The sequence below is a fragment of the Dicentrarchus labrax genome, unplaced genomic scaffold, assembly GCF_905237075.1.
Source record: "Dicentrarchus labrax unplaced genomic scaffold, dlabrax2021, whole genome shotgun sequence".
Classification (NCBI taxonomy): Eukaryota; Metazoa; Chordata; class Actinopteri; family Moronidae; genus Dicentrarchus; species Dicentrarchus labrax.
In genome coordinates, this window is record NW_026136714.1 from 16,871,348 (window position 1) to 17,011,551 (window position 140,204).

At 38.9% G+C, this 140,204-nt stretch overlaps 12 protein-coding genes across 28 annotated transcripts; 4 read left to right on the forward strand and 8 right to left on the reverse strand.

Annotated features, from left to right (window-relative positions):
• Positions 1–1,969: 1,969 nt before the first annotated feature.
• Positions 1,970–8,111, forward strand: zgc:158260 (uncharacterized protein LOC571389 homolog). Of its 3 annotated transcripts, none has more exons than XM_051422822.1 (5): positions 1,970–2,113; positions 5,347–5,665; positions 5,826–6,007; positions 6,101–6,267; positions 6,395–8,111. In XM_051422822.1, the coding sequence occupies exons 1-5, from the start codon at positions 2,079–2,081 to the stop codon at positions 6,415–6,417; spliced, it is 726 nt and encodes a 241-aa protein (XP_051278782.1). In that variant the 5' UTR covers positions 1,970–2,078; the 3' UTR covers positions 6,418–8,111. The 3 variants fall into 3 exon arrangements, with proteins under 3 accessions (XP_051278782.1, XP_051278780.1, XP_051278781.1); XM_051422820.1 differs by having other exon boundaries at positions 1,977–2,113; positions 6,101–6,257; XM_051422821.1 differs by having other exon boundaries at positions 1,978–2,113; positions 5,826–5,983; positions 6,101–6,257.
• LOC127376172 (coiled-coil domain-containing protein 158-like) lies at positions 7,587–19,249 on the reverse strand. Of its 3 annotated transcripts, none has more exons than XM_051422818.1 (23): positions 18,846–19,249; positions 18,685–18,742; positions 18,398–18,546; positions 17,884–18,071; positions 17,665–17,774; positions 17,264–17,585; positions 17,108–17,163; positions 16,127–16,237; positions 15,905–15,986; positions 15,461–15,580; positions 13,815–14,030; positions 13,440–13,676; positions 13,151–13,319; positions 12,086–12,238; positions 11,560–11,672; positions 10,860–11,018; positions 10,264–10,356; positions 9,928–10,047; positions 9,347–9,510; positions 9,003–9,065; positions 8,757–8,824; positions 8,113–8,275; positions 7,587–7,675 (listed from the first exon to the last, which is right to left on the reverse strand). In XM_051422818.1, the coding sequence occupies exons 1-22, from the start codon at positions 18,940–18,942 to the stop codon at positions 8,154–8,156; spliced, it is 2,970 nt and encodes a 989-aa protein (XP_051278778.1). In that variant the 5' UTR covers positions 18,943–19,249; the 3' UTR covers positions 7,587–7,675; positions 8,113–8,153. The 3 variants fall into 3 exon arrangements, with proteins under 3 accessions (XP_051278778.1, XP_051278777.1, XP_051278776.1); XM_051422817.1 differs by having other exon boundaries at positions 9,003–9,062; positions 9,928–10,050; XM_051422816.1 differs by having other exon boundaries at positions 9,928–10,050.
• A 97-nt stretch (positions 19,250–19,346) lies between these two features.
• Positions 19,347–23,901, forward strand: LOC127376173 (cyclin-G2). The gene is made up of 8 exons (XM_051422819.1): positions 19,347–19,511; positions 20,119–20,242; positions 20,357–20,494; positions 20,839–21,089; positions 21,229–21,307; positions 21,400–21,498; positions 22,220–22,422; positions 23,018–23,901. Exons 2-8 carry the CDS (start codon positions 20,120–20,122, stop codon positions 23,127–23,129), a joined length of 1,005 nt encoding a protein of 334 aa, XP_051278779.1. The 5' UTR covers positions 19,347–19,511; position 20,119; the 3' UTR covers positions 23,130–23,901.
• A 277-nt stretch (positions 23,902–24,178) lies between these two features.
• On the forward strand, positions 24,179–32,200 carry LOC127375698 (sia-alpha-2,3-Gal-beta-1,4-GlcNAc-R:alpha 2,8-sialyltransferase-like). The gene is made up of 4 exons (XM_051421839.1): positions 24,179–24,777; positions 25,585–25,707; positions 26,365–26,922; positions 27,746–32,200. Exons 1-4 carry the CDS (start codon positions 24,620–24,622, stop codon positions 28,026–28,028), a joined length of 1,122 nt encoding a protein of 373 aa, XP_051277799.1. The 5' UTR covers positions 24,179–24,619; the 3' UTR covers positions 28,029–32,200.
• Positions 31,849–37,226, reverse strand: LOC127375699 (ras-related protein Rab-27B-like). The gene is made up of 6 exons (XM_051421840.1): positions 36,364–37,226; positions 35,353–35,525; positions 35,166–35,251; positions 34,374–34,477; positions 34,046–34,169; positions 31,849–32,758 (listed from the first exon to the last, which is right to left on the reverse strand). Exons 2-6 carry the CDS (start codon positions 35,503–35,505, stop codon positions 32,569–32,571), a joined length of 657 nt encoding a protein of 218 aa, XP_051277800.1. The 5' UTR covers positions 35,506–35,525; positions 36,364–37,226; the 3' UTR covers positions 31,849–32,568.
• Positions 37,227–37,360: 134 nt separating this feature from the next.
• On the reverse strand, positions 37,361–43,368 carry poli (polymerase (DNA directed) iota). 2 transcript variants are annotated; one of them, XM_051421834.1, is made up of 10 exons: positions 43,151–43,368; positions 42,869–42,911; positions 42,621–42,785; positions 42,008–42,154; positions 41,541–41,777; positions 41,248–41,426; positions 40,382–40,473; positions 40,159–40,292; positions 39,207–39,427; positions 37,361–38,273 (listed from the first exon to the last, which is right to left on the reverse strand). In XM_051421834.1, the coding sequence occupies exons 1-10, from the start codon at positions 43,238–43,240 to the stop codon at positions 37,488–37,490; spliced, it is 2,094 nt and encodes a 697-aa protein (XP_051277794.1). In that variant the 5' UTR covers positions 43,241–43,368; the 3' UTR covers positions 37,361–37,487. The 2 variants fall into 2 exon arrangements, with proteins under 2 accessions (XP_051277794.1, XP_051277793.1); XM_051421833.1 differs by having other exon boundaries at positions 42,869–42,994.
• Positions 42,037–52,057, forward strand: zgc:152968 (uncharacterized protein LOC564848 homolog). 5 transcript variants are annotated; one of them, XM_051421828.1, is made up of 17 exons: positions 42,037–42,175; positions 43,379–43,906; positions 44,471–46,041; positions 46,131–46,226; positions 46,632–46,893; positions 47,888–48,228; positions 48,320–48,463; positions 48,547–48,661; positions 48,764–48,832; positions 48,919–49,062; positions 49,196–49,309; positions 49,413–49,486; positions 49,595–49,702; positions 49,900–50,015; positions 50,197–50,335; positions 51,306–51,426; positions 51,676–52,057. In XM_051421828.1, the coding sequence occupies exons 2-17, from the start codon at positions 43,756–43,758 to the stop codon at positions 51,762–51,764; spliced, it is 3,654 nt and encodes a 1,217-aa protein (XP_051277788.1). In that variant the 5' UTR covers positions 42,037–42,175; positions 43,379–43,755; the 3' UTR covers positions 51,765–52,057. The 5 variants fall into 5 exon arrangements, with proteins under 5 accessions (XP_051277788.1, XP_051277789.1, XP_051277790.1 ...); XM_051421829.1 differs by having other exon boundaries at positions 48,922–49,062; XM_051421830.1 differs by having other exon boundaries at positions 46,635–46,893.
• A 188-nt stretch (positions 52,058–52,245) lies between these two features.
• LOC127375696 (UDP-glucuronosyltransferase 2A2) lies at positions 52,246–72,395 on the reverse strand. 4 transcript variants are annotated; one of them, XM_051421838.1, is made up of 7 exons: positions 62,770–63,528; positions 55,529–56,155; positions 55,157–55,305; positions 54,896–55,027; positions 54,192–54,279; positions 53,166–53,385; positions 52,246–52,787 (listed from the first exon to the last, which is right to left on the reverse strand). In XM_051421838.1, the coding sequence occupies exons 1-7, from the start codon at positions 63,491–63,493 to the stop codon at positions 52,508–52,510; spliced, it is 2,220 nt and encodes a 739-aa protein (XP_051277798.1). In that variant the 5' UTR covers positions 63,494–63,528; the 3' UTR covers positions 52,246–52,507. The 4 variants fall into 4 exon arrangements, with proteins under 4 accessions (XP_051277798.1, XP_051277796.1, XP_051277795.1 ...); XM_051421836.1 differs by lacking the exons at positions 52,246–52,787; positions 53,166–53,385; positions 54,192–54,279; ... (1 more) ...; positions 55,157–55,305; positions 55,529–56,155 and adding exons at positions 59,632–60,276; positions 60,537–60,756; positions 61,596–61,683; ... (1 more) ...; positions 62,455–62,603; positions 71,974–72,395 and having other exon boundaries at positions 62,770–63,337; XM_051421835.1 differs by lacking the exons at positions 52,246–52,787; positions 53,166–53,385; positions 54,192–54,279; ... (2 more) ...; positions 55,529–56,155; positions 62,770–63,528 and adding exons at positions 59,632–60,276; positions 60,537–60,756; positions 61,596–61,683; ... (1 more) ...; positions 62,455–62,603; positions 71,406–72,365.
• Positions 72,396–76,417: 4,022 nt separating this feature from the next.
• On the reverse strand, positions 76,418–81,503 carry tal2 (T-cell acute lymphocytic leukemia 2). Of its 3 annotated transcripts, none has more exons than XM_051423382.1 (3): positions 81,240–81,503; positions 78,026–78,143; positions 76,418–77,247 (listed from the first exon to the last, which is right to left on the reverse strand). In XM_051423382.1, exon 3 carries the CDS (start codon positions 77,231–77,233, stop codon positions 76,895–76,897), a length of 339 nt encoding a protein of 112 aa, XP_051279342.1. In that variant the 5' UTR covers positions 77,234–77,247; positions 78,026–78,143; positions 81,240–81,503; the 3' UTR covers positions 76,418–76,894. The 3 variants fall into 3 exon arrangements, with proteins under 3 accessions (XP_051279342.1, XP_051279341.1, XP_051279340.1); XM_051423381.1 differs by lacking the exon at positions 81,240–81,503 and adding an exon at positions 81,054–81,204; XM_051423380.1 differs by lacking the exon at positions 81,240–81,503 and having other exon boundaries at positions 78,026–78,251.
• Positions 81,504–81,992: 489 nt separating this feature from the next.
• LOC127376155 (protein shortage in chiasmata 1 ortholog) lies at positions 81,993–98,007 on the reverse strand. Its single transcript, XM_051422797.1, has 27 exons — positions 97,958–98,007; positions 96,079–96,154; positions 95,845–95,974; positions 94,623–94,713; positions 94,339–94,529; positions 94,074–94,233; positions 93,830–93,935; positions 93,610–93,751; positions 93,439–93,528; positions 93,188–93,317; positions 92,817–92,911; positions 90,563–90,808; positions 89,519–90,007; positions 88,366–88,560; positions 88,142–88,234; positions 87,614–87,795; positions 87,339–87,411; positions 87,021–87,090; positions 86,485–86,660; positions 86,292–86,394; positions 85,246–85,357; positions 84,971–85,092; positions 84,702–84,789; positions 84,426–84,557; positions 84,104–84,253; positions 82,656–83,415; positions 81,993–82,354 (listed from the first exon to the last, which is right to left on the reverse strand). Exons 1-27 carry the CDS (start codon positions 98,005–98,007, stop codon positions 82,269–82,271), a joined length of 4,338 nt encoding a protein of 1,445 aa, XP_051278757.1. The 3' UTR covers positions 81,993–82,268.
• A 3,217-nt stretch (positions 98,008–101,224) lies between these two features.
• On the reverse strand, positions 101,225–110,641 carry krt1-c5 (keratin, type 1, gene c5). Of its 2 annotated transcripts, XM_051423272.1 has the most exons (10): positions 110,526–110,605; positions 110,398–110,437; positions 109,394–109,788; positions 108,324–108,406; positions 107,022–107,178; positions 105,768–105,932; positions 105,544–105,669; positions 103,821–104,038; positions 103,266–103,294; positions 101,225–102,324 (listed from the first exon to the last, which is right to left on the reverse strand). In XM_051423272.1, the coding sequence occupies exons 3-10, from the start codon at positions 109,778–109,780 to the stop codon at positions 102,209–102,211; spliced, it is 1,281 nt and encodes a 426-aa protein (XP_051279232.1). In that variant the 5' UTR covers positions 109,781–109,788; positions 110,398–110,437; positions 110,526–110,605; the 3' UTR covers positions 101,225–102,208. The 2 variants fall into 2 exon arrangements, with proteins under 2 accessions (XP_051279232.1, XP_051279231.1); XM_051423271.1 differs by lacking the exon at positions 110,398–110,437 and having other exon boundaries at positions 110,526–110,641.
• Positions 110,642–116,943: 6,302 nt separating this feature from the next.
• lhx6b (LIM homeobox 6b) lies at positions 116,944–129,555 on the reverse strand. 2 transcript variants are annotated; one of them, XM_051423390.1, is made up of 9 exons: positions 129,323–129,555; positions 128,547–128,677; positions 127,855–127,986; positions 127,300–127,421; positions 124,790–125,007; positions 123,887–123,987; positions 123,690–123,785; positions 122,032–122,203; positions 116,944–120,732 (listed from the first exon to the last, which is right to left on the reverse strand). In XM_051423390.1, the coding sequence occupies exons 2-9, from the start codon at positions 128,547–128,549 to the stop codon at positions 120,650–120,652; spliced, it is 927 nt and encodes a 308-aa protein (XP_051279350.1). In that variant the 5' UTR covers positions 128,550–128,677; positions 129,323–129,555; the 3' UTR covers positions 116,944–120,649. The 2 variants fall into 2 exon arrangements, with proteins under 2 accessions (XP_051279350.1, XP_051279349.1); XM_051423389.1 differs by having other exon boundaries at positions 124,790–125,010; positions 129,323–129,554.
• Positions 129,556–140,204: the final 10,649 nt, after the last annotated feature.

Consider the following 140,204-nt stretch of genomic DNA (forward strand, 5'->3'; position numbering starts at 1 on the left):
GGAAATTCCTCAGAGAAATAGCGCTATACCAGTGCAACATGGTCATGACTACATTATCCATTCATAGAGCCGTGTTGCTGCTGCATCCTGTCAGCGCCTCAGAGCAGTCCTGTGACAGCACGAGGAATCTATAGGCAAGAGGAAGAGGCTCAGGGCAACTGGAGTGAAAAACAAATCCATTCACAGTCTAAACAAGCTCCATAGATCTTAGTGAAGGCTGAAGTTGCTGGCATCGGAATACAGGAACAGCTTTTACTGGATTTTAATGGTTGCTTTGTGACCAACAAAGACGAGCAACGGAAGTCATATATAAAATCATACAAATATTGCTCTTATTAAAAGTTATTAGTACTTGTTTTCAACACTGTCTTTAATCCAGTAAGAACTCAACAGGTGCTGCTGCTTTAAATACTCCTCCAACAACAGGATCTTGTAGGCTAATTATGCAAAAATTATTAGTGAGAATATATACTGAGTATAAATCTCACATGTGTATTCAAATGTCACTGTTTTATGGCTGCATTCAAGCTGGCTGTGTCGCTGGCAAACAAACTGACATGGCGCATTAGACAGTTCACTGACTTCATTGAAACTGTTTACTAAGTTAGTTTGTTGCTATAAATAGGGTTTATCAGCGTTGAAAGAGGGGAAACAGTAGTCCCTCTGTCCCAGCAGTGCTTTCCTTAGTGTATGAACAGCAGGAGAGTCCGGGGACCGAACTCGGGCTAATTAGCTAATTTATCAGCCCTGAAGGGAATGGCATGTGATTAAATCCAGTCAACAACAATCACTTTCTATACAAGAGAAGTTGTCATGATTTTCCAGAATCTTGTGAGAAGTAAATATCAGTTCTGGTAAACTAAGAAAAAGACTTGCAGGTAGTTTATCCTTGGTCGGTAGAATAGGACTAAACACATTACTCGAGTATAATTAGAGTTTTTATCCATTTCCATTTTATTGTACTTGGCACAAAAAAAATTATACTTACACTTTTCTTTGACAGCTACAGTTTGCAAATTAAGATTTTGCAATGCATGTAACAAAACATATAATCATGATATAACATTGCATGCTCTGAAATAGTACACAAAAGTAAATAAAGCAGGTAAAATGAGACTGCTAGATTCTTCTTTAGAACACATGAGTACATTTGGCTGATAATACTAATTCATTTATCTGTGGAGTATATTTACATTGAGGTATTAATTAAGTAGATGACTTAAATACTGCTGAAATTAAGTTCTTAACAACTGTGATCACGTCTGATGGTTGCATAGGCTCAGGATCAGGACGGCATAACCTAAACTGAAAATCCTCTGACAAGGAGAGCCCCCTAGTGCTCAGATACACAGGATCCATGCAGAGGAATTCTGACTCATTTTTATGGCCGAAGCTTTTATGAATGTGCTCCTGGCTTGTACACTCATTCTGTAAGATGATATAAAAGCTAGGCTTGCCTACAGAACTACACTGTCTGTTTCTTTATTTATATATAATAGTAAATGTCACTCAAACAACACAAAAGCTGTAACTAAATAATTTAACACTATGCATACCAGATTGGACTGTAACACATGTACTAATTAAATACAATAAACTTTATCAGTGTATTTATAATACTTGTATTTAAGTAAAATGTTGAATGCAGGGCTTTTACCTGAAGTGGAGAATTTTCAGTCACCTTTAGTCAAGTATCTAAATACTATTTTTACCCCTGAATAGCTCCACTCATACTGTCAACTGTGTGTCTTGGCTGTATTGGGCTACGCTATATAAGGTCCACACATACCCGGCATAGTAGAAGAATAACAATGATTAGAATTGAAGCACCTATTTTTAGGGTAATGAATATCCCTTAACAAGATGTGTTAGTGCCTGCCAATACAAGCTGTAAAGATAGTGCTTGAGCAATTCATTTACTGTAAAATGATTGTTTATTGTCTTCTCGTTTCTCTTGAAGCTCAACCCGATCCTCCACTGTTGCCATAGTTACCAAGTAACAAACTAGCATACTTGGGAAAGATCAGGAGCCAGACTTTTGCTTTCTACAATTGATTAAAAAATACTGATTACAAGGGATGGAGACTAAAAACACACGGCCCATTTTTCCTTGGTGAGTGAGATTTAACCTCTTTATTTTGGGGGCTTAACATAATGGAGTATTTCTTCATTAGCAGTCGAGTTTTTTATGGTTTGTAACTTAGTGAAGGTAGATAATTTACCATTTACCATAATTTAACATACTTTAAGTATTCTGCAGAAAGTCCCCTTTCAGAGTCTGTTATTAGTGGAAAGTGACTATGTACATTAACTCATGCACTTCGAGATGCTTCTAATGTACCTACTCAATTTTATGCAACTTTATGTTTTTATTCCACATCTCAGAAAGAAATATTGCAATTTTTACTCCACATTTATCAGACAACTATAGCCATTAGTTACTTTAAAATTAATATTTTACATATAAAACATGACAAGTTTATAAAATATAATGCATTAATGAAAAATAAAATACAAAACTGTATAAAGAAGTTAAATTTAGTCAAATGCTGCTTATGTGTTAATGCATCACTAATAATATTCCAATAATATAGCCTATAAATAATTATCAATCTGGAAGGGGCCATTTTGCTCAATGAATACTTTTACTTTTGCTACTTTAATTACATTTTGCTGCTAATAATTTTGTACTTTTAAATCTTGAAAGTGGGTATGTTACCTTATTAGATATGATTACTTTTTCCACTGGTGTAACAACGGCTTAACGTAAACATTAATTTGACCGAATTTTAACCTACTTGGTGTACTTTTTGGGTTTCATTTATAACATTGCATCATATTATATAAACTGAATATATACATTTTATTTTTAAGATCTTATAAGAATAAGAAGAGTCTTATTCAGTCACCAACTACAGATGTGGAGATGGCGGAGTAAGAAGTACACAGTTTCCCTCTGAAATGCAGTTGAGTGGAGGTAGAAATGAACATAAACATTCAAGGAGAGCACAAGTACCTCCTCCACCTTTAGAGCTACTCTGTCTGTTTGCTCCCCTTAACTGAACCAGCCTGAGGACAGAGAAATAGAGGGAAATGAGGGGAGGTGAGAAATACTTCAGATAATTCAGAGGAGTAGTAAAAGGGAGAAGGGAGAGGCAGAAATAGATAAGACAAACATTAACTAAAGGCATACAGAGACTGAATGAAAATGGTCACTGAGCTGCTTCATTTAGACCCACACTACATGGTATAGACTGATGCATTTCTCTGTTGAGAAGAGGGGATGCAACTGGACACCTCCCCCTATTATCAGCTTGCTGCTAGGCAGAGAGGCAGTGTCAAAGAGACTACAACAACTGAAATACACTGTCAGTATGTTGAACTCCAAAAGAACACAAAAGAAAGTGCCGTCAAACCAGAAGCACTATCAACAAAAATGAAGATGACTGAAATAGGATTGGATAAAATACTCGGTAAATTTATATCACAGTATCATCTGTTTTGTTGTACTAAATTTCCAACTAATTCTAATTCTGTTTCTAAAATTTCTAGACCAACTGATAAAAATAATAACCATATGATTGTTTGTTTTTGCCTTACAAATTAGGCTACTTTTCATCACATTCATGCAAAAATAATTTAAAAATTCAATCATACCATTAAACAGTCCTGTAATTCAAAATAAGGTTTGCCTTTCATGTAATATTTTCTTTCAGTATCAACCTGCTTTGTAGTTAATGCACATAACACATGCATACATCCACGATTAGTTACAAGCTTAATTGTGATGGCAAGATAGTAAGCAAAGGAAGGAATGGTTCAAAAATCACTTCAGTCAAGGCTCCAAATGTGAATTACTCCGAAGAGAAGCGTGGACCAGGAGTGCCCCTTTCCACCAAATTGGCTCTAGTTCTTGAATTGGTTCTGTTCAGGTCTCAACAACAGTCAACCAAAAATAATGTTTTTATTAGGAATAAACCTGCCTGAACTGTCCATAGCTGAAGGTCAGCCTACTCTGCTATATTTTAACATGGGTCGCATGGTCGTACTCGAAGAGCCTAATATTCTGTCAGGTGAAAGTTTGAGAAACACTGGCCAAACACGCCTAAAGATCTGAAAGGGATAGAGACCTTGATGTAAACAGTACAGCAAAATCTCTGTATGTCGTCATTTTGCCCAACTCATGATGATTTTAGGATCTTGTACAATTGACAGTGGTTGTACAAAACATATGCATCCCACACATTCTGTGAAAAAATCTATATTAGTGATCAGCAACAAAAAGTAAAAAACAAAATCTTCTCCCCAACTTAACAAAACTTGGATATGGTTTGTGGTCAGTACAGTACACCTGCAGCAACTAATCCTCCCTTTGCAAAGCTTACAAAGTTCAACTTCCAGCAGAGAACCAGTATTTCATTAGAGATTGTAACTTAATCAGGTGGAATCAGGTAAAAGAGCAGAAGACTACTTCAGTTTCTCTCAGGAAGAAACAGCAACACTTGGCCTGAGTTCAGACTGTGATGCTGCAAAATATGATATCACAATGAACTACAGTAGGCTTCGCTTATGAAAGCTGTCCAAGTTTAGAAAGATGGATAAGAGTGTTCAAGTGGGGAAATGTTTTTATAGGCTCATCAAATCCAAACACAAAGAGAACATCATGCACAGTATCAGATCCCAACAGAATAAACCCAGTTGTGAAACAACATGAAAGTATCCTGAATTATTATCAGGCCCTCGATAGAGAATATAAATTGTCTTATCATCTCCTTTTTGTCAGAGATGCAACACAGCGACTGATCTTCACTAAGTACAGGCTGAGTGTCCAACTGGCAAAACATAAAGGAGGATATAAAAAGACTCGGAGAGCAACGTGCAAGTGGTTGAAACAGAGACGCACATTCTGCTCAAATATGAAAAAGTGCAGTGCTGCTTATGGTACGTGAAGTAAAAACCAGTTCTCCTACTTCAACCTTTCAAAAGGAGAAACAGCTCCTTTTTCAGTCAGATATATCTGGTGACCTCCTCAAAATGAAAGGATAATGAGTCTCAGCTGCTCTCTGTTGGCCATTTACATTACATTATGTTATTATATGTCTGCTTGTAATAATTGTTGATACAGTGTGTGACATAATTCCTAGAGAACATAACTGTGGTGCTCAGTAGCAACAATACAGTGACCTTATTACACTGTTTTGTGCCTTGAGGCACGGCTATATTTCTACAGGATACATAGTTGCTACTGCAGCTTATTTATAAAGTATCCTTAACCACCATTATCTTTACTGGTATCTATATTGTTTCATGAACTTCTGAACTCTATCTTCATTTGTTAATCCTCAGGTACAAGGAGAGGTTGCAGACCAAGGATCTAAAAACCGCAAACAAGATTTTAGTAAACACGAGCCTCGATGACTTCAGTGATTGCTCGTCAGTCTTGTTCGGGGCCAACAGAGGTGTCTCACCGGTCATTCTCCGTGGCACTCCAAATCCCAACTCCAGTCAAAAACCTAGAAAGTGCATCTCTAAAGAGCATGCATGCTTCTCAAAGCAGATGATCCAAAAGCAGATTCGCAGAGAATATGTGTCTTCTGTAGAGGAAAAACTCAAGCAGCATCCTCTAGCTATGTATCCATTCTATAAGGATCACATCACACCAGAGGTAAGTGGAGATGACAGCAGTCTGGACTGCCAAGCTGTAGTAACAACAATGAGGACCAGTATTAAACAATAAGGGCAGGCAGATGAATGAATTAAGTCTGAATGAAGCAGTTTAATATGTTTATCAACACATTTACAGAGTCTCTTTAATTTCTCTCCAGTTATTTGATAAGGTGGTATCGGTTTTGGACCCAGACATGTGCGTAAACAGTGCCTCTGCACTTTCTACGCCTACAGTAGACCATGTGGAGGAGGAAGATGAGGAAAACTGTAAAGAGCCAAGTAAGGAAGAAGTGGACAGAGAAAAACACAATAAAATGCAAGTATACTGGCAGTTTGATTGGTAGTATAAATATAATCTACATTACTTTGCAACAATATTTATACCTGATTATGGAAAATAAGCAACTTAATACACAATTCTTCTTTTTACAAGCCCCAATGATCAAACTCCAACTCCCAGGAATCCTTACATACTACAAATGAATGCAAATGGTATCAAGAAGGGCCAGACGATCAAAGTAAATCAACTGAGTGCCCATAAGGACATGAAAGAAGCTGCCAAACTTTTCAGCAAATGGTTTGCCTCTCCGGTAAGAGCAAGTGAGCAAGTTTTAGACATTAAAGAAGCTGAAAAGATAACATGAATGTTACAGTTTGTCAGACCTTCCTCAACAACCAATGTCATGTTAAAATGATGATACATAAGAATTATGTTTGACTCTTGCAGGACGAAGAGACCACTATTACTGAATCTGCCATACCTGGCAGTTTTGACATTGGCCCTCAAGACTCGTTCCTCACCAACTTCCTCCCTTCGAGTGGAGAACACCATCAGTGACACAAGAATGAAACCCTGTCATAGCCATAAATAGACAGGACGGTTAGGTTTCAAAAGCCTCTGAGACAAATAAGGTACAAAAAGACTAAAGTTCACCAAATCGTAAGCCCACAAATAGTACAATATAATCTTTGATGGCTGCTGGGTAGAAAAATCCAAGAACAAGGAGCTGGACTTTGATATCCCAAACAATGTTGATGACATCAGGACTACAGTATCATCTCAAGACAATTCATGTCCCCTTTGCAGCATATGAAGCAGTTGGTTTGTTGACAACATGAGGAGTTGAAACAGATGTATGTAACTTTAGCTGCCAGGAGTTATGTAATCCACAATAGACTTTCTAATGCCAAGGGTAAAAGGCAAAACTATACATTTAGAGCAGGGGTTTTAAAGGCTCAGCGTCTGGGTTCACAGCATTTGTATAGAGGAAATGCTCTTGAAACTGCACTGTAAAAAGACAAGAAAAAGGAGAAGTGCATCTAAAATATGTCTCACTGCAGTTTCTGAATAATCTCCTTACTGAAGAGGAAAAAACGAGCTTCAGCAGAGGTTTGGGTCTGTTTCGTAATGCAGTATAAGGGAACACGGATAATTAAGCACTGTGTGTACGCAGAGGGGGGCAGAGGTTTTATGTTTAATGGGTGCCTAAAATTAACTTGGCCAGCTAATATAAAGACTGCATTATAGGCCTTTTTCACAGCAGCCATTTTGACATGAAATAGTAGTGTAGCACAGGTTTTACCAATGATACTGATTATGGTTGAGTTCCATTTAGTGTCGCACAGCCTTTCCACTGAGCCAACATACACAACAGCAGCACGCTGACTCTAATTGAGCTGAATGGAAAGGAACATTAATTTGTATCACTGGCAACACCTGTGTTTACCCTACTATTTCATGTCAAAATGACTGCTGTGAAAATTGTCTATTGTCAGCTATTCCTTCCTATTTGTATCATACTTGTCTATACTGTGTGTACTACCATATATACAAATATGATACATATACAAAATCTAAATATTGTTGTTTTTTTTTTTGGCATGATTCCTGGTATGACATGACAACTCAAACACATCCATTTAAAGAAAAAAACTTTATTTATAAAATAAATTACAAAAATGCACCTGATTATAAAACCATCCTTGACAAGTTCATCTGGGGAGCTGTCTGAAAGACAAAAAACAACAACAATGAATTCTGAGAAAACTGTATTTAAAATGTTTATGAAAACTTTGATGCCTGTGAGCTGCTGAAGGACACGTGTAGCAGGGAACTTCTATTGGTGAAATGGATTTCAGTTGCCTCATTATATCTTCAGACTTGTGTGCTACAGTTAATCAATGTGAGAAAACATCTATCTGTCTTATCATTTGTTATTGATCAGCAGTAAATATTTGACTTTTGTGTCATTGTTATTCAGCTTATCCCTCTCCTCACAGTAATTAAGATCTAATTAATGTGTATTCTCTTAGTGTTTTATTCTAAAAAAAAAAAGAAAAAATAATGTAACTGCTTAGTTTATTAAAACACAATCTGTTATCATACCATCATATCTGCTGAAATAATAAACTGTATGTTTATGACGTACAATATTAACAACTTACTGAAGAGAGGAGCCAGCCTCGGGTCTGTTGTGTTGTGTCAGTCACTGTTGGCTGTTTGGGTCAGAGGTCAGGAGAGAGTGGACGGGTGACCTGCGGCCCAGGGACATTAGCTGTGGGGAGGAAATGTTCCTCGCTGCAGTCTTTGGACTCAATATAAAACAGCCTAGAAAAGTCATAACGTATGTGTTAAGATAATTCAACATTGATATTGGCAAAAAAAAATATTTGTTTGTAATTAATTGGTCTATTTTATGTAACGCTACGACTTATGGTTATTTTCATTTTTGAATAATCTGCTGATCATTTTCTCATATAATTGGTAGGTCTATAAAATGTCAGAAAATAGTGAAAAAAATTGCAGAAAAAACTCAAACAAAACAATTCCAATGACATAACAAAAGAGAAAGGTTAAAAATCCTCACATTTAAAAAAGAAAAGCTGGAACCGGAGAATATTTGCTAGTTTTGCTTAGAGAAGGCTTGAACAACTAATCAATTATTAAAATAGTTGATTGTTTTTCTGTTGGTTTAGTAATCGTTGGAGCTTTGATGTTGTACGGCAGATAAACACTGCATTTATGAAAGGAGTAACAACAAACTTTTGTTGGATTGCATGACAATGACGAAGTTGTTCTGAAAACTCACTCTCACTGGAGGATTTGTTGTTGATTATTTTCCCGTTCAGCTCAGCCGTCTTCAGGAAATGTGGCTTGCTGTAAACAGTGTATGCACAAACACACACACATTACAGGGCGTGTAGCACTTTGCAGCGCCTTGCATGTTGCATGAGGGGTAATAGGTCACGTGGGTGGATGGTGTGACCATCTCTTAGCCTCAAGGCAAGTCATGCTCAAACAAAACAAAACACTAAGGTTTGGGCTCGCTCCCTACCTGCCACAGGTTTTTCTTCTAAATCTGGAGCCAGCTTTTTCTTCTTCGGTCTTGTCAGTACTGCTGAAGTTGGCAGGGTTATATTAAAATACACAGTGAGACATTACACAAGAACATATTCAGTCATATCTGTTGTGTTATAGACCATAACAGATAACTTAAGGTACTAAGGAATTTCTTAACCTATACAAGGTCACAACAGCTTGTCTACTCTTTTTATGGTATATTAAAGTGAAACTGACTTCCTGCCCATTTAGTAGCATCACATGATTTTCAGATGTGACCTAAGCTAGCCTAAGAATGAAGCTAATCCTTGCAGTGTGTGGGAACGGAGCCAGACGTACAATGTGGTTCTGTGCACTCTCTCCGGCGCAGACCTCCTTCTGTGAGAGCTGCTGCCGGGAGCGCCGTTATCTGTGTGTGGTCTGTGGTTCTCCGATATCACCCCTCGCAGCTCTTTGACGAGAGACCTGAGCTCCCGGGCGGAGCTCTCCCGATGCCTCTTTGACTTCAGCAGGCCACAGGAAGAGAGAAGGGAGAAAGACAATGTCAATGCACTTCTGTGGTGATGTCAATATTATGAGTAGCTGATCTGACTAGCTTGCCTCTGAGAATATGAGACAATCTCACAAAATCTATTTCTGTGACAAGTTCATGCTTAAGTGAGTAAAAAAACACAGAACTGTAGTAGCACTATAAAATTGAGAAAAGAACCAAACAGTATTTCACCGCTGTGTTAAAATGATTTACCGTCAGGTTTCTCTCCTTGCTACAGGAATGTAATGACGTGTATGTTTTCGATTTAAAGGCCTAGCAGATGTGCTGAGTTTGTGTCTGTGCAGCCAAATAAACAATGATTCACACATGCACTTGATGGGCTGGAACCGTAGGAGATAGGCGAGATATAGGGAGTTCCTGACAGTACCGTGATCTGGGTGTTGGAGGCTTGCTGGGAGGAGGGTGGAGCAGTGAGTGCACATGGGGACGGGGAGTCCAGGTCAGATGGAGGTATATTCAGAGCCGTGTGCAAATTTTGACCTTGGAGCTCCTCCAGAGAAGATAAAAATGGTTGTAAGATTTGTTGAAGTGGAATTCTGGCTAGATTGAGACATTATTAGGCATGAAGAGAAAACAGCTAAGGAGCTTAGCATAAAGCATTGAAACTAAATATGGGTATATTTTCACACATATAGGCATACTGTGTATAGGGTGGTTAAGTCTTATTCCCTCTTATCAAAAGACTCTATGTAGTCAGCTCTACCTTCAAGTCCAGGGCATGATGGAGTTTCAGACGGAAAAACTCCTGCTCCTGCAGCTGGATGAAATCTTGACAGTCTGCGAAGCTCTCTGTCATCTTTGGGAGGATACAGAGCATATGAAGCAATAACACAATGATGAACACAAACAGACAGAACAAGAGAGATAAGTTTCTTTTTTTGACCCGAATACTGTATATAAACTTAAATTTTGGTTGAGTTCCAGTGGGAGAGATAAAGAGATGATTTAAGACGGTTGTTGATCATGAGCCAAACTTTCCTAACTGTATGATTAATAATAATAATAATAATAATAATAATAATTAATCATATTTTGGGCATTTTATGCTGTTATTAGACAGCGGGCAGTAAAGAGATGAGAGTAAATGGTTAAACGGGGGAAGGAAATGTAACAACCCGCTAACTGGACACAAACCCGGGACGTTACGGTTCGTAGACAACACTTTAATCTCGACGCCACCATGAAACCAAACCATGTACTTTAAAATATTTCAGTGTGTACTGTCTTGACTTGACTCTCAATGCCAGGTATCATTTGGTGGTTACATATTGACAAGAATAAAGTGTAAATGAGCAGCACCTTGTGAAGGATTGCCTCCAGCTGGTCGATGCGATCCCTTAACTGTTTATCTTTGGAGCGAAGGGCCTCCAGCTCATTGCCAAGTTGTCTCTTCTCCTCTCTGACGAAGTTGAGTTCTTGGAGCTGACGCTGGTGCTCCAGGCTTTGGTAGCGCTTCTCCTGAAAGGGATAGGAAGAGTCCACAAAGAAAATGGAACAAATGGTGTGGATGAAATTCATTTGAATCTATCATTTGGTGGGATTGAGCAAAGTGGTCTCAATCCTTGTCTTGTCCAAGACCAAGAAAAAAACCCTAAAATGAAGTAACTGTTGAGTGGTCACTGGTCACTGTTTTATTTTTACCTGAGTCAGTGCCCAATTTATAACTGGAAGATTTTCAATGGTCATTAATGAGAGTCTTACAAAGTTAGCAGGTTATATTTTTCTTACTGATTTGGACCATATGATGTCCACGAGGTAAGGCAGTCAGAAAAAAACAGCACCAGTTTCTTGTGTTAAGTCCATTACATCCTATTTATTTTGGCTTACTGATACGTGCAGCCAATGTTCAAACAAAAAATGAAGGAAAAATAAAATCACATTAATATTTCAAAAAGTTATAAAAGTTTATGTAACACAAAACGGTTTTACATCAACGGATCAAAAGATCTAAATTTCAGTTGACTGATCCAGATAAACACTGGTACACTAAGTTTTTCACCTGGTACAGCTTCTCCATAGTCTCCTCTAAATGTTGGATTTTGCCCTGCAGGGAGTCAATCTGCTCTCTCCGGGCTGTAATCTTCTCCTGCATATCCATGGCAACTCGGAGGCCTGAGGTAGAGACAAACCAACCCAAAGCCAGACAGATAGACAGACAGAGGGCAGGGAGGTAATTAAGCGAGAAAGAACATCATGCACATAATATATAAAGAACATAAATCACAGAGCTTTAATCTTGGACAGGCTTTGCACCTATCATAGATACTGTATGTTCATATTTCTCAGATGATATATCTCAGACTGGAATGCAGCAGAGGAGGATATCTAATATTCACAATTTAACTGAACTATCCTAATTGCCTTTTGTGCAAGAGTTGACGGCATTCCAGATTTCATTACGATCCAAAGTAAATCACTGGTATCTGTCTACTTGATCACACATTTGATGTAAATCAGAGGAATTTTCTCAGATGTTTCTTTGTACATGAGATCTTCTAATTAAGCCTCAGTTTAAATTATCTGACCGTGTCCATCAGCTCCTTCCAAGGTCTTCAGGGTTCTCCTGACCTGGTCCAACTCATCATGGGCGTCCCTTAGCTGACTCTGAAGCCTCAGCACCACACCCTCGTTCTCCTCGTTCTTACAGCGGTGGAGCTGTTGCAGCTGCTTGTGCTCCTCTGAAATTGTGCCCGCACAAACACATGCGTTACATCCGCAGAGAGAAGCACACTTTAACACATAAGCAAACACACGCAACAATAGAAGGGCTTGGTTGACAGTAAAAACATACCAAAAATGGTTCTTTGTTTTTTAACACAGCAGGACAAGGAGATCATTTGATTTGGCAAAGAAACTGTGGGAGCTGAACTCTTTCTAGAAACAGCTCTGTGTAATTCCTGGTGAATGAAAGCGGTTTAGTTTGCTGTTTGGAGATTTAAAAAGTCCTACAGGTCACTATGGTTATTTTTCTTCTTATAGTATGGTAAACGTCCACATGAAATACTACATTATGTGCAAATTAATAAACACATGAGATTTTTTGATCCATGTGGACAACCCACGAACATTGTGGTGGAAAACTAATTCATAACTCATTTTATTCTCTGCTGTCCTTCATCGCGATTTCAAGTTCCAGATTCAGATTTGATTAGAATTGAGGATCGAGCTTTGGACAATGGTTTGCACTTTCTGTATATATTTCCAAAGCATGGAGTAGGAGGAAAATATGATAGACAGAAGAATTGGTATGAGCTGTTGCATAAATCTTTACTTGGGTTATGTTTGTTTATATTAGTATATGATGTTTAAATGTGTATTTATGTGAGGCTGTTTGCATATATTTATTTAATTGTTGGACATCTCCTGGAACACTATATGCATCCGGCTTAAATTTATATGAGGTTGAATTTGCTAGATGATTAATCCTTTGAGGTCATGTAAACAACCAGACACCAAAATAAAATGACTTATCCATTCAGTCATTATTATAGTGAGCAAGATATAAGTTTGTTTTCATAACCATAGTGTTGTTTATATGACGGATATTGGTTGTGTGTGTGGTGATTCATATTCAGTACAGCTCAACTCACTAGTGAAGGTGAGTAACTGCACATGGTGGAGCTCCAGCTGGGTGGTGAGTTGCTGCTTCTCCAGAGTTTCCTCCTGGACGCACTGACGTAGCTCAGCAACAGAGGCCTGCAGCCGCTGCTTCTCATGCTCTGCAGCAGCCAGGTCCGTCTTGTGCTGGTCTAACTCAGCCTAATCAGCATATGGCACAAAATGAAGGAAGAGAGAGAAAGAGTGTGAGGATAGGGATGATACAAGTTTACTTCAGTGATCTAATCATATGTCAGTTCAATTTTCTGCCATGCCCTTTACCCTGAGCTGCTGAACCTCCAGCTTGTGCTGGTTTAACTGGTTGCTAAGGAGGCTGCTCTCCTGGTGAAGGTTGTCAATGGTGTGGCTGTGCTGCACAGTCATCTGGATGCCGCTCTCCATCTGCAGCCTCAGAATATCTATCATCTTCTCTCGGTCATCCAGCTTCAGCCTCAGTGTCTCTCTGTCTGCCTGCAGGGTCTGGTACCGACTCTGAGCCTCTTCCAACCTGGCAAGAGCCTGGAAAAATCAGTTAATTCCAATGAGCCATTAAAAAGAACAGGCAGTTGTCCTCATGGTTTATATATAATCTAAATGGTTGATGTTTTAAAAGCCCACATACACACAAATCCACACATGCTTTCCATCGTTTATTACCTGCTGAGCTTCTTGCTGCCTGAGCTGGTGTTCTTTGGTTTTCTCCTCCAGGAGTTCCTGGGATTTCCTCCCCTCCTGGACCCTTTGCTCCAGCAGGGCCTGCAAGCAGGTTTTCTCCTCCCCACCTCTGCGAAGCTGCTCCCTGGCTGCCTCCAGCTGTCCTCTCAGGGCCTTTACCTCCTCCTGGAGCTCACACTGCTGCTGCTTACCGCACCTCTAGAGGATAAAGCAGGAGGCACAGTGGGTTGACTGTGTTTAAAGGGACAAAAAAATAATAATCTTTTGACAGTGTGAAGAAATATGATCTCAATGATCTCTGTGTTTTCTGAACAGTTACACCTGTCCTACACGTTCAGGAGACAGTGAAGTCAGTCAAGTGGTAAAATGCCACCAAAATGAACAGGAGCGAATGAACTTGGACTTTAGAACAAGAACAAAATGTACTTTGGATTGAGAGATCAATGGGTAGCTAAAGCTCCAAAAGGTTTCTGTGTCTTTTTTTTAAATGTGCTGACCCCATTTTCCTACAGTGCCAACAAAGAACTATATTTTGGTCATTATGAAAAGAGAAGGAAGTTTGAACATTGCCCAATCCTAATGTCAAGGTACACATTAGGGCTGGGGATATAGCCTGCCAAATGGACAACTTGTGCACTAGTTTATGCAGCATCAGTAACTGCACTTGAATGGGCAATATGGGGCTTCATTCATTGATGGCCTGTAACTAGTGACAGCCGATTATCTGGCATTTTGAGATCATTGGCACAAGGCAGATAGACAAAAAATGTCTTCAGACAGATCTACAGGCAGCCTTGTCACTTGCATTCTAAATATTGGCAGCAGCCAGTGAAAAACCCATATCGGTCGACCGCTGCCTATAACTGCACAAACCAACTCACTAGTTAACTAGTGGATTTTTCAAAGATATTATCCCTATTGTCTAATTATAGTACACATACACTGCTTCATTGGTGTATACATATACATATAGCATCAGAGCAAGGATGGACCAGACCTTAACATTACCACATCTAGAACCTGCCCCTAGACCCTGGCCTTCTACTGTTGGCATTAAATTAGACCCTAAGGACCAAAGGGGCAAAATGTAATTTGTTAAGAGACAGAGCATCTGTCATTTACGTTTCTTGCCCATTTTCACATTTCTACTGAGAAAAAAGTGCACATGTATATATACACAGACTTTTTATATTCTATTGTATATAGGTTCATATTTTATTTTAGTTTTGTTGTATTTTATTCTATTTTCTTTACTGTTTGTACAACATTCCTTTGTGCGGCTGTGTCAATTTGAATTTCCCCTATGGGTTATCAATAAAGGAACATCTTATCTTATCTTAAATGTATAGTGGACCTTATTAGGACAGGCAGTATAGCCTCAGTTAAGAAAACAAGCAAAACCCATCCCCTAACCAGAACCTCTATTTGAGCCTTTCAATCCTCTTTCCACCAGTGTCTCAAGCTGTTTCACCAGCAGATTACACACCTCCACCTCTTTAAGTCGCTCCATCATCAAGTTCCATTCAAATTACATCATTTAATGTCAACTTTACACTTCAGTTTCCACCTTAAACAGTGTTTTTTTTATGTAAAGATGCTGGTTTCACATTCATGGTTTGCTGCAGCACCTGAAGTTGGCCAAGCTGGGACTGAAGCTCATCTGCCTGTTGTAAAGATCGCTCCCTCTCTATGTGGGCGGCCACCAGCTGGGACTGAGCCTCAACGAGCTGCTGCTCCAGACGACAAACCTAATGTCACAAGTCACATTAAAAATATTTTAGTTTTCATCCTGGCATAGGCAGTACCTGCATGTTCTGGTCTTGTCCACATTCATTACACTGATAATGGTGTTTGGAATTTAAAACCGGCACGATCTTGGAGAAGTTAACATGTTGGCTGATGTGTTTGTCTAATCTCTAAGCCACTTTGACACTCTCTTAACATCTAATGAAGTGGATACATTCACATTATTATTCTTCAAATCTTTATTATTATTATAATTATTATAACTATTATTATTGCTTACATTATAATATATTATACTCAGAGTATTACTGTACATTCTTCCTTACCTTTTCTTTATGTCCAGAGAGGGTTGACTCAAGTTCCCTGACCTGACACTGGTGCAGCGATGTCTGTCGCTCTGCAAGTTTCCTGGGCACAGAAATTAAACATATTTTTTAGCACACACACATTTATTCAGAAACATTGTCTGATCATTTAAGTAAGAGGCCTTTGACTGGAAATGCTCTTAGAAAAAAACAGGCACTAAATGATTTGGGAACAATACTTACTTTAGCAACTCCAACTTGACACTTAAGCTGACACTGTTGTTTTTTGATGAGCTCAGTTTGTCAGTCAACAGCGCCATCTCCTGGCCAAGACTTACAATCAGTTCTTCCATTCTAGGATAGAACAAAAACAAAACACTGTGATTGCAATATGATTTGTGATTATGTGGGAATTCTCTTTATGCATCACACATTTTTTCACTAACTAAATAATTAAAATTATGACGGTGTGACATTTTTGGGGGTCTGTACCAAACACACATATTTTCTTAAAACTGGAGAACAAGATCTGTAGGCCAGAACATCTCTTTAGAACTACAGTACTTCATTATAATGCTGTTTTGTCACACATCTGCGATGTGCATATTGTTTCTGCAATGTGCATATTGTGCAGGCCTACAATAACTTAATTTGGTCGTGAGAACACTTGCTCTTGTGGTCTGTTGCTTGTAACACTAAGAAGACTTACTGGTTAGGAAATACTCCATGACTGATGGTTAACAGGTGAAACCCCATGACAGCCTATGTACACCTGCATGTCCTATTCTAAGCAATGAATTTTGCTACTACTTGATCCAGATGTGACATAAATTTTGCTAAACCAAACTATGCATACGACCGTATTATAAGAATAGAAACAAAATATAAAAATTTTAATAATAGGAACACTTCTTATGATTTTAATATGCAAAAACTTTAAAACGTACGAAATTAACTCTTATTTCCACTGTTGATTCATTTGATGATTATTTTCTCAATTACTTGACAAATTGTTAGTCAGTAAAACGTCAAAAATATTGAAAAATACAATGTATAATTTACAGTTAAGTCCAAGGTGAAGTCATAAAATTTCTTGTTTTATGCGAACCAACCAAAAACCTCAAGAAATGACAACAAAACAATGAATCTATTATGAAAAAAGTTGCTGATTTATTACTGACTAAATAATTAGTCAATTAATCGTTGCAGCACTATATTAAATACCTTTCTTTTTCCTTATTTACTCCGCTGCATTCTTCGCTCCCCAGATGTTCCTTTGACTGCCATAAAACAGATAAAATCAGACATGATAGGATGAAAGGTATAAGTCTAGGACTGAAGTACACTGACTATGATCTGTAACTGATATATAGTACTTACCAAAAAAAGTCTCTCCTGTATCTTCTCTGTCTCTTCGTTTAAATCCTCAGTTAACTTAGCAGCCGGGGATAGCTGTCTTGAACCAGTGGCACCATTAGGGCTGGTGATGGCATTGTCTCTGCATTGTTTCTCATTCGATATCAGTGAAGAGTAAATCTCCTTTACATTTCGTTCCAGTGTCTCTACTTTCCTGTTAAGCGCCAACGCCTCATCCTCTGTCTCCTGCAGCTTCTGGTCCCCAGCCCTTTTGATGTTTTGGAGCTCCTCCAACATGCACAGCATCTTTTCCATCTGACCAACGTGTTTCCTCGAATCCTTCAATCTACAAATAAAAAGATCTGTGTGTCAAAGTGATTTTAAACACTTTCTTTGTAGAAGTGAAATTGTATCAGTGTGTTCACCTGAGGTCAGACAGGGTGTCCTTCTCCATCTGGACTTTATGCAACTCACTCTGCATGTTCGTGATGGCTTCGTCAAAAGTGAATGTCTCTTGTTTGGGCTGATCATGCATCTGTGTTTGAGAGGGTAACATAACAAATTACATAGAGAAAGCATTACCAATTCAGTCATTCAGACAGCATCAAACTGATAAGATTCATATTTGAAATAAAAGTATGAACCTTGTTGAGCTGCAAGTCAGACAGCTGTTGCAGACAGTCACCGATTGCATTTTCCAACACCTCCCCTCCAGGAGCGCTGGCATCTCTTTTGGCCAACCCTTGGTTTAAACTATTCAGATCACAAAGCAGGGGTTGAGTCCCTACCTGCTGGTGAGTTAAAACACTGGTGGAATCCCTGGGTGAGTCATCTGCCAAAAGAGCAAAGGACATTATAAACATACTGTGTATGTTATCAAAGTTAAGGGTTGGTGAAACAGTTACATAGGCTGTGCTTCTGCTTATCTTGAAATATTAAGATATTTTGTGTTTTTCCCTTACATATCTGTTATTTAGATAACAACTTTTTCTGCGATTCAACTTTCAGCTTTACAACTGTGGATGGTTTTAAGTCACAATGTGGGTGTTGTGAAAAGTAAAACAAATAAGCCCTTACTTAACACATAGTTATATAGTTATTCATCTGCCTGGCTACTGCAACAAAAACAACATTTTAGATGATGATGTTTGTACTCACAGACATTAAGCCTGTGGCTGTGGCAGCTTTGTCCAGGTGGGCTGTGGATACCATATTTGCAGCCAAGCCTCTCCAAGGTTAGTTTGGTTGCATTTTCCACCTCCTCCTGAAGCCTCTGGGTTTCCTTGGTGCGCCTGTCAAGCTCCTCACTGTAAAAACATAAAAAATAGTTAACAGGTTATCCAAGAAAATTATTTTTTTCTGTTAATGTGGACATTTTTGGTTAGTTAAGTTCGGCATTTTGGCATTGCATGAAATCAGAAGGCGTGCTAGCTCGCCTACAGTACCTCAACTCCTCCAGTGTCAGGCTGTTAAATCTCAGCCGAAGACAGGCATCCTGGGTCTCTGTAAAGAAAGTTGAACCGCAAAAGATGTTCACAAAACTGTCCTTTAGGTAAGTTAGTACCCCTACATTAACATTAGTTAACTTATGTTACCTGTAACTTACCAGTTGTCCCTGCTGCTGCTGCTGGTAACTTTAGTTCTGTATGGTTGGGTAAAAACTCAATACTCTGAGGATCAGAGGACGGAGACCCCAAAGACATCTCTGTTCACATAAGTAGTCAAGCTGTCGATGTAACGTTAACTATTAAACAGTAAAGTCAAGTATCTTAGCTAGGTTAAGCAACTAGCTAGCTAGGAAGTTGTCGTTAAACGTAAACTAACGTTTCATCACCATGGAAACAGCATCCGTAGCTAGCGTTCTGAAATCAATAATTTGTCGTTTTTTAGCGCTAATAGTTCACTTAGTTAACATTGTCTGTCTGGCTAAGTTAGTCGGATGTTTGGTTAACTAAAGCTGACAATGAAACGATAGGAAAAGTAACGTTAGCGCCGACACTTTGAAATAATCCGTCAACATCCGCTTTTTCCTACAGTTCAGTATGACGTAGAGGCATTTTCAGCGGTGCATGATGGTCATTGTCGTTTACGTGCAGATCAGGGGTTGTTTGTTTATTCAGGGCGGACCCTCTCTGTTCAGCAGGGATCAAGGATCTTGTTTTTAACACTTGCCGCCCATCACCCATAATCAAAACGCAAACATGAAGAACTGAGAAGTGTGATTAAGTTGCAGCGCTGTTTTTATCCTGCACGTCGGCGGCTTCCGGACAAGGTAGGACGACGGTTTGTTGATTTACGCCAGCAAGCTAGCTGAGTTACGTGAGCTAACATTAACGTTGTTTGTGTTTGTGATGCTTTTAGCTGTGAGGCATTTATGGGTGTTGTTGTTTGTTTGTTTTTTAGCTTAACTTTATATTTGAACATCCGAATAAAGTTAACAGTCTATGCTCATTAATTCAACCTGTTCTAAATGTGTGATCGTGTTTCTGCTGGGATGGATTATGTGACCTAGTTTCTGTTCAGTAGACATTTAAGTTACATGTATTAGCCCAGACTTATGTCAAAACTGGCTTTAGCGCTAGCCAGTTATTGCTTTAGCATATTTGTTTTACACATGGTTTCAATTAAGCAGTTTATATTATTATTATTATTATTATTTTAACAGTTTTATAATCAAATAAGAGCAGGATTTAGGTTTAGGGTTTTGGCGGTGGGGGTACTCTTCCAGTGATACCTGACACCCAGTGGGTGTGGTCTAGGAGACATTCAGATATATGTCCACTCACCCTCACCCTGTGCAGAGGCTTTCCTCTTCCCCTGTCTCATACAGTTTTCTCTTGGATTGCAATGCAGAACCTTTGAAATATGTTGTTTTTCAGGATGAGGGATCTTCAAGCCATTGACAGCTTGCTCTTGAAAGAGTTGAAGTCATGTTGTGCAAAAGAGTACAACTTTCTTCCCAGAGAGACTGGCCTGAAGCTTATGGAGTCGGCCTCCACAGAGGTAACCTACTGACCTAATTCTACATAGTTGGCTGTCTGTGTAGACATATGGGTTTGCTCAAAATAGATGTAATTTCCAGTGATGTCTTTGTAACATTTAGTGGTGTATTTTCAGAATCACAGCGGAGTGTCTGCAAAATGCAGAGACACCAGAGTGGAGGAACTGTGGGGCCTGACCAGTTTCTTTGGCTACAGCACCCAAACTTTTGTTCAAGCTGTCAATTTGCTTGACAGATTCCTGACCATTATGAAGGTAGGAATTTAACAAAGCAAGTGTAATATGTTGTTTCAAGTTACAATATGAATCTGAACATTGTTTTTATTAAGCCCAGTCTACAACTATACATAGTTAAAGGCGGGGTCAGTCATTCTGAAGAGAGATAGTTGATGAGTCTTATTCCCAGGTTGTCAAATACAGACTCTTAAGCAACCCAAAGCATTGCTCTCTGACAACCTGTGAATGAGACACAACAGTCTTATGATTGACCCCACCTTTTAATATCACCAGTCAGACGAAAGCACGACCACAATGACCTTGTTTGACCTTGGATCATGAGATATTGACTCACACTTATGTGTATTGTGTCACTGTGATAGGTGCAGCCCAAACATTTGCCCTGTATTGGAGTGTGCTGTCTTCACATTGCTGCCAAAATGGTTGAGAAAGAGAGCAATGTCTCACCCACCCATGAACTAATTCGCATCAGCCAAAGCAAGTTCACTGTGTCAGACCTCTGTCGCATGGAGAAGATCGTCTCGGAGAAGCTCAGTGTGGAGCCTGAAGCAGTGACAGCCTTAACCTTTCTACACCTCTACTACTCAGCCTTCACATCCCTTTCTGCGGGAAGGTACACATTTCATTTTCTTTTGCTTACTTTTATTATTGTTACTGGTGCATTGCTCCAGTTTGCATGGAGTTGGTCAATAGATTCTGCTTTATGAGGTTTGTACTGGCGGATCACATTAGGATTCCCTCTATATTTTAAGGGAGGAGATCCCAAGCATTGGGAGACTGGAAGCCCAGCTAAAAGCCTGCTTTTGCCGGCTTGTTTTCTCTAAAGCAAAAGTAAGAATTGTACTCAGGCGACAATTTCACAGTATAGCAGCATTCACTATGACTCCCAGGATTTACTAACCAGCTGTTTGTCTCCTTCACAGCCATCAGTGCTGGCACTGTCCCTCATTGCTCAGGAGTTTGACGCCCTCCAGTCCACCACCATGTTGAAGATTGTCCAGCAATTCCAAAGACATGTTAAGGTATAAAAAGGACAACTGCTGCAACAACTGATTCTCAATTAATCAGTATTGTTTGCTCTATAAAATGTCTGCTTATAGTGAAAAATTAGACCACACTGTAATGTGTTCAAATGTTAAATAGTTTTGTCTGACCAATGCTCCAAAACTTAAAGGTTATACAGTTTACTGTCTTAGAAGACTAAAAAGTGAGGAGAAAAGCTCGAAGAGATACATTTTTTGTTAACTTTGCAACAAACAATGAATTGATAATTAAAATTTTAGCCAATAAATTTTCTATCGCCTAATCGTTGCAGCTCTGATATAATGCTTCCATTAGGTTTTAGTGTGATGTTAAGATTTTTCTTTGTTTCTCTGGACTTTATCACGTGCTGCTGTCAGAGTCTGAGAGACTTCATCATTTTAGCACCGTACTCTGTCTTAAGACTAGAATGGCATATTGAGTGTTATGTATGTATTTAAATCATTTCCCCCTGGGATTTTTAAAGTATTTCTGATTCTGATTCTGATTAAGTTGCTCATTGGCTAGTATGGTGAAGTTTTGTTTCCCACTTCCTCCAATTACAGCATTTCTTGCTGTTCTTCACTTTGTGTTATAAATAGAAATTGTACATTTTGGCATGATGGTGTCACTGCCTGACAACGTGATTTGTTGATGACACTTTATTTGAAGACTATTTCTGTCTGCAGCCCCTCAGATGTTTCCTGTTTGTCTTCTTCACAGATCAGCGACAGCGAGCTCCTCCACTGGAAGGAACTTGTGGCCAAGTGCATGACTGAATACTGCTCAAGCGAATGTAACAAACCAGACAACAAAAAGCTTGTTTGGATCGTGTCCAGGAGAACAGCTCAGAATCTCCAGGCCAATCACTTCAGTGTACCTGGCCTGCCAACTATCCCCGAGGGGAGCTGGGACGAGAGTGAGAGGTTAATAGAACAGTTTTTCAGTTTTCTTCACGCTGCATTTCGTCTGATTGAATATACTGTGCTTTCATTCTTGACTGCCAATGAACTAACTTTTAAGTCTACTGGAGTCCTCAAATGTATGACTCAGAAAATGCAGCTGCTAACATCCATTTATAAAGAAGTTCCATTTTAAAATTGAACTGGCTCTTTTTATGGTTAAATGTGTACTGGAGACCACAGATTATATTTTAAGCTTAAATTAATATTCTGAACAAGGGCTGCAACGAACAATTACTATTTTTATTGATTCAACTATGAAATTATTCTTTTGATCAATCTATTAGTCCATAAAAGACCAGAAAATAACATATACTGTTGTGGTGACCAGAGGAATCAGTTCCGCTGTATGCTGTGAATTCAAAGTCAATATTGATATGTAGCCTTAATATATTTACAAATGTTGAAATCTAATGAGATTCAATGAGGAATTTGAAAAAGATTCAGTTCTGGATTTGAATCCAGATTGATCCTACAACAGTAGTAGAATAGTTCATGATCATATGAGTGTGGATTTTGTATTTAACGACACTACTAACGGTCTCCTCTTCTCTCGCAGCGAGGACTCTTGTGAGGACATGAGCTGTGGAGAAGACAGTCCATGGGGCTCGCCAGGAAGCGACGGCGAAGGAGCCTTCTTCCCCTCCACCTTTCTCAGCTGCAGAAAGTGATGAGTCCTCAATGTGCAGTAGCAACCGATGTCTATTTGTCCCCTGAATTGTAACTGATTTTAAGGTGGTCACCGTGTTTCAGAGCAAACCTGAGTGTTTCACTTGTCATACCGTGTGTACTGTAGGCATGTCAAGTGACAGGTTTCGATCATTAAGTGCCTGTGTTACTTCACGTTACTGTCTGTTTCTTTGAAAAAAAACCCAACATATCGTAATAATGCGAAATTGCAATATCTTGGCAGCTTGATGGTAATACATCTGAATGTCTCTTTTTCCCAAGATGTTCTCTTTGTGTTTGTTTGTGTCCGAACTCGGCACATTCCAGGAAAAATAGTGAAGCACAAGGGAGAATTTATGGATGTCAGACATGAGGTACACTCTCTGTTAAATAAATACCAGCTAACATACTAGCACATCCTAAATCTTTTTTTAAGTTTTTATACTCCATACCATCAATATATACAGTATTCTGCAAATGTATGTTATACACAATTCTAATGTGACATATATGACATTGTAGTGTGAAAATCCCAGACTATATGCATGGATACAATGAATCACGTGATTATGAATGGTTGTTGTCCATGTTGACCAAGATAAGCTTACTGTAAAAAAAAATGTTAAAAAAATGTACATAACCTGTAAAAAAAGAAGAAAAAAGTGTATGTTTTGTGAATGCTACACAATGTGTGTTGTATTTGGATATAATGTGAACCATGTTGGAAGGGTCAGAAATCATCCTTCCAAATAAAGAAAGTACTTTTTATCTACATTTTCTTTGTTTCAGTTCACTTTTACTGCTTTTATTTTGAATTGTCCACTAGTGGGGAACTGGTTCATATAGTGCCTTTAGTTATTTTATAAACCTAATTTAAACTGAATACAATCTGACCAGCGAAAAAACAGGTCAAGTGCATTTCTCGTACCTCAAATTTACTTAAGTGGTGCTCAGATTAAAGAGCAGAGGGTACATAATAGAGGGATTTGACTGTCCCATTCACTTTATTACTGGGCTTTCCTTTATGCTGAGAGCTGCAGTGAAGCTCAGTGTGTGTGAGTGTGTGTGTGTGTGTGTGTAAGAGAGAGAGAGAGAGAGAAGTGGTTGTGATACTGCTGGCGGTGGACGGGGCTTGTCTTTATTTAGCTGGCTGGATGTGTTGACACGCATTTCTGCTCCATCTCCTTGATTAAACCGGTCGCGGCGGAGTGTGAAGCGGCAGCAGCATTCAGGGGGGCTGGGCAGGCAAGAGGAATGAGATCGGACCGAGCCGCGGCATCTTCACCATGCAGCCGACCACAACCACCACCACCACCAGCAGCAGCCGTCCATTTTACACAACTATATGAGCCTCTAAACGAGCCGATGAGCGCCAGTTTGCTCGTATCTTGCAGACGGACAGCAGCAGCAGCAGTGTGCGGTCCCGGTGGCGATGACAACATAGGCCAACGCCTCGCTGCAGCTACGTACAGGGAATGAAAACGCTCCCAAGATGGTCCGCATCGCCAAGGCCCTGGGTTTGGTTATTCTGTGCGTCGCTGTGCTCATACTGTCGCTCATCAGCTATGTGTCCCTGAGAAAAGACAGCCTCTTCTCCTCCTCCAAATATTACATGGGAGGACCGAGGATTATGTTCCATGCAGGATTTCGGTGAGTTCTCTTCTTTCTTTTTTTTTTTCCAGCGGTGGAGGTGATGCAGATAAAGGTTGTTGTTGTAAATATAAACAGAGGAGTCGGGCCTAGTGTGCACGATTCAACGTGGAGGTGATGCACACATCACTTTCCTTTCTGTTTGGGCCTTATGCTTCCTGTCGATGAAACTACGAACTGTCCGAGGTGCTGATTGTTGCTCTGGGCGATGCATGATATAGGTACAGTACCAGTACTGTATGAAGGTTTTCATCATCATTACAATCAGCTTTTGTATGGACACAGATAATGTATATTGCAAAAAGCATATAATGCCATACACAAGTGTCTGTAGAGCAAAGAGTGACTGCTACTCTATGTACATGAAGTGGGTGAATATGTACAGTATATGCATGTATACATGTCTATATACAGAATATACAGCATGCTTATATTTATATTTGATACATGATGATGTTTTGAAACTATAAAATGACCTATATAGTTTATAATGTAGGGTTTCTGAATTGTTTTCAGACACTATATGACTGATTTAAGTGTTCATAACTTTACATTTTATGGCTAAAAAGACAGTGGTAGAAAGTAACTAAGTACATCTACTTAAGTACTGTGCTTCAGTACAATTTTGAGGTACTACTACCTGGTGCTACTCCAAGGCAAATATTATAGCAGATATCAGGTGAAACCTTTGCCTAAATACCTGGGAAAACAATAAAGACTAAACATAAATAAATGAGAGAGTAAAGCTTCAGCAGTTTACACACAATGGTGTCTCAGAATTGTATGTTTTATGATTGTTGTTCAAAGGTCTCAGTTTGCCATGAATTTCCTGGACCCCTCCTTCATCCCCTTAACTAACGCCCTGAACGAGGAGCTCCAAGGAAAACCGTCCAAATGGAAGTTCAACAAGACCGCTTTTCATCAGCAGAGGTGAGAGTATAAACAGGAGACACAGAATGTCCCCTGTGACTGTTAAACTATTATATATTATATAATTAGATTAATATTAACCATTCATAAATGTAAACGCAGCATTGTACTGTTGTAGTTGGTTGAGGTGGAGCTCATTTTGAAGTATTTGTATAGGACTGCAACTAGTTATAATTTTCATTATTGATTAATCTGCTGATTATTTTCTTCATTAATCGTTTTATTGTCTGGTTTGTAAAAACTGAAGAAATCACAAATATCCAGAGCCCAGATTGACATCTTCACAGTGCTTGTTTTGTCCAATCAGATGTCCAAGAAGTGGGCATTAATCTGATGAATTCACTGGCTTGAAATGGTCTCGAATGATAAACGACTATTGTTGATTACTGGGTCAGCTAATGAAATAATCTACTAAACTGCTCAGTAAGTGATAGCTAGGCACAATGTCTTGTGGCTGAATCATATTATTATTTATTGAGGATGTGGTGACTTGTGAAATTGGTTATTGTGTGTTGGCTGGATGTGATGTGATGATTGTGTTGGATCAGATTGCCTACAGAAATAACACACCACCAAACACAGAAACAGGCCAATAGATTTAAAGGTACATCCCCTGTAGCTGCCTGTCACAACATTAAGGTATTTTTCTTTTTTCAGGAAGGATATCTTCAGCTACATCGACATTCCCAAAAACTTCTCCCTCACAAAGAACAGTGTGCGTGTTGGCCAGCTGATGCACTTTGACTACTCCAGCCACAAATATGTGTTTTCCATCAGCAACAACTTCAAATCCCTGCTCCCAGACACTTCTCCTATCCGCAATAAGCATTACAGCATATGCTCTGTGGTGGGCAACAGCGGTATCCTGACAGGCAGCCACTGCGGGCCGGAAATCGACCAGGCCGACTTTGTCTTCCGCTGCAACTTCGCCCCCACGGAGGTCTACTCCAAGGATGTGGGCAGGAAGACCAACCTGACCACCTTTAACCCCAGCATCCTGGAGAGGTACTACAATAACCTGCTGACCATTCAAGACCGGAATAATTTCTTCCTCAACCTGAAGAAGCTGGAAGGAGCCATCCTGTGGATCCCAGCCTTCTTTCTTCACACCTCAGCCACAGTAACCAGGACCCTGGTGGACTTCTTTGTGGAGCACAAGGGCCAGCTGAAGGTCGAGCTGGCCTGGCCAGGAAACATCATGCACGATGTCAACAAGTAAGAGTGTTAATCTGACTGTTTGTCAACTGAAGGGATTTAAGATTGGGGCCACAACTTTGGGTTATGTAGCACCCTGGTTGGATTTAATTTGAGTTTAATCACTTAAGGTCCAGTGTTTGTAACATTTAGGAGGCAGAAATGGAATATAATATTCATAGGTATGTTTTCTTTAGTGTATAATCACCTTTTTATAGCAGCCATGTTGAATAACCATGTTTCTACGGTAGCAGACAAACGAAACACTGGCTCTAGATTGGGCTTTTGCAGGTTGCGTCAGTATTTGACGACTTGGGAATGAGACTCAACCATCTTTCTGGACTGGACTACCTTAAGGCCAACAATATGATGATTTGATAAGATTTGATATGTAAAGACCTTGGGCTGGGTATGGATATCGTGGCCCATATAATGCCGTGATTTAAGGAATATTGGCCTCTTTTTTTTCTTCCTTTAGTTTATCACTACAAGCAACCCCTTTCACATGCACATAGTCATTTGATCGATTGTTAATATAAAAATATTGATTATAGCAGCTTTAACTGGATACATAAAATATGAAAAATCCAAATAACTAAGTTGGGTGCATTGGAGGGGCTCATGACCTCAGTATTTTTTTAATCCTCCTATGACCCAGAGTGTAATATTTTTCAAAATTATAAAACCATTATCACGCACATTAACTGACAGGGGAAATTAAATAGACCAGATAAGAGAACAATCATAAGGGAAGTGAGATTATGGTCGGTGACGAAGGATTAATCATGGTATTCTGCTCTTTTGGATTACATTTTGAATGACTGACTTGTCTTTTTCCTCATAGATACTGGAAGACTAAAAACCTCTCCCCCAAACGTCTTAGCACTGGAATCCTCATGTACACGTTGGCGTCCGCCATGTGCGACGAGATCCATCTCTATGGCTTCTGGCCCTTTGGCTGGGACCCCAATACGGGCAAGGACCTGCCTTACCACTACTACGACAAGAAAGGGACCAAATTCACCACCAAGTGGCAGGAGACCCACCAGCTGCCCAGCGAGTTCAAGCTGCTCTACAAGCTGCACAGGGAAGGCGTGATTAAACTCAGCCTGACACACTGCTCTTAGACATACAGTGAGTGTTGGATGGTTTAAGAGGTGACTCCAGAGATCATTACCCAGATACATCAGCTCAGCTCAAACTTCTGTTGTGACCCACAATGCATGATAAGTGTTAAGGCAACACCCTCATTCTACAAACACACACTCCACACCACGCTGTACTTACACATGAAGATGTCAGGCTCACTCGGGATGTAAATTACAGACTTATCACAGTGTTGCTCATTCAGTATATTGTTGTACGACAGTTTAGGAACCTTTATGCTGCTCAGTTGCTTCCATTACTCTCCTTTGCATGGCTGCTGGCCGTGGCTAAACAGCTTGAACAGAACAAATGTCTATTTTATCTGGAGTCCGCAGGGGATTTAGTTGTGGGAACACAAACAGTTAAATCTTCCAGTTCTGTTTAACACATTATTGATTGATTAATCGCCTTTTACAACAGTATACTGATTCTGTACACTGAAATCACTGCCTAATCTCAGGGAAGGAGTTAGATCAGTGTTTTTTTGTAATCAGATTCAATGCCTCAAGAGAGGTGCAGTTCCTGTTTTCAGGCCTTTTTCCCCCCATGAGGTGTCAGACAATCTGCACTGCTCTGAAAGATGGTATTTGTTTACAAGACTGTACTCTCTCTCTTTCTCTCTCTCTCTCTCTATATATATACACATATATACTTGTGTGTCTTTTATTCTCTGTCTGTTCTCTGACAGTGTGACTGTCCACTTCAAATTTTGTTGAGATTCTTGAAATTTTTGGAATAACAATCAACATTCCAACAATAAGCCATAGATTCATGGACAGACGATAGTGTGTTGTCCTTACAATACTGAATTTTAGAAAGTGGTATCGGCCTACATTAGGTTCTGAGACTAAGACATTTGAAATATTGTCCACCGAGACTACAAGTCTAGAGCCATGCTAGTGGCTACATTGGAGTCACAGGGCTTTGATTTCCCCAAAAAATAAATACTTTGCGATCTTAGGCAAACTCAAAATGTCATTTAACAAACTTACAGCTGTTCTGAAGGTATTTTATATTTATTATTTAGTCCGCTGCAGGATAAGAAAAATATTTTTAATCTGTTTCCAAATTTGCTACTCTATTTTCCTATCCAGGAAGCTGGAAATTACATATCTCCTTGCCCTTTTGCAACATGAGAAACATTTTGTATTTTGTTGGAAATTTGTTGGAAATTTTTATCAATGAAAGACAAACATAAGGTATAGTAAAATTATTTTAAGTAAGATCCTTACAGAAATCTCTAATTAAATAGGCTACTTTCAGAACACCAGTAAATTTAGTTCGACCACCTCCTGGGTTTGTCAAAGATCGCAGGATGTTTATTTTTCAGAAAATCAGATACATAGTCCTGTGACTTGAATGTAACAATATATGAGAGTCACAAACTAGGGCTGAGGTTGTATCGGCTATTCGTAAATCCATTACAAGGTTTGTGTGTAAGTCAATTAACTACAAGCAAGTTTTAAAGTAGAAACTTACAGAATGGTGTTGCAACCGCATGTTGATGACAAGACCACAAATTGAAATTTTGAACGTATGAAACAAACGAGATATGATAGTCGGACTTTGTTATCTGTGGACAGAGCAAGGCTAGCTGTTTCCTAAATTTCCAGTCTTTATGCTAAGCTAAGCTAACTGGCTGCTGGCTCCAGCTTCATGCTGAATGTACAGATGAGACTGGTATCAATCTTCTCAACTAACTCTTGCAAGAAAGCGAATAACTTTCCCAAACTGTCAAAGTATTCCTTTAAAACCCAATATCTTAGCTGGTAAATACTTTATTAGTGTAAACTGTCATATCCACTTCAAAAAGGTAAAAGTTTTATGGGGGCAAGAAACTGCCAATCCTTTATAAATCTAGGTATGTCTTTGTTTTATATGTGGAGAAATATTGATGTTTCTGAGTTAAACTAGTATTCACTCAGCATGATTGGCAGATATCCAATAACCTGAGTGTTCGACCATTTAGTCTTTAATTAACGTTACTGGCATAACATTTTGTAATTATGTATTGTGCCTCCTAAGTTTACATTATTACAAAATTCAACCCGAATTCCATACTATTTCTTTTACTCTTAAACACTAAAGCTCAGGTTGGTCAGTTGGTCCAGTTAGCTGTGCAACAGTTACACCAGGCAGTTTAGCAGGCGTATATATTTGGTAACTATTTATGTAAGAACTATGTTTGTGTGGTGAAACCTATTTTTATTCAGTGATTTGTAAATCTCTCTCGTAAAGTTGAACTGGTGGTGACAGTAGGGACAATTTTGCAATTCTTACCAAAAACGTGACAAAAAATGTTCAACCTGAGGCTACCAGACTAAGACCATCTTGTGAACTAAATCACAGCGGTAGCGTGGTTAAAAAAATGTCAGGAAACACAACATTTTGGACAGTTTCTTCAATTATTTAATATGTACCAACAACTGATCTTGAGGTTTACCACTATTTAAAATTACAAAGATACTAAAGAAGAGAATACACTATTTATTACGTTTGTTGACTTGGCGAAAGTTATTTATTCATCATATAACCATATCAATTCCAATATTTGTGACGTAAAACCAGAGAAATGGATGAATGTTATATGACTTACTGCATCTTGTATAAAGAGCATGATCCATTTAAATGGCATTGCATGAGAGGCACTAACAAATCTTTTAGGCTAGTTTTATACAACCTTTTAGAAGATTGTTTTGAGGGTAAAATTTTGTTCTTTGCTATTGTTTGTATTCCTGGTGGTGCATTCCTTAAGAATATCACCAGTGTCTTTGTATGAGAGATGTTTGACGGCTAAAAAAAGAACCTTACTGCTATATTCCACATGGGACCAAACCTCTACAGACTTAAACATTAACAAGCTTTATTTTTTGTAACTGTAGATAATCTTGGGTTCTCAAAAACGTACACTCTTGTCATGCCAGACTGAAGCAGACTGGTGGATGTGGGGTTCAGGACGACTGGGCCCAAACAGTGAAAGCTGGCCACATGACCAGCTCATGACTCTGCAACATGTGCTTTTTCTTGCCAATTATGGTTTAATACACAGAGCAACGCAGCCATTAACACTTACCAGATGTAGTGTGTGCTTTTGTGCTCATTCAGATTTAGCATGGTTGGCATTTGCTTGCCATCCTGTCCGACACAAAGTGTTTTTTGTCCGTCTCCTTTGGCAAGATTAACATTTCAGATAGTAAACTTTTGTGTCTTGTCTCCAAATCATTGCAGTCACCACAACAACCATGAAAACTCTATCTGATGAATTAAATAGCTGAATTTTAGACCGTTTGATTGATGTCATAGATGTATGTATACATTTAAGAATAATTTCTGTAGTCCCTTCATTAGGAATGTTTTGTAGGTACACCAAAGACCATGTGTTCAAAGGAGAAATGTTACGTATGCTTGATACAGATTGATATGGGAATTTTGGAAGCTGAATGACAACTAACAAGTAGTATTGTATAAGAAGTGGAATATCCCTTTTTTGATGTTGAATTTGTTGTTGAATATCACTTTGTGTGGCACAAAATAATTTAAAACTAGCTTTTATGGCTTCAGCCAAAGTAATGTGGTGAAATTTATGTGTGAAATCCGTTAATGTCCTCCTCTAGATCGATTTTTTTGAAAAATCCACTGGCGCTGATATGAATGCTGGACATTTTCCTCCACCAAAAAGTTCCAATGTGTAGAATGTGTGTAAACGATAATGATGCTAATAAAGTCTGTGAAGATTGTAGTTCCAGTCAGAATAACAATTTAGCCTTTTGTGCATTACATTTAGATGACAAGACAGTGACATACATAACCTAAACATACAATGTCTTTATTCCAAATGCAGCACTATACAGGATTTTGTTCCAACAGCCCTTTAACATTCTTGTAATTGTGTTCGATCTGCATGGCAACTTTGTTCCATAATGCATAAAAAAGCTTGGCTGCTTATGTACATGTCGTATAAAAGTCATAAATCATGTAAGGGACTTTGCTATCTTGGTTGTTCTAACAAAAATGATCATCCATATAAGAAATGTAACCATGTCTTAAATGTTTTTTGATTATACTCCATGATAAATATACGTTATGTGCCTGCATATTCCTTCCATCAAGGCCTAAATGTGTCAAATAAAAACAGTATTTTTCTCTGATATGACCCATTTGAAGATAATAATTGACTTTTTTTGGTAGAATCACAACCACTTGGTGTCTTTAAAACATTACAGGTTTTACAATACCTTATACTGTATTCAGTTACTAATACAATCTTTAAAGTCTTTTGCAACTCCTCTCCATCCTCTTTCTCACTTGCCAAGGCACAGGCTGTGAATAAATAACATTACAGATAGCAAATAGGAGAGGAATTCACACTGTAATAACAATGTTGCTTTAAGTAAAATGGGCCATGTTCTAGTCCTCTTATGTATGGATAATATTTTAGTTGATTTTATGATCTCAGATTATCTTCAGCCTCACCTAGCAGGCACCCTAATCAAGCTTATAGAGTGGCTGCTGGTGGAAACATCAGCAGGCGCACCTCCTCCTCACAGGGGCCTCCTCCACTTCATGGCTGGCGATGGGGCTGCCGTTGGGTTCAGAGCTGCGGCCCCCGTTAGTGCTCTGGTCCATCCTCTTCATCACCAGGTCCAGCAGGGTAGTCACTGCCTGTTCCACACTAACACCCGTCACTGCGCTTGTCTCCAAGTAGGGGATGCTGACGAGAACGGAGAGAGGAGTTTTCTATGAAACAGTTAGGAAAGCGGGGCGCGGATCAAACAGAAGCTGCTGTTTAGTGACCATATTGTGCGCATGTGTTTGTGTTGAGCAGCTGATAATCAATGATTCACAACCTTTTTTTTGACTCCTGAAAGAGTAAGATCTATGTGTAAATGTCACAGTTTGTATACATATATTAGGCCTATAGTGTACTTTTTAAAAAACAATTTTATAGGCCTTTATAGGGAAGAATATTCAATATTAGACAGAGAAAAAAGAAAGAAAATTGCAAAAATCTAAAAAAGGTAAACAGTTTGTGAAGCAGAAATGTATTAATAAAAATAATAATTCTTCTATTAATAACAACAACCAACATTTATCTCCCTGACCCACAGGCTGAAAACCACTGTGCTGAGTCAAATTATAAACCTCCAGGAGGAAGACCAGTGGAGCAGGGTTGAAAACAGCTCACTAGCACCATCCTGTGGTACACTAGGAAAATAAATATATTTACTGCTTGGTCATCTACAGTGGGTTGTAAACACTTTAAATGAGGGTGACACTCATTACTTAAAATACAAACACACCTGAAAATATCTGTTTTTTAAATTAGTTAACATGTCAAAGAGAAAATCATAATAAGTTGCACAATATGTGATACAAATTTAAACAAAAGGAGAGCCCCATCACCAAAAATGGTAAATGCAATCACACTCATTTACAACATCTTTTCATTTGAAGAGCTGTAACCAGTGGATTTGGGGGCATTTCTGTTTAAATAATGACTTTTTAACGGTTAAGCAATTTCAACAGTTTCCAATTAACTTTATGTCAATCAATGAATTCATTGAGGTTGAAATCAAACACAGCTCACTGCGGTCTCAGGGCTCTACCAGGTGAGCTACCGTGCGCCCCAGAAGTCTGTATTTATCAGTAACTGAAAGAGTTCAATAATATGTGTTCATGTACATACACCCTTGCACACTGTCTTACTGCTAGAATATTTATTTACATTTAAGTCTGTTTGAGTTACAAGGTAATAATTGTGTAAATAAAATATGTTAATTATATATGTATATTATATATTATTATGTATTATAAAACTTAACATTATATTGTCTTATTGTATTATATTATACCTCTGAGTGTGGAGTAAGTGTGAGTCAGGTGTTAGATAGGTAAAGATAGATAGAGACATCTGTACTACACTTCACACAGTCTCACACACTGCAGCTATACACACTTGCTGAATCTAATAAACAACAGTACGTATTTAATGCCTCACCCGTATCTGTCTGCCAGATCTCTGGCCTGTCTAGTGTGGACATCCCTCAGATCTCGAAGGTCTGCTTTGGTGCCCACCAACACAATGTCTGGACTATCGCAGTACGCGTTGGCCTGTAGCTGACCTGAACCAACACAGAGGAAGTCATTTATACCCATGTGACGCAAATAGACATGCATGAGCAAACTTGAAACACTGTTCAAAAATTCCCTTAGTCAAGGTTAAAGAGGGTGGATTTGCATCTCGCTCTCAGTGGCGATAAGAGAGAAAACATTGATCACAAAGAGTATTGATCTGAAGCCCAGCAGGCTGCTGAGATGACACATACTCATCCAGTTCCTGACGTTGAGGAAACTTTGCTGATTGGTCAAGTCAAACATCAGCAGGAAGCCCATGGCGTCTCTGAAAAAGGCTGTAGTCAGGCTGCGGAACCTGAAAACAGATTTTTGTTATACAGTATAAGGCTCCCATGTGTAGATTTTTAGTCATGCTAGGTTGGTCGGTCCACCATTTGGTCCTGATAGAAACATCTCAGCAACTGTTGGATGGATTGCCATGACACACGTGGACATTTCTGCTCTGACTTTAGTGATCCTGTCTTCTCTAGCGCCCCCATGAGGTTGAAATTTGTGGTTTTGAGTGAAATATCTCAACTGTTGGATGGATTACCAGTAATGTAGTACACACATTGGTGATCCTGTAACTTCTAGCACCATAATCAAGTTGAAGTTTTAATTTGTCCAATACTTTGATTTATGACCAAATACCAGAAAAACTATTGACTTTCCCATCTTCCTCAGGTATGTTAGTATCTAGCTCAAAGCACCACTGTGCAGGCTCATACAACTGCTAGCTGTAATGTAGGTGCTTCATCTTGTTTCTGTGATTATAGCTTTTTTCAAATTATTTGGATTTGTTTTTGTTGAAAAAATGTGCCAATCCTGTTCAATAAATTGCTTGCTTTCAGCCCATGTAGTGTCCCCTGGTTTGAATTAGTTTGTTTTAGGGAGTAACAGCGTACATTGCTGTTTTGAGACCACCACTAGGAGTCGTACTCTGCATGAGTTTAAATAATCATGTCTACATGTAAAACACATAGTGAGCATGAGATTAGATTTACCTCTCTTGTCCCGCTGTATCCCAAAGCTGAAGATGGACTTTGAAGTTCCTCTCAGTCGTGCCATCAGCACCCATCCCTGTGTACATCTGAACCAAACCACACAAGCATGACAATCCTTCCAACCTCTGAGCTGACTTGAAGTCAAGAATCTCACACTGAAGACAACATTTTAAAATGTATTACTCACCACTCTCTTTTCCCTGAAGTCAATGCCCACTGTAGTTGTGAACTTGCGGTTGAACTTGTTGTCGGTGTACCTGTGGAGGAAGGTGGTCTTTCCCACCCCCGAGTCTCCCAGCGCCAGCAGCTTGATCAGATAGTCATAGTCCCAGTCAGCCATTGTGCAGCCTAGTGCTCAACCTGCCACAGAGTTGAACTCACAGTACAATGCTATGCTGGTTTGATGGATCATGTAACCATAAGAGTTTAGAGAAAGTTTGCAAGGAGGCTAAGGAAATACTTAAAAACTAGAAAAGGAAGGGGAAATAGTTCCACCTAAGCTGCAGATTTCAGTCTGAGGGTGCAGGACCATCACAAAAGCTTAGCTGGACGTCATAACTCCCCACTCATTAGGCACTGATCAGAGAGAGACTAGCACATGACTGGAGCTGGCTTCCACATGAGCAGTCAAATGCCTCGCCAGAATTTTCTCAGACATTGCTGAGTGAAAAAACAGAGTCTGTTTGGCAGACAGAACTCCTTTTATTGACTTGAAGGGCTGTGGGCAGACAGCTCAAAACTGCATGACAACACTCAGGTCACCGCAATGCTTCGGTTACACTTGCAGCCAGGGCCAGGCAGGCCAATAAAGGCAGCATAGAAAATCAGTTTTGGTTATGTAGGTGATGGTCACAAACAAACCATTTATTTTCTTTAGTATACTTCATGGGAAAGCTTTAGGGTGTATGAGTGGATTGAGGAAATATTCATGGTTATGCAACTCAGGTTCCAGCCCCACAGCAGTGACAGGACATGGGATACTACCATGAAACCTACCATGTGCAATGGTATTGGGTTCTTGGCAACCAGCCGAGTAATGAGAGTACCAAACCCTCTAACCTACAGCAGTCTTGTCTGACAAAACTTCAATGAGGAAAACTGAATTTTAAGGATTTTTCCAAAGTACCCCCAGAATCAAATACCCACTGACACAGTTTCACAGCTGCCTTAAAATTACAAAAAAAGTAAAGTACCTTACCAGTCTATCTGCAGGAGATGTCAACGTCCATTCAGAGGTCCCTCAACTCAAATAACAAATAAAATGTAGTCACACATAAACTATCATGACGCGATGGCACATCCTGAACCTTTCCCCCTTCTCACATGTGATCCAGGGAGGAGTTTCGTGCCAGCAAGAAGCAAGTGGGGCTGTGCTTACAGATCTTGTGTTTTCTGGTATTTCTCATGAGGAAAAAAAGGCTCTTTGAAAACTGGACTGTGGCCCCTGTTGACGATGCTAATGCCTCTGTGGATTTCAGTGGAAATCGCCCCGACTAAGGACCAGGCCCCACATCTAGAGGCTCAGTAGTAATCCTGCTTCTCTTAACAATGCCAGAACAATATGAAAACAATGAACCTGATTTAGGTCCCCTAAATATTTTAGAATTGATTTGATCTATTTTACTTTGATCCATGTTTACAAAGGATAACATAATATGATCATGGGTAAAGGGGGATTTTACACATAATGTATAAAACAACATATTCTCATTTCGAAAAAGGCAGCTAATCTGCATATTAACACTGACATACAGGGGTGGATAACAAAACAGAAACAACTAACCAAAAACTAAATACCAACTTGGTCAAGCTCAAGTTTTCCATGTTGTTTTTTTTGGGATTGCCAGAGGTGTTGATCAAAGTCCATAGTGGAGCTTAACATTTTAATTCTTGACTTTAGAGACAGTAGTTTAAAAAAAAGGGGTCCACTTACAAGATGCTTATTAGAAAGCTGCAGAAAAAGCTTGTAAGCGAACCCCCAGTTATGTAGTATTGTGTTCAAATGTAATGATAATTTCAGTAATTTGTTATATCCCATTTATTAACTCAATCATTGATCAATTAATTAATTGTGCCAGTTAACGCTAGCATGGATGATGATTGGAACAACTTTTTTTGGTTTTCTATCATTTTGCTGTGTTAGCGATGCATCAGAAGTCATGCAGAGACAAACTGTTAAACCTGCTACTGTAGAATACTGTAAAGTGTTTCTTTTATTTTGTTAACTCTGTGTATGTATCACATGAGAACACTAAGACATAACATACTTTCTTTAAGATAAATAGCATAACGTAACATCATATAACTTGTCAAAGGCCATCTCTAACTGGGTTTGAAATACTTCAACAAATTATTTGCCTGACTGCTTTTTCCTGCAGGCTTTCTGTCTTTGGTCATCAAGCCTCTCCCTGGTTTCCTGGACGAGGCGGTCTTCAGGACTGGCTTCTGTTGCTTCCATTCAGACAACAACTCCCTTTGAACATCCGGCGGAAGCTCCGAAAACACCTCAGGGTCCACATTTCCTGGTAACACACAGTCAGAAGACTCAGGGAATGACAGTCTCCCCTCTTCCATGACGTTTTCTCCTGGAAATGCACTTGTGCCCCCTGGACTCTGGTCATTCACGGTGGTCGACCTGTCAGATGGAACCAATTTGTTTGCAGCCTCCTTCATGTCTTGAATATTTTGTGAATCTTTAATCGTCTGTGGAGACTTGTTTTTTATGTGGGAGACATCAACAGCTGCATCTGAGCTCATTGAAGTGCTAGGGAGAGAGTTTGTGTAGGCGGGAGATAAGAGCTCCTTTTGGATTTCCTCAGGGAGAAGCTTGAACACTTCTGGGTCAACATACGGGGGCAATTGATGTGTCACCATGTTATCTGTTTCATCAGAGTCTGATCTCGCTGTGCTGCAGGGTACTTCCTGAAGCAGATGGTCTTCTACAGCAACAACAACGGGGCTCTGTTTTCTTTTAAACCCATGTAATGCTGCATCAGAACTGTGAGTTTTTGTGGGGACTGTCTTCGGTGAGGCGTGTTGAGAAATCCCGCTGTGTGTGCTGAACTGATGATCCATACAGTGACTGTCCCCACTCTCAGATGAATCATCCTAGTGGAGATTAAAAGAGGAGGTCCAAAAAGATTTTAGGAATTTCAGACGATAAGGTCTCTTCAGCGAGTAAGCATGGACCAGGGTGTCTGCAGGGTTCACCAGGTTACATTTAATTACCGTTTTAATAACAAAAAAAAAGCTATTTAGTACCTGTTTCACAATCTGCAACTTCAACATGCTGATGGGCGTCATTGCTGGTGTGATCCCATTACAAAATGGTTTATTATTATATCATATTATATATATTTATATCATGTCTTTTCTGTACTTCACAGCAGTACAGAATGTATAATAGTTAAATAATTCCTGATGATATAATTAATTATATTAATTTTAGTTGGTTTAACCAACTAAAAATAATTAATTTGCCCATTATGGGACGATGAGCTTCCTAGTTAGTTGACAGTAAGTAACAGTGTTTGCTACAGGTCTAATGGTGCCGACTGAAACGCCAAACTCCAGTCCACTGTCGAACCAGCTGCAATTAATCGATTAATTTGTTGTTAGAAAGATTATCTGCAACTAACGTTATTTAGAAATTTGATCGTTTCAGTCATTTTTCAAGCAGAAATTGTGGTTGAAAAATGTAAAAACATGTTATACATTGTCAGGTTTCAGCTTCTCAAATGTAAGGATTTGCTGCTTCTCTTTGTCGTATATAAAAGTAAACCGAGTATCTTAAGGGTTTCAGACTCTTGGTCAGACATCTCTCTTTTAGTTTATAGGTGTATAACTTCTCCCGACAGCCCGAAGTCCGATGCAAAGACGTTTTATAATGAACATAAATTCAAGGTATTAAAAACTTTACAAATTAAATTCAAGCCTTTTTTGAGGAAACTCAATACTTCTTAAAACTTTTCAAGACCTGCAGATACCCCAATGAAGATAACCAGATAAGCCAGATTATGCTGCATTACTTCACTGTACTACCTGGCTTTGTGTTGAGAGGAGTCGTGTTTTTCTGGGAGACGTGTTATGTGTGAAGAAAGACGTTATGGAGCCCTTTCCACTGACGGCAGCTCCCCTGGTCTGCAGGTTACTGAAGCAAACGTTAATGAGGGTGAGGTGGAAGCTGGCGCTGCTGTCCACCATCTTGTGGAACAACTTCATGGCCAATGGGACCAGCTGGAGCACAGCATCATCACTGCTGCCTATAGAGACAATACAGAAAATAATGCTTTATTGGCAGTTTTGGACATTAGGATATGGAGATTATGGAAAATAATCCACAGGGCAATATTAGTATTCGAATGTCCAGTATTTATCTTTTAGCTCTGTTTTCGTCTCCACCAAATCCTGAGGGAAATATCTGCCTCTTTAGCAAATAAATGCTCCACTATGTTCATCACCAGATAATAAATAATTTTGCCTGTCTGCAAAAGGTGTACAGTAAGAATATCTGGGCTTTTTCTCTGCAAACAGCTGCCTGCTGCTGCTGGAAACAATCAGTGAATCAAAACAGCACATTTGTGCATTTTAACAGAGAGCTGAGAGATGCTAAAAATGATCCATAAAGCTGAGGGAAGCTGCAGAGTCAGATGACAATATTGACTGTTAATAAAGAAATACTGATTAGAGCAGTTAGAGAGTCATTGACACAATTCAAGGACTAAAAATGGACATAGTTTGTGAGTTTTATATTAGTAGACTTACAGAGGCTTTGTACTTCTGGCATTATATAGCAAACACATCCTTGTGAACTTACTCACCCTTTCAGGATGGACAGAACTGCATTGTGTGAGGCACACAGACAATGTTTTTGGGTGCTGTATGTAACTGACAAAAATCAAGCACGTTCAAGAATGTTTACAGCGAGTGGAAACGTGTCTTCATGTGCCATCCTGAGCTCTTGCAGGTTGAATATTACGGTGTCTTAGCTTACCCGAGGTGATCTTCTGTCCTATGTGAGTGGGGATTGGAGACTGCCGGCTCTCCCTACTGAACCACTTGTTGGTCGCCGAGTATCTACGGATGGTAAGCCGGAAGGTTTGAGGGAGCCTGCCATCTTTGTGCATCCTGGTTTTCAAACAGATGGTAAGAGGCTCAGTGACTTCAGCATAAAAGACCACAACTGCAGGTTTTAAATAGCTGACAAAGTATCTCACCTCTCCACCAGATTGCTCAGGAGTTCTTGAATTTTTTCCAAAACGTCTTTGGTTGATGATATTTTCTTGAAGGAGTCTTCGTCACTGAGAGACTGAAACATGAAGAGGATACTCTAATATGGTAAAATATCACATTTTTACATCAAAAGGGACAATAGATAAGAACTCAGATCATGACTTAACATAACAGTAATAATAGCAATGTTCTTGAGTTTGCAGAACTGCACCAGTGAGTCGACAATTACTTTGTTTTTGAAACTTACCCCCTTAAAGATTCAAGATTGTCCAAAATGACACCCCAGCATGTACTTTTATTTATTTAATCAAGGTAATATATTACTCTCTTTTAGTTTCACTTGTTGCTGCCTACAGGGGTTAAAATGGCTTTCTGCAGACTGTGTTCTGTTGTGTGGACTGTCCGGAGTAACAAAGAATAACCCCAGGAAATGAATACTGAATTTTCTAAATGTATTTCTAACGCTTTACCAGGAATTCTGTTCACCTCCATTGTACTGGTGAAATTTTGGAGACAGATATCTCAAATTTTATCTATCTAATCTTTATTTATCTATTTGTTTTTTTGGTAATCTGGCTGCAAGATAATTTGACTTTTACTGAAAATAAAAATGTACTGACTGCTGATTGACAAAGTCAAAGAAAAAGAGCTTATATTCAACATTTGTTTGGTTAGTGTGAGTGTCTGAAAGCCGATGTTTCAAGCCAAAACTATAAGAACTGCAAACGCATTTGTACTGAGGGACCTTTTAATGAGGCAACTTGGATGTCAGGAGGTGGAGCTGAGCTCTGGTTGGCTAAAAACATACACTCCTTCAGTTTAAGAAGATACTGGTCATTTCCTAGCCTACCTGAGGGGCGCCAGATGGAGTTACAGGTGAGTCATCAACACCAAGGGCCAGATTCTTCAAGCGCTGAGCACTGGGACCTCCAAACTCTCTCACCAAGTCATTCAATGGGAAGAGCTGTAGGTCTTTCACACTGACCAATCCCAATGCTTGAAGCCTCTTAGCGGTTTGGTGACCCACCCCTAAGAATACATGACCAGACCACAAACTTATCATCCAGGACACTTGATAATTGTGACATGGGCCAAAAACACATCATAAGAGCTTTGAATTGAAAAATAATTACACATCTATACCCGGTACTTTGCGGAGACCGCTCAGGCAGCCAATGATGTCACTGATGTTCTCCGGCAGCAGCGTAGTTTGCTGGTTGGGTTTGAAGGTGCCCGACACCAGTTTGGCCAGTAGCTTGTTTGTGGCGATGCCAGCACAACCAGTCAGACCCAGTTTACTGTGGATGGCTTTTCTCAGCTCTGCTGCGATGTGTGAACCTAAAGCCAGCCTTGGATGATCACTGGCTTCAACAGCTGCACCTGAGCAGGAGAAGAAAATAAGAAATGTATGTTATCTGTGTGGTGAAAAGCCGACATTCTTCAAGAGGATCCAAAAGTAAACTTTTCATGTGGTGGGAAACAGAAATCGCAATGCAAATATTTAACAAGTTTTAAGCGTCTTGGCTTGTTTCACAACTCAGTTCCTGGTTTCCATGAGCCAGATGTACATAGATTTACAGTTTCTCACCAGAGGCACAAATGAGACTTACTGAAATGGTTGTAGACATGTCCTTTAAATGAAAGATTTCTAGACTCCGGGGTCTCTGCCAGCCTTGTTTCTACCATCTTTGTTATGTCCATGAAGTTTTCATCAAATCCAAGTCTCTCTACCAGTGGACAGTAGGACATCAGCAGCTCTGGAAAGAGGACAAGAAAAGGTAAACAAAGAAGAGCACCGACACAGAAAATATACATGATGATGAATATGTGGGTTATAATGTAGGTGTAAAAGTAGCAAAGGAAACAGTCATAGTGGTAGCATAGCAAGAAATGCAGAGAAAAGGATGACACTCGCATTCCTTACTGAAATGCAAAATGTCAACACTGCATTTTGGCTTTTTATAAGTGGACACATGTTTAAAATGCAGAGTCTCGAAAGAATCTGACATCAAAATGTGTTGTTTTGTGTTTTAAGATAGCTCCAATATTCTCTGCTACCACCTAACAGCAAATAGACCCACAGGCGAGAGGTGACATTGTGTGTTTTGGAGTGGATTTACTCTAAATACTGAATTCTAACTACTAAACTAAATGTTACAATTTATATGGCGAATACAGATTTATTTGCAGACCACCTGAGTGTGATGTCTCACTCCCGCCTACCTGTCACTTTATAGGACATGTCTCTGTAGTGTGTCAGGTCTTCTCCTTTAACCAACACCAGCTGAGGACATTTCTCCTTAGCATCGGTCACAGACATCAGCTTGGTGACCCCCTGCTCCCTTGCCACATAGTTACAGGTGACTATGATGTATTTCTGCTGAATACCTGATGATAGGAGAAACATTATTGACCCACAAGAAGCACTTTATTTTATTCATTCCACTCAGGATCTTTTGTAGTAAATTTACCTAAAGCCACTTCTCTCAGTGCTGGGTTTCTGATCATTTCCACCTGAGCATAGAAACAGTCCAGGTCAAAGTGCAGAATGACTCTGTGTGCAGGTGTTGGTACTGATTTCTTATTGAGGTTTGGACCTGAAACCGAGATTACACATACAATAATAACTAACTGACACGTATATATAGCTGATAGGCAGAGTTATGTTTCCCTCTGCGTGTTCAAACGGCAACTGAAACCCAAAATAAACTGGTTTCAGACAGTTTACCAGCCTCCCTGTCTTCAAACTTCACCTGAAGCAGCAGCAGCTGCTGCAGCGGGGCTGAGTGGGACTGAATCCACGAAACTGCTCCTCCACTCGGTTTCATCCTCTTCCATCTCATCCTCGCTCTTATCCATTTGAAACAACGTAAATGTAATGTGTGTTTTTTTGTAGTTTTTAATACGCGAGATAACACTGCCGCTGCTGCGGTAGCGGTGGGAAAAGTGTACCAAACAGTGAAAATACTCTTTCCTTGTAGGTCCCAGTTCAAGTCTGTGCAGCAGCGCCATCTACCGACACGGAGGGATTACTACGACACAACGAGCCGTAGTCAATGTGACCGACTAACGTGAATCAGCTTCCCTGGCTCAATATGTGTAATATTTATTTCGGGATTAAATAAGCTTTATTTTCTGAAAAATATTCGTTTTTATGGACCTTAAAGTAGCAAAATGTTAACAAATGAAGACAGTTAAGTAAATATTTAACGGTCGTCTCTCGACCTGAGCAGAGTCTATAAAAGTGAGGCAGACGTCCCTTGAAGCCTCCACCTGCTGTCCGGGAGTTAGTTAACGTCAGCTAACTAATTAGCTAAACCAAAGGGTTTGCGCATCGTGAAAAGTAGCGTTTTTGCTGATGTTTCCCTCGTCTGGTCTCTTTGCTGATATAAATTGTCCTTTCTCAAAACGTGGGCTTTGTGAGCGGCCTCACTGTTTGTACAAACATGCCACAGAATTGCGGGATGGGTTTGGTTCCTCGGATAAATCATCGATACTTGACTTTGCAGGTCAGTGTTTTAGGGTATGTTAGCTAATGTGAGCTAACGTTACAATGGATGTGTTGGTAGTGTTGCCTGTTAAAAAGTTTTCAATGTATTTCAAAATGGGCTTTAAAACTTTTTAACTCTTGACTGCCTTGCATGTGTTTTGCATTCAAATAATGGTAAAAATTAAAATTAAATGGTACATTTCCTTAGAGAATAAATTAGCCACCTTTTGTCCTGTTCCCTGTAATTTTAGATTAAGTTTTGTTATTTAGCTAATGAATTAAACACTTTTGTGGGTCTGCTTTGTTCCCAAGACAGGTAAGGAGAATCAATGGTTTTATGAAAAATATAAAATTTTATTTTTGGGTCTTTTCTCTACAATGAATTTAATTCAAAATACTTTATTCATTCTGCAAGGGGCAATTTGTGGTAAGCTAGTTTTAAACCATAAAGCACAAATCACATGGTAGTGTAAAGATATTTGCTCCTGTATGCAGCCACAGGTCACCATACTAGAACTTCCCACAGCTTGTTTAATCTCACCCTGTATTATCTTCCACCATATTTCACATACATTTTTAACAGGAGTCAAAAATGGCTATGTGTATGCCGACTGCGGGGCACCAGTGAATGATGTGACCAAAGATGACTGCATCCAGGAGCTGGAGCGGATCAACAAGGAGATTGAAACTGTAAGGCACGAGGTGGAGCAGGAGCAAAGGCGATTGTCGCACTACCAGACTGTACAGGCAGACAGCAGAAACACTGTGCCTAATTCTGCTGTTTCCAAGTCTGAGACTGCAGGTAAAAATGTAGACAGAGGTTTTTACGGAAGGTCTTCATGCACAAACTTAACTAAAAAGTACTCCAGAGCAAAGAAGTACGTGGTTGACAACTCAAAACCAAGGACTGATTTGGAGTATGACCCTCTCTCCAACTTTTCTGCTGACTTGCGGTCTTACAGCTCATCAGGTAAAGAACAAAAAGTGAGAAAGGGACAAAGTTTGAAAAGATCAAGAAACGCTCTACCTTGTGACGAGAAGAAGCCAGTGGCAGATCAGGCTCAGCTTTCCCGATCGCCATCTCCAGATGACTCAAATGAAGACAGCGTCCTGATTATTGACATTCCTCCCTCGCCTGACAAACAGAGAGGGCGAGATCAGACATCAGTTGATTCTGTTGCTGGCAAATCCCTCCAGGAAAAAGTAGAAGAATTGAAGGAGATCAAAACAGCGGCTATTTTACTTAATTCTCCACCGCTTCCAAACACTGAGGCATGCAAGGTTACATCTCCACCTGCCCCAACAGTAGAAAAAAATATAGTTAATAGTAAAAGTGGTGCTGAAAACAATCAAGGTCCATCTTATCTTTATGAGAACAAAGAATTTGTAAATATACCAGTAGATGGGAGTGTAGTTGACCTAACTGGATGTTTAGAAGACGGGGGAAGAGAGAGCCAGACAATTACTCACTTCCAGGCTACTGAAACAGTAGTTGAGAAAAGTCCTGAACCTGCAAGTCATCCTGCCAACACAGACCAGCAAGACTGGAACAATCTTGTGGTGAAAGAGGAAGAAAACACGTTTCGGATTGAATTGCCCCAGTGTGAGAAAATGGAGCCATACAATTTTCCTCAAAGGAATTCTCTTTTTTATGAAGCTCCAGCTGCTATCTCAGACCCATCCTGCATGCAATATACCAAGAAAGCCCAGACAATAGAACAGCCAGCTCAGAACAGAGTTACCAATCAGTGGTGTTCCACAAAATGTGTACCGTCAGTGCTTCCACACCAACAGAAAACATCAAGCAAAATGCCAGGACCAACGCAGGGTAAAGCTGCTGTTAACCATGCTCAACCTGAAAGCTGCCTGGAGCCAGCAAAACTAGCTTCAAGAGACAGCCAAGGTCCGGCTCGACACAATTCATCAGCATCAAGTTTGACAAACATAGCTGAATCTTCATCCGCATCAACTGAGCAGCTTTTGGAGAAAGCAGATAGTGAAGGGTTTATAATCATTGAGTCCAGCTCTGATGACGAAGATGAGCTCAACTATTCAGAAATGGAGCTGTCTGACAGTGACCCAATGGAGGAATGCTACAGGATCTTCATGGAAGCAAACGAGGATAAGGGAAATGAAGAGCAGCCTGATGAGTTTGTAAGTATGCTGTAAATACCCCAGATCTAATATGAAGAAAGTTTGTCTGTACAGTGTAAAGGTCTTTTACTTAATCTTGTCATTTTTAGGTTGAAGCTATGGATGTGGAGAAACAGGAGTTTAATGCCAAACTCCAAGCATTGCCAGGAAAGAAGAGGGTGGCTCATGAAGCCAAACATACAGAGGTACATGCTATATATGCATGAAATGCCAAATTTTAAGTATTCATAGACAAAAATGGACAAAACAGAAGTTGATATTATGTATTAAAACCTTTTATATAATTAGCACACTGCACTTTATTTCTTTCCATATTAACTTAAACAATTAAGAGTTTACAAAACATCATTTAAATTACAGTTAACATGTAAACGATTTTTAAATTGATGAAAGAAATAAATTATATGCCCTTGTGTGGTAAACTTAAATGTATTTGATAATATGGTGCAATATATTTAACCATAGATAATTGGATATGAATATAAGATGAATGAGAGTGGCAATTTTCCTCTAGGTCACCACCGTAGAGAAAAGTACCTAGCCTAAATTGTCCTTTTAAGCACATAGTTTGATTTATCTGCTTCGTTCAGCAGCCAGTGGCTAAGAGAAGAACTCAGCCCCAGGTGCTGGTTCCCCTACGTGGGCCTGCTGTGTCGGGGATTGCCTCCCAGCCTTCCACCACCACCACCAAGATTCAGCAGGTACAGCAGAGAGCCCCCATGCTGACTGCTTCATTTAGAGGTGGCCAGACGTTCGTTTCTTCCGCGTTTCAGGGGAGGCCAGAAAACCAAAGTACACCTACTCCTTCAGCTCTAACCCCTGAAAACCTGCAGCTTGCTACTGTGCAAAATGGTAAGCATCTGTTTGCTGTGATGGATTAGGGTTTTTAAAAAAGAAAATTAGTGTCAAGATCAAATAGTAGCACTGTTTCCCATTAATTACCTAGACTATGGCGGTCTACCATTGTCTAATTTCCCCCGCCATAGTGCTCTAGCAAAGCCTCTCACTCAGTTTTAGTATCTGCCATCAATAACTAGTGGACAGTCTCGCTCTGCACCTCCTGTCTATTGTCAGTCACACTGCTCTGCAGTGATACACACAGAGAGAGGAAGGCGGTCACAACACCTCTCCCTGGATATAACTAGTTAAAACCGCGAGCGGGAGGTGGGGAAAGAGATGGCAGCTTGTAAGACCAGTAGGGTTTGTTGCAGTGTTTTGATCTAGTAGAAAATGAAAACAAGGTATTGTCCCTTTTTATAAACTGTCATATAAGGCTAATCACTTGACCAGAGCGATGCACAACCACATTCAGCACGATGGATATGTGGATGTTAACCTGCAAGGAGAGGAGGCTGCTTGTGCTAGCGCTGCTAACGTAAGCCACCCTAAGCAAACCAAGATGACATTTACTGTCCCAATCCACAGATGCAGTGATCCCACTCAGACTGTTATTTATATTTATATTTATATATATATTCTGATTAATAATGTGAGAAAATGGAGCCATACAATTTTCCACAAAGGAATTCTCTCTTTTATGAAGCTCCAGCTGCTATCTCAGACCCACCCTGCATACTAACTGACAAGGATATTAGTTGCCAGGAAGATCCTTACTCAAAACTCAAACTAACCAATGCTGATCAAATGTGAATCAAGATTCTGTCACTGCATTTCCTATTTCTCACCTCAGAAGTTTTCAGAAACATATTTTAGTGTACTGTTAAACTGTAATACAGGAAAGTATGTGATCAGGCAAACTGCCTTACTGCTACAAAGTAGAATTTGTGTGGTGTGTTTTTGTGGCTATTCCTGAATGCAGCATATGTGTTTTTGTCTTATTCCACAGCTTACATAAACTACATACCTTTGGGAACTGCCGTGATCGAAGTGGGCAACAACTTGCACTTGATCCTCCCAGAGGGCGCCTTCCCTCTGCCTGGTACTTCCACTTCCAGCCAAGTTACTTCAGTGCTAACCCCAATGAGTCAAGTTAATACCAGCACTGTAGCTGTGAAACAAATATACCATCCACCTGCAGTTACCTCTGTGCAAAGATACCGCACAACAGCACCTGTGCTCATTCCTGCGCCAGCACGTAAACCTTCGCTGACTTCTTCCTTTGCATCGGCATATTCAAGTCCAGCCACTTCCACTACTCCTCAAGCTGCTGTTCATGCTACTGTGAAGGTGAGAAGTGAAAAACAGCCTCTGTTGGGGCCGTGGTGTGAGTTAGACACGTGTCATCAGTTAAATATTAACAATGAATGTATTATTTTAGCCAGTGCCTACTAAACGTAAATTGAAGCAGCAGTGTGAGGCCCCCAAAGACAAAGTGCCGCATGACCTCCGACAGCGTTACGTCAACATGTTCACGGAGGAGTTTCTCAAAACAACAACCAATGTTAATGATGCCTTTGAAAAGGTGAGCTTGTCCCACTCAATGCCATCCTGACTGACAAACTACAGTCTAGATATTAATTTAATTTCTGTCCATGTTGTTGAAAGGCACTTGCTGAAGAGAGGACTGTGTATAATCGCAGTGTGAACAAACTCAAATATCAGAGTGTTGCAGTGAATGCACTGAAGAGGCTGAAGAACCAAAGTGCTGTTGCTGCTAAAGGTGGAAATCTCTGGAAAACCCAAACTTTTCTAAATAAAATGTGTAAATGATGCTGATAAGATATCATTTAGTAATATGTCATATTTTTTTTCCCCTGTGGAGATGAAAAAGTCATCAGCCAAAGACTGAAAGGCAACATTCCACTTAACCTGAAGAAGTTTAAAGGAAATGGTGAGAATTGGTGACATTTTTATTTGGTACCTTTGTCCATTTCATTCAAATATTTTGACAGCTTCTAAGTAAATAAATTTTTCCAGCAGATGATATGGCATTGTATGACAGTTTGAAAGACTATATTTTGACTGAGGAAAGGCTGATTGAGAGCAACTATCCTGTCCAGCACCCAGAGAAACCTGGTTGTGCTATTCTTTTTGCTGACAATAAAAAAGGCAACACAGACTGTAAGTGAAATCTTTAAGACAATTTAATGCAGTTCTCATATTATATCACTAGAGGGCACACTTAACCAGTGCTGTACTTGCATTGAGGGTTTCTTTTCTCAGTACATTTCCCTCTGGCTTTTCTTGGTTAAAGCCCTGAAGAGGATCTGCTGTCGATGTGGGGCTACATTCTCTGTGAGCCAAACGGGCAAACACATTCGTAAGGAGGAGTGTAATTACCACTATGGGAAAGGAGTTAAGAATAAAGGTGAGTATACTATAGTTGTATGCTTTAAAAACATCCCAAATACTTCAAACTGTTCAATATACAGCTTACACCATTCATGGTATACATTTCTAACTGTTTACAGTGCCAGGTGGAGTGGAGACCCGCTACAGTTGCTGCGAGGGAGTCATGGGAGCACCTGGATGTCAGGTGTTTAAGGTAAACGAATTTGGAATGGGAGATTATTCCATAGCTTGATTCTCTCCTAAGACCTCCTCAACTGTAACAGTGGGTTAAGTAATATTTTTTTTGTCTTTCCTTCACTAGTTGCATGTCCATGATTCCCTCAGCCTTGATGGTTTTGTCTCTACTCTTCCCAGACATCCCGGGCCCGATACGGGCTGTCCTGGGGTCTACTCCTTGGATTGTGAAATGGTGACCAGCTTCTTTGAGGGGCTTAGTTTTTAAAATCTTTGAGCACCAAAATGTGTGCCTGATGTCAAAACACACATTAATTGTTAAGCCTGTGTGGTTGTATGGATGGAATTAAATAGATGTTGATGTTTGATATATAGCTGGCCTTAGGTATGCAGTGCGAACAATGTATATTGTGTTCATTTTTGTCTTCATAGTGCTATACCATTCATGGTCTGGAGCTGTCCAGAGTGACGCTGGTCAACTCTGGTCTGCAGGTCGTTTACGACACCTTTGTCAGACCTGATAATGAGGTCATCGACTATAACACCAGGTAATGTAATTGAATGGCTTTTTTGCTTTTAACACCTACTTGAACTATCACTTCTATAACAGATATAATGTCCATCATTACTAATACATGGTGATAAAATTAAGGAAATTGTACAACCGCCTTATCAATGTATTTTGAATCCGCCAACTGCTCCGGCCTGTGTGACACTTTACTTGTGAAGGTTTTCAGGCATCAGTGAGGAAGACGTGAAGGGTAACCACACCTCCCTCAGAGAGGTGCAGGAGACCTTATTGAGCTTCATTAGCGCTGACACCATTCTGATTGGACACAGCTTGGAAACAGACCTCTGTGCCCTGAAGGTGACTACTATAAGCTTTTCCCAACATTATTTCACAACCTGTAGTTGTTGCAGTTGCAATCTTTGCTAACCTGTGATTCTAAATAAGCCCAAAACCAAACTATGAGCGTGTTTGCATAAAACAAGGTCTGTAACAAAAAGCTAGTCACATTCAACATGTCCACCACAATTTCCCTGCAAAGAGCCTCTGTTATTTCTGAAATATCCATGTGTGGGTTATGTTTTAACGAATTTGTTTTCTCTCGGTATTGTTTTTTTAAAGTGAGTTTTAAAACTTTTGTTAGTCCTTGTGATCATCTGGCAATAGTTGCTTTTAAAGGTGGTTGATTAGTGAGGATGTTTTTATTATTTTTCATAATATTGATTATTTTTTAATAACCTGAATTTAGAGGGTGTTGACAAACTAAAAACGCCTCACAGGAAAGTAGAAACTCTGAATTAACTTGACAATCATAATTACAAACACTGCTACAAATCTGGCTCATGAAGTAGAAGGTTGAATGTCAAGCACCAGCTTTTCTCACCTATTAAAGGGGTTTGGAAAGTTTTTAAAGCAACAGAAAACTAACTGCTGAAAATGGCAATACTGTGTAATATGTCTCATAAATTATTACATATATCAGACAAATAATTGCGCTGATCAAGAGAGGAGAGTGTGGCCACATGTTGGACAGGTATGTTGTGTACATGATTGGTTAACAAAGGCTAGCTGGCATTCAACATATGACCCACTTTAGTTGGTCTAGATTCTTTAAAATATGAAGTACTTTTTAATTTGGTATTTGTCTACACCATTAGACACACTGTTTGTTTATGACTTACCATCTTAAAAGAGAAACAAAAGTGGGCCTAGAACACCACTTACCGTGAAGGGTTGGTTCTTTTTTATGATTACTGAACAACAACTTTAACTTTATCAAAGAGGCTACTCGCAGTAATAAAAGCTCTAGATATCTTCCTCTTTACTGTAGTTGCTCCATGGGACGGTGGTGGACACATCAGTGGTCTTCCCCCACCGTCTGGGCCTCCCTCACAAGCTGACCCTCAACAACCTCACTGCTGAATACCTCAGGAGGATCATCCAAGAGAGTGGTGGGTCATCATGGATAACTACAGCCACCACACCGGTTTTCTTTGCATGTCCATTAAGTTTAAACTCCACCATACCTCTGAAACAAAATCTAAATTCAAATAAAGAAATGGTTCATAATCAGATTACAAAATTGTGTGAAGACCAGCAAAACGTATGTATTTCAAACAGTGTAACTGATTTATAGGTGTATTGTATGTTTTGGCAATGAGTACATTTGGTTAAATATACTGTATCAATGTTTCTCTCAGTTTGTGGCCATGACACTGCAGAAGACGCCGCTGCCTGCATGGAGCTTATGTTATGGAAGGTCAAAGAAGATGGAAAACTGAAAAAATGATGGAAATAAAACGATTATACATGCACGCGCAAACACACACAACAAATGTATGCTATTGTTCAAATTTGAATGTCATCCATTTGTGTAAAGCTCTTTTGGCTCTTTTCTGATGACATGGGAGGGCTGTTTATTTTTAGTTTAATTACATTATTTGATTTATGTTTGTTCAATTTTAATTTGCAGCCCATGTGTCCATGTCTGTATAAATATTACTAACTGCACTGTTGTGTGCTAAGAAAACCTGAAGGGGTGGGGTGTCATATGTATTTACAAAGTAAAGGCGCAGAATGAAATTCTTTGGCGTGTGTGTTTTTTTTTTTTTTTTTTTTTTTTGTTTTTAACCCCCCCCAAACAAGCTTACATCAGCCAATAAGCATTTAGCTTGAATTGTCAAATTGGCCTCAGGTGCAGTTACACAAGTAAGTGCACACCTGTCAACAATTGAAGGAATTACTAGTGATAAATGGAGGCGTAAACAAGACAGTTGTCTACATTTATTTGGATTAGAGGTTAACAATGTTTTGATGTTTTTCCTTCAGTTTCTCAGTGTTTGCTGACTTACTTCCGCAAGAATACTGGACTCTGCCCTAATTGGTTGTTTCAAAGTAGTGACAATTTTCTCAAGCCACAACTTTGAATCCAAGGCATTATGGTTACACTAGATGCTTTAGACTATCGGGACAACTCATGAATCCATTTGTGTTTTCACCAATCAATTCTTTAATAACTACATTTTAATTCACTCATTCAGTCTTTGCTTTCCTGTTTCTGCCACAGCACCTCCGGAAGCAGAAACTGCAGGTCTTGATGAATAGTAATAAGAGGAACAGAACTATGGTGAGGACGAAGACCAGCACATCCAGGCTGTGATACTGGTACCAGGTGAGCTCATGGGCCTGGACCCTCAGGTGCTCGGCCCCTTTATTTCTCATGGTGAACTCAATCCAGAATACTGCTTCATCCCGAGGACTCATTGGTCTGTCGTGGTATATGCTGGACAGCTGCATGACATTCTCCTTGTACCTATGAAAGTGGATTAATGTGTTATGTATTTTTAACTTAGACAAGCCAACATGAGGGCTAAAGGCCATTCAGTGGTTTGTAATCTCTTTGTGACCTTCAAACTCATATTACATTGGATAATGGCTCCTTTATGGTATGTTGTTGACCTTGCTTACGTAAGGCAAAATGGCAAGAAAATAATTTTTTAGTATTCTAAAACAGACAATGAGCAGATTGGTAAGAGATCTTACAAGTTCTCTGACGACAGCATTGATTGCTATATTAATAATGTGGAATCTCCAAAAAAGCCAAAATGGCAAAAAAAAATAAGCTTTAATTACCTTTAATACCCTAAAACTGACTTATCTTATCTGAGTGCAGATAAGTAAGAAAACTTACGATTTTTCACTTATGACAGCATTGATTGCATCTCTAAGATCCTCAGTCTTCATGATGTTCAAGTCCATGATAACTGCAGCTCCTTTGGCCTTAACATGAACCATGTTGTCCGGCTGGTCAGCGAACATGGGGATACCCACCATGGGAACACCGTGGTAGATGGCCTCATATATCCCATTTGTGCCACCATGGGTAACAAAAGCTCTGGTCTTGGGGTGACCTGATAGGATAGGGTAAAAAAAAAAAATCAGGAAACATAGATTACTCTCTCCCACCAAGATTTTGGAAATTCAGAAAGTGACCTCAAGGATTAAAGTGCCCCTTTAGTGCACCTTTTAGCCACTTTGTTATTGTTGATCCAAATTGGGCATAAGCAATTGGGCACGTAATCACAATTACATACAACTTCTTACATCTAAGCACATTTTAGTATATATTGAAAAGTGTCAAAGTATACAAAAGTTTATTAAACAACCCTTGATTGAGCGTACTGTTGATGGACACTTTTGTCCCACAGCGTAATAAAGGAAATGGTTTAGGATGGTGAAACGGCTCAAGAAACTATTTCAGGAACACATCGAAAAACAAGCAATAGAAAACTTATACAGAAAATTGTATAATTTATGGTATAAAATAGTTAAGTAGATTTTATTTGGTTTATGTTAACTGTGAAAGCGGTATACTATTAAGACTATCAAGCAATATATATGATGAATATGTCGTATGGAATTGGGACACAGCTGTAGTATGGGTGCATTTTTTTTTTTGCTTGCTTAGTTAAACTTCACTGGATAAAAAGTTCTGTACTGTCACTATTTCCATTCTGTGCTACTTTACACTTTATTCCAATACATTTCAGTGGATAATATTGTGCTTTTTACTTCACTACAGTTATCTGATAACTTAAATTAATAGATCCTTTACACAATCAAACTGATAATACAAAATATTTCATTTTAAAGTCAGTGTCATGAGGATTACTGTCTCAAAGGCCTCTTCAGTATCTTTTATAAAAGCTGAACTTACCCAGTAGGTCATTCTGAGGGATCCAGCTGTATATTCTGGTGTTGGTACCCACAGTCTCTGGTTCCTGCCCACTGTATTTCCACACTACCTATAAACAACAGTAAAAACATTTTTAGATGAACACGGTAACTTTATGTCATAATATACTGTATAGCAGTATAATTAATAACATATGCTAAAAAAATAAGGAAAATAGTTGTAAAGTACATCAGTAGTTTTATTTAGAAAATGTTAGATCTTTGTAAATGGTATATATTTTTTACACTTGCTACACATTACACTTGTTTGTCCTTGTTTTTAATCCTGTCCCAATATCCTGATTCAAACCCCCAAAAATGTCAACTTTATTGCCAATAACTGCAAATCATGAGGTACCGCTGACCTCCTCCTATATCATGAGCTGATTAACTTTCAATCCTGCAGGGGGGTTTTTGCCTTTTTATTTTTTGTTAATTACGTAACAGCACCTGATACTTCTGTTTCAAATGTTTTCAACTTTAAAAAAAAAAAAATAAGTAAAGATATCTGTCGCCAGTCAAATAGCATTACATTAACTATAATTTTGAAAAATAAAACCTAAGAGTCTCCTTCAACCTCTTAACAAGTTTTTAAAATCATTTGCCTGTAAACTGTACCACTATGACATTAGAGTGTAGGCGTCATTCAAGTTAATTCCAGTTGGTACTTCAAGATTGACCTCTGACCTTTTGTGGGATCTGAGCGAGAGCTGAGGCTATCATGTTTCCCTTCTCTGCGGTGATGTTCTTGATGAATGATCCCAAAGTGAAGACCACGATGCCAGCGTCTCCAGAACTCTGCACAAACTCTTCCATATCCTGCAAGAATAACATTTCAATGCAAACCAACCAGCATTTTCTTTTTTTTCATCAACATTAAAGGCTTATTCTCTTCATTGTTCAATTATTCCATCAGGTATAGTATATAGATAGTAGAGACAGCCTTACCTCTGGTAAAGGTTTAGCAGGTCTGCAGTGGATCCCGCCAACAAATTTGAAGTTAGGGAGGAAAGGACGAGGGAAATCAAAATCCCAGTAGGTTCGCATCAACCAGATGTCTGCTCTACTCATCGTCTCGCAGGCACTGGTGGGTTTTCCTGTCACAATGCAAAACTGATAAATGCCAACCGTCCATTGCAAAGAATCCCCAATACTTCAAATGAGATACCTAATTTTGAACTCACTTAGAATATCAAATTGTTGTTAGTGATTTGATGTGAAATCATTGTAATTAACCAAAATTAAATCATCATTGGACTTTATGTGGTCCATGAAAAGTGTGTTGTTTCTCACAGTGCTTCTTGTAGTTGAGTTGCTTACCTTTGATATCTGAGTAATATCTATCTAATTCTTTCCAAAAGATTTTATGTATCACGATATCCTGCAGTGCGTAGAAGAGGAAGTTCCACACTCTCTCCGAGAAGTCCATGTTGTCGGTCAGTTTGCTCATAGCGCCGGGGACAAAGGAAGGTGGAGCAGGTAGCTGACCACACATTCTCTCCCAGTTATGGGCAAGGGAAAAGCGCAGGGAGAAGACCAGGGGGATGCCCAAAATATCTGCTGTTAGGTCACTGCCGGGGTAGAGGGGATCAGCCAGGAGGAGGTCATATTTTTCCTCTTTCAGTCTCTTCATGATCCTTTCTGATTTCACCACACCATCCAAATATTTCAAAGAAAACTGCATGTCAACTTTCATCAGATCCATGTATTTGATGTAAAGCTGCAAGTAGCTCATATGATCCATCTCGTACATGGAGAAACGAAGGTACTCTTCCATGAACTCCTCTATGACCTCCATTGAGACAGAGACATTGAATGGTTCGTAGCGAAAGCGGGAAGGCTCACTGGTGTTCATGAACATTGTTGCGCTTGGGACCAGAACTGTCACCTGGTGTCCCCTGTCGATCAGCGTCTCCAGCACAGGCTTCATGTTAATCCAGTGACTACCTTCAGTGTACCACACCAAAATCTTCCCTCCATTTGCGCTACATGTCACACAAAGTACCAGCAGGACACAAATAGAGAGACGCTGCTCCAGCTTCATGGTGCCTCTTTGTCGAGGGAGAATCCTGCTGTGACCTGATACTTTTTCAAAGGTGCCTCTGGAAAAATAATCATTAACTAAACAAAGCTGAACTCTGGCACAAAAACAGACCCAGCCCACGTTAAAGATAAATGGTCATGGCTGTAAAGTTTACAGTCAGTAACCTGACTGCGCTAAAGGGTTTGTTATACTGAACGGTTCAGACTCTATTACGATTTTGTGATCTTGCGAGTTCAGCTGCCTTGCAAGGTTTACAGTTAGTATTAAATATCTATAATTGTTGTACTGTTCATTGTACTGACACAAAGAAAAGCAATTTGATACCATTCTCATACTCTATCACTAGAGGGCACACTTAACCTGTACTGTACTTGCAGTAAGGGTTTCTTTTCACTGCGGTCAATGTGCCACATGCTCTGTGAGCCAAATGTGCAAATGCGATAAAGCTGAGTATACCATAGTTTTAGGCTTTAAAATCATCCCAAATGCTTCAAATTGTTTACTATACTGATTTCACCATCAGATCATTACATGGATTTTAAACCGTTAATAATGCCAGGTGGAATGTAGACCAGCCACAGTTGCTGTGAGGGACAATCTGGATTTTAGGTGTTTATAAAAGACTAGACTAGAGAATTCCATAACTTTATTTTCTCATATGACCTTCTCAAATGAACTAGCGGGTAAATGTCTGATTTATTTATTTATTTTTTTGTCTTCACCTGTTGCACACAATTCCCTCAGTCTGGATGGGGTTGTGTCGACCATCCCCAGACGTCCCAGAAATATGATCTGTCCTGGGGTCTACTCCTTGGATTGTGAAACAGTGTTTTTGAGAAGCTCCAATTTTAAACTTCCTCATGTTGATCACAAACCCCAGTTAATTTGTGGTAGCTGTTTGTTTCATTAAAAACCACAAACTAGTGTTATATGCCCACAGAAACACAAGTAACACAAAAGTAAAAATAGCATGTTTTTGAAAGAATGAAAATTATCCATCTTCCATCCATTTATTTTCTGAAGCTTATATGTGGCTGAGTTGTGGTGGTAGCAGGCTAAGCAAGACAATTCAAACATCCCTTAAATATTTTTCAGCTCCTCTTGGGGGATCCCAAGGTTAAACCAAACCAGATGACATTTATAATCTCTCTAGTGTTTTCTTGTTGTACCCTGGGGTCTCCTAAAAGTTGGAAGTACCTGGCACCCAGGAGGCATCCTAATCAGATACCCAACCCACCTCAACTGGCTTCTTTCGCCACAAAGACGTAGTGGCTCCACTCTGAGCTCCCTCTGGATGACCGACCACCTTACTCTGTCTCTACGGCTGCGCCCAGTGACCCTATGGCAGAAACTCACTTTGGCTGCTGTATCTCTGAAGTCATACTTTGGGTTGCTGCCCAAAGCACTTGACCATATTTGAATGTAGATGGCATGGTTTCTTAGAAAACTTCTGCTTTCTGGCTCAGCTCTCTATTCGTCACAATTGTCTGGTACTATGTGGGCATTACTGCTGACCAAGTGGTAACTTGTGAATGAGTCACAATGGTTCTTCAAAAGCCCATAGGGGAAGTCACTTAGACCATGTATATTTTTATACATCGATGGCTTTCCAACCTGACTGGTATGAATAATTATTAAGGCAAAAGAATGCAATTTATTAATCAACATTAGAATGAACAATGAATTTGCATGCAACTTTGCTATAGCAGAGAGTATTACAAATGCTAAGTTCATTGCCTGTGATCTGTCTGCTGAAAACAGCCTAATTATAGCTGACATTTTTTCATTGTATGGTCTAAATAAAAAAATACATTTTATTAAGCTGAGATGGCTACTGTTTCAGCTTGGTGAATCTAGTCTGAAGTGCATCTCTCATCTGCTTTCATGAACATAAAAATCCTGTCTGCCTTGTAGTAGTGTCCGCTGACAAAGGAACTCAACACCCATATTCAGTGGTTTGAGGCATGAGGTGAGCTGTTTTATGGCATAACATTGCTTGGTTATTACAAAAGGCTTGCACCCGCAGCCTCTGAACGCTAACAGATTATGGAATCCGTCTTAGTTTAATAGAATAACTTTGAAAACAAAGTTGCTTGTCCCCCCTATTATTATATTTATTGGAAATGGTTTGGATGGGCAATTTAATTTTCAATTTAATTTTATTTGTGTAGCGCTAATTAATACAACAGAAATTATCTAAGGACACTTTTAAAACCTAGACCATACTCATAAAGTTATTTACAAAGACCCAACAGTTAACACTATGAGCAAGCACTTGGTAACAGTGGCAAGGAAAAACTTCCTTGTAAGAGCCACAATCCTCTTAAAACACCCCAGCACTATGTGCGTGGCCATCTCCCTTGACTAGTTTGGGTTGGAGAGGGAGAAAGGGAGTTAGAGGGGTAGAGGGATAGAGAGGGCTATTTTCCTGGTTTCTCTCCACTTGTTCCTGCTGTTTTTCTGCCATCAAAATGCACACATAACTGCAGTGAAATAACTGTGATGTTCACTCCAAATTGGTATGTAGTTAATGCATATTTTATCGATGAGTATACGGAACAACAGTTCCAAAAACCTGGATAAGATTAAACTAGTGCTGTCAGTTAAACGCGTTATTAATGTTCTTTTTGGCCTAGCACACTTTGTAGTTTTTTTCACATGCTGTTGCAACAACTAGTAATGTTAGAAAAACTACAACACCACACTGGATCTAGCTAGACCGGAAACAAAACAACAGGCACACCGCACACACTTGTTTAAGAGTAGCAGACGTTACGTTTTGAGTGGATGGCGAGCACGAGACGCCGAAATGGATGCCAATAATATTCTGAATGGAAAGTTTACTTTTAAAAAGTTGCCAAATGGTTCCATTGACTAGACCAAAGTGATCTGTGTTTTGTCGTTGTGAACTGAGCTATCATCGCAGCACGTCCAGTCTGAAATACCACTTGATGGCCAAGCACACAGCTGATGCGAATTCTCCGCCCCCTCGTCAATTAAGTATGAAGCCATGGTTTAACTGCACTATAGGCTGAGTCCTAGTTTACTTTACATGTGCACTTTGTAATTTTATTTTGTATCGCCCTGTTTTGATCCCTTAGAAAGGGCTGTTGAAGGGGCTGTTTTCGTGACAAAGTATTTTTTTCACCCTTTTATTGATGGACAGTGTTACATTGTGTGAGAGATTATTTGCTCCAAGTGAGAATGTTAGTGTGAAATTGAACACTACAGTATATGCCAGTGTTTTCAATAAAAAAAACATTTGCACAAAGCAAGCCGATCCTCTTTTCCATGTTGATAAGAGCATTAAAAATGAGAAAAAATAATGGGACAAAAAGAAATCAAGGGACATTCAGAATAAATAAAAATGTGCGATTAATTAATAATTAAATATTTTAATCGTTTGACAGCACTAGATTAAACATTTTTATTATGTGACTCAGATTTAAAGTATAACACTTCTGTTACACACATGAAACAATTAAAGGTCCAGTGTTTATCTGGAATAGTTTTGTTTTTCGTTACCTTAGAATGAGCTATTTTTATCTGCAGAGAGAGCAGGTCCTCTTCGCTCTTCTGAATAGTGGACACTGTTAACAGACTTAAGTTGTTTGCCCTAATTTGTTTTTTAGAAGTAGTGGCAATTATTCATCGCAAGTCACAAATTACAATTCAGGGCATTGTGGTTACATTACATGCTACATCAGTTCTTTACCGACTACATTTCACTTCAGTCAGTTACTCAGTCTTTCTCTTTTTCTTTCCCATTACGCCACAGCACCTCCGGAAGCAGAAATTGCAGGTCTTGATGAAGATGATTATGTGGAACAGAATGATTGCAAGGAGGAAGACCAGCACATCCAGACTCTGATACTGGTACCAGGTGAGCTCATGGGCGTGGACCCTTAGGTGCTTGGCCCCTTTGTTTCTCATGGTGAACTCGATCCAGAATACCGCCTCATCCCGAGGACTCATTGGTCTGTCGTGCTGAATACTGGACAGCCGCATGGCATTCTCCTTGTACCTATGAATGTGCATATATAGGGGTACAAAATGTGGTTCATGTGTTTAATGTATTTTAACACTTAAATCTATAACAGGAAAGCCAATATATGAGTGGGAAAGGCCATCCAGTGGGTTCTATAGGTCCTCGACGTGTCGATAACTTTGCGTCTGTATTATTAAGGCAGAATCTCCAAAAAAGCCAAAATGGCAAGAAAATAAGATTAAATTACCTTTTAACACCCTAAAACTGACAAAGTGCAGATAAGTAAGAAAACTTACGATTTTTCACTTATGACAGCATTGATTGCATCTCTAAGATCCTCAGTCTTCATGATGTTCAAGTCCATGATAACTGCAGCTCCTTTGGCCTTAACATGAACCATGTTGTCCGGCTGGTCAGCGAACATGGGGATACCCACCATGGGAACACCGTGGTAGATGGCCTCATATATCCCATTTGTGCCACCATGGGTGATGAAAGCTCTGGTCTTGGGGTGACCTAAAAGGGTACCAGAAAAATCATGAAACATTAGGCTAAAATAGGTTTTTCCATCATCAGTAAACATCCCATAATTAAAACAGCAAAACAATATTTAAGAATTTATTAACTGAAATACCACATTGACATAAGAATTCAGTTATTTTCAGTATTTAGCACTTTCTCGATTTGCCATAAATTTTCATAAAATTCTGCCTTGAAAGTGAAATAAAGCATGAAAATAGTGAAAAACTGACTAAAACCACATGTCTCGTAGTCCGCCATTGACCAGTCAGAAGAGACACAATGCATTATGGGGTGGTTGAGTATGTGCAGTAAGCTCATGCTGTATACTCAGAAATTCTTGCTAAATTAGTATACATCTGGGCATTTCTCAGATGCACAAAATTCACACACAATACAGTTGAAACGCACTACATACTCAATTTGATGTCATATTTCGTATGAATACTAATAACGAATACAAATGGCTGTAATGTGCTTCTACTGACTGTAAAAGCTCCAGCAGACTCTGTTTCTAAAGCATTTAAAGTAGTAAACTCAAACCTTTCAATAGAAATTAAATCTCTGGTTAAACACAACAATAACCATTTCTCGTTTCTTGTGACATGTAAATATTGTAAATAGCAATATTTCTAACTGTAAATACTTTGCCCTTTTAACTGATCATGAATTAACTTATTTATTTATTTATTTAACTAAACATTTCTTAACAGTAAGCACTGATTGTCTAGGCCACTGTGTCTGTCCTTTCCAAGTCTCTGGTGCATTTTTAAAATTTGTTGAGAGGAAGGGAGCTCAGATTTGAGTGGTGTAGTTACTCTTAAAGACCAACTTACCCAGTAGGTCATTCTGAGGAATCCAGTCATATATTCGGGTGTTGGCACCCAGAGTCTCTGGTTTTTCTCCACGATATCTCCACAACACCTGTAGATAACAGTAAAAACACATTTTAGATTAACACAGTGCTAATTCGTTTGAAAATCACTTTGAGACATGCGTCCATCATAGATAACATTTTTGTTGACTTTTGTAGTTACATAGCATCACCTGATACTAAAGTTTCAAGCAGCAACTATAAACGGCAAAATCAACATCTAGGACATCTGTCACCAATCAAATAGCATTGCATTCACTAACTATAATATTGGAAAACAAAACCTAAAAAGCCTCCTTGACCCTATTTACGAGGAGAGATGATATTCCTTTGCTTGCAACCTTTGCCATGATATGAAAAGTGATTAAACATGGAAACTTTTATGAATTGACTTTTGAGCTAGTTTCAAGTCCTTGCAAGTTGATTTTCTACCAAAATGAATGGTTGTATGTTAGTATGCTGTGACAGTGGTCAGCAGGAATGTAAACGTTAAGGCAATCTGCAGAACATTGTGATGTAATGCAAAACTACGAAAGAATACTCTCACATGGAGATTGACCTCTGACCTTTTGTGGGATCTGAGCGAGAGCTGAGGCTATCATGTTTCCCTTCTCTACGGTGATGTTCTTGATGAATGATCCCAAAGTGAAGACCACGATGCCAGCGTCTCCAGAACTCTGCACAAACTCTTCCATATCCTGCAAGAATAACATTTCAATGCAAACCAACCAGCATTTTCTTTTCTGTCCTCCACATTTTAATGGCTTATTCTCTTCATTGTTCAATTCTTCAGTCAGGTGTGATAAAAGAGACAGCCTTACCTCTGGTAAAGGTTTAGCAGGTCTGCAGTGGATCCCGCCAACAAATTTGAAGTTAGGGAGGAAAGGACGAGGGAAATCAAAATCCCAGTAGGTTCGCATCAACCAGATGTCTGCTCTACTCATCATCTCGCAGGCACTGGTGGGTTTTCCTGTCACAATGCAAAACTAATGAATGCCAACCATCTATTGCAAAGAATCCCCAATACTTACAAATGAGATGGCTAATTTTGAACTCACTTAGAATATCAAATTGTTGACAATTTGATTAAAAAATCTGGTTTTACATACAGTGCTTCTTGTAGCTGAGTTGCTCACCTTTGATATCGGAGTAATATCTATCTAATTCTTTCCAAAAAATGTTACTCAGCACGATATCCTGCAGTGCGTAGAAGAGGAAGTTCCACACCCGCTCCGAGAAGTCCATGTTGTCGGTCAGTTTGCTCATAGCGCCGGGGACAAAGGAAGGTGGAGCAGGTAGCTGACCACACATTCTCTCCCAGTTATGGGCCATGGAAAAGCGCAGGGAGAAGACCAGGGGGATGCCCAAAATCTCTGCTGTTAAGTCACTGCCGGGGTACATGGGGTCAGCCAGGAGGAGGTCATATTTTCCCTCCTTCAGCCTCTTCATGATTGTTCCTGATTTCAGCACACCATCCAAATATTTCAAAGAAACCTGCATGTTGCTCTTCAACAGATCCATGAATCTAATGTAAAGCTGCAAGTAGCTCATATGATACTTCTCGTACATGGAGAAATGAAGGAACTCCTTCATGAACTCCTCCATGACCTCCAGTGAGACAGAGACATTGAATGGTTCATAGCGAAAGCGGGAAGGCTCACTGGTGTTCATGAACATTGTTGCGCTTGGGACCAGAACTGTCACCTGGTGTCCCCTGTCGATCAGCGTCTCCAGCACAGGCTTCATGTTAATCCAGTGACTGCCTTCAGTGTACCACACCAAAATCTTCCCTCCATTTGCGCTACATGTCACACAAAGTACCAGCAGGACACAAATAGAGAGACGCTGCTCCAGCTTCATGGTGCCTCTTTGTCAAGGGAGAATCCTGCTATAACCTCAAGCTAGGTGTTCCTAAGAAAGAGAAAATCAATAAACTAAATAAAGCTGATCTCTGGCACAGATCCTTTTTGTTCTGCACGACACATTACATAACAGTTACTCTCAATATGTCATGAATTAACTTGGAAGTTACACCCGACTTCACAGAGCACTTCCCCATTTGGAAGCTACACCAGAAGTCTCAGAGCACTTCCAAGTTAACTCATTAACTATTGCAAAAGGTGGGTAGGTTTTGTCTTGTCATGGAAGTTTATCCTGTTCTTTCCAAATCTCTGATTCATTTTTTACATTTACAAAAAAATAAGTATCTCATCAATGGACAGCCTTTTTCAGGTCTTTCTAGTCTTAATGATATGACCTTATTATGATAAGGTAATGAAACCAGGTTTTCCCCCATACATGATACTTAGAATTGAGGTCATTCTTGTCATCAGAGAGAGAGAGAATTTCTTACAATCTGAGAATTCTTTAGGTTCTTTTTTGCAAATACGAAGAAGACTTGTATGTCTTTCTCTGAAGAGAGCCTTCCATCTGGCCACTCTGCCACAAAGCCCATATTGGTGGAGTGCTGCAGTCATGGTTGTCCTTCTGGAAGTTTCTGCCATCTACACACAGGCTCTCTGGGGGCCAGCCAGGGTGACCGTCAGGTCACCTCTCTTACCAAATGATACACTATATAGTTGAATCACACTACATACTCAATTTGATGTCATACTTAGTATCCTGTTCTTTCCAAGTCTCTGATTCATTTTTTACAAGTAAAACGTATGGCCTATATAAGGCTACAGAAGTGAGTCAGTCTCTGTAAGGCCCCAAATTAAAATATTCAACTTTACATCAGAAATAAGCAGCCTGGTACAAACACCAGCCAGAACTGACAACACATGAACTCTCTTTCAGTTCGTGAAGCAAGTCAATTTCTACCCGGAGCAGGCTGGCTAAGCTTCCTTACTTGCTAACATTTCCGCTAGCAGAGTACTGTCTGAGTGGATATGTTAGTTGGCTTGCTTGCCAAATTACTTCAACAGCTAAAGCATTAGAACATTAGAATGAACATAATATAACTTCGTTATTTCTGCAAGTATACTAGTCATAATAGTCATACTTTGGGGTTGCTGCCATAGCACTTGACCATATTTGAATGTAGATGGCATGGTTCCTTTAGAAAACTTTGCTTTCTGGCTCAGCTCCCCCTTCACCACAATGGTCTGGTACAACGTGGGCATAATTGCTAACCAAGTGGTAACTTGTGTGGCTTGCAAATGAAGCAATGAGGCACAATGGTTCTTCAAAAGGGGGGAATTGGAGGGAATTACATTCCTCTAAAAAAGACTACACACACTACTCAGCCCTAATGACAGCTATGCTAGAATTGACTTTTTTTTATGAATAAAAAGGTTAGGTTATTTAGAGTAAAGAAATGTGAAATTCGAGGAGCAGATGTATCGGATCACTGTGCAGTTTATCTCAAAGTTAAATTAAAATCGCGGGAGAAAAGTACATTATGGAGGTTCAATGTCGGAATACTAAATAATAAATCAGTAGTGGAAGAGATAAAAAAAAAGACATTACAATCTATCAAAAGGAATGTGGGATGCTCTTAAAGCAGTTATAAGAGGAAAACTTATTGCAAAGACAGCAGCAATTAAAATGTTAAAGAGGAAGCCTATAAAAAAGAAGAGAAGCATGAAACTACATGAGACTCCTCACTGGTACCGAAATCAGGGATAATATAGATAAAATATTAATCACAGGAATTGAAAAGAAGACGAGGTTTCTTAAACAGTCTTATTATGAAGTGGGGCCGAGGGCAACCAAATTTTTGCCAAAAAGATTAAAAAAAACAACAGGCTGACAGACAATTCATAAGATAAAGGATGTAAATAAAAATCAGATAATCCATGAACCCAAGGAGATTGAAACTAAATGTATGAACTACTATGGGGACTTGTATAGCCAGCCTCCTTCGGCTGACACAGACCAAATGCAAGCTTTTCTTAAAATAACTAGACTTACCAGCAGTTGGGGAAATTCTGACCGCACCAATTACAAAAGCAGAAATAGAGAAAGCTGTAAATAAACTTAAACAAACAAATCTCCAGGCAGTGATGGCCTAACATCTGAGTGGTACAAAACATTCAGTGAACAACTTATACCACTACTCGAATTGACATTTAACTACACACTTGAATATGGTGAAATCCCCCCCTCCTGGAAAGAAGCTGTAATATCAGTAATACCAAAGAAAAACAACAGCGAGACTTGCTCAGATTATAGACCAATATCATTACTCAATATAGATTATAAATTGTATACTTTGATCATGTCAAAAAGATTTAAACACTTTATTAGTGACATCATCGAGGAAGACCAGACAGGCTTTATTAAGGGAAGCCAAACCCAAGATAACATAAGGAGAACTCTACATATCATTGATCATATTCAAAAAAAAATTATTAGTGCAGCCTTATTAAACATGATGCAGAAAAGGCATTTGATAGCGTCAGTTGGACTTTTCTATATCAAGTACTTGAAAAATTCGGACTTAACGACAAAGCCGTTGAATGTATTAAAACACTAATCGTCAAAAACCAACTGCATGGATAAAAATAAACGGCAGTCTGACTGACAGTATAATTTTACAACGGTCTACCAGGCTGGTTTGTTGTCTTCACCAACCTTCTTTGCAATTTTCATAGAGCCCCTGGCACAAGCAATCAAGCAGAATAATGATCTTAAAGGGATAAAGGTTGGGAGAGAAGTACACACCATTGGGCTTTTTGCTGACGACGTGACCTGTTTCTTAGAGGACCCAGACATATGTATTCCCATATTAATCAACCAACTTGAGACATTTGGTTTCTGCTTGGGATACAAGCTGAATCTGACTAAAACGCAAATCTTAACATTTAACTACTTTCCATCTAAAAACATACAACTAAAATATAATTTGAATTGGAGTGCAACAAAAATGAAATATCTTGGGGTCACCTTAACACGAAAAATTGACGAATTATATGAAGCCAATTATATCAAAGTGGATAAGGAAATTAGGAATGATATGGATAGTCGGGCTAGACTTCCATTAGACATTGATTCACGAATAGAGACCATACAAATGAATATTCTCCCTCGTATTCTCTACCTGTTTCAATCACTATCCATTGAGATACCTGAGAAACAATTTATAATATGAGATAAAGTAATTTCAAGGTTTATATGGTATAGTTATAGACCAAGAATCAAATTTGAAACATAACAGATTGGGAAAGATAAGGGAAGTATGGTGCTGCCAAACTTTAAGGAATATTTTCATGCAGCACAAATTAGACCTGTAATTTGCTGTTGTGATAAAAACTATGTAGCAAAGTGGAAAAATTTAGAGCAATTTGTACATGGAAGGGAAATTCAAAGCCTTTTTTGGGACAGAGAAGAAACAATGAGTATGATTGAACAGGTGGATACCGTCACCCAATTTACATTAAAATTGTGGTTTAACCTAGTACAAAAATATAGACTGGAGAAAGAGCTTAGACTACTTCAATGGATAGCCTATGACAGACATTTTATCCCTAGTGCTCTTGACCAGAGGTTAAACACTGGATTACAAGTGGAATAACAGCAATATGTACAGTAATAAAAAATGGGAATTTCATGAGTTTCCAGGAGATTAAACAAAAATATAAATTAAGTAACCAGGACCATTTCAGATTTGTGCAAATAAGGGACTTTTTTGACAAAGAAATAAAGCATAATGTAAATTTGGATGAAAATGGAATAATAAGAACCATGATTAGAATCCACAATTCAAAGAAATATAGAATAATATCTACAATATATCGCCAACTAATGGATGGAAGAGGGAATACAACTTCATATGTAAAACTGAAATGGGAAAGAGAGCTAGGTGTAAATATTTCGGAAGATGATTGGTTGCATAGTTGGAGAACACGACAGTCAACCACATCATCACGTAATTGGAGATTATTTTGTTGGAAGAATTTAATTATATTCTTTACCACGCCCAGAATTAAGAACAAATACTTATCTTTACCACAGCCATGTTGGAGAAAATGTGTAGCTATAAATGTAGATCATTCTCATGTTTTTTGGCTTTGACCTTAATGTAATATTTTGGGAAGATGTTCATCTGGTTATCGTCAGAATTCTAAGTCATGTTTATTACTATATTTTGGCAATATGACCGGGAATGCTGTGTTAAAAGAGGACAGATATTTGTTGAACATTTTGTTAGCAGCTTGTAAAAAAGCAATAACGAGAAAATTGTATAAGCCAGACCCACCAACACAAGATGATTGGCAGAAAATTGTGAATGAAATACATGTTATGGAACAGTTCATAAGATAAGGACCCAAGAAGAACAATATCGAGAAAAGTGGGGAAAAAATGGACTGTCTACACGCCAACGATAGGATAAGACTACCACACTGACAATAATATAAGAACAAACTGTAGAAACATGGCAATCCAGCGTGTTCTTTTTCTGATTGTTGCAAATGAAAATCAATAAAACTAAAGTATAAAAAGGTTAGTTGGAGAGCCCATTTTCTTCTAAATATACATATAATATGTTAATTTATTTTACAATTGGTAACTATTGATGTAAAAGGGTGCACTAAGGCCAGACACAAACCTTCAATAGCAATAAGCTAAACATTCTACAGCCATTTTCTCAAAATGACATTTTGCTTTCACATCTTGACAGCACCCAAATTTTACATACCTGGAATATTTTTTTATAATAGTAATTATAATAGTTTTTTCATTTTGTCAGGCATTTTTTTATTTTTCAGTGCATGACATGTTTTCAAATGTAATTGTTTTTAATTATATTTTGACAAAATCCTCCCACTATCACCAGCTATTTAGTTATTGATCACCAGAAAGGGAGACAAAGTTCTGACTGTATTTGCTTAATATAATGATAAAAAAAAGTCATAATACAGAAAAGTCAAATTTTTGGGTCTATATTAACCTGCCAATGTTTCATTCTCATGGGATAAAAGGATTGCTTACTACTGCCATCTAATTCAGGTAAACCATTTAAGTCTGTCTAGTACTGTGCTGGGTTAGATATGTCAACATCTATGTGAATTATTGGCCGAAAACTTCTCGAAATGTATCATAACAAAAGAGTGGCAACCCTGAATTCAGTCACTCAGTCTTTCTCTTTGTCTTTCCCTTAATGCACTTCCGGAAGCAGAAACTGCAGGTCTTGATGAATAGGAGTACGAGGAACAGAACGATTGCAAGGAGGAAGACCAGCACATCCACGCTGTGATACTGGTACCAGGTGAGCTCATGGGCCTGGACCCTCAGGTGTTTGGCCCCTTTGTTTCTCATGGTGAACTCGATCCAGAATACCGCCTCATCCCGAGGACTCATTGGTCTGTCGTGGTGGATACTGGACAGCCGCATGGCATTCTCCTTGTACCTATGGGGATATGTAGGGATTTTTTGTTTAATGTATTTTAACACTTAAATCTCCAACAGAAAAAAACAGTATATGCATGGAAAACGCCATCCAGTGGTTTTGTAATCTTTTTCATTTTTTTTTATGTGGTGGTAATTGCACCCTGTCATACTGTGTTAGACTATGGGTCCTCGGCATGGCGTCAGTCTTGCTTCTGTTTTAATGCAGACGCTCCAAAAAATTTTCATTACCTTTCAATACCCTAACACAGACTAAGTGCAGACAGGTGAGAAAACTTACGATTTCTCGTTGGTGACAGCATTGATTGCATCTCTAAGGTCCTCAGTCTTCATGAAGTTCAAGCGTACGTTAACTGCAGCTCCCTTAGCCTTAATATGAACCATGTTGTCCGGCTGGTCAGCGAATATGGGGATACCCACCATGGGAACACCGTGGTAGATGGCCTCATATATCCCATTTGCGCCACCATGGGTGATAAACGCTCTGGTCTTGGGGTGACCTGATAGGGTAACAAGAAAATGATTAACCATATGATTCATAAAGAACATATTTAGACCTGTTCATTTGTTTTCCATTTAGTTATGTTGGAACCTTGTGCTAAAATTGTTTAAATTAATTTTTCATCAATCTATAGTCAGTACCCTGTAATGAAGGGATTGTTTTCGAATGTATTAAAAAGCGGGGAAAAAATAAGTATCTCATCAATGGACAACCTTTTTAAGGTCTTTCTAGTCTTAATGATATGACCTTATTATGATATGGTAATGAAACCAGGTTTTCATGAAGGCTCCATGCAGTTTTCCCTCCACCCTGAGAAGCCCCCAGCCCTTGCTGCTGAAAAACACCCCCAGAACATGATGCTGCCTGCCACCTTCCATCTGGCCACTCTGCCACAAAGCCCATATTGGTGGAGTGCTGCAGTCATGGTTGTCCTTCTGGAAGTTTCTACCATCTACACACAGGCTCTCTGGGGGCCAGCAAATGATACACTATATAGTTGAATCACACTACATACTCAATTTGACGTCATACTTAGTATCCTGTTCTTTCCAAGTCTCTGATTCATTTTTTACATTTGTTGAGAGGAAGGAAGCCAGCAGATTTGAGTGGTGTAATTGCACATTTTAAAAGTAAAATGTATGGCAGAGTATGTTTGCTGTTGAATGGATGAGAAGCTTTTATGAAAAACCAACTTACCCAGTAGGTCATTCTGAGGAATCCAGTCGTATATTCGGGTGTTGGCACCCAGAGTCTTTGGTTTTTCTCCACTATATCTCCACAGTACCTATAAATAACAGGAAAAAAACCTTTAGATTATCATAATGCTAATTTTATGTCAGAACTTAATGCACTGCAGTACATTTTACAATATGTGAATCAGTCTCGGACTTGAACCTTGCTTCAGATAAAAATCCGTCACAGATAATATTTGGTTTTTGTTCTTACATAGCATCATCTGGTACTTAAGTTTACATTTTTATATTTTAGGACATCTGTCAACAATCAAATAGCATTGCATTATAATGTAGTATAATATTGGGGGGGACCCTGAATAGCCTCCTTGGACCTTTTTACAAGAGTTAAAATATTTCTTTGCTTGCAACTTGTGTGATGAAAACATAAGACTCACAAAAATGAATGTAAACTTTTATGAATTGACTATTTTGAGCTAGTTTCAAGTCCTTGCAAGTTGATTTTCTACCAAAATGAATGGTTGTATGTTAGTATGCTGTGACAGTGGTCAGCAGGAATGTAAACGTTAAGGCAATCTGCAGTACATTGTGATGTAATGCAAAACTACGAAAGAATACTCTCACATGGAGATTGACCTCTGACCTTTTGTGGGATCTGAGCGAGAGCTGAGGCTATCATGTTTCCCTTCTCTACGGTGATGTTCTTGATGAATGATCCCAAAGTGAAGACCACGATGCCAGCGTCTCCAGAACTCTGCACAAACTCTTCCATATCCTGCAAGAATAACATTTCAATGCAAACCAACCAGCATTTTCTTTTCTTTCATCATCATTTTAATGGCTTATTCTCTTCATTGTTCAAGTCAGGAATACCGAAATAATAGATTAATGATAGTGGCAACAGCTTTACCTCTGGTAAAGGTTTAGCAGGTCTGCAGTGGACCCCGCCAACAAATTTGAAGTTAGGGAGAAAAGGACGAGGGAAATCAGAATCCCAGTAGGTTCGCATCAACCAGATGTCTGCTCTACTCATCGTCTCGCAGGCACTGGTGGGTTTTCCTGTCACAATGCAAAACTAATGAATGCCGACCGTCCATTGCAAAGTATCCCCAATACTTCAAATGAGATACCTAATTTTTAACTCACTTAGAATATCAAATTGTTGACAATGTAATTTAAAAAATCTGTTTTTACATACAGTGCTTCTTGTAGCTGAGTTGCTCACCTTTGATATCGGAGTAATATCTATCTAATTCTCTCCAAAATATGTTACTCAGCACGATATCCTGCAGTGCGTAGAAGAGGAAGTTCCACACTCGCTCTGAGAAGTCCATGTTGTCGGTCAGTTTGCTCATAGCGCCGGGGACAAAGGAAGGTGGAGCAGGTAGCTGACCACACAGTCTCTCCCAGTTATTGGCAAGGGAAAAGCGCAGGGAGAAGACCAGGGGGATGCCCAAAATCTCTGCTGTTAAGTCACTGCCGGGATAGACAGGGTCAGCCAGGAGGAGGTCATATTTTTCCTCCTTCAGCCTCTTCATGATTGTTTCTGATTTCACCACACCATCCAAATATTTCAAAGAAACCTGCATGTTGCGCTTCATCAGATCCATGAATCTAATGTAAATCTGCAAGTAGCCCATATAATCCATCTCGTACATGGAGAAATGAAGGAACTCTCCCATGAACTTCTCTATGACCTCCATTGAGACAGAGACATTGAACGGTTCGTAGCGAAAGCGGGAAGGCTCACTGGTGTTCATGAACATCGATGCGCTCGGGACCAGAACTGTCACCTGGTGTCCCCTGTCGATCAGCGTCTCCAGCACAGGCTTCATGTTAATCCAGTGACTACCTTCAGTGTACCACACCAAAATCTTCCCTCCATTTGCACTACATGTCACACAAAGTACCAGCAGGACACAAATAGAGAGACGCTGCTCCAGCTTCATGGTGCCTGTTTGTCGAGGGAGAATCCTGCTGTGACCCGATCCTTTTTAAAAGGTGCCTCTGGAAAAATAATCATTAACTAAACAAAGCTGAACTCTGGCATATAATGAACCCAGCCCAAGCAAGTTACAGGTTAAAGGCAGTGGGGGTAAAGTTAACAGTCAGTACAAAAAAAAACAAGAATAATCCCTTAACCTGTACTAGAAAATCCGCAAACAGAAAGTAAAAAAAGACTTTGTTATGCTACCCAGACTGAACTTGTTAGCTGTAGAGAGATGGGGTAAAATGATACAAAAGCATAATGATTTCAGCTAAATGGGCTTGGACACACTTCCGTAATCTGAGGAAGTTGTGTGTGCATGTTGTGACTCTGGAACAATTTCCATGCATGCCACTGAAGTGTAGGAGGTGACGTCTTAGTTTTTGTGAGAGAGGTATTATTGTTGCTTGAGGATTTTTAGGGTATAGGATAGTGAGATAGGAGACAGATTCCGTTTTAAAGTCACGTTTCAAAACTGTGGTGATCCCTGACTTTTTCTCTAGCACCACCACGAGTTTGACATTTGTGTTTTGAGTATTGAGAATTACCTCAAAATCTCAATTTAGATCTCAATCTCAAACTTTTAGTGTTGCATACTGTATGATTTTTTTGGGGGGTTGGTACCCAACATACCCTCAAGAAATTACAGTGAAACATGCCAGGTTGTTTGTAAATTTGACAAATCACTTTGTCCAATACTTTGGTTTATGACCAAACACCTAAATAACTAAAGACATTCCTATCAGCTTAAGTTGTACTTTGTCTTTAGGGCTAATCAGCATGTTAGCAGGCTGAAGTTAGCATTTAGCTCAAAGTACCATAGTGCCTAAGTAGGGCCTCACAGAGCTGTTAGCATGGCTATAGACTCTGGTTTTAGAGATGCATCTACCATTAGAATGAGGCAGCTGATTTCAGAAACCGGCAGGGGCCAGAGAGGTCAGCTCGGTGTGAATATTCGGGAGGCGGGGGGGTTGTCGACCAAGCCTTTCGGAGCCAGTGGCGTTGAGGCTGTGTTGTTCTTGGGAAATGTCACATCCAAATGTTTGGGTGTCTAAATCTTAACTGCGGGTACTTTGGCCCCCTCATTAACATTGTAGATTCCTTTTGACGCTGGATTCAGGAGCGTCTGGAAAAACAATAAGCATTTGAATATTGAATTCAATGCCCTGTTGAGGGAGTCAGTGGCCATTCAGAGTGTGTGAGTGTATACTGTGAAGTTCTCAGACCTCCCCTGGTGGTAAAAAGTGTGTGGGAGAAACTAGTATTAGGTATATCAGCGTGTTGCGTACAAAATTGCACAATCATTGGCTAACTGCATTTTGACCTATTTCATTTTCTCAGGTATTCAACCATCTACCCTTCCCTCTCTCTACATTCCTGCTGATTCTCCTTTCTTCCGTCTTCCTCGCTCTGTCTTTCCACCACAGGGTAAGGGTTACAGCGCATTGCTTTTTGAAGTAGATATTTGCATAATCAGATTAGGATGCGTGATTGTCAGTGGGCTCCCCCATCAGAGGGTCCTCCAGAGGAGAGAGGGTGCTGTCCAGCCCAACAATGGATGACTCCCCTCCTCGCCCACCCTCCAACCAGCCTGCACCTGCATCCCACCCACCCATCCGAGCCGCAGGTCGGCCACGACGGCAGTCCACGCTCGCACTTGCAGCCGTGGAGGGGTGAGAGAGAGCGGGGGAGGAGGCAGGGAGGAAAAGCGAAGGAGGAGGGGTGTTCGAGTGCATGACGGGAGTGGGAGGGCAGGGGTTGAGCTGAGATATTTAAACATGCAGAGTGTGAATTGGCTTTAAGGGGATAAAGAGCTCAGGGCCTATCGGTTGGCACCCAACTCCAGAAATTCTTTTTTATGGGCGCCTCAGCCGGGAGAGCGAGGGGCTGCCTGCACTGATCTGGCCCATTGTGATAACAGATTCAGACAGTGTGCTAGACGCTGATAAGGAAATGTGCTCTCAATAGACGATTACCCACATACTTGGGAGAGAATAGTCAATCAGGCAAATATACTTGGTGGAGGGAATGAGAAGCGTACAGATTTGTTATTATTTTCAACGCAGGGTTTCATAATCCTGCTAAAAAGTTGAGGTCAGAGTAATGCTCACACTGTGATTGGGCGATTTCTGTAAATAAGGTGTATCAGCAAAATGCATTTCACAGCCTTGACAGCATGTTTGCAAACGCTGTCACATGCCTTCCTATCCAGTTTCAACTGAGGATGGAATAATTGAACATGAATGAATTCCACCAAAACATTCAACATACACAGACCAGTTTTTTATTTGATTTTTTATATTACATCTCATATTATCAGCTAATCCAGCCAATAATAACCATAGTAGTTGTATTTGGTGTTATTGCAGTTCACCATGAAATTGCTCAATTCACTGTGAAATTGAACAAAAGGTAAATACTTCCCCGCTGCTGTACAGTTGTTTTCGCTCTCTCGGTACAATATGATTTATTAAGTATTTTTGCATGATTACAAAGAGTCACCTGTCAGTTCCCACAGGCCTCCAGTCAGTGTGTCCAGCTGCCCTCTGCTCCGTTTACACAGCATTAGGCAGAGTTTAACGACCGGGGTGAAAGCGCCTGAAACCAACTCAGTGTTTACTCTTCAGCTTAGTTAGTTGCTAACCCTTCGCCTGAAAACGGGGCACATTTTCTACAGTCACAATAGGCGATTAGGCATGTAAATGTCTGACCTCAGTTTTAAATGGAGTCTGGCGCAAACAAAACTACTGATATTGGAGCTAGAGCTATAACAAATAGTCCATTGATCAATTTGTCTATTGACAGAAAATAAATCAGCAACTATTTTGATAACAGATTAAGTGCCTATTTATTTATTAAGTAATTTATTAAACCTAAATAACAAATATTTAATGGTAGCAACTTTATCCATGTGAGGATTTGCTGTGTTTTTCTCAGTTTTTTATTATTATAAACTTAGTTTTGGACTGTTAGTCCTACAAAGCAAGTGATTTGAAGACATCACTTTGAATTCTGGGGGATTAAAATGTGCATTTTACACTATTTTCTGACATTTAATAGTCATTTAATAGACTAAACAATTCATCAGTTAATTGAAAAAAAAGATTGATTATTCAATAATGAAAACAGGAATGAATTGGTGGGTTGTGTCATTTCTGTTGGCCTGTTTCATGTAGTTCCTGCCTTTTATACTCAGTAGTTACCATTTGCAGCAACAAAGTGACACTTTCCTTAAGAAAACCACATCTACACGCTGGTCAACTGGACAGTGTTTTGACTCCAGAATGACCTCCGACCCCAGGGTCGCAAGTTAAGCTGTCACTTTCAGCGCTTCTTTCTCAGGCCTCTGGTCAGTGGACAGAGAGCAGAGGTCAGCTTTGTGTCCACACGGTCATCACAGGACCTGCAGACAAATGTTTCTGGGCTTCTTGAGCACGGACAAAGAGGCAGCAGCTCTACTCTTAACTTCAGATCAGTTGTGTCTTACGCAATGTGAAACCATTTCAGGGGAGTCTTAACAGTGTGGCCCAATTCCACATGCAAATTATCTCAGCATACTGTTTTTGCAGTTGGTATACAAAAAAATCAGCATACTAAACTGCTTAATGCTAACAGGAAATTATACAATATGTGGTGATGCGTATCAGTCAAACTGCGACCGAAATGCCAAGTTATTTGATTTTTTTCTGCTTTCCTGGAGCTGTTTTATCACAGTTTGTCTTATTATTTTTTTTCTAAACTCATAAATTCTAAAATGTTTAAGAGCGACAAATGATTTTTGTAAAAAAAGATTCAGATAGTGTTTTTTATTAACAAATCATTTATTAAATAAATAGTTCAAATAAATAACATACTGTATATTCACAAGCAAACCAAAATAAGTTACAAAAGAGGTATCGGAAGATAATTAGCACACTCTTTACAGCAGACAATCAATTCATAATCTTTGGCTATATGACATGCATATTTTACAGAAACTCAAACGAAAACACATTCAAATAAGAAGATGTTTGTGTGGTGAAGCGCGTAATTACTGAAAGAGGATTGTCAGTTTTGCCAAAATTCCTCAGCCCAATCCTCAATAGTCAGAAATCAACAAATACTGAACATTGTTGTTTAAAAAGAGGCGAGAAACAGGAAAAGTCTTTCTCAAAACAAATTCTTCTGAAGTCACATAACCTTGATAAATAAAAGTAAAGGTCAGATTTAGTCTTCTCGAGAAAAAAAAAAAACAGCATGTCGATAAAAAAAGTGCCCTTGGCTATTTTGAGACGATTGCAGTCTGGAGAATTGGCTGAGCCATTATCTATTCAAATGCTTTGCTGAATCTATCGCTTGAAATGAGAAATTCCTTAATCCCCCTCCATTTTCCTCATCGGCAAAAACACCCTCTCACTGCAAAACTAAATTAGTTCCAGGCGGCCGGCAACAAGGAATATTAACATGAAGACATGATGGGAATATTGTACATCCAGGTTTTACACATCCATGCAAAATACAAATTTAATTTCACCCGCAAATTATATTTCAACACTGATCAGCACGGAGGCTGTGCCGACATGTTCTGCCGCATATCGCAGCTTCTGCATTGAACACGTGTCACACACAGGTGACAAATGCAGAGACAAAAATGAGTCTTGAGGAAGGACAAAATCAGTTTTTAAACCCAGGATAAGGGGTCCACTCAAGAGGTTTATTTTTTTTTTTTGTATTTTGTGGATGTGTTTCTACCAGGCCTCTGAGCTGTCGCAGCTGGATCCAGGTGACGGGACTTCTGTGTCACTGGTCATGGCCCAGGGGTGTGGAGGGGAGTGCAGTTGCTCCATGTTTCCTCTGAGGAAGGTGAGCAGCGCGGTGGGGGAGTGGCTGGCCGGCTGACCGCTCTGGCTCTCCAGCAGCTGTACCAGGAAGTTGATGTAGCGCATGGCCAGACGCAGGATCTCGTTCTTGCTCAGCTTCTTCTCCGGAGGATGGGTGGGGATTAGCTTACGGAGCTCGGCGAAGGCAGTGTTGACGTTGTGCTGGCGCCAGCGCTCCCTCGTGTTCGTGAACACCTTCCTGGTCATGGTGCTGAGCAGAGCTGCAACCATTAGTTGATTAAATGATTAGTTTATTGACAGAAAGTTCATCAGCAACTGTTTTGGTAATGAAGATTTTATGCTTGTTTTTATCATTCGTGATAATAAACTGAATATATATTTAGGTTTTTGACTCTTGGTTGGACAAAACAAGACATGAAGACTGGGAACTTGAAATGGACAAAACAATTAATTGAAATGAATTTGCAGTGCTGCTGCGCATGTTTTATGATACACTACAATCTAGCTGTAAACAGATATTTCATATGTCAACATCTCTTCCTGTGTGTACCCCTGAGTGGAGGCTGGTGTATAAACAGATAATTAACACAGTAAAACACTGGTGTGATCATATAAAACATGTTTTCATAAGAGAGGTTATAACTGTTGGCAAATACTGAAAATTGCAATGCATGTTAACTACATTATGTATCAAAGACCATTTATTAAATGGCTATATTGTGCTATTAAATTCAAATTTGCTGCATTACAGTGTTACCAGATTTGTTTTTAAGAGACTTTCTGGTTAAATAAAGGCTTTGTCACAACAACAAAAAATCTAAAATTATCATTATAAACAGATAATTTGAAATTCCACTTCATTCAGACTCTGATATAAATGCACATCATTTATGTACCCTTACACTATAGCTGCAAGAAAAGAGTACACAGTATCCTCTTGCATTACATTCTCTCGCTGATTAATTATTTACTTGACCAAAGCGGAGACATGTGGCCTCAAGGGGAACACAATCCTTCAGCATACAACGCATTTCTCACCTGTATGTGTGTAGAAATGTGCAAATCTCAGAGTGGTCCTCTGCAGAGCATCAGTTGTCCAGGCGTCCGGCGTGAATGTCCACTCAGTTATGTCTTCTCATGTTCGCTGAGAGAGATCCTTTTGAGCGAGAGGGAAGGAGAGAGTGAAAGAGAGAGAGAGTATAAGGGAGGGAGGGATGGGGAACAGAGAGAGAGAGAGAGAGTAGGGGTAAGACTGCTGCATGCTCGCATCCCACATTTTATAGCAGGTTGAACCCTATTGTGTGACGTGTGCTGTCGTACAGCCCCTGGCATTGTGTGAGGTTGGTCTTAATACACCCCCCCTCCCCCCCGCCCCCCCTCTCTTCTATCATTTAGAACCAATGCAGGTGGCTTTATGATGATATTGTCCATAAATCATCCCTTTAAATGATTTTCATAGGTGTTTCTGTGCAACATTTGAAGGGATTCTGGGTGCTTTTTTTGGCAGCTCTGAACAGCCTTTTAAGTGACTATTTGTGCTGCTTTTATGATTCATTGCTCATTTAATCCTTGAAGGTTTGCACTAAAGGTGACAAATAAATTCCCATTGAAGGGAAACTGAGACGTTCATCTCTCTGATCCTTCTCTTACTGCTGTGGACACTTGTTCCTTTCTGTTTCTCTGACATTAGGCATGGACAACCCACCTTCCCCTCCACTGTGGAAAAGACCTTGATATCACTGCCTGCTCTGCCATTGAATTCAGCCTGATTGGGCCACAAAAGGTAAAAATACCATATCCAGATTGACAGTCGAACAATATGGGTTTTGTTATGACTATGGTAATCTTGTTGAGCCATTCCAAGGGGCCACACATAAATTATAGAGGAAACAGGGAGAGCACAACGTCTTGACTCACCTCTCTCCAACCACTCCTCACTCCTCTCTCCCCCCTCTTTCTGCCTCCCACTTTCAACCTCCGTTCAGATAAAAAAAACAAGTCTAGTTTAACCAATTGTCACTGTTCTTTTTACACCCTTCAAGTGTTGTTTCAAAGACGCAGCCTTCCATAAAAGTCTCTGTGTGGAGTAGGAATTTACATAATCCGATTAGGGGCTGGGATTAGCCCGGGGCCTGGAGAACAGGCCCGATGGGGGCCGTTTTCTGAATCGGCCATTCATGGGCCCTGCTGCACGTCCAAGAGCCTGCACCTGCAGGCCAGGCGCCACCGCTCTCTGGCTCCATCCAGCCTCCACTGCAGGCTTGAAGGTCTGCAGACACACTCACTGAAGGACATTTTGGCCAGTTCATCACACAGACTAGGCCAGGTGAAGATTATACCTGATTTGTTGTAATTTATTTGTAAGGCAGGTTGCGGCTGAAGGCTAAATAAGCACGACAAGCTACAATTTGAAGCCACTTGTGGAATTAATTGCGTTGAATTAAGTGTAACATTTGATATGTAAGCACACAGGGTGAGTTCCATGAGGTCCAGTCTGGCAGCAAAGGGCTTAAATAACAAACTGCAGACTTAGTTGTGTTTATTATTGTATTTACACACTGCGTGTTTTATTAGTTCATACATTTTTACATGTGTAGAAAATTCCTGCACACAGAGTTGGTGCTGCAGCTTTATTAGCACTACAACAAGTAGTCGAATAATCAATTAGTCAATAGACAGAAAATCTGCAATTATTTTGATAAACAAGTATTTTTTTTGTCATTTTTCAAGCATAAATGCAGAATAATAATTGCTTCCAGGTTATGAGCTGTGAAGGCTTGCTTTGACTTTTAACCAATAAACTGATGACTAAAAAAAAAGATGAATCCATAATTAAGTTAAGAAGGTTAATCCATAATGACAATAATCTTTCAGTTTGTTTGTTGATTTGATGGCATTTCCCATAAAAAGCGTTTATCTGATTTTTAATATCTTTGGGTTTTGGAGTTTTGCTTAACTTAAAATAAACCATCTGAACAAATCTCGTTGAGCTGTGGGAAACTATACTGGGTGTTTTTCAGTTTATAGCCAAAATGATTAATCGAGAAAATAAATTATTGTCAGATTAATCATTGAACATAATAGAAAATAAAGAGAAACACCTTTAATAAGCCAGTAAACTGATTACTTTACTGGCCTCACTGGTGGCCCTTGCCAGCTTACGCCTGTATTTACTGTTCAGGTTACCGCACCAGCAGCACATTGGATCTAGACTTGTGCAAGATGTTCTTAGACCAATCATTGGTTCACAAATAATTATCAACTGCCCAATTATCAAAAGTTGGCACCTTTTTAAATAAAGAAAGTAAATATGGTTTTAATTTTTACTATAATGATCACTCTTAAGTTGCTCTCTTACTTTGAAATCATTGTTTGCAAATTAAGTAACAGTTCATTAACATACAATTTACTAGCAGATTAAATGGTGAGAACAAACAGTAATACCTGACTTGATATTGTTATAAAAAAATAATTTTAACAATAAAAATAAATAATAATAAACTTTCTTAATCATAGTCTGTAACATAGGTACAGTATAGGTCTGTCCATACTTTGTATATCGGGAAGATACATAAAAACACATATTACTACTTATTAGGTTAATACTGACTAGTAATTGCTGCCTTGTAGGATTTGGTGGGGGGAGTCAATGTGACTTGAATACTGACTAATGACTATGCACAGTGCCTTATTCCTCATTACCTCATCTTATTAACATCTTGCAGCGATGGTTATTGTGTCAAAATACTCCTTCAGGGATGTGTAATTTTTTTTAATCAGCGGTTTAAGCAAACAAATGTGCACCTTAAGTCACCGGAAACCCCCCTTCTGCTGGAGTTCTGGGATTTATTTGCAGCGAAGAGGAAACACACAGGTGACTGTTAACTGCTGCCTGTGATAAAAGATAACAGCTGTGTGACCTTTACAGCTGCAGTCGGAGTAGGATCCAAATCTAAAGGATGGCTTTAAACAGCCTGTTAATTCCCACAATATCTCTCCTGCCCCATTCAATCCAGGGCTAAAGTATAGTCAGGGGCAATTACTGCACCATTACGCTGCTATTTACCTAGCCTTCATATGGGGAATCCTTTGACCATCCTGCCACCACAGCTTTTGTTCCGGTGCCATTAAAAAAACAAACCATTTAGTGTGTCTCTTTTGTTTGTCCACTGCCTGTTAGAAGGCAGAGGCCTGAGAGACAGACAGACAGAAAGAGAGAAAGAGAGAGATGTTAAAAAAAACAAAAAAAAACCTGGCGGGTTATTGATGGTGGCTAGCCAGTGCTGGATATGGCTGTCCAGAGGCAGGGAGGCTTGGAGTCGATGTCCCCGGGGGTCGTCTTTGTCTGGGGATCATTCCTGAGGGAGCTGGCTTCACTCTGCTGGCTCGTGAAGATAAGCACTCTCTCCACATGCTGAGAGACGATGATAAGGGGATTGCTTCACTAAATGAAAAAAGAAAAAAAATAGCCCCACCATTGGAGCTGCTAAAATGAGAAGCTTTATCAGTTTAGTTGGGAAAGACCCCCGATCCCACTCCTCCAACCATAAATCACACTTTGTTTTTCACTACTGGGCATGCTCAGAATGGGGGGGGGAACAAAACCAAAACCTGCACACAGTTGTAATCTTGATATTTAGTCTTATTTTGTAAGAATAAATTGGTAACATTACTTAGAAGCAGAATGTACACATATATGTGAATTTATATGTGTTTATTAATGTGCAGCATTGTCAACAATTACAACTTATTTACAACTGTATCATATTGCCATTCATTATCTGTTTATACACCAGCATCCAGTTTTGAATGCTTAACAGGAGTTACATAGTGCATAAAATAATACGTAAAATAATAAACAATTGTATGTTTTGTTTGAATAAATTTGTCTTAAACCAAGCAATACGAAATACTATAACAATAACAAAATACTATTAAAATACTAAATTATCAGTATTTTATATTAGACTGAATTAGAATTAATTAGTTATCTCTCTCTCTCTGCTGCAATTTAAGTTGTTTAAAAATCAAATAGACTAAAGCACTGTTGCTTGTTAAATATAGAATAAACATACAAAATGTAGAATTTTTGTTTCCAAAACAGGAAACTTAACTTGCAATGGAAACCTTCTTGCACTCAAACCAGGAAAACTTAACAAGTTATTTCATCTGAATAAAAACTCTGAAGCTAAACTTGAATTATACAATTAATAACTTGAATGTAACAACGCTTTAAGGATAGATCTCGCTCTAGTCTTTACAAACAGCTCACAGGAAATGCCTAAAATAATTTAAGCCTCGTCTGTCCATCACTTCTGCCGGGCACCTTCTCATAGCTTAACCTTCCCTTCTTCAGTGGTGTCAACACTGCAAAACAAACACAAGGAAATATCTTAATCTGCTAAAGGGAGCTTCAAAAAGAGTCAGAAACATAAGCCAGGTTTCCATCCAATTGTAGAGCCAATTCTGACCAATTTTCTTGGCAATTGGCAAAAGGAAATTGCAAATGAATGGATTTTTCCACCCACTACTTCTATGTGAATATTAGGAGTTGGGTACATTAAGACAAACAGCTGGTGGCACGATGGAAATATGGAATTTATGTGTTTTATTTCATGTATTAATTTGAGGAAGGACGGAAACCACACCAGTAGCCACTATCATTCACCTGTTCCAACCAAACCTGCAGCCTCGCCGTTCCTCTTCCTCTCTTGTCCGATCCAGCATTTGGACCCATAGTTAGGTGAAACTGTCGCCGTCTCTGCAGTGCTGGTGAAGCAGTCGTTGCTGCTTTGTCCTAGACCCCACAGCATGACCCCTGTAGGAGGGCTCAGGCTGTAGGAAATGTGGTTGTGATGTGGACGCTGGGGGTCACTGTGAGCTGCGGAGTACGTGGACGTTTGACTGTTGGCTGGCTGCTGCACGATGGGGCTGTAACTGAACGTGGAGTCCAGCTTGAAAGGACTGTCCAGCTTTGTTGGAGCCCTCTGTGTCCACTCATGTTTCACTCTTTCAACAACACCCCCCAATGCTCCAGCCCTGCCTCTCCAGTCAGAAAACTCCCCTCTGCCTCTATCCTCCTCTTTCCATGGATCACTGCTGGTCCAGCTCCTCTGGAGGTGAACATCTGGGCTGCCAGAGGAAAAACTCAGGTTGATTCTGAAATCCGTATTGCCATCCTGCACCATCGAGTCTGGTTCACAGAAGCTGTGATCTGCTCCAAACAGGAAGCTGGACTTGTGGTCACTACAGAATAGTTCTGGGTGGGGGTCGATGGGGCGTCCTGGTTGTGGGTCAGGGTTCATGTCCTTGGGGTCGGCAGTGGTGGTCCAGGGGCTGTTTGGCGGGTTGTTTTTTTGGTTTGTCTGAGACTCTGGCTGGTTTGGGTCTGGGGTCAGCGTGTACAGGGAGGTGGTGTCACTGAACAGCTAAAACCAGGAAGAGAAGAGGGGCTATTAAGTGAGATTCAACTTTCCTTATTTTAAGTCTTTTGTAATGTTGGTTAGACAAATAATGCAAGTTACTTTGGGCTCTATCTAGTCAGTCTGACATTGGGTTCATGTTAGCCCATTTCTGACAGGGAATGTTTGGCCCTCACCAGTTATTAGGAAATGACATGGCTGCAGCCAACATCATTTTCAGTTGACAAGGAAATTGTGGTGGTGATTGGTTGAGTAGCAGCAGAGTTCTAAAAGTTGACTTACAACATGTGCAGCGGTGTAGATCTCTTCCACACCTGTTGCTATTTTGAATGGATGCAGCTAAGAAGCTATTCTTCCATTCTTTCCTGCCCACAAGATTTATTGGTTGACCGTTTCTTCAACCAGCTGAAATAGCCACCAATGGCCTACCCTCATTCGTTGTATTTACGACATAACCATGTGACCCACAGTTGTAGGTGTAGATACATCATTGTTTTCACAGTATGTACTTGTTTGAAAATCAGTGGCTGTATATATATCAGTATATTGATCCCAGATCTCAACCTCTTAACCTTTCAGGCCCCATACTAAGATCCCCTAACATGAAACATATTAGAGAGGCAGAAAAACCCAATGTGCAGTGCGTTTACTGCACAAGCATAGCGTTTAAACATAGTGATATATCTTGGATCACCTTGAGTACTTTCTGTGGCACCTCAGGGAGCAGCTCCTTCAGCTGAGACAGGGAGGCCCCCATGAGCCACTGGAGGGATGGTGCTCTCCTCAGCATTAGCTGACTAACCAGAGGGTTGATGCATGGGAACTGCAATAGACACTTTTCATTCTGGAGGGAAAGAAAAAATGTTAACACATACAGTTTGATTGGGGGGTAAAAATCAAAGCAATCTACATTGTTGTTAAGTTGGAGGTATTTTTGTAATAATATGAATAAAGTTGTTAACCCCTTCTTAATCAAATACTAGACCAGTCTGTGTAGCCTCCTATAGATAAATCACCTCTGAGGGAATCACGGTCAGCCAGTCTCTGTCCAGGTAGTGGGGAGGGTCCCTGTCAGTGACCATCAGGCTGTGGAAGCAGATCTGACTGATCCATTTGGCTATTTCCATCACCTCAGACACAATCAGCACCTGACAAACACAGAATGATGTGTATTGAACTTTTACCAGAGTCTGACTTGTGGTGTTTTCTGCCTTTTATGGGGTAATTTCAATTTTCATATAGCTGAAAAAGCAGTTAAGGGAAGTAAAATAAATCTATGTGTTGTGTTCTACCTTGACATCTAGATCCTCTGACTTCATGCCGAACAGCACAAGAGACGAATACACCAACACCAAGTTTCTGAAAGCTTCACTGGAAAAACTGCCATTACACAGACAGAATCAACAATTGTGAGTCTTTGTTTACAAAATGTGTGTTTATACTGTTTTAATATATGTGTGTGTGTGTGTGTGTGTGTGTGTGTGTGTGTGTGTGTGTGTGTGTGTGTGTGTGTGTGTGTGTGTGTGTGTGTGTGTGTGTGTGTGTGTGTGTGGACACTAACCCTCCTCCCTGGCTCTCTGGGCAGTGCAGGATGAGCCAACAGCAATTGTACTGCAGAGAGAGAGCGGTCAGCCTCATCACTACTCTCTCACTGGCTCGCTCCTGACACAGTTCATCCTCCTCCTGACACACGCACACACACAGAGTTGGAAAAACTGAATTAAGTACTTATTAGTAATTCCATACAATACCCAAGAATCTCAGTAGAGGGAGATAAAAACACTGAAGAGATTCTGCATTAACATGGATTTGTGTGTTTCCTTTGAAGCCTGTTACCTGAATGATGACAGCGATGCTTTCATCCACTGTGATCACACCGTAGTGATGGGTGCCTCCGAGCATCTGCAAGGATGGACAGTGGCTCCTCTCTAACACAGTTATATTAAACCTGTAGTGTAACACACATACATAAGACACATACAGAAACTTTTCACCATATGGCATTTAAATGATAGCTTTTCATCATTGGCAGGTATGGTAGAAACACATTTTTAAAAGAAGATAGATAAAAGAGATTTATTCTTAACATGTCTTCTGAAGAAATATTCTATCTGGAAGTCTACAAAAGGGTCTGGCAGGACACTCATTAACACTCATGTGGTTAATTGAGCCCGCCCTGCCGCACTGTGACAGACAGATGGATAAGATTGAAAGACTGCTATTGTGCCTTAACCCTTCAGTAAAGTTTTCTAAAAGCATGACATCTGAAGACATTACATGGACATTTGTTCACTATTTTCCTGTATTTTAAAGACTTAAATGATTAGTCGAAAAATGAATGACAATACTGAAAACAGCTGTTAGTGTCATCTTTAATAACCACTGAGAACCAGGCAGATGCAGCCAAGAGGAAGCCAAGAAAAAAACTATAGAACCTTAAGGAGATATGCATGATGAATATTTAACTTTTTTAGTATCAAAATGAATGGCTTTTTGAAAACAAAAGAAAAATGTTTTCAGTGACAATCTAAACATTTACTGTACATCAGAGCTGGATGATACAGTGAAGATCTACAGATCAGACAACCCAATTTTTTCTATATCAGTATGTTTGGTCAAATCTTAAATGGTTTCCCCTACAAAAAGGTCCAATAACATGACAATCTTGCTTTCATTCGTACTGTTATTTAATGGGTTAACATATTTAGAGCAGGTTGTCCCAGTAGATGATATTAAATACAGATCATGATGCAAGCTTGTGATCACCCCATATAGCGATTGTCTAAATAAGGAAATGCAATTGAAATCCAGGTGTTTTCCTGGATTTCTTACTAGCTGGCTATGATTTAATCAGACTTAACTAGATGAGTGTGAAAATGTACCCTGACTCGAGTGTCTGGAGCAGCAGTGGACAGTTGAGAAGCCCCTCGGTAACAAGAACATAAGGCACATTGTCCTCCAGGTCCCATGAAGCATTTTCCTTCTCTTTTGGAAAAACAAAACATTTAGAAAAAAAAAAGATATTACACATCAATGTAAAATAGTGTGAATAGGATCTATTTGTTGGCAGCTGACCAGTGTTGGAGATGATCGTGTTAAGGGTGACGTGACCAATGCTCCTCTCTCTGCAGACTGTGGCCCATGGTGACTGGCCTGGATGGTCGTACTCCACCACCAAAGAGAAACAGTCCCAGGGGAAGTCTGGGCCCATATGCTGCTCACATACCACCACACACACACTGCCGCACACGCTGGTGGAACAGGATGGGAGTGTGAAAACAACAGATTGTTCGACATAGCACATAGCAGCGTGAAATATTTCCTTTAAAACAGCAAAACAATTATCGTTCACTTCAGTACGCCAAAGCACTCTTGCACTCCTACAGTGTGTGGATACTGCCTAATGAAAGCCCAGGGGCAAAAGAAATGTCTAATTTTTGCTTTTTATATATATGTATATATGTGTATTTATCTGTATGTATTTTTATTGAAGTCAAGCTATGAAATAACCACCAACAAATCTGGATGTGATTTATGAGGAATATGCTGCAATATATGTGTAAATTATGCGATGAAAACAAAAACACTGATTAACAACTGTACATTTTTACCTGCTGACCACACTGGCACCATTCAATTTTATCTTGTCCTCATCTGGACAAACTGCAGTTACAGCATCACCTGAGACAACAAAAACATAAAAATACTTAAACTGTATGACACATTCACGATCATGTGTTTGTATTATTGTTACAAGGAATATTACTTTTGCTTTGGCTTGTGATTGTTGAGTTTGTGTCCCAAAATTGCAAATGAAAAGTCACTTTTTAATTAACCTGTTTGTATTTAGCTTGTTTCCACAGTTGTGTTTAGTTAATTAGCAGTGCTGTTGATAGTGAAATGACTGAAAGAGATCAAGGGATGCTCACCAGTCACTTGGCTCAAGCTGTTTATGATTATGGATTTGCTGTCATCAGAATCAGCTGATATTATGACAAGAATCTACAGAAAGACAAATCAACCAGGATCATTGCACATTTCACAAATAAACACTGAAGTATGATCATTATCATTAATAATTTGTAGAACAGTGTATCGCACTTGCTATCATACTGTAGTTCAATATTTCCACATTTTAAAACCCAAAATGTGACAATTAATGCAAACCAAAAAACAACAGTTTTCTCTCAATGTGTACACTGACTTTCTCCATTGTGTTCTGTCCTTTTCTGCTGCGCAGCCATGCAGCCAGCAGCTGCTGCAGCTCCAGCAGTTTGAGGTTGGACTCCTGGTTCTTGTCCCTGAGGTACAGGATGATCTGCAGCCTCTTCACTAGCTGCCTTAGACTCTGCTCTGCACACGCCTCAGATGCCTTGGTCAGGTACTCTTTAGTAAATAAGGTAAGGCAGTAAATGTCACAATGTGGTATATGTCAGGGGTTGGAAAACGCATACTGATGGATCACAAAAACATTACTTCAAAGCTGAAGTTAAAAGGCCCTGAAAACCTATAGTCCCATTCATATGAGAATATAGGTTTTCAGGGTCTTATGGGGTCTTCATCTTCCAAAATCACGTTTCTGTCGAAACAGTTTTGGTTTATTTACATGAAATATTTTAAGAGAGTTTTAAGAGATTTGAATGGTAAGCTAGATGATAACTAAGGGTGTTTTTTTTGTATTAAGTAATAATAGTTAATTTAACAGTGAGCAGTAATAGTAAAGTTGACTGACCTAATGCAGTACCGAGGCCACACTTCAGAAGCAGCTCCTTGAATGTCACCAGCATATGAATCAGAGCCGCCTGGTTGAAAAGCCGTTCCTGATCTGCATACAGCACAACAGTGGGATTTTACACATTTCTAAACGTAGATTTACTGAATTAATATCTCAGTACTACAATATAAGAAATAAGGTTATACAAATGTGTTTCTGCATTATAAAATTACATTTTATACCTTTGACCAGCCCTGTGCTCTGTGCATGTGTCCTGCAGAGCGCCTTCTCCTGCTGCTTGAGGAGGAAGTGTGTTTGGTCTGGGGTCAGGCAGCTGAAGTCTCCCCACACTGGGAAGTTGAGCCCCAGCTGTCGGACAGAGCTCAAACAAGGCTGAGCGAAGGCCAGCAGCTCACAGTAGGCACGCTGCTGGCTGTCTGTAAGGCAGCACACACACAAAAAAACATTTTCTGAAACATCTTTTCTCCAACAAGAACAACTTAAGTCACATGTTTTTGGTATATTTGAACTGAAGGTGTTGTGAAAGTGTCGTACCAGTAGCTCTGACTTTTACTACTCTGCTGTCCTGTCTTTCCTGGGGAATTGACTGACTGAAAGGATGAATGATGAGTTGGCCCGTTGACTGAAAAGCTTCTTTCTGCTCTCCGGTAACATTTCCTGACACACTGCACACACTGTATGCTGGCCTCCTGTCTGATCTTTGCACCTGCTCTGGAGGCGGCTGCAGCTCAGGTGGTGTTTGTTGGTCCACCTGTGGCGCTGATACAAAGAGGATGAGATGACATTAGTGTGTGACATGAACAAGTCATTAGACCACGAGTACAGTGATGTAAGTTAGGTATCAAAGTGAAGTATCTTGAGTAATTACTGACATTATTGATTAATCTTCAGAACATTTTCTCAATTTATCTATTTATCTTTGGGCTTCAAATGTAAGTAAGCTCCTGAAACCCAAAACAGTCCAAAACCCAAACAGTTTTACTACTAGAACCAAAAACAAAATATTAACATGAAAAAACATTTTTACTTAAATATAACTATAAATTGATCACCAAAATACTTGCTTATTAATTTTAATTTTAGAAATCAACTAACAGTTTAATTGATTAATCATTTAATCTGTGTTATTAATCATTTTCATGATTCCTCTTCTTAATATGACCACTAGGCGGCACCAAAGTTAACAAACAATCAAATCCTACATAGTCAGTAGCATTCCTGTTTATTAACATTGTAGGCTCAAGCTGAAGATCAGTTTTACTAATACGTGACATGCATACAAAAAAAAAATCTGTTATCTGTTATATAAGCTGATGAAAATCATCTTCAGGCTTAATAAGGTGAACAGCTTTATTAAGTCATTTCACAGTCTACCTGGCTGAGTGCTGGCTGAGCTCTGAGGTGTTCCAGTAGCTGGAGCTCTCTGCTGAGATCTCAGTATAATGAAGGTGGACAGAGGGTCCAGGTCCTTCTCTGGTGGACGTCTCGTATTCAGCAGACTGCTGTGATTGTCTCTAATATTCAGTCTGGAGGACGCAGCCTGCTCAGGAGTGTGGGTACTCTGCTCTGTCTTACACTCGTCTCTACCTGTGTTGATGTCGTCCTTACAAACAGAAAATGTGGCTGCAACTTCTGTCCTGCTCTTGTCTGGATATTCCTCTTTAATGGTAGCAGCAGGTTTTACTTCCTTATTGTTTGTACTGACAGTGTGCATCAGGAAGGTATTCACATCAACAACTGTTTCTCTTTGAAGAAGACCGTCATCTTCAGTAGCTTCAGCATGCAAAGCAATAGCTTTAGATTTCTTCAGGTCAGGTGACTGAGTTTTGTTTGTAGGATTCATCAGGATGGATCTGACTGTGACTGAGACCAGAAAGTATGAGGAAAAAAACACAAATGTGTGTCATAAATCTGCTGCAACACTCTCTAAAACAGTAAGACTGGTTTGAAGCAAAACATACAAAGCAATAAGCTATTTGGGCTGTTGATTAATCAACTTATTGTTGAGGCTCTAAAATGTCAGAAAATAGTGCATCCAATTGCCTAAAGCCATACTGTTTATGTATTAAAGTTTGTTTTATCCGACCATCACCCCAAAACCCAAACATACTCAGTTTACTCTCCTATATAACGAAAAAATACTAAAATAAAAGCTGTAACCTGTATATTTCTGGCATGTCTGCTTATAAAATTACCTGACCAATTAACTGATTATTAAATTTGTCAATGAATTCTTTTGTCCATTAAATAAGTAATTCATTTATAAACTGTTTCAGCTCTCCTTACTATAAAAATAAATATAAGTGCAGATATTATTTATGTTTTCTTAAAATGTGTTGCCAATTAACTCTCTAATAAACCACATTTACTTCTGTCCTCTGACAAAACTGATTCAATGAAAAAAAGAAACACACTCACACTCAACATGTTCAGGTGACAGTTTTTTGAAGTCTTCTGTCTTTTCCTGCTTGGTGGAAGGAAACTCCGACTTCATGCTCTCTGTGAACTCGCGGTTGCTGCACAAAGACACCTGCAGGGCTCCTGTTCCCATGTGAGACTGAAGTTTGTCACCAACACTAACAAAGCTTTGTTTCTCCAACTTTATGACTTTCAAGGCTTCAGACATCGGCTGGAAGCTACCAGCTGTTTCACACATTTGAGGCTCTGCAAGAAAAAACTGCAGATTAGAAGTAGTAGAAGTATTTCTTAACAGTATTTCATGCAGTATTTGTCAACATTTACAAAAAAGTGCTTCAAATAATGTTTGCTGATGTTATAAATAATGCACCAGCAAATAGTGAAAAAATGCTGAAGCAAACTACCAAGGATTATCCTGAACAATGAGCTAATAAACATGCATGTGCGTATCTATGTCTAAAGTAATTAATAAAGAGGCAGTAGAAGCAGAGATCCAAAAACATGTTTTAGATCCTTCCTGCCTGGTAAATGCCCATGTCATTCAAACTCCTAACCATGGTTTGTGAAGCAGAAGAGTCTCCAAGACCAATTAGAGACTTTTGGAAAAGCTCCACCCAGAGCCACAGAAGACATGGTACATCTGTTTTCAATGGCAAGTAGTGACGGGTGGATGAAGCCTTACGAAGCTTTGGAGCTTTAAGCTCAGGAAGCACTATGACATCTGTTGGTTTGCAAAACTTACAGCAGCCCTTCAAGACTGAGACCAACAACACTACAAAAAAATACAAACTATTTTAATCTTATGTCTCTGTGTTGTTTATTAAACCTGTAATACTCTCGTGCAGAAGTGCTATAGTGCTGCAGTAAATTCAGACATTATTGTGCTACAGTAAAAATAAATGTGGTCCACAAAGTGCATACAAATATTTTTATTGACAAAAAATAACCACAGTGTAGATTAAAGCTTATCAAATACAGCCTGATGTGTATCATTTTGGGGGTCTTCCACAACAAAAAGGTTGAGAACCACTGGTCTATGGGACTGCCCAATTTTAACAGGGCTCTAGAGTGCGACCAAAATTTTTAAGAGTGCGACTTATAATTTTTCTAGGTCGCATTTCGCAAGCATATCATCTCTATGTGTTCTCCTGTGACCGAACTCACGCACTCATGGTACTAGGATCATATCGTGTTCTAAACCAATAAGAGACAGAGCTTGGACGGGTCTTTGCCTCTGATTGGCTGTGGTCCTGTTCACCGCACTAAATTGTGTGTGTTTAAAAATTGCCAAGCCCCGGTGGAACCAGAGGAGGAGACAACCGAGTCTGGGATAGAGCCCGGCTCCGAGACCCAAATTAAAAAGGTCAAAATATATTCCTTCAGACAGGACTGGCTGAAACAATTTCCCTGGCTGAGGTACAACAAAGGACGTAACGCAATGCACTGCGTGTACTGTCAGGACTGCGGTCCGAATATGGCCGGAAATAGTGCATTCGTGAGCGGGTCAACAACGTTTCGTATCCAACTTTTATTTGGAAATGTTTTATTTTGCTTGGTGTTTTAGTTTGAAATTTAGTTTCAATTTCTGCTCAGTGAAGCACTTTAAACACTTTATTTTTCTTTTTATATATACTTGTGCTTCAAATAAAGACAAACATTTCTCTACACCTTATTCTTGTTTAAAAATCATTCACATTATATCAAAGTTATGGAGAGCGATAAAAAGGTGACCTTATGGCGTTAAAGGTGACGCAATGAAAGATTTGGGTGCACCTACATTTTGTGCTGGTGCACCTAAAAAAAAAAAAAAAAAAGTTAGGCGCACCAGTGCAACCAATGCAAAAAGTTAGTCTGGAGCCCTGATATATATATTATTATATTAATGTCTTTCTGGTTAGAGGTTTTGGATATTCTCTACAGTAAACTAAGCAACACAGATAATAAAATATCTGTCTTTTGTTTATTACAAACAAAACATACTTTAGCCAATTTAGAGAAATCCGATCTGATTTGACTAGGATTGCTCTTAAAAAACATTGATACTCAACCTTTGCGAAGATAAGGAGATCTTTTATGTTTTTAAAGGGAGAGAAATTGCACCTTATTTGTTTGTTCATTCAAGTATTTATTTGTTTAAAACTGTGTGCTTTACAAGAGGAGCATTGGAGTTTTGGTATTGTACACCCCTCACTCATGATGAATAGGTGGAATGCGCCTTTAATTGCAGAACTGTAAAACTAAACCCTGTAATTACCTGCTAACAGAAAGCCCACCACAAAGGTTGGATGCTTCTCTGCCTTCCAAAGGGCCACCTCCATCTCCTTCTGAGCTCTTGCTGACACCAAAGACCTACATGACAATCATTAATGCTACAGGAGCTTACTCACATGGCAGAACAGTAACATTAAAACAGAGAATCTGACATTTAAATTTGGTGTGGTGACTGATTTTGTTTGATAAAAAATAGTAATACAACGCCTTTCACTTATTTAACTCACAAAGCAATTTCAGTGGGTTCTTTTATTAACTTAATATTAACAACTTATGTTCAGTAACTGTGAAAATAAACTGTACCTCATCAGGTTAACAGCTGTATTAACAGTTCGGTCTGGTATCACCACTCACCGTCTGCTGAGCAGTGACAACTCTTCCTTCTGGAGTTTACACGTGGACAGACAGATTTGGGTTTCACTGGTTTTGGGATTCGACATCAACGTCACATCCAGTTCCATTTCGGTCGGAAGCTTCACACGTCCTTAGAGGGAATTGTGGGTACAAAGTGGTAAATTTAGGTAAATCAGTGACTATAGAAAAGATTTTTGTCCAAACATGATCAACTAACAAGTCACTCTTTGTGTTTGCTCTGTAACTGTTACCTGCCAGCTCTGACTCTATCAGGCCTCCATTTGTCTTGCTGGTGTCCTCTAGTGCTTCATACTGGAAAATGTCCACTGACACTGGTACATCTGAAAAGGAAGCTGAGAGAAATTGGACTACTGTGCTACTGTGCATCTTTATTTGATCTAAAAATCTTATCTTGTCTTCACCATTATGAAGCAAATCCAGGACTGGAGGTTGCTCATCCAGCTGTTCAGGAGCAACATTTACACAACCACAAATGCTTGGAAAATCAGTCCGGTTATCTTGGCTCAAATTCATTGTGTCCACTAAAGCCGGCAACAGCAATGACTGCAGAGAAGAAAATGATCAATGTTAAAGTAATTTCATACATAAGCACATCATTCGGCATTTAACATTTTTAGTTACCTCTTCCTTCATCAGTGACTCTTTACCAAACTCCTCATGAATGTTTGCACACATATGAATGTCACTGGCTTCCACATCAGGAGGTTTTTTGTAAGAGGCACAGTGCCTGAAACAGGTTTTTACATAACACAGATCAGGAAATGAACAGGCCAGTAAAGTAACTTACTTGTCAATCATTTCTAGGACGCAACAATCACTTTGAATCACATAATTATGAAATGCACTTCAGGAGGAACATACACACCTGAACATGGCGTCCACAGCGGTATCTCCTGTTGAGCTCAGCAGAGGGTCGGCCACAGGAAGGGTCTTCAGCCTGGACAGTTTGGCTTTCAGCGTGGGTAAATGTCTCTTAAATTGTGGCAGGTAGTCAACAACCACAAGCTCTTCAGGCAGGAGGAGATCTTTGACAGAAGGAATCATTATTTGTAAGTGGTTCTCTAAGTGTCACAGTCAAAAACAGGGAATGCTGACTGACACAGATACGGCTGATGGGAAGTTTGAGTTACCTTTGTTCTTATTTCCAGGTTTCATCTGGTCAGTTGTCAACTTGAAAAAGGATTCCTGACATGGCTCATTGATCTGTGACTCTTTTAAAAGGCAAAAATACTCATCCTGGTCTAGATCCTTCAGTGAGTCAGGATTAGAGCTTGGTATCACCTCTACATCCCCTTTCACCTCACTCAGAGTCATATTAAATCTGGAATATAAAAGATTTATTTCTGAAAAACATAACACAAATAAATACTGAAATTATGACCCAAACAATAAAACATAACAAGTGTAAAATGACCTTTCTGGTGAATTAACCGGTTTCTTTTTTTCTCGCAGATCATCGAGCACAGAACCACTGACAAATAGTTTGCAGGTGGAGATCACCTTTCCTATAACGAGTGCAAAAGAAGTCAATATAGAAACAAACCCCTTGTGTTGGACCCTCTGTTGTGGCCTCTATATCTAAATAAAGACACTATTTTAATTGCATTGTGGCTGTAACAAACATGCAGTTCAACTACAGATTTACCTACGCCTTCAAGTTATCAAGGTAAAAATGTATAAAAGTAACACTGCAAAAACATAAAAAATGCATGTATTTACCAGTATGTACCACCTTTTCTCCTCTGTTTCAGTTATACAGTTTGTTTAAATGGACCAGAAGAAATTTAGTTAAGTGTGAAAAAACCATTCCAGCCTTAGCTGTTTAGTGATAGTTAGCTATCTGTTTATTCTGATACTGGAATGTCAGATGAGGACAAAAAGATTCACTAATATATCAATAAGATGTAGTTACAATACACTCAAACAGCTATGTCCTATGTGAAACTGGTGTTGGCAGGAGCAACATGCAAGAAGAAGAGCAGACATGTCACATGAAACTTTAACATAGACTGCCTTGCAAGGCAATATGAGTCAAAGGCTGATGGCTAATTTTGTAGAAAAAATGAAAAGAAACTCTAGCCAAACTTTGGAGAAACTACAACCTGATGGGAAGATGTTAAGAAACTTTGGGAAACTTTTTTGGAAGCAGTGCTTCCTCGCAGGTTATGTACTGCACTAAACTATAGTCCCATTAATTAAACACTTTATGTTATCAGTAATAAATGTTATGCTTAGGGCTATGGTTGGGTTTGGGTTTGCCAACATTAGGGATAATGTTAATGCTTTTATATGTACAAATCTGAGCAGGAAGACTCATCAGTAGAGTTGAAACGATGACTTTTACTTACTTAGCAGATAAAGAAGGTGAAGGAGTTGTGTTACCTAACTGTAATATTCCCTTTAACATTCAGACAAAACAAACTTAAGTCATATTATTGGCTTAAAACCTTAATCCATAGTGTATATATTTAAAGGGGAGTTTAAAGTAAATTTACTTTTCTCCAAAATGATGTTAGTACACAATAGACTATATATTGTGTTAAATTAAATCTAAAAAGTCATCATGACACATAAAACATGCCAAAACCAGGGCCCATGTCACCCAACATAGTGGTTATATGAGCTCAGTTGTATACCTCTGATCCACGGTGCCCTGTAGGTGACCTCAGGCAGCTTGCCATTGTGGGGGTACAGGTCACTGGTACCAGTGAAGTACGGTGTTGGCAGTGCCAGCAAGCTCATCCTTACTTTCAGACTGGTGGTGGTCTGCAATAAAGACAAAAAGAGACATGAAAGAGGGAGGCAGGACAGCAAAGCATTAAAGTGTAATGATGATATTCAGAGGTAAAATTAACAAGCCACAAACTCACCTCAAAGACATAGTCAAGAGCTTTATATCTGTTGGCAGAGAAAATCTGAGCAGGAAAACTGCTGTCGTTTTCAGACCTGTAAACATTGTAAAAAGAGTAATACAAACATAAATATGCATATTTTTAGGAAAACAATTTGATGATTACTGTGGTCTGTTTTAACACGCTAAAACAGCCTAATTGTGTGTCTAATGTCACCCTAAACAGGTTACTGTAACTACAAACCTAAAATAAGTGTGTCTATCATAATAAAGTAGGAAAAAGTACACAGATCTTTTAATGAAGTAACGTTAAAAGTAGCAATACCACAGTCTACAAAGGTATTACAGTCAAAATAGTACCAAAAGTAAAAGTATTAATTATATAGAAAGGCCCAAAATTATAATATATTACTGGATTGTAATTATTGATCGCTTGTGAATGTCTCCCCAGGATCAATAAAGTCTCATCTTAACTGATAATAATAAATAATAGTTTATTATATTGTGTATTATTACTCTGAATTTGCAAAGTAACTGGTTACTAAAGGTATTAAATTAATATAACGTTAGTAGTCAAGAGTACATAATTCCCCAGAAGCAGAAAATAGAAATATCCACTCAAAACAGAGTTTAAATACAGTACTCGAGTAAATGTACTTTGTAATTTTCCCCCACTGTCTATTACAAAATACATCTTACATGGTGATGTTAGCTAGCTGGGTTAGCTATCTCTAACAAGTAAACTAACGTATGCAAAGTTACAACTTTGTTTAGCTAGCAAAAAATATGTTCTACAGCCTTAAAAGTCATTAAATATCCTGCTACAACAAAGTTTCAACGCCACAAATAAACGAATAAAACCCGAAAAATCAGACTGTGTTGGTTAGCATCAAACTTACATAATGAGTACGTTTTATTTCGGTGTTTTTGACAGGTGAGATATCGATCAGGAGCAGAGATCGAGACAAAGATCGTTTATTGAAGATGATTCAGATGTTCGCCTCACGCATGCGCTTTGGGACGTTTTATTTTCTCGGGCAGCATCTCAGCTTGCTACTAAAAACCTGATGCCATAATTGATTTAAAGTGTATGTATACTGCAGGCTGTGTATATCAAGTAAAGACCATCATTCAGCAAAGGTTTAGTGACATACAGTGGGATTTAACTACTGTAACACATTTGAGGTATTTGTACTGTAAATGGAGTATTTCCATTTTATTCTACCTGTACTACTACATTATACTACTGTACAGCATTTTGTCAGCCAATATTGTACTTTTTAATCCATTAGCCTACATTTATTTGACAGCATTAGTTACTTTTTAATATGTCTGAAAATACACATTAACCTGAATCGGAATCCAACATATTGTATTATTAATAAAGGTGAATTCCACATGCATGTTTATAATTAAAACATGAATATAATTATTATTTAATTCTTGTATGCACAACAACAGGGTAATGTAACAATGTTTATATGTTGCTTTAGGCCCAGTTTAATATGCATCACAAGTTTATAGAATATATGTAGAAGGGGGTCTCTGCCCTGTCTCAATTAAGGGGTCCTTGGCCTGAAAAACGTTCAAGACCTCTGCTTTGAAAACACATTTATTGCTTCTTAGTGGATTTTTTTCCTGCAGGGGCATTGTGTCCTTTTCACCACAGGGAGGCGCTATTCATCAAAAGACAGTACAGAGTTGATATAGAGGATGTTGGTGGATCTGTGCAGACAACATGTGCAGGTCCCTGTCCAGGTTACCAAATCCTTAACGTGGGAAAATGTGATGAAATCAGACAGTAATGGGAGGTTCATGGGAGGTAATGTACATCAGATTTGACAGAAACTGTTGTTCAAGTGGTTTTGCTGTCTGAAAAACTGTGTGGTGACAGTTACGGTGACTCACAGTTCTTCTTTTTGAGTTTCACAAAACAACCGTTGTCCATGCTTGTAATCTTGTGTGTGACGTCATGGGACACTCTTCAGTGACGGTCAGTAACTGACTCTTAACGGCCTGTGAGAAACGTCTATATTTGTATTTTACAAGTTTGTCATCAAGGTGACAAAAAGAATATAATTCACTGTCAATGCTGGTATGTCGACGAGGCAGCAGTTTAAGACTTAGAAACAATCCGTGACATACTTCTTTACTCTATTCTAAACTTTTCCCTCTGGAGCGACAAGCTATGTAATATTCACACTGACATGAAACTGCACTTAATTAACACTAACATAAGCTGAATTTTCTCTCTTTATCCAAGTAAGTAAGTTTTTTCTACAGCACCTTCCAAAAGAGTTGCGAGATTTTCAGGGACAGAAATACAAAAAAGAAAAGGAAAATCAAACACTTTTAGTGTAAGTTGCACAGTCAGCGTTTTAAAAGCTTTTTATTATATAACAAAGAGTAAAAGCTGATCTAATACTCAAAGCGAGTTGGTTCCAGTGTTTGAGCTAAAACAGTAAAAGCATGATCCTGCTTTATCTTTAGTCTGGACCATGCGAAGTAAGCAGTTAAAATATCAGAAAATATATGCCAAACCATGGAGGTTCAAGGCTCAATTTATTCATTCATAACATGGAAAAACCCCACCCTGAAAAACATCAAAACAGCTGCATAAAAACAAACTTGGATTACTATTACACTGGACCTGTATCTGGAAATATTCATACAGTATCCAGACCTAAATGTCATCATATCATATCATATCATATCATATCATATGAAAATAAAAATAAATCTTCGGCATCCTGTCTGTACGTAACGTATCACAACCTTGGATAGTGCTGTATTTTTGTGCATTTATTCCAGTGTTTAAAGTGATTAAAATGATTGTTTACATCCCCCTTATGAGAGGTTTTAAAGAGTAATCACCTGAATCTGAAGTTATTCAGACGGGACTGGGGAGAGTTTCTGTTTCCAGTGTTTATCAGAAGTCTTGCTGCTGCATTTGGCACCAAATGTAGACGTTGAGGCAAGTAAATAAATAATTCCAGCAGCCAAGACAAGAGAAAATAAAGGTGTACATGAATTGTTCAACTATGTTTTTTGGGAGTTGTTTGAGTTTAGCAATATGTCTGCCAGACTGAACACGGCTCTTAATGTACTGATTGTAGTTGAGGTATGGATAAAAAAACAACTAAGTTTTAAAGGAGAGGTTTTAATTTTTTTTTTTATCTCAGGAGCCCACAAGAACACTGAAACATGTTATTCTGGCTGTAACTATTCCTCCTCTCTTTGATGGCTATTAAAAGATCCCTTCAAAATGTACTTTCAGTGGAAATGGGACAGTCTGTGTGTGTATCTGAAGCTAATATGAGATTTCAACAGGAGTTTGTCAAATCAAATCTAAAGATACATTCTTTATAGTGTGAAACTCCTGCTTACTGTCCCTCCATCTGGGGATTTATTAAAATATAAAAGAGGCATATGATTGGAGCATATACACAAGAATTGTCCTGCTCAGACTGCTGAGGCTTCAGATTGAATTCATATAAACTTTTAAATACTTTGACTAGATTTTGTCACCCATCACTTCACTGAAATTATCTTTTTAATGACCAGTATGAACAGGACAAATGGTTACAGCAAGCACAACCTGCTTTAATGTTCATATTGGCACCAGACTATTGTTTTTAAGACAAACACAACAATACAATCTGCAACAGTTGTCATTTCAGCCAGCAAAATCAACTGTCACAGGCTAAAAATACCTATTTTCTTCCTCTCTCTGATATCATGGACCATTGTTTAAAGAAATTACCTGGTATATCTACCACTGTTATTATTGTACACTGCACAAGTGTGTAGCAACAGTTACTAAGTGAGGGATCAGTTTAACCGAACCGTCTTTTAGCTCAAGCAGAAGTAAACACAGAAAGTAGTGACCTTGAAAATACTGTAGTTGTTGCAGTCAACTGGAATTGAACTGATGGAAAGTAATGAAGTACATTCATTCAAGTACTGTACTGAAGCACAACACCTAGGTACTAGTACATGTTTTATTTTCTGCAATTTTATACTTCTACTTTTTACTTGGAGATTTTACTTTCTATGGTTTTTAAAAATATGACACATTTTTCAGTGCACAAAATTTACTAATTTCTTCCTTAATGTCTTATTTTGTTTTTTTGCTGTAAAAAAAACCAACATTCTTTTAATGCCAATGAACTTGTTCAATTATTTTTCTAAAATCTGATTCAAGTGTAACAAACAGCTTTATTCTTACTTGTTTCAAAATTGTGAACATATAATTTCATAGTGATCAAAGATGGTGGACAATACAGTTAAACATATGAACGGTACCAATTAAGCTACCAGAACTGCAGTTTTATCAGTATTCAGAAAATTAGAGAGCATCCAGCAGTGCAGGGAGTCAGATTATATAGAAATGCTTTATACACACAGTACTGTGTAATTCATTCGACCTCACAATACAAACGCACATCTGTGGAACTTCCCATACTGATTAAATGCTTATGGTATGAAACTGAATGTGGGTCAAATCCCCAAATGACAGCACTGTACTCTGAATTCTTTAAATGGATGATCAAATTTCATGAGACATGGTTTAAAAAAGGAGTTTCATCATAAAAATCACCAGAATCCTTGATGCTGTCACCTAACAATCTTCTGCCAAAATCTCAAGTTGAAAACATTAACCTTTGACACCATTTAAAACTTTTGTTTCTTATGTCTGTGGGCTCATTGTGTCCATGTTGTAATGACATCTGACTTTGTCCTTTATCACAGAATGACCCAGAATGACCCAGAATGACAGCACAATAGCTTATTCAAAGTACTGTAGCATTTTGTTCTGGCCCTTTTAGGTCATTTTATTTAACCTCTTTACACTTGTGAACATCTGAAATGCATTTCACCATTTATGCTCCAACATTACTTGAATTCCTCTAAGCTGTATGTGCATGTGCACATAAACTCAGAGAGAGAGAGAGAGAGAGCGAGAGAGAAAGAGACAGTGAAACACAACACTCACATACACAAAAAAGCCTGTTATCTGAGACTACTCTATGTAGGTTTTGTAGTTTCTGCCCTCTTGGTGCAGAATCATATGTTTCTTTGTTTCACTCTCCTATTATGTTCCACAAGTATCAGTCAAAGTTTCTGTTTGAGCATAAATCTCTCCAAAATGACAGGGACACGTATTTTTAAACACTGTTGTTTATTGAGACCGTACATCTGCTTTGGTAGATTTGTTTATATCATAAAACTACAGGACATTACAATACTCCCATTACTATTTAACAGTGAAACTATCATGCACATACAATATATACTGTTGCAGAATCAAGACATTTTCTAGAAAGCATTTGCATAAAGTTAAGACTTCAATTCATTACATTTTCGGAAATCTCACAAAAATGTCTTCAATCAATATTCAAGGAAATCAGTTGACATTTTGGGAGGTGCTGGTAGGCAGAGTTTGTTACTGTTAGACAAAGTCAGACTAACAGTTTACCCTTGTTTCTGGTCTTTATGCTAAGCTAAGCTAATCAACTATTAGCTGTACATTCATATTTCCCATAAAGACAAGAGCGTGGTATCAATCTTATCATCTAACTCTTGGCAAGAAAGAAAATAACTGCATTTACCTAAAAATTACTTTTCCTTTAAATTGAATGGAGGTTTAGAAGTGTGAAAGCTCGTTCCTGATCTTGAAAACAGTCATTTGACAAAAAAATCTATAGCTATTAGCTATTTACATTTTGATGACAAACTCCATCTTCTGGGGAATGTGGTTAAAAGCCCTGAAAAAAGCTAATAAGTGAACATTGAGTTATGATTTTTTGTTGGGTCAAATGAGGTTGTTATTAATTCCACAGTGTGATATGTTTCGTTAAGTTGCAGCACAATCTCCATGTATTTCTTTGGAGTATTTTTAAACAGAATATTCATTTCAGAGGATCCTTATATCACCATTATAAGTCTCTGTTTCCATTTTAGTGATCATATGTACAGAAATATATCATGTTGCTGTAAAGAATTTAGTGTGTTTTTTGGCAAGCTTAAGGCATTAGAAAATGATACAAACTAAAGAAGACAAAACAAGAAGGTGAGATTTGATCCACAGCCAGCGGGCCCTTTGGGTTTTAGACACATTACTGCTCCGTCTCTACACATATTTTGGCTTATTTTTTGCGCTCCTCTATCTGCTCCACCTCACTGGACTCATCTACCACCTTGCCATTGATCATGGTCTGGGTCACGACTTTAACAATCTTCCTGGTCCTGACTTCAGGGTCTTCTGTAAAACAGAGTTAATCCAGAGTTAGGTACAACAAATACTGACTGACATTGATCTTTCTTGTCTGCTGCTCTGATAAGTAACATTGATGTTCAACTAATAAAAAAGCAATGACGTATTGAGGTTATGAAGCTGCACCGAAATGTAATATTTTAACAACATTGGCCATCAATACCCTCATATGGAACCTAATATCAGTAAACTGCACGCAGCATGCTTTTGTGTTCCAATTTTATTCCAAAAAATACAAAAGGGATAAAAAAGAGAAGAGATTGAATGTCCAACTTTCACTGGGTCATTTGTTTGGTGCTGTTTTTGTGGACTTATCAGATCCTGTGTGGGTATTGAGACGCCACACCCAAGACCAGAATTCATGTGGGTAAAGGGATAAGTCTACAAAATTTAAGAAAGGATAAGATGCTCCTGTATTTGCTCGTGCAGCATGTGGTCAGAAAAATCCAAGAGCAGCTTTACGAGACCAATATTAGCAGACATAGAAGACAATAGCAGGCCAGTAGATGTACAAAAATAGCACTTGTTGCAGGAGTATATACAGGAGCATCCGATCCTTTCCTTCATTCTGCAAACTTTCTCTTTTGTCTACATGAAAATTTGGCCTCCGATGTTGTCACTCAATACCCACACAGCATCTGATAAAAGTGAAGTTGACAAAAACAGCACCAAACAAACGAAGATGACTCAGTAAAAGTTGTTGACTCACTGATATTCAATCTCTTCTCTTTTCCATCCCTTTTGTATTTTCTGAACAAGTCAATGCTGACCAACTAACAAGTGGTTCAACAAGTGTTCTGCAAAAATTACCACGGGACCATGTGAAAAAAGAACTTATATGCATAAGCACTTATATACAAAAGACTCCTTGAGGAAAATAGATCCCTAATCCTTAATGGCATTCAGTAAATAAAATAATCTGAACTTACTTTTAGGAGGTGGAGGTGTTTCTTTAACCCTGTAGGACAAAACAACATAACAACTTAATCCAAGAGAGCAAAGTACCAAGCAGAGACCATGTTCACTCAGTATCTGAAGCAAGTTGGACACTTTAAAGAAATAACTTTGGGAAATACTCTTATTCTCTTTTTGCTGAGAGTTAGATGATAAAATTGTATAATAAATATAAAGTTACAGCAAGATTTAATGTCAAACAAGATATAATTAATTACTGAGCTTTAGAGGAGCTGGGAGTAGCTAGCTTTTTTCCTTTGTTTCCAGTCTTAATGATAAGGTAAGCTAGCTCTCTGCAAAAAAGTGAATATTCCAAAATGTCAAACTAATACTTTAATTTAACTACATGTACAAGTCCTGTGTAGAAAAATGCAATACAAACCATAGGTTCTACTAACTAAAGTTTTCTTCTGGGTATTTTGGAAATACTCAAAAAACCCCAAACAAATTTAAACAGAAATTCTTGCTTGAAAAGATGTTGTTATATAACTGTATGTACCTTTGTGTAATGATTCCCAGCCCTAACTCACATTTCCTCTCCTTCCAGCAGCCTCCGATAGGTGGCGATTTCCATCTCCAGGTTCTGTTTGATGCGCAGCAGCTGTTCGTAGTCGGTCTTGTTGCGTTGCATGTCCAAACGCAGCTGAGACAGCTCATCCTCCAGCTGGGTCAGTGTGGCCTGAAGACGGTCCATCTCCACAGAGTACTTATGCCCCGTTTCTCCCAGGTTTCCTTCCAACACAGCTACCTGTTAACAGAACACACAGGTAATGATCAGTGACAGCAGATAAAAAGTTGTCCTACATTACAAAATAATGTATAATGAAGAAGACATATTTAAAATTTGCATTTTAGCCCTTCATATGTATTAAAGTGCATCCTACTGTTTCAATAAATCACATCCATGACTTTCCTTTAAGTTAATTACAGAACAATCCTAATTAATTTTACAATCATATTTTAATGTACTGAAAAAATTGATTTTGTTTGGCCACTTGGGAGCAGCGAGACAAGCTGTAAACCCTGACATTAAATATATATAAAGTTATTATGGCAAATCTGTGAACAAATAGTTTCCTATTAACACGTCCAGAAGGTACAAAATAACATTAGCATTCATTTAGAGTTGTGTTTCTGGCGACCTGATGAACTTCAGTCCAATATTAACTTTACTTTTAGCTCTGTTTTTGGTCTCCAGCAACTCCTGAAATGGCTTGGTGCTTTCACTGGTAAATACTACACTACATTTACTAGCTAGTCGCTAACTTTGTATGCTTTTTGGTGCTTGTCAGGTAGCGTACAGTAGGTTTATCATGAAACGATGCTGATGACAACACCGAACCAAAACAGTAAGGTAAACCAAAACAGCAAGCTGAAAGACACATAACTGATTCACATAGCTGAGGGGAACCGCAGAGTTTGGTGATAATTTTCTGTGGGTTTGACACTCTGAGCTAATCCTCTGACATTACACGTAATAATTTGTTACATTGTTATTATAAGAATATTCTAAAGTGCAGCTTTAAATGCTAGAGAACACACCCTTAAATAGTAAACAATAAAGGAAAACACTGATGTTGGTGAAGGGTTAAAGCTTTTGGCTTTAAGGTACCCTGCTTTTGGCTTTAAGGTACCCTGCCCAATATTGCTATGTCTGTACTATGTGTTTACCCGTTGAGCTCGTCCATTCACAACCACTCACAAATCAACCATAGATACTAGAGACTGTCAGCACGATAATATCTCTACATTCAATACTGTGTGCTCACCTTTAGGTAAACATCCAAGAGCTATATTTGCCACCACTCTACACCCTTATATACAGTGTTTGATCTGTGTCTGTGTCTATGTAGTGGAAACACAGACAAAACATTTGCTTGTTTGACTCCATGTCTTGTCACCCTGATTGATTATTGGAGCAGAATGAAATTACTGTGTACTTTGTACCACTAGTAGCTCTTTGTTGACAAGGGGAAAGCAGCTGTTATCTATAGATAGGTCTGACATGTGTGTGTAATGTACAGAAGAGAAGAGGTGAGGGCGGGGTTGAGCTCCAAAGAAGTAGAGGAATGGTAGTCAGCATGAAACTTAATTAATCTCTGCAAGTCAGAGCAACTATAGACCAGTGTCTCTGGAGTAAGTAGAGGTTATAGAGTCTGGATATGTAGAACATATTATTATTCATGTAGAAATGGGTGATTCCTTACAGAGGTATAGACGTAAAATGCATCATGTGTTTATGCAGTACTGTACCTGCTTCCGAAGACTGTCGAGTTCGACCTCCAGAGCCTGCAGGAAACGTCGTCTCTCACTGAGCTCATTTTGGGCACAACGAAGAGCCTCGTTGCTTTCTTTAACCTCCGATTGCACAGCTTCTAACTATAGACACACATATTAAAATAGTATAATAATATACAGTAAAATTAAAAGCTTAAAAGAATAAATAGCAGAAAGATAAGATTCACGCTGTGACTGACCTTCTTGAGGTACCAGACCTCAGCCTCCTCCTTGTTCTTGCGAGTGATGCTCTCATACTGGACCCTCAACTCAGCCATGATGGCCCCCAGATCAGGACCCTGAGCTGCATCCACCTCCACATTCACCTGCTCGTTGACCAGACGTGACTTCAGAGAGTTCATCTCCTGCAGTGATTTAAAGAGGGAAAGACCAAGCAGTTTTTTAGTTTTACACAACAAGTATTTTTAAAACCTGGTTATCACAGAGCTGTTTGGATGGGAAGCTAAAACTCACAGTGTCTGTTAACATCTGATTTGACATCTACTATCCAGTGGTGGAAGAGCTATTCAGATCCTTTACTTAAGTAAAAGTAGTAATACCACACTATAAAAATACTTTTAGAAAAGTAAAAGGCCCGCATTCAAAATCCTTGTTTTTGAGTAAAATGTAAAACAGGACAACAAATGGACAAAAATATAAGAATACAATGTTAACCAAATTCCAGTGTTTCTTTACTCACTGTGCTTTTTCTGTTGGATAATTAAATGGCCTAACTGGTGTGTAGCGCAGACCAGGGTTAAATTAGGTCAAAACTGTGTCACACTAATCTAAATGTAACTCATCCGACAATTTTAATATATGACAAAAATGTACTCTTAGAGTTTTCTGATTTTTTGCAATTATTTACAATCATCTACCATATTTCAGCGTACTTTAGTTGTTCCTGATCACCTCAGCAATATGCAAGATAATATTCAAATAAAAAAACTGTTTTCAGTCAGGTCTTCGGGGAGAAGAGCAGCACCTGCAAGGCTCAGCCCACATCCTGGACACCACACCTTGCTGTCTAAACACACACAATCCTTGTGGCTGGATGGGCTCAGATACTCCTGTCATAGGTGTGGTCTTGATATCTTGAAGCACCGTGGCTACAAAGAAAAAGGGTGCGTCCAAACGCTTAACATGATCATGTTTCAGATATTGCATACTTTTAAACCTTGACTGGGAGAGCAAAAACGTTTTTTTACAGTGTTGGTTCATGTCAACGTGTCTCGGAAAAGTGGAATGTATTAGAACTCTGTGGTTTTTGGATCATATTAATCATATCAAGATGCAGGAAACTGGCTTTCATGCAGCTCCGAGAACCTGCTGTGCTTCAAACACATCCTACATTTAAACAAGAGTATACTTGACAACTTGTAAAGTGATTATCTTGATATGTAAACACTCATTGATCATGTCCGACGTGACCTTCACCTCGGCAGTGATCTCACCTCGTCGTGATTCTTCTTGAGGAAGTAGAGCTCCTCCTTCAGGCTGTCCAGGTCTCCTCGCAGAGTTGCGATAATCTGGTCATGGTCAGACTTTGCCCTCCTCAGAGCCTGACAGTCTCTCTCTACTGACTGGCACAAGGTGGCCTCGGCCTCCCATCTGCAGAGAAAACCCAGTGGAGGATTAGAATAAGAGGAAAGGAGGCCATCAGCAGACATGTGCAACACAGTCGCAGTTTTTGCCTCCCATGTAGGCTATTATCATTACATTTAGGTTACAGTTCAGCATCTGGTTTTTGAAAGATAAATTCCTGCAGATCTTACAAAAACACTTAAAAAGTTGTGTGTACATGGGGATCAAAAGGTTTTCCATCTGCTGCATTTATCTTAATCCAACAAAGATGGTTGCCAGAAGTAAAATCATCTGCTCAATCGGATGTATAAAAAAAATTCAGGGTAGATTAATGTTGTGTCTGGAGATTCATTCTTGACCCTGGTATGTGTAGTTTGGCAAAATGATCTTCACTCAAGGTTCTTACTAGTTAGTACTTCCAACCACATCTAATAGCATTCATTGGTAAAATAATTTTGCCTTGAATCAGCTGATGAAGATGATGTTCTTCTTGATGATGTTTGAGATGTTCAGAAGAAACCTGACCATTTTAATGTTAATTAATGTTATTTTCCATTATTTTATATTTTGATGCAGAAAAATACTGCTTTACTATAATAAAGTATAGTAATACTACAAAACAAACAAGGATACATGTCACTTCTTGCTGCCATCTCTTCTTATGTTCCACTATTGATGTAAACACATGAGAGGCACATATTGGAGGTAGTGCAACACATGCAAACAAGCACAGGATGCATGAAATCACTTATGAGATCCCAGAATGGATGCACACACATGTGAAAAATACCGTGAGATATGCATGAAAAGTACACATGCACTTTGCTGCCAATACCATACATCACTGCCAATTGATGTATTACTCCTTCACATGAGGCCACAGAACATACCATCAACACGTTGTGAAAAACACCAGCAGTGGGTGTATCCTGCCTCCACCATCTTACCTTCAGCTTCACCTCTGCCAAGAGCAGACTGCACAATCTATCACATCCTTCACTCACTGATGGCACAGTTGTTCCTCTCCTGTGGGTGCCTGAGTGCCGTGGGAATGGGGCTCTTATTTCGCAGCCTGACATAAAGGTCATTTATTCACATCCCTTTGCAGTCTGGCACTCCCATGTGAACACTCACAGGCACGTAAAAGAAAGGAACCTCTGTGTGACACTCACTTGACCCTGAAGTCATCGGCCGCCAGCTTGGCATTATCAATCTCCAGCATGATTCGGGCGTTCTCCAGTGTCTTCTTTCTCACCTGAGCAGGGAACACGGTGGAAATTTAATTAAGATATGGTATGGAAGAGTAGAAATATATGCACTTTATAATGTTAGCGTTTTGGTTTATTTAATCATACATGCCCTTACAAAAGGACGTTGCCCTGAGCATCCAAATCCATCTGCCTGCAGATACAGGTCCTGGATCTGTTAAAAAGGTTGCTGCAGGAGATTTGTGCTCCTCTTTCATAACTGCCTAAGGACCTTAATACCAAGATGGACTACTTAATCTACTAAAGTTTTTCTTTATTTCTTGTGTCACCATTCCCAGATCATTTTGCTGCCTTCAGAGTTGCGAAGCATCGGCTTTGAAGGTTAATGATTCGATCAAACTAATGAGAAAGTTCATTTCTGCTTCATGAAACAATCCTAAACTCATTTCTAGGTTTGAAAAATCTGTGCTTCTCTGTAGTATATACACATCCAGACATGATATCACGTGCACAGGCAAAAATGTGACATTGCCAAGAGAAATAGGCGCCCACACACTAAATAGATATTCCCAAAAAGATGATTTATTAAAGCAGCAACAAAAACTTGAATTGCTTGATTGTTGATTGTGGTGGCCCCTGTGGAAAAAGGCGGTAGTGTTTCCACTGCCTCGAGTCATTGATTTCAAGAGGAATCCGACCAAATAATTATATAGAAATAGCAAATATTCTTGCTGATGGTCTCATGTGTTTATGTAAGTCATAAAGAGGCATCAATATTAAATTGAGACTATAGAATTGTCTATAACCAGTTAAAAACTCCTTGAAGTACCTTTAAGCAACATTAAGATGTTTCAGCGTTAGATCTTAAGCAGGTAATATTCAACAAGTGAACAGCAAGGTTTACCTTATAGGCTTTACCTGAATTACATCACTACGTGACTCAGAGATATTAGTCACTGGGGTGTAATCAAATGCTCCCTGAGAGAAAGTCTTTGTGAAATTGAATTAGTAAATCTGATCTACTGGTCACTGACCTCCTGCCCTATGGCATGTGCCTGGGCCATCATCCCCTCGATGTCATGCCCCTTTGGAGCCCTGTCCAGCATGAGCTGCTTGATCTTCACCTCCAGCTCAGCGTTGGACCTCTCCAGAGAGCGCACCTTATCCAGGTAGTTGGCTAGCCGGTCATTCAGACACTGCATGGTTTCCTTCTCGCTGGCAGAGACACCAAGACCGTTGAAGGAGAGGCTGGAGCCCAGCATGTTGAGGCCATTGCCCATTGAGACGGAGCGGGAGAGAGACAGTGTACTGATGGACACGGGAGGCTTGGAGCGGATGCTGCGTCCACTGTCCCTAACAGACATGCTGGAGAAGGATGGCTGGCGCACCGAGTAGCTGCGCACAGAGAGGGTGGAGGCCATGGTGTCCACTGCAGAAGATTCATATGAAAGTTTATCAGTGCTCTTATGAAGCTACAAGTCTCCTTATCTACAATTACAGAGAAGGTGGAGGAGAACCTTTTTGTGAATGTGCAACACAAAATCACACATTTTTAAGCATGCATTTGATTGATTAATGATATTTAAAGTTTGTTCCTGACCTTGGAAAAAGCGGTCAAGAATAAACTTCCAATGAACTTGAAAGTTATTCATATTTTGTAATTTATTTTTGTACTTTGAGCATATTTAGCTTTTTGTAGTAATTTTACACTTCTCTCTAGTAATTGTATCTCTCTGTAGTTGTTTTAAGTCTCTTTGCAGGGGTTTGATTTAATTTCCAACAAAAAATGTTAACAGTCACTTAAAGCACTGGCTTGGTACTCCCATTCAGTAACCCATCCATTTCTCAGGACAGCTACTAAATGGACCATGTGGTGAGAGTGTTTGAGAGTGTGTGGATTGATGATGGCTAAACTACATGAGCTAAATATTAATAAACATGGTTCTGGTTCTGTTCTAATTAATAAATAATTTAAAAACACAAAACAATATAGGATGGATCTACTAGATTTCAAAGCACGCCTCCATCTATGACTTACAGTTTCTGTTTCAGAGTGTGAGATTTAAATCTGCTTCCTCCTGTTTGAAATTGAAAAAACATTGTCACCCATTAAGGGGCTATTTGATGAGTAACAACAGAGGAAAAGGAACAAAATATAGTACATACATGGAGCTCAGTTCTGCAGTAGGTCTTCTCTTGTGCTGCTCTGTCAGGTCTGATGGTGTGAGTGTCTGTTGTTGCTGGACCAGATTTCGCAGGTAAGTTTGGCTGCAGAGACAAGACTCTCTTTGTTGGGGGTGGAGCCACTGTTCGTGTGTCCAATCACAAAGCAACAAATAGGAGGATGCAACTTGACACCTTGAGGGGAGAGAAAAAAATAACTGTGGTGCACATAAAGTAAACTAGTCGGTGTTAAAATGTTAAATGCAGGTCATTGTCTGCAGCGTCACAGGTTTGCAAACAGCAGCTGTAAGCTGACACTTGAATTATTTCTGTAACTGTGAAACTAAATACATATCTGCTCTCCTTTAAATATTAATGCAAACTTTACTTTCCAAAAGAGAGATTAATTTTGATCAGAGGCATGGAAATACCCCTGTTAAAGATAGTTTTTTCTACATCTACAATCCAACCAAATATTTGAGCTCACTGAGGTGTTAAACCTAGTTTGTTTTTAGCTTTACCAAATATACACCCTAGAGATGCTTTAATAGTGGTGAACATAAAAGTACTCTGAACAGTAGACCTAATAAAACAATGAAAATTAGAAACAATCATAAAAAAAGGATTAGTTATAAAAAAGAGCAATGGTTTGACCTTGAGTCTCCATATTATGTTGTAAAACTGTTGTGTAACATCTCCACTGCTATACAGTGACATCAACCTCCTCAGGTCTTTGTCTGACCTATATGTTGAAACTCGGAGGATAAACCGGTGCAGCCTGCAGGCTGGAAACAGGGGCCGTGCTGTCTCCACAGTGATCCCATTGAGTATAGACACAATGAACTGAGCGCAGTGAGAAGTTGGCTTCACCTGAGGACAGCCCGTCGGGAAGGGGAGAAACGGGAGGAAGCAGGAACAATGGAGGGGCCGAATGAAAAGAAAGTGAAGACCCCTGAGAAATGCAGGGCGTAGGTCTGGCTGAACTGGAAACCTGGCTCACACACAGAGAAATTTTTTGTACATGTGATAAGTGTCGACTCTCTCTCAGCCCTGTTATACAGTATGTAATCCCCTGTTACTGTATTGTAAAATTTCTCTGGTGAGCTTTATTCTCTGTGCAGGATCAGATCACGCAGTGACACTGTCCTGGTTTAGTGCCTTACATGCCTCTCACTCCACCCAACCCCACCCACCCCTGCCCTGCACACACACACACACACACACACACACACACACACACACACACACACACACACACACACACACACACACACACACACGCACATACAGACAATTACAAAAAACACTAAGAAAAATAAAGAAATTGCCTCCAAGATTTTGGGATCATTCACATGATCAAAATGAGACTTTAACAGGATGTAATTTCAGGGTTGCAAGCTGGTTGGTTAGATGTCCGGACATTGTGGAAGATTTCTTTTGTGCTGTCTGTGATCTGAACATAGAAGTTATCACCTTCTACAAGAGGCCAACACAATAAGCTGAATACCTTTACTCTATCCAGCTGTCCACAATGAGACTGAATCAAAGTCCCAACAAAGTCAAATTATTGTTATTATTATAACCTGTCTTCTTAAATTCTTAAGGTACTAAGTTCTGGATTATTGTGCTAGATTGCATGACATCAAATGTATAGCATATATAATATCTCTCTGTAACTTGATATAATGCCTCTCAAGTATGTATCTGAGAGTGATTATTGATACATTCAGATAAATGCAGCTGAAGCAATTATTTTTAGCCCTAATTTTCATGAGCCACCATATTAAGATGAAGCATGGATGTACCGCCCCCTTGTGGGTACAAAAACATACTACATTATGTAGCTTGAAATGCTAAAAGCTCAACAGGAACACATACATGCTGCTGATTCCTCTTTAACTCTTAGTTTCAGTGTTGAGTTAACAAGAAGTTTGCAAAATTTAGAAACAGCAATAAAAATTGTTATATGTAGTCTATATATTATACTTAACAAATGGCCAAAATAAACACAAATGGTTTTGGTGTATGATGTACTAGGTGTTAATTAGGTATAATGATGTGTAATTTTATCATTTTTTTCTTTCTTTTCAATACATGACACGTTAATAATAACACAATTCAAAGCAACATATACATTAGTATTGACATATAGTAGAAAAGCAGCAGGAATGAATGTTATTCAAGAGAGAATACACATATATTCTAAGTGAATGCCCGAGCATTATATTTAATATCCAATCTAAAATTCAGCTGATCCATATTCTTGATTGCCATGATAGCCATGAACTTAGTCACGTAGATGTGCACCACAAAGCCCAAATAATTAATTATATCTGTAGAGCCGCAGAACTGGATTATAATAATTATGGGTTCATCATTACAAGTGACCTCTTTTCATATTACAATGAGGTCTTTGATTCAGCATTAATATAAAACCATGGTTAGTGCAGCTTGTATCTTAAGCACAACTTTAGTGGTTTCAATTGATTAAAATTGTATTTATTTATTTTTGGCACATATAAAAAAGTGTACTATTCGTAAAATTTACTTTGGACTTTGACAAAAATACTGCAATAGTGTTTACTGGCTTTTGTTTCTAATGGAGAGTAGACTGAATATTAAGACTATACTGTCCACTTGAGCAGCTTGATAATCAATCGCTTTGCCCTGATCATAACATTTAAACAGCCATTGGCAGCAAATTGCCCCATTCCCCACATAACATGATACTGTGTCTAAAATGTAAAACAAACAGTTGAGGGCTGTGGTAACAAGACAGGTGATTAGCAAATAGGAATACCATATAAGTTCAGACCTGACTTAGAAAATCTTAAATGTTGTTTATAATTACATATATTAAAGATATCTCTCCTGAATTTGCCTTTTGGAATAGGAATCTCTTGCAAGATAAGCTAAAATAATCCACTCTACTTACTCTGCTAAAACATAAGATAAATTATATTGAAAAGCAGCTCATTTCATCACCATCTGAGAATATGTACAGTAATCTTGGAAATAGTTCTGGGTTCAGTAATTCCCAGAATTCCCAGTCTTCCAGTGTGCTGTAGCGCCACCACCTGTTCCTGACATGTAGCAGACAGCCATGTCTGTCTCCAACAGACCTCAGGAGAGTGATTTAGATCCTGCTCCAGCTTCTTATAAATAAAAATGAAGTGCTGTGATATTTCAAAAGCTGTTGTCATCCCCCCAAAATAAGCATATTCTGGGAACCTGCTGTGGAGTCCCGTGTTTATTTTTGCATAGTGCACGGTTGGCCGTCAGCCTGGATGAAGTGAATCATATGTTTCAGCTATTTCCTAGCTTTTCATCAGCCCTCCTCCTGCTCTTGTGTGCTACTGTAAGAGTCATAGTTTACACATGAAAAGGGTTTTTTTTGTTTATTCCTCAGAATTTCTATTGCACACTATGTACTGGCCCACAGTCCAGAGTCAAATAGATTCATTTAGCTTTGTTTTGGCTTTGTTTGGAAATTTGATACTGAATCCAGTTGTGTGGAGCTTTTATAGTCAGGGTTAAATGGTAGGCCTGTGCAATATCCACATTTAAACAAAACATCCTGAGCCACAAAGTAAATTCATTGTGGTCCAGTTTGCCTAAAGAAAGAACGTTTCACCTTAAAATGTTCACTCACATCTTGTTAACACTCCCACCACTGTTTGTTGACGTGGTCCTGCTCTGAAGCCTCAGATAGTCCAGTTCTGAACAACAAATTTTAGTCAGTCTGAGAGGACCTCAAACCACTGGTTTTCTCTTGTGTCACCAAACAGCTGATGGATGACATTACATTTAGATATGATGATTTAAGTGCTTCCAGGAATAAGCAGTTGTTGTTGGAGGAAAACTCACAATACATTTTGAATCTGTGTGCCACATTTATTTGGTTGAGAATAAACCTGAAAACCACAGAAAACAAAATGTACCATCTAAAGCAGGTCAAGTTTATGATTAAAAGCTAAAATAACTATCATACTAAGTGTCTTGAGTTCATTCTTTAAAGATGATAATAGTATTCATAAGTGCCCGGTCGCCTTGAACTCAGTGTTCACTCAACAGCTGTGGACCGGTTGGTTCATCATACAATTGAAAGTCCATGTCACTCTGGCTGTTCCATGTATGTGCATTTCCCAATCCACACTATAGTTAGTGTTGATAATGCAACTTAACGTTGTTTGCCAACTGCTTTAAAAATCAAGAAGAACCAGCCTTTGTATTAGGAAAGAAAATGGCATCTTCACCACAGCAATAAAAACAAGGCAAAAAGTGAAAATTCAGAGTCATTTTTAAATCAATGGCTCTTCAGTTTCAGACAAAAGTGGACAGTCTTCCCATTTCTAGCCTTTAACCATCGATTTGTTGTACCCCTGGTAGATTAGCTAGTGGCCCCTCCAACTTTATTGACAAAAATTTAACACTAATGGTCAAAGATAAAAAAAGAAAAAAAGACACATTACATGAGAGTAAAGAATGTCAAAGACATAAATATATATATACATACATATTTAAAAAAAGTTTACACTAGTTATTTTTCAGCTGTGGCTAGCTTGCTAGTTAAGCTAACATGGTGTCTCCGGCTGTTTTTAAATGTTTCCAGGTGACTCGTTCTAAAAAAATACTCCTGCAAAAGGGGTTAATCATGGCCACAAATGTGATATCATGCTAAAAAAAAAGAAGAGCGAGGCTAGAGAGACTGAGGTTAGCATTGTCTGCACCAGCGGCTTTTTTATTGCTGTTATATGTCAGCCAACAATGGTTGAATAGTCACTGGGTCAGCACCTTCTTCACTGAGCACCCAACTATCTCTATGGGTGAAAAACACAAATAACAAAATGTTTGTGTGTTTCGTCAATCACTGGACACTGATTTCAGTCATGTTAAAAGGGAGAGAGAGAGAGAGAGAGAGAGAGAAGCAACACAGTATGTTTAATCTTTAAAGGATTAAAAATAACTGGGCATGTTAATGTTTGCAGATTACAATATGTTACTTTTGGTTTCTGGAAGGCCAGAAAAAAGGACTCTCTCAGCACTTTAAATGCCAAGTATTTCTTTCTTGCACGCTGTTTTGGCATGGATAGCCTAAAGCTTGATAGATCTCCTGTGCCAAGTTGCAGTTTCTAAGCTTTTTGGGGGAAAGACAATTCGGATGAAGTTGATGAAAAAGTTATTTCAGTTTTCCTAAATTGTGGTACCCGATTGAAAAGGCTGTACAAGTTAAACATACATATTATTTTGACATAATTTGGAGAGGGTGTTGCTGTTTCAAGTCAAGAGACTTAAAAAAAAAAAAACATTAACAAACCTTTGGAAAGGCCCTGACTCTAATATTTTTTGCTTATTTTATCAGTGGGATAGTGCAATGTAAAGTTGTGCATTGTCTGCATAGCTATATTTTACTCCTAAAATAGTCAAATAGTACATCAACAAGACCTTTATATGCTTATATTTACCTCTACACGGTCAGATTGGTGGTACAGTGAGCTATTTTTAAATTAAAAAACATATATTATCCGAGTTCTTTCATTTAAGAGTTGAAAAGGAGACATTATCATACTCATCAGCCATTCAGATACTTTGCATGGCTCCATCAGTTTAGTCAAATAATATACTCAAGTGAAGCAGGAAAAAAACACACAAAAAAATTAGAAGACCTTGCCAGCATATGGCAGCATCTGAAATAAACTTGAGGAGGAGGAGGAGGGTGCTGATGAAGATGGCCCACGTTGCAATCTTCCACAGAGGTTTTGTTGACTGTTGTGCAGGGGAGAGCTCATCAGCGTTGAAGGAGAGAAATGTGAATACGCTGAGACGAGGGGCACTGCAGTGTATCTGCTCATTAGGCGAGCGATGCTGTAATTCAGAGAGCGAGCAGCTCTGCAATCAGGGGCCTATTCATTAGCATGGGGGGCCCGCTTTCATCTGTAACCACTTGAAGCTGCCAATCACTGAGGCGGACGCATGACATGATGACAAAACGGGGCGGCTTAAACGCTCTGGGATGCTTGTGCATAGAGAGAGAGACATGCCTAAACGCTGCCTTAAGCGCTCGTATCTGAGAGGGACTTTAATGGGGAAGAAATGTGCGTTTTTACAGTGTAGTGCTGGCAGGTGGCCCAAACTGTGTCAGCCTGATAATCATCTCTCTGCTCAGCATGAAGACAGCTTTTGTTCTCAGATTTCACAAGGAGGAGCATTGTTTTCCTGAACAGGTTTCTTCCTGGATTGAATTGATTAAAAGCAATTGATTGGAAAAAAAAGTTTGATTTGAAGGTAAAAGTTTAGGAAAGAATGAGAGTATTAGCAGTCGTCCTCTGATGCCTTACGATGTACGATACACTCCCACACAAAGACACACATACATGTACCTAAAACTCAGACAATGATGCAGACACTCACACACACCTGGTCCAGTCAACATTTGGGCATCTTTAATTAAATCTCTGGGCAGTATAAGGGATCCATTGTGTCTGTTTTTATCTGCTGTAGTTCTGTTGTCTGTGTGGAGTCAGTGCTGTCGTGTTTCTGACATTCCTGCTTAAGCAACAGGAGAAACACTGCTGTTTTCACTACTGAAACTTGATATGATAGATGTGATTGTGCTTCTTTTGTAATTTCACTCACCGGCTTTAATGCCACTGAGAAATCTCTTCAAAACAAATCAAATGTACAATGTACACACAAATGTACATACAAATACAAATGCATACATAATACATTACCAGCAATGTTATAAACAGTCAGGGATTTCAAACCCAAAATCCTTTAAAAGAATAAACGGAGATGTACTCATTCACTTTCTTGCTGAGAGTTAGATCAGTACCACTCTCGTGTTTGTCTTTTAAATATAAACAGCTAGCAGCAGTTAGCTTAGCATGAAGACTGGAAACACCCAAGGTAAAAATAAATCTCCTACCAGCCCTACCTCTACAGCTCACCAATCAACATGTTATATTGTTTGATTAATCCACACACAAACCGAGGTGTAACAGTTTTTACAGACATAAGAATATATACATCAATATTCTCATCTAATAAATGTGTTTCCCAAAATGTCACATTATTCCTTTAGGCTGTTTGTAGGATTATTGGTTTAAAATAACTAGCCTAAGACCAGCCTAAAGGTCCAGGTTTCAACTCCATAAAAGTTTGTGTGGTAAGATATCATTTCTGTGTAATAGTACAGAAACAAACCAACCATAAACATGTTCTGCAAAGGTTGTCTTTTCAAGCAGAGCTAAACCAATTAGTAGCTGATCGACAGATAATTCATCTTCAGCTATTCTGATTATCCGTTAACCATTTAAATTGTTTCAGGCAAAAATACAGAACATAATCCAGTTCCAGCTTCTCATTTGTAAGGATTTGTTTGTTTTTCTGTTTGATACCATAGTAAATTGAATCTCCTCCAGTTTCGGACTGATGGTTGGATGAAAATGCAATGTGAAGGCATCACCTTGAGCTTTAGAAAATTGTAATGGGCTTTTTTCCCCCCCAAAGGACCATGGTGGAATTTTTTTTCTTGGACTACGTTAAGTGTTTTGGTCCAGTCCAGTTTTTGGTTGTTAGTCTAGGGAAAAGCACTAAAGATGCTACAGAAAGGATGTGACTGCTCTGCCTGCCTGTGGTGGGTGAGGCTGTTGTTATGGTCTCAGACTACGGCTGTATTTATGGCTGAATGTATGACACCATGGATATGGCTATGGTAGCTGTGACTACTCTTCTCCAATTAACATTAACCAAAAAAAGCATTGTTAAACCACATAACAGATACAGCACAATACACCACAGGAGTTCAGGTATACATCAGCTTCAATACAACACCCAGCCAACACAACCATGTCGCCGTACACACACAACCCCTGCATGTATTGCTGTTACACCCATTATAAACCAATGTGTCAAAGCAATAATCATAACAACCAAAGCACAGCCATGGCTACAGCCACAATCATAGCAACGGCCAAAGCTCTGTCATCCCATTGTCATATCACAGCTACAGACTGTTTCAACCCTTGGCAGCAGTCAGTGAGAGAGCTAGGTTAAAAAGCTCTGTTAGTTATTTATCCAGCTGCAATGATACTGACTTGAGCTACACATAGTTGAGGGTGCGGCCACTCACTTAATACTATATCATAATACAGCTCAGCCTTTCTCTATGGATCTGAAATAATGTAAAATCTATTATAGGAAAATGCACCATTATCTTTTGGGGGCTCCATAATTTTCTGACACTCTATAGACCTATAGATAATTGATTAATTGGGAATATAATCAACAGTGAAAATTATTGTTAATTTCAGCACTAGTTTGCATAGCCTGATTTTATCACAGATACATCAATATTGAATACATTGGCCAAAACAATAAATATAAACACAGTATTGCACCATTAAATCATTTGCACACCAGTGAACTGAGCAGAGAGTTGAAAGTTAGATGAGAATATCAACATTACTCTCATGTCTGTACGCTTGATATGAAGCTGGAACAAGAAGCTTGTTAGCTTAGCAGAAAAACTGGAATCCGGCTTTAACAGCTAGCCTGGCTCTGTTCATGAAAGATTTTCAGTATCTTACTGGGCTACAATAACTGAGGGTGCCACACTTTTTCTTGGCAGGGAATAGTTGCCACAAATGAGGTATGATATGTCAATTTGTAGCCTTTAGAGGTGCTGGTATGAAGATTTATTTGTTGTACCAGTTTTCGCCTGCTTCTAATCTTATTCTTATCTTTCTAACTCCTCTAAAGTTTATGTAAAAGAATGAATACCAGTTTGATACATCATCATCAGATTTGTTTAAAATCTCAAATAACAATATCTCTACCAGCCTCAAAAATCTCAGGATCTCAGGTTGAGAAACTCAAAGTGCAAGGTTGTGGCACACTCTTTTAATTTACTACAGTGGCAAAAAGAAAAGAAAAAAACTACCCACTCATTGATCCAGTTTGGAAAATCCAGATCTAACGATATCCTTTAACTCAAAGTATCCCATTCATTCTTCCCATCGCAGCTCCTTAAGTGCCGCCAATCAATGTAACAACTGTAGATAATCTAGTGTTAAAAGGCTTCACAAAAGCCAACAAACTGCCCGATCAATGGCCGTGCTTTGAGTGAAAATGCCATTTCAAATAATCGTTTTCACAGTAGGATTGATCACATCTCCTGTTAAGCATAAATTGGAGTTAATGTGCAGGTTGGCCGCAGGATATTGCTCTCAATAACAGGTTACTGCAAGTACCTGGCCTCTGACAAGTGACCTTTTGATTTTTACAGCTCTTAGTGTAAAAATAGTGTCTTGATATAATGTGCTTCCAGTGGAGATGCATTCACATTTCTCTGTAATGCTCTGTCTTTGAAAATGACACACACACACACACACACACACACACGCTCTCTCTCCCTCTGTCTGCATGATTAAATCAACCTCACCTCAGTTATTCAAACAATTTCATAACAGCTCTGATACATTTTTATTAAACTGTAGCAGTATTTACAATGTACAATCACTGAATTTCTAGACACATTTAAAAGTGCGTTTTAAAAGTGAAGTTTTGTTCTGAATAAATAAGAGTTTCCATTTTTTCTGACAACAACACAACAACAAACAACAGTAACCTGCAAATGTGCTCATCATCAATCCCAAAAAAGCTGAGGTTTTACTGTAATACTGCTACAACACTCCTTCTTTCTTCTTTTTTGAGAGCTCACATTGCAGCAATATAATTAAAATACCTTGTATGAGTGGGTAAACATAAGGAAAAAAATCCTGACCTGATGCAATGTTTTGTGTCCCATCAAAAAGAGGAAAAATAAAATAAAAGTGGTCTTCTTCTCTGCATCACAACAAACAAGACAAAATAAAAAAACTCCCATGTTGGCATGGAGGCGGGACATGTCTCCAATCGCCACAGTCTGCTGTCTTTAAAAGACAAGTTTAGCTCAGCAGTCTCACAGCAAAGAATCCGATTTGATTGAAAACAGATCGCCGAATTCGCTTTTGCCCGGGAATTAGAATCCCAAACAGAGCAGATTACTGACAGTACGTCCCAAAGGTTTTTTTTTTTTTTACAACATCAGTGTGGTTGACGCTGCAAAAAGTGGACGCAGGAGGTCAGCGGCTGATGGGAAGCTGTGGTAGAGAGATGGACGGATGGGTCAAGTGGCTCGGGGCAGCCAGGACAGAGAAGGGATGAGCTGCACAAAGAAGACAAGAGAAACAACATGAGTTTGGGGAGCAACATGAGCATGTTACTGTAATTTAGTTTTAAGAACATGCTGCTGATCACGGATAAAAACTTCTAAAGCATCCACATGATCAGTTGGCAGGTTTTTATCTGCAGAAATCCTCCAAAGTAAGAAAAGAGATTCAGAATATTCAGAATGCATATTTAAACAACTACAACACAGTGTTTCAAACTTGGGTCTTCAACATTTATCACAATGTCCTTTTTGTATAGTTCAAAATCCGAAATCAAACGTTTGCCTCAAGGGGCTTTACAGTCAGTACAACATATGGCACCCTCTATCCTTAGACCCTAAATTTGGAGCAGTAAAAACAGGAAAGAAAATGAGAAATCTCGGGAAAACCAACAGACCTCTTCTAAAATGCTTTTTGAAATTTTATTGTACAGTTTGCCTTACAGCTGTAACAAACTGTATTTTACTTTTTGATACACTGGGAAATTGCACAGCCCACCTATGCACCAGAACAAAATACACTTTTAATACTTATATCTACTTATTTATAATTTTTTATTCTTTAATTTTGATCCTATATATGTATTTTTCTAATTCTTATTTGTACTTATTCGTATGTGTACTAATTATTATTCTTTATTGCACACTAGCCTTTTCCATCACAGACTCAATAATATACTATCCTGCATTATGTTGCCAGTGTTGGGGGAAGTATTTAGATCCTTTACTTAAATAAATGTAGCAATATTGCAATTCAAAATACTCTTTAATTAAGTAAAAGGACATTATTACAAAATGTTGCATCAAAAATAATATATCAAAAGCATCCATGATGCAGAAAAATTTACCCTGTCTTTGTTATTCTACATACTGTTTAATATTTAGTAGTTTAATATATAAACAGTGCATCATATTTTATAACCTGACCATGTGCTTTTAGAATCTTAATCTGCTTAATCTGTAAAATAACTACAGCTGTCAGATAAATGTAATGGAGTAAAAGTACAATATTTCCACCATGAAATAAAGTGGCATGAAATAGGAGCACTCAAGTAAAGTACCTCAAATTTCTACTTCACTGCATATTGTCTGAAGTAACAAATAAAACCTTTGAATCCTGATTCAATTAACAAACAGATAGAGACAGCTGATTTAAAAGTTAAAATGGTCGGAAATAGATGATTACATATACTATAATATGTGTATCATTATGCTTTTTAAAACATATAAGTCTCATCTCTGGTTTAGAAATCTATCCCTCACAAAGTGACACTAACAATGAGACCTGACACTCACTGTCCAGGTATCCATGCAGGGCCAGTAGATGTGGTCGGTCCGGGCTGCTGAATGGTGAGTAGTGGATATCATCTGGCAGCGATGGGGGCATCCTGGACATTGGAGCGCTCTGAGAGAAGCTGCTCTGAGGCGGCTGCTTTTTGTGTCGCGCACGGCAGTTCTGAAACCAAACCTGTGAAATATACAGATGATGTGAACATGCAGCGAGCAGGGGGAGATATACTCTACAACAAACACAGTGGATATCAGGGTCAAGCTGTTCTTCTCACCAGATTTGTTTATTTATTTTATGCCAGAGAAATCATTGCAATGTGTGTATTTTTTTTTAACCCATAAGCTTAACCCTTTCAGTGCCAGGCCAGTGGTTCAGAAAATAACCACTAACATAAAGATTTATTTAATGTGAATAGTCACACTCACATATTATAATGGATTATATGTAGAATTTAGGTTAACCTAAGAAAGTGATTGTACATTTTATTAGAATTGTTAATTTGTCAAATATGAGAGCTCATTACAAAACACAACTAACCTGTGAGGTTTTTTGGTGAAACTGAGCTTAAGACAGGCTCAAAACTAATAGATAACACAAGCTTTATTCAAATTAAACCATGTTTTAATTTTATCTTACTTTATAGGGGTTAAGGGTCAACTATTAGACTGTGAATAGCCCATTAAAGCCTAAACAATAAATAAAGTACAGCCTTATTTACTATAAATAACTACACACATCCAAATGTGACAGTTCATTATATTCATTAGGACCAGGGCTAACGATGTATTGATACAGCGAGATAGATCAACCAGTTTGTGTGCAAGCCTCTCTTAAACAGTGGGCTGGATGCCAGCTGGGTCTGGTGTTGGTGTGTTAAACCTACAACCCATTTTACTCTGAAAAGCACTGCTTATTGTGTTTAAAATGGTTTAGAGCAATAGTTTCCAACCTGGGGTTCTGTACAACCAGAAAACTGAGGGGCCACAAGCCAATTAAAGGGATAAAAACAGAAAAAAATATCATAATTTTCTTTTGAAATATTGGATACTTTATCTTGTCTGGTCTCTAACAATACTTAAAATCTGTCAGTTTCAGAAGGCAAACCAGACCAATTTTAAGGGTTTATAAGCAAGAACACTGGGACCCACTACAGTCTAAATTAGTTTTTTGGAGATTATTCCACTACACCAAGATGAATTATGGAGGAAATTCTCTGGATTTAGGTGGTTATTTGTCTAAAAACTAAAAAAATTCAACACTGGTATCTTCATCAACCTTTAAAAACCTTATGTGGGTGTTAGTTACTGCATGTTCCAGGAAAATAAACTAACGTGAATCATTGTGTATATGAGTGGCTTTTTTAAAACAAAGCAGCGTCTACCGTACTGCAGTTTATGACCCCTCATCACAGGTTGCAGGTACTGACTGTAATTAGCTCAACCAAAGAGTAATTTCCCTTTTTCATATTGTTTCATCTGAAGAAATAAAATAAAAAGAAATAAATGTTTTATTATTGTGCAATATGTTATTTTGTCTTTTTTTTTTTTTTTACCTCATTGTTTATCTCACAACTTCTTTAAAGGATCTTAAGCCCCGGGTGGGAACCACCTGTAGTAAGTATAAATTGCTTCTTAATGTAATCGTATGCTTTATTATTTCCTACCTGTATGACTCGTCTGCTCAATCCTGTCATTTCTGCCAGTTTCTGTAGCGTCTGAGCATCAGGGTTGTTGTCCTGAGCAAACTGAGACTGCATCACCTGCGAGGACACAATGCCTTCAGTCAAGAACCCACACATGTACAAGAGACAACAGGTGACACTGCAATGTACCTAAACACACACATCAGAGCAGAATCTACCTGCAGTTGCTCAGCAGTGAACGATGTCCGCGCCCTCTTGGCTGGTTTTGGTTGGCAGTCCTGATCAGAGGGCAGCGCTCCTTCCAGAGTCAGTCCTGTGCCTTTTAGAGAGCACAGTAACAACAGGTCTCACTCACATTTCAATCATTATGTTGTGAAGTTACACAAAACAAGGTAGTTATGGGTTTACAGGCCAATTCTGTTAGAGCTCATAAAATTGAACATTTGTCCAAACAACCCATTTAACATAATTAAAATATTTTCTTGCCAACAACCGCACAGTCTAAAGTATTAATACCATTATGGCTAACGCTTCCCTCACTGACAGCACAGCAAAGGGCAGAGTCTTCCACTAGAAGTTATTATCAGAGTGAAAAACACAAAATCCTTCCATATTGGCAGCTTTTTTTTTTTAGCTTCAACATGATGAACTAACTCTTTCTCTCTATTGTCTTCAAACTGTGATTATTTTTGTAAGAAGTCCCCAAAGCTTTTGTCTTTTCCAAGTCCAGTTCCAACCTAACCTTACAGATGTCTTAGCAGGTCCATCATTTAATCTTGCGTTGGGTAGACAACCACAGTTCAAACCCTCAGATCTTCAATTCAAGAAGTCAACAAAGATCAAAGATTGGTGATTCAGGTTGAATGTTCTTGATAATTCACTCAGTAAGAGCTGCAAATCAGAGCTGGATTGAGCTCACACAGAATGTATCTGAGATGTTGTCATCCAGGATGGAAAAAAAACTACTTGAGAGGAAAGTTAAAGGGAGCATTGGAAACTTTAGAGCTCAAGTGATCAAGAGTTGCCAGAATAGTTTGTTCTCCTTGTTACTGAAGCCCTGACTCTTGCATATTTTTGCTGGCAATCATCAGAGACCATCAGAGATACATCTTTGAGATTACCGTTTTCTGCAGCCCGGCGGAGGTTATCCAGCATGATGTCATAGTGGCTGCGGCAGAGCACCTTGCCCTCCACCAGGCCAAACTCCTCCCCGGTGGACAGCTGTCTCTTACAGGAGAAGCAGGCGAAACAGGCCAGGTGGTACACGCTGCCCCGAGCCCGTCGCACCCAGTCACTGGCGTACACCTGCCGGCCACACTGGGCGCACTTAGTGCCGAACCTACTGTGAGGGAGAAAGAAAAGGGCGGGTGAAGGTTGGTTGCAAGTTACAGAGCTCATTTAAAAGTAGGGATGTCCTGATCATATTACATATACACAACACGCCTAGGCTACAATTAGTTTCACTGTATTTCATTTTCAGCAGAAAATATTAGCCTTTATCTTCCTTCAATGGTCTGCAATGCTATTTTGTATAGTTTGCTGCAGTGTTTTGTATAACATCTGTGCAGAGGAGTGTGATCGTTGACTCTTCATTTCCAGAGTGAACTGCCTTATATTTGATGTTTATTTCCAGTGACTTTTGGGATAATTACACATTGTAACCTAAATAAATAGTAGATTGCATCATCAGTCTGTATTCGAGGGTGACACAGAAGTTCATTTCCACTCCTGTCCCATCCCAATCTTGGAAGAATGTCTCCCCATCCCATTCCTGAAAAATATGAGCATCTTGTCTGTATGTAGCCTGGGAGGTAAAACCCAGGGCAAAACAGTGCTCAATTCACTCACTGCTGCTTGAGGATATTTCAGTGAGCCCTACACTGTGACTGAAGGCGACCTTGATGAGTGCATCAACATTTTTGCCTACTGAGACATTCTCTCACCTGGACTGGATGGCCACTACATTACGAAGAAGAAGAAGAGACGGTTTAAATAGATTTTGAATAAATCAAACTTAAACTATAAAAATGGAGGTGACAAAACTGGGATTTTGAGAAAGTGAGGGGGGGGATGTTCCTCCCATCCAGTGGAAACTATATGCCCCGCCTGAGTCCAAGGTTTCTGTGTGTCAGTTAGTTTGTGGTAAAGACAACATTATTAAGGAATGTGCACTGTGTGAGCAAAAATATAAACTAAAAGAACAAGGTCCTAAAACTAGATTTTGATGCAGAGTCCCTCTACAAGACAACACCACACAATTAGCTAATAATAGCAGTTAATATTCTGCATTAGTGGTGAAAATGTTCAAATCTGCAGTCAGTCAAATTACCAACAAACGTCAGTGGTCAGTATAAAGTTTAGGGCAGTAGCGCACTTTGTCAAATGTTTGTTCGTTGATCTGATCAGGCAGCTGTTCTGTAAAGGTCTGATGAGTGTGAACTGATTTTTACAGTCTGAGAATTAGTTGTTTTTGATAGTGCTTTACTGTGATATGTTCTGCTAAAAAAAAGATCCTGCAGACCAAAAGCTCATTATGGCCCATTATGCGGAGCACATTTTTCACTAAGAAATCATAATTCCCTTAACTGGGAAGTGAAATCATGTTATACTAGAGTCCAAAGTTGATCTTGGAGAGCAAAGATCAATTAGCTGTAAAAGCACCCAGACAAATAAACTAAATTATGTTCAATAATTTATCAAAATAATATAGAAGTCATCTGTCATTTTCCCAGTTCACTGGACATTCATTCTATAATTTTTCAGTTTTACCAGGATGGAAGAAAAACATTAAAATATCTTCTTGCATGTCTAGAAACAATTATGGTTCACCAAAAAAAATATATATATATATACTGAACTTTATATTAATATGAACAACAACAGGAAGTGTGCGCTTCAAATATTTTATTAGCGTTAGTTCATAATTGATCGTTTACAAGATTTTTTGGAATTCAATGAGAGATCTTTAAAAAAAGGAAAAAGAAAAAAGTAAAGGTAATATCATCAGTATCAGTATTTTGAGTCGAGCAGACGCAGATCGGAACAAGAATACATACGGTCATGTTTTTCAGTGGTCTATTATTCGTTCATTCCTTTGCTTTTCAGATACTCAACAAATGCACTTAAAGACATCTACAATTAAAACAAGTGGTCTCTAAATTATAAGGATAAACCACACAGGCTGCGTGCGCACGCAACTTACAATTATAAACATCGACATGGTGAAACAAAGCGACCGGGAAAAACATCTAAATAAAATACATTTAGAAAATATCTAAACATTCAAAAATAAACATTTGAATAAACTTAAAACGCTGAATTCGGTAATCTACAAGTTTGAATTGAACCCAATTAGAAATATATTCATTGATTAGGCTATTCATTCAGGCCTACTAGAAAAATAAACACACTTATTTTAATGATGACATTGGGTGAATGTATAGCCTAACTGAGTTTAGATGTGGTCGTTATTCAAATAAATATATTGTTTATTTATTGACCCTTTCAAAATAAACTTCACTAAGGATCTAAAAATAAAAGTCAATCAGTCAATCAAAATAAAAATAATCAGTAGGAACAGCGTAAGTCTTTAAATAAATGAAATCAGCGCCAGAACAAAACCTGATCTTACCTGAAATAATCCAGTTTGCAGTAGATTTCTTTGTTTTTAACATAGCAGCTGTTGTGTTGGCGCAGAGACGCTCTGCAGACTGAACACTCCAAACATCCTAAGTGCCAATTCAGGTTGTTGACCTGCGGAGAAAAAGAAAAATATAGTGTCAGCCTTACAGACAAACGCACATCTGTTTGTGAGTGTTTGTGAAACATAATAGGCCTAGATATTTTATTTTATTTATTATTTTACTCAAAGCGGATTAAAAACTCCAAAAAAGATAAAAAAAATAATGCATTTTCTATTTTTCAAAAAATATAAGAAAAAGGAGAAAAATGTCACTATAAATAGGGAAACTGTATTGCAGTGCGTGAGTTAAATTATCTCCATTCACCTATTTTGCGCTCATTTTGTTGAGCTCAATCTGTAAAGACAAAAAGTAAAAGAAAAGCTATAAACCAAATTAAGAAACGGAGTTGCAGCCTAAATCAGCTAAAGCTTCGTGGATATGTTTTATTCTCTCTGAGAGTGTAGATATTTATAATTTCCCCTCTGCTTTTCGTTATTTCTCACCTTCAGCAGGTATCGGTCATGGATCTCCATGCCGCAGCTGGCGCACTGGTTCTTGGCCGCCGGAGGAGAGCAGAGACAGGCGGCCTCCGACGGACTGGACTCCCCGGACTCCTTCTTCACCTCCGACTTAGACTGCGTGAAGAAAGACAGTTTTACACCAAAGAGGAGACTGGTTTCATGGTCTCTTACAGTTTTCTGTTTTATTTTTAAGAGTGGTAACTGCAGAAATAATACGTGAAGTAGGCTATTTCAGTTCTAACCAGTGATGTGGTGGAAACATGAAGACCCAGTCCTTTAGAAAAAGCACTAATATTTAACTAAACATAATTTATTTCCAGTAAGTTATTTCTACACACAGCCATGCATGACGGTGATTTAAAATTTTATAACACAAATATTTATCCCAGGCTAAAAATGCTGCTCTGTGGACTCCAATCCACAAATCAAAAGTGAATAAACTGAGTTTTGGTGGCTTTAATATCCACGACATATCTGATCATGAACGCACACATCAGCCTAGAGGTGCAGTTTTTGTCTCCTCCTGGTTAAACCTGAGTCGTGCCCAAGGTTATCCCGAATGCAAAAAGTTTAGGAAGAGGGCAAGAAGAGGAATCAACGAAACCTTACACAGATTGAAACACAAAGAAATCAAAAGGTTGCAAACCAGACTCGTCCAGATGTTTGTGACTCACCATTTTCGGGTCTTGAACGCTGCCTATTTGGAGAGAAGATGGAGCTTTCTCTGCGCATTACGCATCTCTGCCCCAGCCCACACTATATCCGGTCCAAAACAACGAATAACAGTTTCTCCTGCATTTAAACCCTGGCAACAAAAGACATTTTGATGTAATTAGAAGGAAAAAAAAAACCTATATATGATCGATCATTCTTCTTGTGCGCAATGGGAGGCTGTATTCCCATGCAATCAAACGCGGTGAAAAGAAAGGATGGCACTATATCTGCAATTAGCGTGGATTGAAATGCTTCGCTTGATAAGTGGCAACCCAAGTGTCAATTTCATCTGGCAATCAAAAAAAAAAAAGAAACAAAAAAGTAACCGAGCCACCAAGCTAAGAGAGAAAAAAGCGGCGCATCCTAATTTCAATAGCTGTATAATCGAAAATCGAAAAATCTCCAAAGTGAAGAGGCTCAATTGGAGATCGGTCTATTCATAACAGACAATGTGCAGAAACTGCAGCTGATCTTGAGGCATAAAGGAGCTTGATTGTCTCGTTCTCATGATGGACCCATTTAAGTACTTGAGGCTCCCCTGGGTGATTACAGCTGCATTCATAAACTGCCAAAAAATCTGCGTTTGGGTGGCAATCCGGAGTCCGTGTTGTCCTTCATTTTGTCGAAATTAACAGGAATGCAAGATTATGTTAATTACCAGCTACGGTATAAATATTGGAGGCAGTAAAATAAGAAGAGATGGCCTATGGGAATAAAAAAAACATATACTTCATACATGGAAAACCTCCCAAAAGCAGCGAAGACATTGTCCAATAAAAGTTTTGACAGAACATCAGAGGCAAAATATCCAAACAATTCCGTGGAACATGGTTCTTGAAACAGGCTTTTCTTCACTTTCTTAATCCGCAACGCAAAAACAATAAATAATCCAACTTCATTAACTTTGTGGGACTGGGAATCAAACGAGTGGCACCAGTGGCACCTCCCAGACAGACTCCCAGTGCTGCTGGTTCCGCTGTGGTTTCTTCTCCCCGCCTCGACTCGAAGTTTACACCCAGTTCAGCCGACAGGATGTGATGCTGCCCATTGGACCAGCAGACCCGGGTTTATCCTCCTTTTCTGTAGGCTCACAACAAGATTTAGGGCATGAATTCATTAAAAAAGATAATCAGTAAGAATCTGTCTGGAAACACCCACTAATTAAAATTGCCTCTTTTTTTTGTCTGAACATGATGGCTGCAGATCGGAGGCCAGAGCTTTATTGAAATCACTCCACTGTATCACTGCTGATTGCAGAGCTATGGAGGGTAAGAGGTGTTAAAGATGATGATGATGATGATGCGAGCTATATAGTGCTCATTATCCATCATATAGAATTTCATTAAAGAGGATTTATTCTTTTTACAGTGCTATAATAGTTCCTCCTGTCCACTGGCTTCCTAAAGTGTTCACTGTTACAGGGAACAAAATCAACAGTCCTTGTTCTGGGTAAAAATACATTGTGAAGATAATATAAGGCTTTAACAGTCTGAGGGAGAGAAATCAAGTGGGTTTCTTTACCAAGTTATAATGCTGAAGAATAACAGAGTGAAGTCTGCACTGTTAAATAACTTTGAACCTATCCTTTAACTCTTCAGCTTTTTTTGACAGAATCAGAAGATTTATTTTCATGTCATATGGATTAAATTTGCTACAACTTTGAGAGCCGAAATGTTCACATCCAAGACATATACAACATATTTTTACTAATGCACTTAAAGTGATGTTGGACTGATTTAAAAACTTTTATAAATTCTTAAAGTTCCCCTCCAGCAGCAGTTCCAGAGAAAAATACCTTGCTACCCCAGTTTGGTGTCAAATGCTGTCAAATGTAAGATATTCATTTAGATGTGTTGTAAACAGAAATCAAGGCATATAATTGAATGATCTGTTATGGACACATTTTAGAAGTTTCATTCAAAAATCATTTATGGGCTTTTCCAAGCAAATATTGACATATGTGATTGTTTATGACCATCTTGCCACCCCATGAATATACCTCTAGCTCTGCCCCTGATAAAGTTACATTAAGAATAACATTCTCACTTATTGCAAGTCCTGAATACAGCTGTGCAAATATTGTGGAAGTTGCATATTGGACCACAATTGTCATTACACTGAGATATAATGTGAGCACATGAAACTTTCCTCCCTCAGCAGATGAATGTGAAAACAACCTTCTGGTGTCTCTAACTCTGCACGTAAATCATTCTGCACAATGCTTTTTTTCGAGAGCACGAGGACTTTGATATACATGTGTCCAGCTGTGTTCAATAGTTTGTTTACTGGTTTGATGGATGCTGTTCTTTTTAAAATTGACCAGATTGTCACTGTGGCTTGACTGTCAGCCAAGTGCGATCCTAAAGAGCTGAAAACTACATAAACTGAATTATTTGCATATTTTTGGACTTGTTGATGATAGATTTAATGGACCCTCTTTATGAGTCCCTGCTTTGAAAACAACCAGCATTGGTCTCCATACTGTGTAACAATATATGCTGTACAGCTGATGGATTTTCCTTTTGTTTTGTTGATTTGATGAATTCTCCCTTTTGTCTGTGTTAGGCTGCATATTTGTATTGTTGTATTGTTGATTTAATGTGATGTAACAGTGTTTTGATTGGTAGGCTATTGTTTGTTTTTTGGCGCAGTTGGTTTCTGAACTTAACTAAAAGAGTAACTTTTAATGTAGGGTATAAAGTCAAACATAAAGGACAGTGGCTGATACCCCTTGTTTTTTCAGAAGTTTAAATTAACAAAAAAAAAAAATACATTTTTGTGTCCCTTTATGCCTTTATTATAGTTTACACTACAGAGAGGCCAGGAAATGTAGGGATAGAAATGGGTGATGACAAGCAACAAATGTCCTCTGGGTGGACTCGAACCAGGAACACTGAGGTTCGTTAAACCTCTTTTTTGACTTTTATTATGCTTGACTGATGATTTCTATGTATTTGCTGCGATGTTTGCCTTGCTCTGTCTCTTTGTGAACAGGTCATATTTGAATTTACTGTCAGCAGATTAGGGACAATATTAAACTGTGCTGTCAGGCTCCAGGACCGCACTTAACCAGAGGAGACTGGAATAGAACTACACAATGGTGAAATTATAGTTGGTTTTTGGTGCTGATAGCAGCCTTAGAAACGCTTATTTTACTTATTTATTACTGTTTAATCATAAAGCTGTTATTGTCTGACTATGGTGATTTTATGTTTTACCTACAATGAGGTTACGGGATGTCCTGAGGTTACAACATTGAATCTGGAGGGTTTTTTTAGCAATTGAAGGGAGAAAAAAAGATGATTTTTTGGATGCAATAACTTAAATTTCAACCACTATAACTTTAATTTCAACACCCCTTTACTAACATGTTCATACTGCACATATACACGAAGAGAAAGGGCTTTGTTAGTTAGAGACTGAAGGTGAAGTTTCATGTGTTATTGGTCATATGAGGATTTAGGGGCCATAGTTTTTACTCTTCTCCATGTTGTTCTTCTGATTTGATGATTATAAAGAACTGGAGTTGTGTTTTATAGGAAGGGAACCGAAGGTAAAGGTATTTGTTTGCAATATGTAAAGGTTTTTACCTGACGAATGTTTCACCACTGGAATTGTACTTCTGTGTCTAACACATTAATGTAACAAAATGGAACCAAATAACATATACAGGATATTATCTTGTGATGTGTTAAAGTCAACTGAAGAGAACAAGGCAAGTTGTCAGTTTAGAGATTTCACACTGACTCTTCTCCTTTGTGTTAAAGGTCTCACATTGAAGCCACAGCTTTAATTTCTCTCCCCCGCACCTACAGAGAGGGAACAAAATGACTTAAAGTAAAGGTTTCCATGAAATCAATGACACTTTAATTATTATTGATCACTTAAAAAGCATCTAACAGCAGAATTACATTGTCTCAGTCTCTTTGTATTGTCAGTGTAACGCACTTCAGCGGCTCTGTGCATTAACTGTAATTACCAGATGGAGCAGGGTCAACTGGAAGTGGGCTGGTCAAGACGCAGGAGGACTTAAAGGAGGGAAGAGTGTTATTTCACATCCATTATCATCACTCTTTAGTGATGATGTGCACGAGTGGAGGTTTTTGACCAGTTTTGACCAGGTTTTTAGTTCTTTTACATTACAATTCCTTTTCAGAGACAGTGATTTTTGAGATACAATCCACTGTAGATATAACTTTGGAAAGAAGCTTTTTCATTTGTCATTTTCATCCTAAAATGACAAGTAGCAAATCAATTTTCACCTTCTGAAGCATTTAACCTTTGAATTGTTTAAAGCCTTGGTGTTTACATCACCAGTTACACATTAAACCTTACCCCACCCTAAAATCTTCTAAATTTATCTAAAGAGTTTCTTAAGATAGAGTTAAGAAACTTATTGCACATTTTTAAGACTAGCATGGAGGAAAATCCATTTTTTGGTTAAGATATATTGATCAATAAAACAACACTAAATGTCCACTTACTTGCTTATTCTGGAGTTTTCAACCATATCACACGATTGTCATCACAAGATGTTTACTCAGATGTCACAAAACTGTGTGTTCAAACTTTCCATTATTCTATTCTATCAATTATTATCATTGTTGAACAATGGAAACTTGGAATACCTACAGACAACTGAGCTGCTGATGAAGACGATCAAAAGCTCCAAGACAAACAAGTAAAGAAGTGGAGACTGTTTTGTCAACTGCTGTTTGCAAGGTCATTAATGAAAATTAACCCATATATTTATATTTTTTTATTTAATGAATAAAACATTGCATTTTTAGCATGGTGCATGGAAAATGAACTGCACATTTTGTAAAAGGTTAGGTATAAAGAAAAATATGCATTATGCAACAGGTTTTAAACTGTGCGACTTCTCGCTTCTGTTTTCCTGTACCTCACTCTTACACAACTTCCTCCTTGAAGGTCTGGCAACATGAAATGCACAACAACCTCCTGACAATGGTAATATCCGAGGATGGGTCACCTGTTGCATCCTGTGCAGCTCTGTGGATGTGTGAAAGTCACAGCGCTGCTACTGTACATGTGTGTATGACTGCTCTGTCCTGCAGCCCTGCCCTTCCTTCAGCTGTCTTCGATCCATAAAGACAATAAGCAACTCACACACCGCCACAATAAAAACAAACGGTAACACATGCTAAAGCTATTAGACTCATCCAATGGGCCCCAGTGGACAGTTTGATGGCTGGTATGTCAACAATGTATGACGTGCGCTGTGGAGGTGCAGAGAGGTTCACATAAGGGCAAAATCTTATTTACTGTTCTGAATGTTAGGAAACTACCAGCATTAAGGTGGGGTCGTTTTGTCATAACTGAATAACAATGCTTGTATAACACACTGGCCTTCAGGGTAAAACTTGTGCCTAAAATATAAAAAATATTGGCTGTAATGTAATATAAGCTACTGCTGTCAGTAGTTTCCAGTGGATTGATATGGAGTGAAGTTGAGCAGCCACAAGATATAATTTAATCAAACAGTTAAATAATCATATTTGTTTCTGCGCTTCACCAGAAACAACCACCTTCTCTTACTGTCAGTGGTTTTTGACTAATTTTTAGAGTTTTAGAGTAGAACCTTTAATGGACAGAATAATCTATGTAAGATCACTGATGTAAAAAAAAGAAATACAGAAATCAATCGATAGGAAAAACAACTATTCTCACTCACATAATGAGTCTTAATGCATTTATTGTGTTGGTCTGTCTTATAGTTGTAGCATCAGGTTGTGCAAGATCGTTGATACTTTTTGGCCCCCTTCAATCAAAATATGTCCTTTGGCAGTAAGTGATTAAAGGCCCTTGAAACCTTTTTTTCCCCCACTGTAGATACAACATTTCTTCTGACAATCCAGTACTGGTTGTTTCAAGTGAGAAGCAGTTTGTTTCTGTGGTCTTTTCGCTGGTTTGAAGCGAGCGGGGCACAGCCAGACAAAGGTGATGTCTTGTACTTCTGTGCACCAAACATTTAGCAACATTTGAATTCGAATCAGTTGACAGCTGTGGGATTTTTTGCTTACGTTGGGCCGCTGTCCATTAAATCTGCTAAAACCAGACACACTGTCCTGATTATGCAGATTGTCTTGATTTTGAATGTCAATGAATTATGTTTTTTTCCCCCCAAAACTGTAACTTTGCTTGTTGCTTATCCAGCTAATTAATGGAAAGATACGAATTTCAGGTTCTTTGAGACATAGGGACTGTGATTTTTCTCTAAACCATTAATCATATTGGTGCAGTAACTGATTATAAATCAATTTTATGCTTGTGCCATATACTTAGTCGAGAACATTTTGATGCATTATAGTAAATCAAACATAGTTTATCTTTCCAACATTGTCAATTCCACTAACTACACATAACTATGGGCAGTCACAGCTAAACACTGAGCTAGTCACCTAAAACCAAATATCTTTGTTATACAGAGCTTTACTTTGAAGCCTAACCTCATTACAGCAGTTAGTGGCCACAAAAATGAAAACATTGAATGAGTTATGGATGGATCCACTGGTCACATACATTTATGTTTAAATACTCACACACTCTCAAGCAACTATATATCAATGTATACACATAGACACATGCATAAATACACAGTAAGTTTGATCTGTTCTATTGTTTTTATTTTGAATGGTTTTATCAGGTTGTTTGTTTGTTTAACCCCAATTTAAAAGCCTAAACAGAGACAGGAGCTGTAAATAAGCTTCAGCTCAATGCCTCAATCTTACATCGACTGCACTATTTCTTATGGACAATGTTTAGTTGCATTGTTCTTGTTAATGAATAAATAAATACATTTGTGATCATGAGATTATATGGTTAAACATGAACAACAATGCTGTAGAAGACGATTAATTTTCTCCAACTCTTGGTTTTCTGTGATTCTTTTGGGCGAGGAGCAGACAAAACGCATTGTGCATGATTCATACCTCTTTCTTTCAATGGTTGCATGTTACAGAGAACTCAACACAAAGCCACGTTACAGGGATGACTGATGCACTGCTTGGCATGTTGGCTGAAAGAAAATGTTTGGAGAAGGGTGGAGCGTGCCCTAAACGCAACACCAAGCTCTTATCTTGTTTCTGTAGAACTTCTGCCACAGTAGTCTGTGTGAATATTGTTAGATGTTTCAGATAGGAGTTGGATCTGAGGCCAGTCTGCGTGAGAACAGGGCCGGAAAAATATTCATTGTTGTTTACTTGCTTTGTAAAACCTGCATGCCCAATCAGGGGTAGCCCCTTCGGGTACTTCTGCAGCTGCCAGGGGGGTAGGCCTGTGTGTAAATCCCAACTCATTCCCCCAACTGAAACAAAAGTTAGGTTAGGTAATTCAATGCATCAAATGCTGTGTAAGAAAACCCCAAAACATTAAAAACAATTCCAGTATCTGTAGCAGTCATGGGCCTGTGATAAGCCCAAGCACTGGGTCCGAATTCAAAGATTGGCTGGCCGACCTGCCTGTCTACCTACCTGCCTTCCTCCACTCGACACTCATAGTGCATGACTGGAGTCTTCCACAAGCCGGCCAGGCAGATATTGCTAAAGCAACGGAGCTAGTTGCACAAGAATGGCCGAAAAAGAGCAGTCAAAATGTACCTGCATCAGTTTGCACTGCTAAACAAGGCAGGAAAAGAATAAGTTTGGATAAAGCAACATGTCAAACCAGATTCTACATCAGTGTGATTTTTCAACGATGGTGAGAACTGAGGGATAGGTAATTTATCTGGTTTGTTTTGTTTCGGGGGGGTTGGTTATTTTCCTGAACTATGTATGAATGAGACATCAGGTAGTTGGATTTGGTTTATCGATGACAACAAAGCACTGTGCTCTTCTGCCCATCTCGTGGACTCGATGTGTGTTGGAGGAGTGGGTTTGGAGGGAGACCTGAAGGGAGGGGGTGGGATTTTTTTTGTTTGGATGGTTTCAAAATCTAGCTGTCTCTTGCTAGTTTCTCCAATGCTACCCACCCTGTTTTTAAGAAGGAAAGAGAAACAGGATCACAGGATTAACTCCATGTGTTACATTTAAAACTAGCTTGTGAAGAGAAGCTGAATTAGTTAAGAATAGTTAACCGGAAGTAATGGATAGTGCTTGAAATTGCTAGAAAAAACAGATGAAATAGTTAAAAGAAATTTAGCCTATAAACATTTTAAATAGCTTAAAGTAATGAACAAACTGTTTAAATAGCTAAAAGAATAAACACTTGAATGAACTGATAAAGTGATGGATAAATGGTTGAAACATCCAACTTCTGTCACTCAGACAATATCCTACGCACAAACTTCAGTCAACAAACACTGACGATTCAATTGTATGAAAAACATATTGCGACAATAACCACCATACTAATAGCATCCAGTTCATAATCCATTGATCGGAACACATTTGGAACATGATGGATGCTGACAGTGAAAGGGTTACTTCAGCTCATCTGACAGGGCTGCAGGAGTGCGACATACAGAGGTTGGGAACCACTGCTGAAAGGCACTTTGGACAGAAGTGTCCACCATTGTTTAAATCCCTCTTCATGATGTGTGCATGAACATTTAAGGAGTAACCATAGATGTGAACAAGCACATGAATAAAAATGGAGACTCCAGTCAGAGAGTGTTTGGAGCCTGTTACAGAATCAGTTTGGTGTTTGACGACTCCCCATCCAGCAGCGTCCAACGTTCAACAGGCTGCATCTACTCTGAGATCAAACCCATCTAGATTACAGTCCTGCAGCCAAGCTTTCAACAAACAAAGGAAATGGCACATTACACCATCCCTCTCTCTGAAAAGTTGCATTGGAGAGAAAAAAAACTCTCTCCAGTTATTTAACAAATACAAGTTTATTTGAAGTACAGACAAGGAAAAATGAAGGACTTTTTTCAGGGCTTGCACTCCATATGACAGCAATTTGGGGGTATTGTGTATTTTGGCCCAAGCGTGTGGTCTATGATAGATGACAGGAGAGAAAATCACGAGCCGCTGGCTTGAGCACAGACATGCAAATTGCTTTCAGCTGATTGCCGTATTCTGCTTGATATTTATCAAGTGGATTACAGTATGCCTCTTTATTTACAGCCAGGAAGCAGCTGATCAATTCCACTAAAGGAGGGAGGAAAGAGAGCTGATGTTTTTCTGCTGGGTGAAAGTAGAAACCCCACAAGTGGACAGTGAGCACCGTAAAATTGAGTGTATATTCAATTGCATCTTGTTTTACCAAACCAGAAGAGACAACATCCATAAATACAGATGTTTCAAGATGATCCCAAACCCACACTGATACTGGTTTGAACAAGAACAAATCTTACAGTACGAGCGTACAAGTGAAAAGTACGTAAAGCACTTAAACCTGCAATAACAAATTTTTTGGACACTTGGAATGACAATGGGAATAAGTTGTGAACACAGTGTTGACATCACCTTTGAAGTTCATATTGCAAATTTAGCAAACAGTTCATCCAGCAGTAACTGAGCAACATTATCATCCATTTGGAATCGTATTACCTGATCAATGTAAGTCCAATATTCACTCTTGTTTAGCTCTGTTTGTGTCTCTACCAACCTCTAGGGGCTCTGAGGGAAATATCTGGCTCTTTAGCTGGTGAACAGAGCATATAGCAGCTAGTCACTAACTGTGTGTGCATGCTGTTTTGTGCTGAACAGGTAGTGTACAGTGGGTTTTGGTTTGCTGAAAACAGCTGCCTGCTACAGCTGAAAACGACATGGGGAGCAGTGAGCGTGAACCATAACATAAGTTGTGAGCTGGACAGCTAAACACTGAGTTAAAAACTCACTATAACACTGAGTAAAGTCATTGAGTGATTGAATTCTCTATAGGGTTATCATGAGGGATGCCTTTCTTATTAACACATTGTTTTCACATTGTCATTTGACACTGTTATTATAAAAATATAAATTTTAGCTGTTTTAATGAAATGAATCACAGTTTCTTGAAAGTGCTGATACGAGTTAGATTTTGTTCATTGCGCACATTCATTCAGGAGAGGATAATTAACATTCAGAACTTGTGTTTTGTAATGGATTTTCGTTGTCAACATGGAGATGAAAAACAAAATATTATATAGTGTGTGTTGTACTGCAATAATCTACTAATATTAATTTGGTCTTTTTCAAACAAAAAAAAAGAAAAGTCTTGTTTTTAAAAGTGAAAAAAGGAACGAATCAAACACAAATCAAGAACAACTTTTCTATTAGGGTGTTCATAATGCATTCATCCATAACTATTAAAATCATTGTTTCCTTCCTACTGTTTATAGTAAATAGATGGGTGACAAATAAAAGGAAAGACCAACATAAAGTATATAAAAAGTGAAAGTGTTCATTCAGAAGAAGTCTAACTACACATAGGAAACAAATTAAACAAAAAAACAACAGTGTTTTGTGTCACTGTGAGTTGCTAGAACACCTTCAGTTTCCCTGCACTTCCCCTTGCTGATTTTGACAGAATTGTTCATAAATTCAATTTAACGCTCTGCTAGTGCTATGTCATTATGTGAATGCTCTGATTAATATATGTATTCTTTGATATTAAAGAAGTAGCCTCATGTTGTTGTAATTTAGCCTGATGAAACTGCTGCATGGTTAAATCTATTCATTTTAGTTTATGATGAATCTTGAGCCACTTTATCCTGGTGCCTGGTTGTAGAGAGTGCTATCTAAAATCTCTCATAGGCGTTCAATTGTGTTAAGATCTGGTGGCTCATGACTCACATCATTATCATACTCATGAAACAGTTCAGTGACTCCTTGTCCCCTGTATGGAATCATCTGCACTTGTTATGTATCTCCACTCACTCTGCAAGCTTTAGAGGGCAGTAATGTGTAATGTCTGCTATGACATAATAGAAAATAGAAAATAAACTCAAAAATAATAAATAAAAATAAAACTCAGTTTGGCTTCAAATTTATAACAGAAAGCCTGAATTAAGGGTGTGGAGTTGGAGGCTAAAAGTCAGGATATATCAGCCTCTGCTGCTTTGAGTTTGTCAGTCTTTTTCAGTCTGTTTCAGTCTTCTTTTATACAGGTTAAGTGAATTTGACCCTCTTCTTATCTTTGAACATCAAAATATGTGTTTGTTCTCAGTTTCTCGTGAAATAAAACAAGCAAATGGCATAAAAGTAATACGTTAATATACTTCAATCAGGTTTCTGTAGCACAATAGTTCCAGAGCACTCTATGTAACAGAAAAAATATGACAGTAATAATACACACAAGGTTCAATTTCAAGTACAGAACACGTTATAGCTCAGTGTGATTTAATTTAACCTCTTGCCTCTGATCAGGATCCAGCTCTTTAGCTCAGCTCTAGATATGTTTGAGGACTTGGGTCAGTGTCAAAGATCAGCTACTTACCCAATCAGGTAACCAGCTCCAGGAGCAAAATTACCTCCTTCCGACCACTTGCACTCACCTGCAGTGACCCGGAGCAATCAGAGGTGAACGGGGCTCCTAATCATGGAAAACCCTTTAGGTCAGTACAGGCACACCCCACCATGGCCCACCCAACCTCCTCCGACACCATCTCCCCCGACAGGCCAATTCTGAGTTCAAGTGTTTAAACTGTCACATCAAATAGCCTCAAC

Excerpts from the sequence above, each read along its gene's own strand:
- zgc:158260 (XM_051422820.1), top strand. The coding sequence starts at position 2,079 with ATGGAGACTAAAAACACACGGCCCATTTTTCCTTG. Across the intron at positions 2,114-5,346 it reads ACACGGCCCATTTTTCCTTG|GTACAAGGAGAGGTTGCAGA; the intron begins GTGAGTGAGATT and ends GTTAATCCTCAG. Across the intron at positions 5,666-5,825 it reads AGGATCACATCACACCAGAG|TTATTTGATAAGGTGGTATC; the intron begins GTAAGTGGAGAT and ends ATTTCTCTCCAG.
- LOC127376172 (XM_051422816.1), bottom strand. The coding sequence starts at position 18,942 with ATGTCTTTGGGGTCTCCGTCCTCTGATCCTCAGAGTATTGAGTTTTTA. Across the intron at positions 18,743-18,845 it reads AGCAGCAGCAGGGACAACTG|AGACCCAGGATGCCTGTCTT; the intron begins GTAAGTTACAGG and ends CTTTCTTTACAG. Across the intron at positions 13,677-13,814 it reads GGCAGCAAGAAGCTCAGCAG|GCTCTTGCCAGGTTGGAAGA; the intron begins GTAATAAACGAT and ends TGATTTTTCCAG.
- LOC127376173 (XM_051422819.1), top strand. The coding sequence starts at position 20,120 with ATGAGGGATCTTCAAGCCATTGACAGCTTGCTCTTGAAAGAGTTGAAG. Across the intron at positions 20,495-20,838 it reads GATTCCTGACCATTATGAAG|GTGCAGCCCAAACATTTGCC; the intron begins GTAGGAATTTAA and ends TCACTGTGATAG. Across the intron at positions 21,308-21,399 it reads TTGTTTTCTCTAAAGCAAAA|CCATCAGTGCTGGCACTGTC; the intron begins GTAAGAATTGTA and ends TCTCCTTCACAG.
- LOC127375698 (XM_051421839.1), top strand. The coding sequence starts at position 24,620 with ATGGTCCGCATCGCCAAGGCCCTGGGTTTGGTTATTCTGTGCGTCGCT. Across the intron at positions 24,778-25,584 it reads ATGTTCCATGCAGGATTTCG|GTCTCAGTTTGCCATGAATT; the intron begins GTGAGTTCTCTT and ends TGTTGTTCAAAG. Across the intron at positions 25,708-26,364 it reads ACCGCTTTTCATCAGCAGAG|GAAGGATATCTTCAGCTACA; the intron begins GTGAGAGTATAA and ends TTCTTTTTTCAG.
- LOC127375699 (XM_051421840.1), bottom strand. The coding sequence starts at position 35,505 with ATGGCTGACTGGGACTATGACTATCTGATCAAGCTGCTGGCGCTGGGA. Across the intron at positions 35,252-35,352 it reads ACTTCAGGGAAAAGAGAGTG|ATGTACACAGGGATGGGTGC; the intron begins GTGAGTAATACA and ends GGTTTGGTTCAG. Across the intron at positions 32,759-34,045 it reads GATCTGGCAGACAGATACGG|CATCCCCTACTTGGAGACAA; the intron begins GTGAGGCATTAA and ends CGTTCTCGTCAG.
- poli (XM_051421833.1), bottom strand. The coding sequence starts at position 43,256 with ATGGATAAGAGCGAGGATGAGATGGAAGAGGATGAAACCGAGTGGAGG. Across the intron at positions 42,995-43,150 it reads AGCAGCTGCTGCTGCTTCAG|GTCCAAACCTCAATAAGAAA; the intron begins GTGAAGTTTGAA and ends TCTCGGTTTCAG. Across the intron at positions 41,778-42,007 it reads ACATGTCTACAACCATTTCA|GTGCAGCTGTTGAAGCCAGT; the intron begins GTAAGTCTCATT and ends TCTCCTGCTCAG.
- zgc:152968 (XM_051421828.1), top strand. The coding sequence starts at position 43,756 with ATGTTTCCCTCGTCTGGTCTCTTTGCTGATATAAATTGTCCTTTCTCA. Across the intron at positions 49,310-49,412 it reads GAAAGGAGTTAAGAATAAAG|TGCCAGGTGGAGTGGAGACC; the intron begins GTGAGTATACTA and ends AACTGTTTACAG. Across the intron at positions 50,016-50,196 it reads GTCATCGACTATAACACCAG|GTTTTCAGGCATCAGTGAGG; the intron begins GTAATGTAATTG and ends TTACTTGTGAAG.
- LOC127375696 (XM_051421838.1), bottom strand. The coding sequence starts at position 63,493 with ATGAAGCTGGAGCAGCGTCTCTCTATTTGTGTCCTGCTGGTACTTTGT. Across the intron at positions 56,156-62,769 it reads ATATTACTCCGATATCAAAG|GTAGTCACTGGATTAACATG; the intron begins GTGAGCAACTCA and ends GGTACACTGAAG. Across the intron at positions 55,306-55,528 it reads ATATTACTCAGATATCAAAG|GAAAACCCACCAGTGCCTGC; the intron begins GTAAGCAACTCA and ends GCATTGTGACAG.
- tal2 (XM_051423382.1), bottom strand. The coding sequence starts at position 77,233 with ATGACCAGGAAGGTGTTCACGAACACGAGGGAGCGCTGGCGCCAGCAC.
- LOC127376155 (XM_051422797.1), bottom strand. The coding sequence starts at position 98,007 with ATGGACAACGGTTGTTTTGTGAAACTCAAAAAGAAGAACTGTGAGTCA. Across the intron at positions 93,936-94,073 it reads GCTGTGGACGCCATGTTCAG|GCACTGTGCCTCTTACAAAA; the intron begins GTGTGTATGTTC and ends AACCTGTTTCAG. Across the intron at positions 85,093-85,245 it reads GCATCGCTGTCATCATTCAG|GAGGAGGATGAACTGTGTCA; the intron begins GTAACAGGCTTC and ends TGCGTGTGTCAG.
- krt1-c5 (XM_051423271.1), bottom strand. The coding sequence starts at position 109,780 with ATGGCCTCCACCCTCTCTGTGCGCAGCTACTCGGTGCGCCAGCCATCC. Across the intron at positions 104,039-105,543 it reads TCGACAGTCTTCGGAAGCAG|GTAGCTGTGTTGGAAGGAAA; the intron begins GTACAGTACTGC and ends TTCTGTTAACAG. Across the intron at positions 102,325-103,265 it reads AACACCTCCACCTCCTAAAA|AAGACCCTGAAGTCAGGACC; the intron begins GTAAGTTCAGAT and ends TCTGTTTTACAG.
- lhx6b (XM_051423389.1), bottom strand. Across the intron at positions 125,011-127,299 it reads TGCAAACTGGATTATTTCAG|TAGGTTCGGCACTAAGTGCG; the intron begins GTAAGATCAGGT and ends TCTCCCTCACAG. Across the intron at positions 120,733-122,031 it reads CCTGCATGGATACCTGGACA|CTCATCCCTTCTCTGTCCTG; the intron begins GTGAGTGTCAGG and ends TTCTTTGTGCAG.